Below are 144,179 nucleotides of genomic sequence, written 5' to 3'. Positions count from 1 at the left end.
TGGTGGACATCAAGGAATATTCAAAACAAGAACGGCGTTCTTTTTGGTAAAAAGAAAAGGAGGACTTGTGGCACCTTAGAGACTAACAAATTTATTTGAGCATAAGCTTTCGTGATGATGAAGTGAGCTGTAGCTCACGAGAGCTTATGCTCAAATAAATTTGTCAGTCTCTAAGGTGCCACAAGTCCTCCTGTTCTTTTTGCGGATACAGACTAACACGGCTGCTACTCTGAAACCTGTTCTTTTTGTGGAGACTAACCTCCATTGCGATAACCAGGAGAACAGGAAAGTGTGAGGCTGCAGCGCCATCTAGCGGCCAAAGGAGAAATCACCGGCTTCTGGACCTGTGTGCGCTGTTGATTCGCTTAACATGGAAAGCTGCGTAATGCAAGGTTGGGAAAACGAGGTTCTGCTGCACTACATCAACATCTGGAATGACTCAACCCGACAGGACACTGCCTATGATACACTGATACGAGTGACACTCTCAAACAGGTCTCCCCAGCCCCCCCCCACTCCCCCACCACCACCAGGAGGCAGGTGTGAGAGGATTGTTCTCCCTAACTGACAGAGGGAGAAACAAAGACTGAGAAAGGCGAAGGGCCTTGTCTTATATCACACAACCTGTCGGGATAGAGTTGGGAACAGGACCCGGGTGTCCCGACTTTCAAACTAACCATCAGTCTGGAGTTTCACACACTGAAAGATCAGAATAAAGTGACCTGGAATGAGCTACAGACCAACAACCATTCACAGTGATTATTCAGCAAGTGTTTTAGAATCAGTAGAACATCAGAGAGAACCAGGAATGGCTCAGAGACAATCAGCAGCAAGAAGGAGAACAATTCACCAAGCAGATGATTGGTTCTGGCTTATTTGCTGGGCCTTAAAAGAGAACAACAAAGTCCTGAATCTCCTCCCTGCCACTAGACGCCCTGCTCAGCCAATCAGCATTGAGACTCTGGCGGTGGGTTGAAGGTTCCCCAGATGGCCCAGGGATGGCTCAGGTCACCAGTGAGGAGCACTCTCAGAGCACGCTTCCTGTCCCATCTCTTTGGGAGGCCCTCCCACCATGAGGGCTACAGAGCAGCCCCCTCCTCGCTAGTGGAGGGAGGGAAGCAGGAAAAGGGAAACTAAAAAAGACAAACCCCAATGACTCTAAGGGACAAAGGGCTAGGTGGGGGAAAATTGTCCCACCTTAACCTCGTGTTTTCCGTGCCTAGAATTTGGCCAGCACCAGGTGGATCAGGCTGCCTAGGTACCCAACCTCTCTGGGGCTCTTACCTTCTCCACAGGGACATCTGTCTTCTCACTAAATTAGCAGTGGGAAAGGAGAAAACTCCAGAGAGGCTCCACCTTGCGCTCATATACATGACCCTGAATTCTCTCTCAGTCCTCAAGGAGAGAATCCCTGCAGCAAAGCCACGGGGGTCTCTGAGATCCCCCTGCCCTGCAGCCTGTCCTACCTGGCCGTTGTCATGGACTCTCTGTGAGGTCACTGCCTCCCAACCTCCTTTGACCAATCAGCTGAGTGCTGCAAAAGGCCCTTGCGATGTCACAGCCACACCCAGCCCTGCCCTGCAGGGCTAATGTCCTGCCCCTAGCCAGCTCCTGTGCATGTTTGAGCTGCTACCCCTGGGTCACCACCCCCCCACACACTCAGTGTTAGTGCTAGGAATCAAGCAGGCAACACGTGGAACCATCAGAGGCTGCTCAATGTACCACACTCGGTTTTGCAGAGATTTGGAGACTTGAAGGCCAGAAGCGACTGTTAGATCATTTCATCTGGCCCCCCTGCCCATCACAGGCCTCCTGTATGGCGCAGTAGCGAGTTTTGGACCAAAGCAGACTCTAGAAAGGCATCTCATCAAGGGATGGAGGAAGCACCACTTCCCTTGGAAGTCTGGAGGAAATTGATGCTGGGGGGGCAGGGAATTGACCCCAAGGCCACACTTGTGAGTCTGTATCATAACACACATCCACAACAACACTGTGCGAAGTTTGTACACGTCACCTTAACTCTGATGTTTCCTAATGTTTAAAGGCCTGGTCTCCATGGTGTTCTTTGTGCTTATAGATCTATTTTGGGGAGAAACGCACTCATTTATTTCAGAGCAGTAGCCATGTTAGTCTATATCAGCAAAAAAACCCGAGGAGCACTTGTGGCACCTTAGAGACTACCAAATGTATTTGGGCATAAGCTTTCATGGGCTAAAACCCATTTCATCAGATGCATCCAGTGGAAAATAGAGTAGGAAGATATATATACACAGAGAACATGAAAAAATGGGTGTTGCCATACCAACTCGAACAGACTAATCAATTAAGGTGGGCTATTATCAGCAGGAGGAAAAAAACTTTTGTAGTGATAATGAGGATGGCCCATTTCAAACAATTGACAAGAAGGTGTGAGTAACAGTATGGGGGAAATTAGCATGGGCAAATAGTTTTTACTTTATGTAATAACCCATCCACTCCCAGTCTTTACTCAAGCTTAATTTAATAGTGTCCAGTTTGCAAATCAATTCCAATTCTGCAGGTTCTCATTGGAGTCTGGTTTTGAAGCTTTTTTGTTGGAGAATTGCAACTTTTAGCTCTGAAATTGAGTGACCAGGGAGGTTGAAGTGTTCTCCGACTGGTTTTTGAACATTATAATTCTTGACGTCTGATTTGTGTCCATTTATTCTTTTGAGTAGAGACTGTCCAGTTTGGCCAGTGCACATGGCAGAGGGGCATTGCTGGCACACGATGGCATATGTCACATTGGTAGATGTTCAGGAGAACGAGCCCATCATAACGTGGCTGATATGATTATGTCCTATGATGGTGTCGCTAGAATAGATATGTGGAAAGAGTTGGCAATGGGCTTTGTTGCAAGGATAGGTTCCTGGGTTAGTGTTTTTGTTGTGTGGTTGTTGGTGAGTATTTGCTTCAGGTTGGGGGGCTGTCTGTAAGTGAGGACTGGCCTGTCTCCCAAGATCTGTGAGCGTCAGGGATCATCCTTCAGAATATGTTGTAGATCCTTGATGATGCGCTGGAGAGGTTTTAGTTGGGGGCTGAAGGTGACGGCTGGTGGCATGCTGTTCCTTTCTTTATTGGGCCTCTCCTGGAGTAGGTGACTTCTGGGTATTCTTCTGGCTCTGTCAATCTGTGTCTTCTCTTCAGCAGGTGGGTATTGTAGTTTTAAGAACGCTTGATAGAGATCCTGTAGGTGTTTCTCTCTGTCTGAGGGATTGGAGCAAATGCGGTTGTATCTTAGAGCTTGGCTGTAGACAACGGATCGTGTGATGTGGTCTGGATGTGGAGGCATGTAGGTTAGTATAACGGTCCGGTATAGGGTGGTGTTTATGTGACCATTGCTTATTAGCACTGCAGTGTCCAGGAAGTGGGTCTCTTGTGTGGCATCTCCTTCTGCCCCTCCACCCCCACGAACATGATAAAGTTCTGCGGTGACCTGGAATCCGACCTTCCACGTCTCAGACTCAAGGAATATTTCCAACACACCTCTGAACAACACACTAATCCACAGGTTTCAGAGAGCCGTGTTAGCCTGTATTCGCAAAAAGAAAAGGAGTACTTGTGGCACCTTAGAGACTAACCAATTTATTTGAGCATGAGCTTTCGTGAGCTACAGCTCACTTCATCGGATGCATACCGTGGAAACTGCAGCAGACATTATATACACACAGAGATCATGAAACAATACCTCCTCCCACCCCACTGTCCTGCTGGTAATAGCTTATCTAAAGTGATCATCAAGTTGGGCCATTTCCAGCACAAATCCAGGTTTTCTCACCCTCCACCCCCCACAAACAAACTCACTCTCCTGCTGGTGCTAGCCCATCCAAAGTGACAACTCTCTTCACAATGTGCATGATAATCAAGGTGGGCCATTTCCTGCACAAATCCAGGTTCTCTCACCCCCTCACCCCCCTCCAAAAACCACACACACAAACTCACTCTCCTGCTGGTAATAGCTCATCCAAAGTGACCACTCTCCCTACAATGTGCATGATAATCAAGGTGGGCCATTTCCAGCACAAATCCAGGTTTTCTCACCCCCCCACCCCCATACACACACAAACTCACTCTCCTGCTGGTAATAGCTCATCCAAAGTGACCACTCTCCCTACAATGTGCATGGTAATCAAGGTGGGCCATGTCCAGCACAAATCCAGGCTTTCTCACCCCCCCCCTTTTTCCCGGGGACACACACACACACACACAAACTCACTCTCCTGCTGGCAATAGCTCATCCAAACTGACCACTCTCCAAGTTTAAATCTAAGTTTAACCAGAACATCTGGGGGGGGGGGCGGGTAGGAAAAAACAAGGGGAAATAGGCTACCTTGCATAATGACTTAGCTACTCCCAGTCTCTATTTAAGCCTAAATTAATAGTATCCAATTTGCAAATGAATTCCAATTCAGCAGTTTCTCGCTGGAGTCTGGATTTGAAGTTTTTTTGTTTTAAGATAGCGACCTTCATGTCTGTGATTGCGTGACCAGAGAGATTGAAGTGTTCTCCGATTGGTTTATGAATGTTATAATTCTTGACATCTGATTTGTGTCCATTTATTCTTTTACGTAGAGACTGTCCAGTTTGACCAATGTAAATGGCAGAGGGGCATTGCTGGCACATGATGGCATATATCACATTGGTGGATATGCAGGTGAACAAGCCTCTGATAGTGTGGCTGATGTTATTAGGCCCTGTGATGGTGTCCCCTGAATAGATATGTGGGCACAGTTGGCAACGGGCTTTGTTGCAAGGATAAGTTCCTGGGTTAGTGGTTCTGTTGTGTGGTATGTGGTTGTTGGTGAGTATTTGCTTCAGGTTGGGGGGCTATCTGTAGGCAAGGACTGGCCTGTCTCCCAAGGTTTGTGAGAGTGTTGGGTCATCCTTTAGGATAGGTTGTAGATCCTTAATAATGCGTTGGAGAGGTTTTAGTTGGGGGCTGAAGGTGACGGCTAGTGGCGTTCTGTTATTTTCTTTGTTAGGCCTGTCCTGTAGTAGGTGACTTCTGGGAACTCTTCTGGCTCTATCAATCTGTTTCTTCACTTCCACAGGTGGGTATTGTAGTTGTAAGAAAGCTTAACAGAGATCTTGTAGGTGTTTGTCTCTGTCTGAGGGGTTGGAGCAAATGCGGTTGTATCTCAGAGCTTGGCTGTAGATGATGGATCGTGTGGTGTGGTCAGGGTGAAAGCTGGAGGCATGTAGGTAGGAATAGTGGTCAGTAGGTTTCCGGTATAGGGTGGTGTTTATGTGACCATTGTTTATTAGCACTGTAGTGTCCAGGAAGTGGATCTCTTGTGTGGACTGGACCAGGCTGAGGTTGATGGTGGGATGGAAGTTGTTGAAATCATGGTGGAGTTCTTCAAGGGCTTCTTTTCCATGGGTCCAGATGATGAAGATGTCATCAATATAGCGCAAGTAGAGTAGGGGCTTTAGGGGACGAGAGCTGAGGAAGCGTTGTTCTAAGTCAGCCATAAAAATGTTGGCATACTGTGGGGCCATGCGGGTACCCATAGCAGTGCCGCTGATCTGAAGGTATACATTGTCCCCAAATGTAAAATAGTGATGGGTAAGGACAAAGTCACAAAGTTCAGCCACCAGGTTAGCCGTGACATTATCGGGGATAGTGTTCTTGACGGCTTGTAGTCCATCTTTGTGTGGAATGTTGGTGTAGAGGGCTTCTACATCCATAGTGGCCAGGATGGTGTTATCAGGAAGATCACCGATGGATTGAAGTTTCCTCAGGAAGTCAGTGGTGTCTCGAAGGTAGCTGGGAGTGCTGGTAGCGTAGGGCCTGAGGAGGGAGTCTATATAGCCAGACAATCCTGCTGTCAGGGTGCCAATGCCTGAGATGATGGGGCGCCCAGGATTTCCAGGTTTATGGATCTTGGGTAGTAGATAGAATATCCCAGGTCGGAGTTCCAGGGGTGTGTCTGTGCAGATTTGATCTTGTGCTTTTTCAGGAAGTTTCTTGAGCAAATGCTGTAGTTGCTTTTGGTAACTCTCAGTGGGATCAGAGGGTAATGGCTTGTAGAAAGTGGTGTTGGAGAGCTACCGAGCAGGCTCTTGTTCATATTCCGACCTATTCATGATGACAACAGCACCTCCTTTGTCAGCCTTTTTGATTATGATGTCAGAGTTGTTTCTGAGGCTGTGGATGGCATTGCGTTCCGCATGGCTGAGGTTATGGGGCAAGTGATGCTGCTCTTCCACAATTTCAGCCCGTGCATGTCGGCGGAAGCACTCTATGTAGAAGTCCAGTCTGCTGTTTCGACCTTCAGGAGGAGTCCACCTAGAATCCTTCTTTTTGTAGTGTTGGTAGGGAGGCCTCTGTGGATTAGTATGTTGTTCAGAGGTATTTTGGAAATATTCCTTGAGTCGGAGACGTCGAAAATAGGATTCTAGGTCACCACAGAACTGTATCATGTTCGTGGGGGTGGAGGGGCAGAAGGAGAGGCCCCGAGATAGGACAGCTGCTTCTGCTGGGCTGAGAGTATAGTTGGATAGGTTAACAATATTGCTAGGTGGGTTGAGGGAACCATTGCTGTGGCCCCTTGTGGCATGTAGTAGTTTAGAAAGTTTAGTGTCCTTTTTCTTTTGTAGAGAAGCAAAGTGTGTGTTGAAAATGTCTTGTCTAGTTTTAGTAAAGTCCAGCCACGAGGAAGTTTGTGTGGAAGGTTAGTTTTTTATGAGAGTATCCATTTTTGAGAGCTCATTCTTTGTCTTTCCCTGTTTGCTGTAGAGGATGTTGATCAGGTGGTTCCGCAGTTTCTTTGAGAGCGTGTGGCACAAGCTGTCAGCATAGTCTGTGTGGTATGTAGATTGTAATGGATTTTTTACCTTCAGTCCTTTTGGTACGATGTCCATCTGTTTGCATTTGGAAAGGAAGATGATGTCTGTCTGTATCTGTACAAGTTTTTTCATGCAGTTGATAGATTTCCACTCCATACGGCTAAATGCAGTGCCTTGCATAATGACAGGTTTCAGAGTAACAGCCGTATTAGTCTGTATTCGCAAAAAGAAAAGGAGTACTTGTGGCACCTTAGAGACTAACCAATTTATTTGAGCATGAGCTTTCGTGAGCTACAGCTCACTTCATTGGATGCATACCGTGGAAACTGCAGCAGACATTATATACACACAGAGATCATGAAACAATACCTTCTCCCACCCCACTGTCCTGCTGGTAATAGCTTATCTAAAGTGATCATCAAGTTGGGCCATTTCCAGCACAAATCCAGGCTTTCTCACCCCCCCGCTTTTTTTTCCGGGGGACACACACACACACACAAACTCACTCTCCTGCTGGCAATAGCTCATCCAAACTGACTACTCTCCAAGTTTAAATCCAAGTTTAACCAGAACATCTGGGGGGGGGTAGGAAAAAACAAGGGGAAATAGGCTACCTTGCATAATGACTTAGCCACTCCCAGTCTTTATTTAAGCCTAAATTAATAGTATCCAATTTGCAAATGAATTCCAATTCAGCAGTTTCTCGCTGGAGTCTGGATTTGAAGTTTTTTTGTTTTAAGATAGCGACCTTCATGTCTGTGATTGCGTGACCAGAGAGATTGAAGTGTTCTCCGACTGGTTTATGAATGTTATAATTCTTGACATCTGATTTGTGTCCAAAGCCGTCAAGAACACTATCCCCGATAATGTCACGGCTAACCTGGTGGCTGAACTTTGTGACTTTGTCCTTACCCATCACTATTTTACATTTGGGGACAATGTATACCTTCAGATCAGCGGCACTGCTATGGGTACCCGCATGGCCCCACAGTATGCCAACATTTTTATGGCTGATTTAGAACAATGCTTCCTCAGCTCTCGTCCCCTAAAGCCCCTACTCTACTTGCGCTATATTGATGACATCTTCATCATCTGGACCCATGAAAAAGAAGCCCTTGAGGAATTCCACCATGATTTCAACAACTTCCATCCCACCATCAGCCTCAGCCTGGTCCAGTCCACACAAGATATCCACTTCCTGGACACTACAGTGCTAATAAACAATGGTCACATAAACACCACCCTATACCGGAAACCTACTGACCGCTATTCCTACCTACATGCCTCCAGCTTTCACCCTTGTTATACCAATAAAATAAAAACCAGCAGGATCTTATTAAAGGGAAAAAGGCAAAATACCACATTTATTGTGAATACAGAAAGAATCATAGTAAGCAGTTAGTTATAGCTATAACATGCCATTCAATCTCCTATTTATTCACACATTCATTCATACAAACACACACACACAGGTTCTGCAAGGTTGTTATCATAGTTACCAGCCTTAGAGTTGCTCATGCCAAGCCACTGGCCAGGTGGCCTGGACATGAGGAGGGAGCAGGGCCTTGTCAGATGCTCATCTGATGCTCCTGGAAGTTGGTTTGCAGAATCAGACCCCAAAGTTCTCACTTTTTAGAGTCTATTTTTATAGGAATTTCTTCCTATGCCAGTCTATGGGAATTGCTTCATCATGCTGTTGCTGAATCAATCAGCAGATAGCACATTCCTGACGGCTCCAAGATGTTATCTTGTTCTTTGGTTCTCCCATTCTTGAGGCTGTTGGGTGGATTCCAGTCTGCCCTCCGGGGGGTCCTCTGGTTATTTCCACTTGACGCCTTCTTCAGCCAATGGACACTGGATTCTTAGGCTGGCACCTCCCTGATCATTCAGTTATTATCCACACCAAGCATCCATCCACATACATCCTCTATCTCTATTTTAATCACAATTGTTAATACAACAAAAGGGCGGGGAGTCTCTGGGTGCTGTTTCTGTTGTTAGAGTATTGCTTTGAGTCTCTCTCTCTGTGAATTGCTTTGAGAACAGACTCTGTCTTAGAATGTACTAACACAATTAGCAGCTTGCAAGTTTCATACATAGAGGGAGAGAAACAGTACCAAAAACCAAGAGACCTCTTAATTAGTAATACCCTGGAATTTAAACTCTGGGGAATCAAACTCATTTGTGATTTTAATACAGAACTTCTTTAATATGATCCAACACCCTGACCACACCACACGATCCATCGTCTACAGCCAAGCTCTGCAATACAACCGCATTTGCTCCAACCCCTCAGACAGAGACAAACACCTACAAGATCTCTGTCAAGCTTTCTTACAACTACAGTACCCACCTGCGGAAGTGAAGAAACAGATTGATAGAGCCAGAAGAGTTCCCAGAAGTCACCTACTACAGGACAGGCCTAACAAAGAAAATAACAGAACGCCACTAGCCGTCACCTTCAGCCCCCTACTAAAACCTCTCCAACGCATTATTAAGGATCTACAACCTATCCTAAAGGATGACCCAACACTCTCACAAATCTTGGGAGACAGGCCAGTCCTTGCCTACAGACAGCCCCGCAACCTGAAGCAAATACTCACCAACAACCACATACCACACAACAGAACCACTAACCCAGGAACTTATCCTTGCAACAAAGCCCGTTGCCAACTGTGCCCACATATCTATTCAGGGGACACCATCACAGGGCCTAATAACATCAGCCACACTATCAGAGGCTCGTTCACCTGCACATCCACCAATGTGATATATGCCATCATGTGCCAGCAATGCCCCTCTGCCATGTACATTGGTCAAACTGGACAGTCTCTACGTAAAAGAATAAATGGACACAAATCAGATGTCAAGAATTATAACATTCATAAACCAGTCGGAGAACACTTCAATCTCTCTGGTCACGCAATCACAGACATGAAGGTCACTATCTTAAAACAAAAAAAACTTCAAATCCAGACTCCAGCGAGAAACTGCTGAATTGGAATTCATTTGCAAATTGGATACTATTAATTTAGGCTTAAATAGAGACTGGGAGTGGCTAAGTCATTATGCAAGGTAGCCTATTTCCCCTTGTTTTTTCCTACCCCCCCCCCCCCCCCAGATGTTCTGGTTAAACTTAGATTTAAACTTGGAGAGTGGTCAGTTTGGATGAGCTATTGCCAGCAGGAGAGTGAGTTTGTGTGTGTGTATCGTGTGTCCCCGGGAAAAAGGGGGGGGGGGGTGAGAAAGCCTGGATTTGTGCGGTACATGGCCCACCTTGATTACCATGCACATTGTAGGGAGAGTGGTCACTTTGGATGAGCTATTACCAGCAGGAGAGTGAGTTTGTGTGTGTATGGGGGTGGGGGGGTGAGAAAACCTGGATTTGTGCTGGAAATGGCCCAACTTGATGATCACTTTAGATAAGCTATTACCAGCAGGACAGTGGGGTGGGAGGAGGTATTGTTTCATGATCTCTGTGTGTATATAATGTCTGCTGCAGTTTCCACGGTATGCATCCGATGAAGTGAGCTGTAGCTCACGAAAGCTCATGCTCAAATAAATTGGTTAGTCTCTAAGGTGCCACAAGTCCTCCTTTTCTCTTCACACTAATCCACAGAGACCTTCCCACCAACACTACAAAAAGAAGGATTCTGCTTGGACTCCTCCTGAAGGTCAAAACAGCAGACTGGACTTCTACATAGAGTGTTTCAGCCGACAAGCACAGACTGAAGTGGTAGAAAAGCAGCATCACTTGCCCCATAACCTCAGCCGTGCAGAACACAACACCATCCACAGCCTCAGGAACAATGCTGACATCGGAATCAAAAAGGCTGAGAAAGGGGGTGCTGTCGTCATCATGAATAGGTCGGAATACGAACAAGAGGCAGCTAGGCAGCTCTCCAGCACCACATTCTGTAGGCCATTACCCTCTGATCCCACTCAGGGTTACCAAAAGAAACGACACCATCTGCTCAAGAAACTTCCTGAAAAAGCACAAGAACAAATCTGCACAGACACACCCTTAGAGCCCCGACCAGCGGTATGCTATCTGCTCCCCAGATCCATAAACCCGGAAATCCTGGACACCCCATCATCTCAGGCATTGGCTAGGGGTGCTGGTCACGTAGGGCCTGAGGAGAGAGTCGACACAGCCAGATAATCCTGCTGTCAGGGTGCCAATGCCTGAGAGGATTTCATCGCAGTCTCTGACGAGGGGGTTCAGGCTCCAGTGCTCTGCTCTGTTTTCCCAGCATTGTTCAGGGATTTGTTTCCAGTTTCAGAAATGGGGGAATGTTCACACACTCCCAATGGGACTTTGCATAAACCAGGCCCTAAGCTGGGGCCGACAAACTTTTTGGCCTGAGATTGGATTGGGTTTCAGAAATTGTATGTAAAGCCCGTCAGGGGAGGCTGTGCCTCCCCAAACAGCAAGGCATGGCCAGGCCCCCGCCCCCATCTGACCCCCCGCCTGCTTCTCACCCTCTGACGGCCGCCCTGGGACTCCTGCCCCATACAACCCCTCTGTTCCCTGAGGGGTCCCCTAGGACCCTTGCCCCATCCACCCCCCCGCTCTCTGTCCCCTGATTGCCCCCGGAACCTGCCCCAAACTGGCCCCCTCTGACCCATCCAACCCCCGCTCTCCTTCCGGACTGCCCCCCCCAGACCCCTGCCCCATGAAACCACCTCTTCTCCCTGTCTGCCCCCAGACTCTCCACCCCTAACTGACCTCCACCACCCCATCCACCCCCCCCTCCTTCCTGCCTGCCCCCGGGGACCCCTGCCCCATCGAACCACCCCTTCTCCCTGACTGCCCTGGGAACTCCTGCCCCCTTTCAACCCCCTGTTCCCCACCCTCTGACCGCCCCGACTCCTATCCACCCCCCACCCCTGACCACCCCCAGAACTACCCTGCCCTCTATCCCACCCCCTCCCCCGCTCCCTGCCCCCTTACCATGCTGCCTGGAGCACCGGGGGTTGGGGGGTGGCTGCACCAGGACAGGCCACCGGACCACGCCGCACAGAGCCCCGGGGCCGCCCGGGCTTGTAGCCCCGCTGCCCGGAGCATTGGCCGGTGGCACCGGGAGCTGAGGCTGAGGGAGGGGAACAGCAGGGGCGGGACTGGGGGCTCTCAGGAGCTCAGGGCCGGATGGAATGGCTCAGAGCCCCCTGCCCCTCTTCTGCCCCCCCCGGTCCCCACATGTTGCTGCCCCCCCAAACCCAGGGAGCTGCAGCAGCTTCCCTCTGCCCGAGGCAGGGACTTGCAACCCCCCTGCAGGGAGCAGCCTGGGCCCCCCCGGCCCGCACAGGCTGCAACTGGGAGTTGCTCCCTGGGGGGGCAGGTCTCCCCTTCTCTCCCCAGGGGGCATTGCCAGGGGGCGGGGCTCGGGGTCACGGTTGGGGGGGGCGGGCTGGGGTCCCTGCACGGGGAGAGTCTCTCAGGGGGGGTAGCAGGCTGTTGCCGTAGACTAGTCCTCCCGCTCCTCCAATAACCCACCCAAACGGGGACACCACAGACCCCATGTACCTACAACCAACCACCTGGAAGCAGCAGCAAAAAGGCAGCAAGGACACAGTCCAACAGAGAGTGGAAGGAAAATCAAAACGGAGAGAGCCCAGTCTTTAAAAGCTTTTTTAGTTTTTTGCACATGCTCCTAGAAGAGGATGGGGCAACCGACAGCCAATCATGCTCTCTAGCAGGGAAAAAAAAGCTATTCCTGGACCAATAACAAAGAAAAAGGAGAAGGAACAGGACAGTGAGCAGGACAGAGAGATTTATTCAAGTGAGATGGTAATTCGTAAAGTCCCTGTCTTACTTCCTGGCCATTTGTGTTACTTTAGTGCCATTAAGAAAACTTGCATAATGACAGGTTTCAGAGGAACAGCCGTGTTAGTCTGTATTCGCAAAAAGAAAAGGAGTACTTGTGGCACCTTAGAGACTAACCAATTTATTTGAGCATGAGCTCAATCTGATGAACTTCACATCTGATGAAGTGAGCTGTAGCTCACGAAAGCTCATGCTCAAATAAATTGGTTAGTCTCTAAGGTGCCACAAGTACTCCTTTTCTTATTAAGAAAACTGTTCTCAAAATCTGTGGCTCTCCTTGCCATATGTTGTGGTTATGAAAGCTCCTTCTCAGCTCCTTTTACTTTCCTGCTTTCCAATTACTGTAAATAAACCATTAACACAATTCTTCTTGTTTCTTCCACATTCATGTCCTCGTTCCAATTATTGGGGGCAGAGTCATGGGATGTGTTTGTGACACTCTATACCTTCGGGGAGCGTGTTATGCTTATAAGAAGCACACGGGATCTTTTCGGGGGAAAAGGCAATATGCTGCATTTATTGAAAATACAACTGTTAGCATATGCATTTAATAACACACACACACATGCACACACACACACACACACACACCCTGCAGATGGTCTTACAGTTACCAGTTTGCTGTAGCTCTTGTCAATCTAATGGCCAGTTAGACTGAATACAAGTGAGGAGCTGCGCTCCGTCTGTCGCGATCCGATGCTCCGAGGCTTTCCAGGACTGAACCCAGAGTCTTATGGCAAAACACCCCAGCTTTATACTTGTCAATTCCCACTTTAGTCTGTGGATTTTGCAATGTCATTCTGTAATTGTTAACCCGGAGATTAACCCCACTTGAGGACTTTCGGCTGTTATCATTTGGTGGTTTTGTTGGCTTCCCATGGTTAGCTCTTATTTGTTGTCTTGCATTCAGGGTGCCTGCCTCGCCGCTGAGGTCATCAATGCTGCTAACATGTTTAGCATCGGATACAGTGGATGTTTTCTGATTGTCTCCTGCTGTTTCCAAGTCTCTCACTTCTTCTTGACCATCTGGACATTTGTGATGGCTTTTCACACTTATTTTTAACTATGCACACATTTCTCACTCACACCAAACAATTTGATGGAGACTTTCGGACAGGATAACATTTTAGAAAGGATGATATGATTACTAAAGGGATTACAAAAGAGCCTTATACAACTTAGTTTGCAATGCAGAGAAGAAACACAACTTAATCTGTAATGCAGATAAGAAACAAGACCTTCTAGCAAATACTGCAATGAAACCTTATCCTAAAACAAAAGGTGACCAGGACTGTTCTGGTCTATTCCTGCCTGAAATCAGCTTCAGACATCAGAACCTGGCTGATGCCTCTTTACCAATGGCACACGAGGCCATTCGTTTCTGCTTTCAGAAAGGGTGGCTGACAGAATATGGTCAAATCCTATCATACATCAATCCATTTAATATATGATTATCCCTTATCTTTCATTATGCAAAATGCAAACATAAAATCCTACTCCTCTAGGTGCCCTGTAATCCCCATATTCCTCATCTTGTATTGAATTGTGATATTACATGTAAACCATGCCATGCAAGGGATCAGGGGAAAGGTTAGGAGCTGCCAAAAGTCATTGTTCTCTCTGTCTAGATATGTGCCTCCTCAATGCCTATGAAATGACAAGAATTGTACGGTTTTCACTGAAACATGCTGAAAATTGTGGAATCAGCCAAAAATTAGCTTCCCCAGAGGTAACAGCAAGGAAGGTCAGCAACCCCCGGGTGGGGTGTGAATCAACCCATCAATAGCCATTGTCCAGCAAGGAAGCTCCCATTCATTGATTCACATGCATGAGACCACAGCAAGGGAATTGCTCAACCTTGCTGGGAGATTGAGCAATGCCGCCCGCCTCCCACCCCTCCAGACATGCCTGGACTGGTGCTTCCCAAGCACATGAACTGAGGGTATAAAAACCAAACCCAAACACAGGGCCATGCTTGGCCTTTCTCCTTTACCCACCTACACTGCAAGCAAGAAGGACACTGAAGACTTGAGACTCCAACTGAGGAGACTGGCCCAGATTTCAAGGGAGAAATCTGGATGCTATGGACTGCAAAATCCAGGAGAGGGATAAAAACTGCTTAGTCTTGTTGTTGCCCAGTCTATGAGGGTTGAGAGTTCAGACTGCGAGTTTATGTGTTTATTTCTTTTGGTAACTAACTCGGATGTTTTGCCTATCAGTTAATACCACTGAAAATCTCCATTTTGTAGCCAATAAACTTGTTGACCTGTTTAACTTTACCAGTGAGTTTCCCTGAAGTGGATGGTAAATTCCTCAGTTATCAAAGGCTGGTGTATAGCCACTTTCCACTGATGAAGTGGGGAAGCAATTAATAATATAGGTGGCATATTCCTGAGATACAGGGCTGGGAGCTGGGGGGATCCGGCTGGTGCCTCCCTGTGTGATTCATGAGTGGCTCTGGGAGCATTCATGCAATCAAGCTGGGTGTGGGGTCTCCACATTCAGTTGTGCTGAGTGATCACAGCACCTGGCGGGGGTGTTGCTGGTCACTAGCAGGGCATTGTGAGAGACATCCCAGGCTGGAGAGGGTTCAGGGGGCACAGCGGTCCCATGGTCCCAGGCTGCACCACAGGGGGATCCCATCACAGTGTCCCCCTCCAGCACCCATAGGGAATAGTGTGCCTCTAGGAGGAGCGTTTGGGGTTTGCTGTGATGTGTCACTTTCCAGTCAGTGCTCTGTCTCTTGTCCTGTACACACCCCTGTCAATCAGGAATTGCTCAGCTGTGCTCTGCAGAGAGCTGACTGGTTACACAGGGTGCAGCCCAGGACAGGACTGAGGTGTGGCAATTCTGAAGGGCATGGTTTTAGACAGCTAGAAAATCACAGGAACAACATTGATCCATAAAGCAGAGTTAGGTGCCTAAACTCCTCGTACAATGCTTGGGCGACACGGGCACCTTACAATACAACTCACAAAAGCCAGTTCACTGGGCAGGGAGCTGGCCAAACCCGCGAATGGGAGAGACTGACAAGGGGGAGGTGTCCTAGCCCGACCCTTCTCTCACAGCACTCACCTGGGCTGTGTCCAGCTGCCTAGAGTAGCTCAGGGGCATGAGTACCAACATCAGGGCAGACTGCTACACACCAGGGCACAAACCCCTTTTTGCGGATACAGACTAACAGGGCTGCTACTCTGAAACCCATGGGGATTGGGAGTTCTACATTTTGATTTCACCCACCAAGAGCAAACTCCCCAGGCACGGTAACAGCCTGAACAGGGCGTCACAGACACTCCCCTTAGGTACTGTGCTCTATCCTGCCACCTAGGCAAGCCTGCCTTTCTTCTAGATCCATGGTTCAGTGAGGCCTGAGCATGAGCTGGTGCTGCCAGCATCACCCCCCACTGTCTGCAAGGGAGGAAGGATTGAACCAGGGTCCCCGTGTTCCAGGTCAGCGTGTGAAGCACGGTGGTGTGGTGGGGCTCTCTCCAACGCTCCTTTTGAAGTTGGTCCCCGGAGGCTAAATAATGAAAGAGCTTGGGCCGGGGGGATTGGATAACCAGGGTTTCCTAATTCCGAAATCTCTGGTGGGTTCCTGAACTACTGAACAGTGTCATCCAAATAACATTGTTAAAAATCAATAATGAAAAGATGCTGAACTACAGAAATCCAGGGGGTTCCAGGATAGGGAGACCAATTCAGGCAACCAGAACAGCAGATATGACAAATTTTGAGCTACTATAAGGCTCTAAGCAGACATGTTACGAGATGGAAACTGGCCAGGAATTCTTTGAAACTGGCTAAACACTTATAAAAGTATCCGTTTGTTTTATGCTGAGGGGGTTTGGGGCGAGGGTGTAAACTATTTCCCTGAATCAAGTTTCCTGTGGCAGCTCAGTCCACCATGTCAGCGAGAGAAGAGCTGTGGTCCCTGGGCATTGGGCCACCCAGGGCCTTTAACACCACAGCCCTGGGAAGGGGGTGCTGAGATGGACCATCCAGTGAGGAACACAAGTCCTTCTACCATCCACCACACCCTCTTTTGGAACTGCTGCTGATGGCTCACCCCATCTGTGGTAACTTTTATCCCCTCTGCCACCCTCTATCTGGTAGTTTTCCCTTCTGCACCTACCTGGCAGGGCATCCCCACATCAAGGTTCCTTCCCCACTCTGAACTCTAGGGTATAGATGTGGGGACCAGCATGAAAGACCCCCTAAGCTTATTTTTAGCAGCTTAGGTTAAAACTTCCCAAGGTACAAACTTTGCCTTCTCCTTGAACTGTATGCTGCCACCACCAAGCATTTTAAACAAACAACAGGGAAAGAGCCCACTTGGAGACATCTTCCCCACAAATATCCCTCCAAGCCCTACCCCCCCTTTCCTGGGGAGGGATTGATAAGACTCCTCACCAATTTGTAGAGGTGAACACAGACCCAAATGCTGGGATCTTAAGAACAATGAAAAATCAATCAGATTCTTAAAAGAAGAATTTTAATTAAAGAAAAGGTAAAAGAATCACTCTGTAAAATCAGGATGGTAAATACCTTACAGGGTAGTCAGATTCAAAATGTAGAGAATTCCTCTAGGCAAAACCTTAAGTTACAAAAAGACACAAAAACAGGAATATACATTCCATCCAGCACAGCTTATTTTACCAACCATGAAACAAAAGGAAATCTAATGCATTTCTAGCTAGATTACTTACTAACTAACAGGAGTTGAAAGGCTGCATTCCTGATCTTTTCCCTGCAAAAGCATCACACAGACAGACAGACCCTTTGGTCACCCCCTCTTCTAGATGTGAAAGTATCTTGTCCTCTCAGTGGTCATTTTGGGTCAGCTGCCAGCTTGGTTACCTTAGCTTCTTAATGCTTCACAGGTGAAAGGGTTTTGCCTCTGGCCAGGAGGGATTTTATAGTATTCTATACAGAAAGGTGGTTACCCCCCATCTGAACCCCTGATCCTGTCCCCATTTTGTCTCTCTGCCCATCCCTCCCCTCCAATTTCCCCCCTTCGTGGGATTTTCCCTACCTTTGGTTGCAGGGAGCAGATGCTGGTGGTGAGTGATGGCAGCAACTTGCAGATGTTACTGAGCATGTGATAAGAACATTAGAACATAAGAACAGCCAGACTGGGTCAGATCAAAAGTCCATCTAGCCCAGTATCCGTCTGCTGACAGTGGCCAGTGCCAGGTGCCCCAGAGGGAATGAACAGACAGGAATCATCCGGTGATCCATCCCTTGTCACCTTATTCCCAGCTTCTGACAAACAGAGGTTAGGAACACCATCCCTGCCCATCCTGGCTAATCGCCATTGATGGACCGAGCCGCCATGAATCTATCTAGTTCCCTGTTGAACCTTTTGATCCCAGGACCTTGCTCAGGAACAGTGAAGTAGCAAGTTCTAATAAAGAAGCAGTTTCTGATATAAGGACAGCTCCTCTTCCTTCTCCCCTCCCGTGGGGATGAGCAGCCCCCTCAACTGTCTCTCTGCTCCTAGTCCCCTTCACCTCATCACCCCTTCATCCTCCCTCCAAATGTCCCCTTCCCCCCATCACCTCTTCAGCCCCCCATCACTCCCCTCAGCCTCCCCCAACTGCCCCAGTCCCCCTCCCGTCATCGCCTCCCTCAACCTTCCCCCTGCCTCCCAGACTCCTCCCCAGCTGCCCTTTCAGTCTTCCCTACCCTACACCCAACTGCCCTCCTTCAGCCTCCCCCCCGAACATCTCACCCAGCTGCCCCATCTGACCCCCCTTTAGCCTCCCTCCCACGCAACTGCCCCTTCACCCCCTCACCCACTTCCCTCCCTCTGCCTCTCCCCAAATTCCCAGCTCCACCTCGTTGAGGTTCCCTTCCCCACAACCATCTGCTTCCTTCCCCTGGGGAACAGGGGCAGGAAATGCTTTTGAAAAAAACTTTTGTAAAGTAAAAATTAAAAGAAACCAAGCAAGCCCCTCCCTTGCTTTGTGCTGGACGCCCATCTGTGGGCTTGTGTGTGTTCGGGTGAGGAGGGGTTGTTCTGAGCACACTCCCTTCAGGGAAGGGGTGGAGTTGGCCAAAGGGGCATGTTGAATCTTTAGCAGAGAATTCCTTTCTCCATTATGTTAGCTAAGCATTGCTGTTAAATGTCAGCCAACGAATGCAGCATTTGAAACAGTCTAACTATAAATCCCTTGCCCTCTCAGTTGCTGTGGTTCTCACACCCTCTGCTCTTGTGAGCTCACCACATGACGTGGTGTCTTATTACCATAGTGTCTTGCAGATTAGACTGGACCTAAGTTTAGAAGGTTAAAAATGAAGCATAACTCCTTCCCTTCCCCCTTTTGACTTAGGAAAAATAAATCCTGTCCCCTCCCGCAGTCCCAACCCAGCCACACAGGAGCTGCTGCGGCCAGGAGAGAGGTGCCTCTCACATGGCCCTGAGCGCCTGTGGTGAGAGAGGGTGGGGGGAGTCCTCTCTCCCTGGGGCAACCTGCACCCCAAAACCCTCATCCCCAACCCCACCCTAAAGTCTGCACCCTCAACCGGACCCCTCACACCCTTGCACCCCAACCCTCTGCCCTAGCCCTGAGCCCCATGTCCCTGTCCCCACCCCACAGCCCACACCCCAACCCTCTGCCCCACCTGAGCCCCCTCCCACACTCCAAACCCTTCAGCCTCACCCCTACCACACACTGTCCATGTGCAGAATGAATTTTGGAATCTGCACCAAGAGACAGGTGAGGGGTCACACCTCACTTCCCTATTGGTACACATAACAAAATTCATTCTGCACACGGACATAACAAATTAGAGGAAACATTGCTCCTGACTTTCAACCTGTCTGTCACATCTTGAATCTCACACATTGACCAATCAGAATAAAGTGCTCTCAGATGACCTACAGACCAAGAGTTGTTCATAGGAATTATTCAGCAAGTATTTTAGAAGACCTAGAACAAGAGAGGAGATCACGAACTGCTCAGAGACAATTAATGGAGAGAAGCAGCAAGATTAATCCCATACATTGGATTGGTTGTGACTTATTTGCCTGATTTGAAAGGAGACCAAAAGGAACTGAGTCTCTTCGCTGTCGATAGCCCCCTGCTTGGCCAATCAGCACTGAGACGCTGAGGGGTGGGAGGCTGAGAGGTCTCACCAGATGTCTCAAAGGATGGCCCAGGTCACCATCAGAGGGGATCACTCTCAGATCCGGACCCACCTCTTTGTGAGGACCTCCCGCAATGAGAGCAACCGTCCCGCCTTGCCCACACTCCACACACATCCCTCCTTAGTAGAGGGAGGGAAGCCGGGAAAAGGGGAAAAAGAAGCAAAAGAAGAGGAGGAAAGAGGAAAAGGGAAACCAAAAAGGATAAACTCTAAGGTCCCCAGTGATGCCAAGTGTCAAAGTCCTAGGTAGGAAATCAAATTCTGCCACCTTAAGCCAGTGTTTTCTGTGCTAAGAATTCTGCCTACACCAGGTGGATCAGACCCATCAGGTTCCAAACCTGTCTGAGCCTCTTACCTTGTAAAAGAGAAGTTTGTTTTCTGGCACAATCAGTGGTAGGAAAGGAGAAAAGTCCACAGAGGCTCCTCCTCATGTTCACAGACGTGAATCCTAATTCTCTCCCCGTCCTCAAGGGGAGAGACCTGGAGAAGCAGATGTGCGGCAGCATTGCCGGGGGGGGGGGGTCTCAGAGACTGCCCTGGCCCTGCACCTCTGCCCTGCCCGGCTGATGTCGGGGTCTCTCTGTGAGGTCACCCCCTCCCCACCACCTTTGCCCAATGGGCTCAGTTCCTGCAAAAGGCTTTTGTGATGTCACTGCCCCACCCATCCCTCCCCTCCAAGCTGATGTCCTGCCCCTGCCCAGCCTCTGTGGAGGTTGAAGTTGTTGCCCCTGGATCTAGGGTTGCCAACTTTCTGACCCAACAAAACTGAACACCCTTGCCCCGCACCCTTTCCGAGGTCCCAGCCCGCTCAGGCCATCTCCCTCCCCTCCGTCGCTCACTCTCCCCCATGCTCACTCAATCGCTCATTTTCACCAGGATGAGAAGGGCTGGGAGGGTCCCTTTTCAACTGGGTGTTGTCGGGACAGACCTGGGAAGGAGGGCTGCCTGCCAAGCACCTTTAGGAGGAGGCGTCTCTCCCTGTCAGAAAATCATCTCCCTCCCTCAGCTCAATTGGGTGAATTGCTCCTTATCTCTGCAGAGACGGGGGATTGAAAGCAGCAACATCAAAACCCTGTGTAGCTCGCAGGAATGAACACAAACATGCCCTTGTATCTCAACAGATGGTTACTTTTACCCTTGGGAAACTACAAGCCTAAAGGGAAAGGCAGTGGCAGCAGATCTAAGGAATGAACACAACACAATCATAATCATTATGCCCATTGTGACTGCAACATCTTTTTATACACATCTCATTATCATTCATGCATTCTTTTCTCTGGAGCCCAGACCTTGACTAGACCTTGACCAAGAAATCTGGATCTTGATAAAAATAATCGCCCACCCCTGGTTAACGCAATGGAGTTGACACCCAGGGGGTGTCCCTACGTAGGTTCAAGTAGGAACAACAATGTCTGCCTTTTAGCCATAGTTTTTAATCAGGGCACGATACAGACCCCGGGTAAATCATTTCTCAGCCTGAGGCCTTCACCCACATGCCTTCGGGCATTGTGCTGCCATGGGGACGTTTCATTTCCCTCCTCAATTTCACACAGAGACACAATTTCCTTTGCACGGATGATCCATGAACAGCAAAACCTCCCTGTGTCTCTTGTCTGAGCCAGGGCATTCAATTCCTTTGACACTTTCTCCCCTGCAATAGCAAAGGGCAAACGGGGGACATGGCCACCTTCAGCCCTAACACTGAGATATCGGCTCGGCTCTTTCTTTATGCTGCTGTTGTTAGGTCCATGAAACATCAAGGATGGAATGCAAGGCTGAGTTCACTCACCAACCCCCTGACAAATGTCAGTGCCCCAGAGAAACCCTGACCCCTGCTATTGGAATGATATACTGGAGATCTGAAGGGGAAAGGGACTGTCTGAATTGTCAAGGTGGGGAATGAACAACGATCTACAGCAATGTCATGAACACAAACACACTCTAATCATGCTCCAGACGGAAGGGAAATGGGCAGGAATTCCTGCTGTCCAGCAATGGACACACTTACACCCCCGCACAGCAGTGAGTGTGCCGGGGAGGCTGGTCTGAGCAAACAATTTGAAGTGATAATTCAGTGAAAAGAGAATCATAGTGTAGTGAGACAAATGTCCATCAGGTACTTGTGGCTGAGTGGTTAAGGGGATGGACTAGAAATCCCCTGGGGCATTCCCATGTAGGTTTGAATCCTGGCACCCATGGAAACATCGAACTTTTGTCATTGCTGTAGTCTTCGTGCCGGAGCATCCAGGTGCCAACTGGAGGTAGATCTGGTCTCACTCTTAGGCTGGCTACACTTAAAAAGCTCCCATAGCACTTTGGAGTAGAGAGTTGCTACAGTGACTGGAGGGGATTTCCCACTGCTCTAGCTACACTGACAGATTACAGAGACTGAATTCCCACCCCACCTCCATAGGAGCTCTCTGCAGTTGAATTGTTCTGCAGCCAGCTTCCCATTAGAAATGCTGTTCTGGGACAGTCCCAGATCGAAATAGAATGTTTCCACCGACGTGCATAGGCTGAAATTGTGGAAAAGCAGCATCACTTGCCCCATAAGCTCAGCTGTGCAGAACACACCACCATCCACAGCCTCAGAAACAACTCTGACATCATAATCAAAAAGCTTGTAAAGGAGGTACTGTCGTCATCATGAATCGGTAGGAATATGAACAAGAGGCTGCTAGGCAGCTCTCCAACACCACTTTCCACAAGCCATTACCCTCTGATCCCACTGAGGGTTACCAAAAGAAACTACACCATCTGCTCAAGAAACACCTTGAAGCAACACAGGAGCAAATCCGCACAGACACACTCCTAGAACTCCGATCAGAGGTAATCTATCTGCTACCCAAGATCCATAAACCAGGAAATCCTGGATGCCCCATCATCTCAGGCATTGGCACCCTGACAGCAGGATTGTCTGGCTATGTAGACTCCCTCCTCAGGCCCTATGCTATCAGCACTCCCAGCTATCTTCAAGACACCACTGACTTCCTGAGGAAACTACAATCCATCGGTAATCTTCCTGAAAACACCATCCTGGCCACTATGGATGTAGAAGCCCTCTACACCAACTTTCCACACAAAGATCGACTACAAGCCGCCAGGAACAGTATCCCCGATAATGTCACGGCAAACCTGGTGACTGAACTTTGTGACTTTGTCCTCACCCATAACTAGTTCACATTTGCGGACAATGTATACCTTTAAATCAGCGGCACTGCTATGGGTACCCGCATGGCCCCACAATATGCCAACATGTTTATGGCTGACTTAGAACAACACTTCCTCAGCTCTCGTCCCCTAAGGCCCCTGCTCTACTTGCGCTATATTGATGACATCTTCATCATCTGGACCCATGGAAAAGAAGTCCTTGAGGAATTCCACCATGATTTCAACAATTTCCATCCCACCATCAACCTCAGCCTGGACCAGTCCACATAAGAGATCCACTTCCTGGACACTACAGTGCTAATAAGCGATGGTCACATAAACACCACCCTATACCGGAAATGTTTTATTTGCACAGAATAATTTCCAAAATGTGAATGGATAAAAACTCTGTTAGTCAGAGTTCAGTGTTTGCTAGCGTTCAGTGATGCACTCAGTGCTCTGGCTGTGCAATGCTGTCTGCACACCCTGAACTGTGCGCGAGATCTGTGAGCAGTAGCTGCTTGTGTGTCTATGGTGGGGGACGTCTGTCTTTTCTGTAGAATTTCATGATTATAACATGGTAAATGGCCGGGTCTACTCGCAGCTGGCAGCGCTGTTGCTCTCATCGGCTGAGGCATTTTGTTGGACAGGAATAAGTGTCTGTGTTTAGTTTATAAGTGCCTCTAATGTCCTTTTCACCATTGATAGAGCCATAGAAATGCTGGGCTAAAAGGGCCCTCAAGGTCATCAAGTCCAGCCCCAATCTCAGGTAGCACCAAGTTAACCTAGACCATCCCTGACAGATGTTTGTCCAACCTGTTGTTAAAAACTTCCAATGACGGGGATTCCATATCCTCTCTAAGCAACCTGTGTGGTGAAGTGGGACATTTTCCTAATGTTGCGTGTGTATACTGTGTGTGCCTCAGTTTCCCCCATGTGCTGCATGTCTACCCAAGGTGGGAGGGGGGGTGTCTGTTGTTGTAGAGGACCAGGTGTGACCCAGTCTAGCAGCCTGGACCCCAGACCATGGCCTGGACACTTTGTAACTTAGCGACTGAAGACCCGAAGGCCCATCCGAACTTGGATCCAGCCAGTTATGGGCAGCGGAGAGAACAAAGAACTCAAGAGAGAGTCACCTGGAAACCTGTTTGCCCGGGAAAGAAGACAAAGATGGAGGCGGGGCCTTGGAGGTGAGATGGGGTGGGCCACAGAAAGGAGGAATCACTTCTGGGCTGGGAACAAAGAGTGGCCTGATTCCACCTGGATGGGGACAGACCCAGATGGACGCCCCTGAGAACGTCTTGTAATCTGCTCCAGACGTACAATAAACCCGTCGGTGGGCCCACAAAAGCTTATGCGCAAATAAATCTGTTAGTCTTTAAGGTGCCACCGGACTCCTTGTTGTTTTTGGGGATACAGACTAACACGGCTACCCCCTGATACTTGTCTCCAAGAAAGATGTAATTTATCTGAAACGTTGAGAAAGTATTTAGAAAAACGTCAAGTAGATGCAACTATTAGCATTAAAAATACTTTCAGGAAACAGGTTTAAGTTTGTGTGCGAGTTTTGTCAAATACGGTTATTGTAGGTGTATCTGCATAGAGAGAGAGAAACAGATTCAAAACTTTTTCAGCCTTTTGTGGTTTATTTACCATAAGTATCAGAGTTTGAAAGAAACACTTAGTACACCTGAACTCTTCATCTTTTATGATTCAAGCCTTTCCACTAACAAACACCCACCCACCACCACTCCCAGATCCTTCTCTGCTGCCGAGCCAGTTTGCCTCATTCTGTATTTGTGCATTTGGTTTTCCTTCCCTACGTGGTGCACCTCGCATTGATCTTTGTTGAATTTCATTTTGTTGCCTATTGCCCAGTTCTCCAATTTATCCAAATCCCTCTGAATTTTAGCTCTGTCCTCTGAAGTGTTGGCAACCTCCTTCCCCCCACCCCGCAGCTTTGTGTCATCTGCAGCATTGATCAGTCTGCTCTCCGTACATACATCCAGGTCATTAATAACGATGTTAAACACTGGACCCAGAACAGATCCCTGTGGAACCCCACTTAAGACCACCTCTTTTGCCCTCACAATTTACAGCTCTCTCCTCCCCCTTGGGGTGCAATGACCCTCTATGGGTTAACAGGACCTTTTTCCAGTGAAAGAGCCTTTATCACACGGTGAATATTCTTAAGCATGTACAGGTATTTATTAGCAATCAACAACTGATCAGCAGACTACTAATGCTCACCACTCCCAATAAAGCAGACAGACATCTCCTTATGGCCAGTCAGCGTTGTGTCATCTGGGGCTCTGGCTTCTCCACAGTCTGGTCATGCAAGAGTTAAAAATCCTAGCAGTTCTGGTCTTGAGCCGAATCCCCGAGTTACGTTCCAAAGAGCTTGTTTTCTCACCCTCATATAGTTAAAATGAGAATTCTTCTTATAATGCCTTCGCCAATTGTTTTACTCAAATCATGACTATACCCTGCATCAGACCAATCATAACCCCTAATGGGCTAAAACAATTTCTCTAGCAACAGCAAAACCTTCTAATTTCCGCTTATCAGCAAAAGCAGCTTTTAACTAAAACTCTCACGGGCGCCCAGTAAGAACCTTGCAGATACTCCAGGTTAGCGTGTCCATACTCCCTTCTGTTCCAGTGAATCTGTGACGTTCCTGGATCTGTCCCTGTGAGTGATGCTGCAGCTGCACCTGGCACTAGTTGTCCAGTGTGCTCAGGAGCACAGCAGGGGAGCTGCCTCATTCCTTCCCCCATGGTGGGTCGCATGGACCCACCACAGGCTGGGGAGGGCGGCAGGTGAGAGGCACAGATGGCCTGGAGACCCCTCCCTGACCAGCTTCCGCAGACTGGGCCAAGCCCCTCTGCCTGTCCCATGGAGCCTGCAGGGCTTGCTGGGTTAACGCTAACCTCCTGGGTGAGTCTGTATCACACCACAGTGTAACCGGGACGTGTTGGTGGCTCCTCCCTGGGGAATTTGGGTGCTTGGTGCCCAGGGTTTGTCTCTGCTAGTGGCAGAGAGCACAGGAGCAGCCAGTGCAAACTTTTTGCCTTCCCCTCTGCTCATGGGTGGCTGGTCTTAAAGATGCCTCTGAACCAGGCACCTTCACCCAAAAGGCAGCTGATTCCTGGCCCATCGCAGGGCGTGAGCTGGCATCAAAAAGCTCACTCTGGGCAGGGCCTTGTACCCTTACTACCCCTATTTCTCCAGAGTTGAAAGGTCAAAATCCTCCTCAACTCTTCCTTTGAGATGAATAGTGTCTGAGCTGCGTGAACAGTGATTTGCACTAGTTGGTGTGGGGATGGGGGAGCTTGGTGTTGGTTGGGGTTGGGAAGCTCCCTGTGCATATCCCCCATCCCAGAGCCCACTCCAGGCTCATCCATGCCCCCCTGTGGTATCCCAGGAGCTGGGGCTGCCTTCTCTCTGTGTGATGAGTTCCCTTCTTGATGGAAGGCTCTTGCAGCTGCTGTGATCTGGTGTATTTTCACTCTGTTGTGGCTGTGATGATGACTGTGCCGGTTTCAGGCAGCCCAGGGTGTGAGGGAGCGGTTAATGGGCTGTTTTGATCTAGAACAGGGGTTCTCCAAATTCATTGCACCATGACCTCTTTCTGACAGCAAAACTTACTACATATCCACAGGAAGGGGACTGAAGTCCAAGCTTGCCTGAGCCCCACTGCTCTGGGTTGGGGGGTCGAAGCCCAAGGGCTTCAGCCCCAGGAAGAGGGCCTGTAACCTGAGCCTCATTGCCTACCAAGCAAGTCTAAGCCAGCCTGGTGACCCCATTAAAGTGGGTTCACAGCCCACTCTGGGGGCCCGACCCGCAGTTTGAGAACAGCTGATCTAGAAAGTTAAAAAGTTTTGACTGGTACCTAAGTAGCAGCTGCCCTTAATGATTTTATAAAAGAGAATGTTTTACATTCTATTCTGATATTCTATTCTGATATTCTGATATGCCAATAGTAGCCGTGAAATACAAGAAATCATGTAAAAATAATCTACTAAAATAACTAAATGAAATTTCAAAATTGTTATATTTTCTAAAATGATTTTTTTTTCTTTTTTTAAAAATTCTCTCTCATTGGCAGTTTAAAAAAATTTTATTTTCATTCTGAATTGGATCAAAAGCAAATATAAATATGTTAAAATTCCCCATAAAATAGAAATTCCAGGTTCTGACCAGCTCTCCCCATAATTCCTGCCTCCCAACCCTCATTATAACAGCCAATGCTGGTCAAACTATAATGCAATTAAGACACTTTAATAGAGCTTGATGAAGAAACCAGGGATAGTCTGTTCTCTGTTTGTACAGCGCCAAGCGCAATGGGACCCTGGTTCATGCCCATGGCCACTATGGTAAACATAGGATAAAGGACAGTTCTGTGGGCAGAGGGATCTGGAATGTGGGGAGTGGGGTGTGACGCATCCTGGAGCCAGCAGAGGGCAGCAACGACCTCCTGGCAGACCTGTACTCCGGCTCCTGTCTCCGGGGTCCTTAGTCCTGGTTCTGTCCCCAGCCTGTGTTGGGAAATGCACAAAGAGCAGGACTGACCTGCCTCTCCCGCAGTGTGATCCTCACACAGAGACTCCAGCTCCGGCACAACACTTCACAGGGCAGCTGAATTTTCTGGGGGAAAATTAGCTAAATATAGGGTTAAAAACCAATAATTTCTTAAAACGTCCCCTTGTGTCTGACTTTCCTAATCTAGCCTTTCTGAAAGGCCAGATGAGATGATCAGAATGGGGCCTTCTGTCCTTAACATCTTTGAATTGGGGGAAAGGTGCAAAGCTGAAATGTTAGTAGCCACTCAAAAGCGTCAAAGAGTCCCGTGGCACCTCGTAGTCTAACAGACGTCTTGGAGCATGAGCTTTCGTGGGTGAATCCCCCCGTCGTCGGAGGCACGGAGTGGAAATTTCCAGAGGGGGGTGTAAATGTGCAAGCAAGAATCAGGCTAGGGATAACGAGGCTGCACTTGTGCAAGTCTCTTCATGAGGTTGATGGAGTTCCGCTCCATATGGCTAAATGCAGTGCCTTGCATGGTGTCAAGTATCGTACTTTAGCCGTATGGAGCGGAACTCCTCAACCTCATGAAGAGACTTGCGCAAGTGCAGCCTCGTTATCCCTAGCCTGATTCTTGCTTGCACATTTACACCCCCCTCTGGAAATTTCCACTCCGTGCCTCCGACGACGGGGGGATTCGCCCACGAAAGCTCATGCTCCAAGACGTCTGTTAGACTACGAGGTGCCACGGGACTCTTTGACGTTTACAGATCCAGACTAAAACGGCTATCCCTCTGAGAGTGACCATTTTTTGTTCATTCTAACCGTAATTTGGCCACATTGATTTGTATTTATTTATTTAAATATGCCGCTAAATCGTGTGAAGGGGGCAACCTGCATTCATCACCTGCTCCATACTAAGTGGCCATCAAGGTCAGCAGTGAGAATATTTGGAGCTGGCCCCAGCAATCACTTCCGTCAGCACTGGTTTGGTTTCGGCCGTTTTCTAGTAGGGATCTATGAGGAGAGAGGACCAATGACTCCCAAAGCGTGTTTACAAAGGACCCTGGCACTACACAGAGCGGCCAAAGGCTTCAGGGGTCTGATAAGATCGCCAGCGAAGAACATAGACTGAACTTCCTGTGGAACCATCTGCAGGACTGAGCTGGAGATCGATACGGCTGATCCTCAGTCTGCAAGGAGGCTACAGCCCTGTGGGATTTGTCTTGGGGAAGATTAGGATGATTTAGTGGGAAATTGATCCAAGACAGTAATTCATTATTCTACACAAAGGGAAGACAATAGGTATCGCATGGCTGGCTACTTCCATTTTCTGATGCTCTCAGCCTGGCTCAGCACAGCCAGTCTGCTGGTGTAGGGTGTGTCCACACTAGACAACAGGTGTTTCTCACAGTGTGTCAGGGAACATGGGCTAAAATCCTAGTGAAGACAAGGCCATGTGTAATCTCCACTCACATTAACAGGTCAAGGGACAGCCTAGCGGGGAGCCTTGTCTTTAACTTGACCTGCTAACTCGTGTTAAACTGACACCTACCTCATCTTCACTCAGATGTTAGCTCCTGTTAGTCACTGTGTTTGGTGTAAGACATGGCAGGAAAACAGCTCTTCTCCTGGTACAGACAAGGCCCTAGGGAGGCAGGCTCAGCACCGTGGGAGGGGGCACTGGGACACAGGGGTCCATGGGCTGTGAGATGGGGAGAAGGGGGAGCTGTCTGAGGCCAGTGAGAGGAACCCGTGATCTGGGTGGTTTCCTGGCGGGGAAGCTGTGGGAACCTCTCAGCCGGCAATTACTCTCCCCATGTAGGTTTCCGTACACTCCCCCTCCCCCACACATCGGGGGAGGGGAAGTCATGCAGCTGACGCTGTGTGGGTGCATCAGTGAACAGCTCTGCACCCCCCTTGGCTCCCCCAGACAGGGAACTAGCTACAGCTCTCCAGGGGCTCCCCCAGTGCAGGGCACTGGAGGCTCTGATGGCGGGTGGGGGGAAGGGGGACATGAATGGGGGCATGGATGGATGAGGGGGCTGACCGGCTCGTCCGTCACAGATTGACAGGCTCTGTGCTCTGCTCTGCCTTTAAACAGGCTCCTGGGAGTGACCAGGCCCCAAGGTTCACACTGACCCACAAGAGCAGGCCGGGCAGCCTGAATGACTCTGGGACTGGGCCTTTGGCCTCCAGCACCTCCTGCTTCCCACCGTTTACACCTACAGCAAATCCACCTGTGTTTAGATTCCTGCGCAGACTTTACCACCCAGATCCTCAGTGATGTTTCAGCTCCCAGCTCCTGTTCATTTCAATGGGAACGAGGCACCTAAATCCCTTTGAGGTTCTGGCTCCACTGTCTTAGGAACCCAGTCAGTATTCTGCAAAACAGCCTTTGAGAACAAAGGAGCATTTATTAATCCCCTGGAATCCAGCAGAAGGTATGTAGGTTAGTGTGGCAAAGGGACGTTCAAGGCAGAGTCCATATGGGAAGGAGCAATGGCCCCAAGAGACCAGGCAGTTCTCAGCTCCATCTTCACTCTTTTTGTGTGTCTGCAGCAGCCGCATTAAGACTTGTCTCCTCACACCTGTCCTTCCTTTAGCTCCAGGTGCAGCCTTTTCACTTTGCTTCTCTGCAGAGTTGGGGGAAGTCACCTGCTTTGAGGCCACATCTACACCTAAAATTTAGATCAACCTAAGCTTCTGAAGCATTCATGGCCTGTGTGACAGACAGGCTGACCTAACCCCCACTGAAGGCACCTAGGTGGATGAAAGAAAAAAACCCTGTAAACCTGTAGCTGCTAATGGTGTAGACATGCCCTTAGTTCCAGTAGCTCTTAAATACAATCATACCCTGGGCTGCTCCCCTTGCCCAGGCATTGCCCAGCTCTGTCCCAGCAGTGACCCGAGTTTCTTTGAAAAGGCAGAGACCTGTCTCCTTCTCTTCAGATGAAAATCTTGGCCTGTGTCTCTGTCTCCTTGTAGATGTCTCACCATCAGTTCAAGTTAAATGTGGCTAAAACAGAGCTCCTAATTTACACCACCCCACCCCCAGTTCTCCCTGCTACCCCCTTTCTCAATCACTGTGGACACCACCAGCCTCTTGCCTGTCACTCAGGCCCATAACTTGGGTGTCATTTTGGTCTCGGACCTCTCTGTAGGTTCTCACATTGACGCTCTGTCGAAATCTTGCTGAGTCAGAATTCTCAGCTCACCCCCCCAGCTGTAACTCCCACCCCCCATGCTGCCCCCCACGCTTGGCAGAAGCCCCCATCAGCACCCGCACGGCTACCTTATTAGCCTCCTTCAAATCCCTCCAAGGTGTCTGCAAAAAACCTGATTATGGTGAGTTGCTGGTGTCCTGTTATCACAGCTGATCGTGCTGACCAGTGTTGTCCCATTGCTTCCTTGTGCTCCTCTGTCTGTCTCCATCTATTGTTTCTTGAATTAGTGTCGTGCCCCCTCCCCACCCGGTTACCTTCTTTCATGCTAATCTGTGAACAGTTTCGATGGACAGGTCTGGGCTCTCCTGGATCCCGCCACCCACCCAGCAGGGTGCATCTTCTTTATGTTTCCCTGTGAATGTATTTGGCGGTGCCTCCAGCACCCTCACTCCTTCCCGGCAGGGTCCCCAGGGCGGCTTGGGAGGAAAATGCCAACCACAGGGTAACCCCCACTTACCTGCCAGAAAGTCGGAGACTTCCAAGAAATCACACAAATACATAGAATATACTCAACACAGTAATTATATTAAACGGGAGACGAATATAACATAACCAGGTAAAACACTATTCTTCGTGCCCACGCTGACACTATCCGTGACTTTCCCCAGTCACGTGACCTGATGTAGCAAATGTAAGATCAGTGTCCCGTTGGTACGTGTACTTTGTTGGGGCCCTTGATGACCTATGACCACGATATCTTCTCTGCAGTGGTTTAGCAGGATGGGTGACTGGGCTCAGTACACCCCAAAGGACTCACAAGTGGGAGGAGGTGGTAAGTCCCTCCATAGGTTTAATATGCAGCTGGTGATAAAATCCCCAAACCCGTACTCCCTGGCTTGAGGATACAGTTCAAGGAGTAGGGGGTCCCCAAAACAAATTCCCGGACTGACTAACTAAAAGATGGTGCATTCACAAACTCCATGAATGATCCTCGGATTCAGAGATGACTCTGGACCCCTCGGTCACGGCAGAGGGGCTGATCTCTGCTGGCAGGGCCTCTTCAGGCCCGAGTCAGGCGGCTTTGTCCCAGGATTTTCCCTCACCACCCAGGGGTGCAGGGCTCAAGGTGCAGATTACAGAACTGGACTAAACTCCAAACTGTCGTCTCCTAGCCCAGCATCCAGACACATTCCCAGCAGGCCAGCCCTGGACTAGCAGCCGGAGCAGAGCTGGCCATGTGGTGACTGGTCTCTCCTAGGGAGCTGGGGGCAAACTCAGCCTGGCTGGGGAAGTTTCCCAGCAAAACTCTACAAACTGGGAGTTATTAGTGGGGAAGGAAAAGCCCAGCGGAGGGATCTGCTGTCAGGTCCCTAGAGGCCAATTGTCGGGGGAACCCTGCATGCTGGCCTGGGACTCCGCAGCTCCCCACACAGCCAGGTCTGCGCTTGCCCTGCCTGGCTCCAGACTGACTCAAAAATGGATTCTCGCCTTTCCTGAGCTCCCTGGCAGGGCATCTCACTCCCGAGTGGTTGCCGGGCAGACTCTGAATCTGCCTTGGCTTCGCCTCCCTGCCAGGGACAGTGCCCCTCCCTCAGCTGCCTGCAGACAGAGCCCCAGGTCAGCTCCTTGGGGGTTACACTGTAAAAAAACAAAACAAACAACAACAAAGCAGAAAGCAAACCCATGACCGAGAGGGGAAGTGAAGGCAGCTATATAAAATCACTCTGTCACTGGGCGTCCTGAGGAAGTGGAACCAGACAGGACTGTTTGGGAAGAGCCAAAGGGGATGTTTGCTGGAGACGAGGGATGGGAAGAACTTGGAAGACTCAGCCCACAACACGGGGCAACAGGGAAACAGCCAGGGCAGAGACAGGGTGAATCCACTCACCGGAGCAGAGGGGTTGGAAAAATCAAAGAAACTGCTCAGCAGAGAATCCCCACTGGAGACAGATCCGGTATGCTTGGTGTCTGTGGGAAAAGCTTTGCTGGGACTTCAGCCCACATTACTCCGCACAGCAAACAATCCACATGGGAGAAAAATGCTATCGATGTGCCGAGTGCAGGGAAAGCTTCAGTCGGAGCTCCCAGCTTATTTCACAGCAGAGACAGCACACCGGAGGGAGACCCTGTGGATGCCCTGCCTGTGGGAAGTGCTTCTCTCGCAGCACTGCCCTCATTAACCATCAGAGAATCCACATAGGATTGAAGCCCTACAAATGCCCCCGGTCTGGGAGGAGCTTTGCTCGGCACTCACACCTTGTTGTACGTCAGAGAATCCACACGGTGAACAACGCTGTGGAGAAAGCTTCCAGTACAGTTCAAAGCTTCTCCCACATAAGAGAAAACACATGGGAGAGAAACCTTATAAGTGCCCTGAGTGTGGGGAAAGCTAAGTGACAGCTTTAATAGGCATTGGAGGGTGACACTGGAGAGAAGCCCTTCAAATGCTGTGATATTTGGAAAAGCTTCAGTAAGAGCTCAGACTTTATTGCACATCAGAGAATACACACAGGTGAGAAACCCTATAAATACCTCCCTGATCTGGGGTGGGATAGGGTGGGATCTGAGTTACTACAGAGAATTCTTTCCTGGGTATCTGGCTGGTGAATCTTGCCCAGACGCTCAGCGTTCAGCTGATCGCCATATTTAGAGTCGGGAAGGAATTTTCCTCCAGGGCAGATTGGAAGAGGCCCTGGGGTTTTTTCGCCTTCCTCTGTAGCATGGGGCACGGGTCACTTGCTGGAGGATTCTCTGCACCTTGAAGTCTTTAAACCAGGATTGGAGGACTTCAATAGCTCAGACATAGGTGAGAGGTTTATTGCAGGAGTGGGTGGGTGAGATTCTGTGGCCTGCATTGTGCAGGAGGTCAGACTAAATGATCATAATGGTCCCTTCTGACCTAAATATCTATGAATCTATGAAACATTGTAACTTTCTAGATCAGCTGTTCTCAAACTTGCTGAGGGTGCAGTGCAACCCAGCATCCAGATCATTAATAAAAATGCTGAACAAAACCAGCCCCAGGACCAACGCCTGGAGAACTCTGCTTGATACCGGCTGCCAACTAGACATAGAGCCCTTGATCACTACCCGTTGAGCCCGACAATCTAGCCAGCTTTCTATCCACCTTATAGTCCATTCATCCAACCCATACTTCTTTAATTTGTTGGCAAGAACACTGTGGGAGACCGTATCAAAAGCTTTGCGAAAGTCAAGGTATATCACGTTCACCGCTTTCCCCATATCCACAGAGCCAGTTATCTCATCATAGAAGACAATCAGGTTGGTCAGGCATGATTTGCTCTTGGTGAATCCATGTTCACTGTTCCTGATCACCTTCCTCTCCTCCAAATGCTTCAAAATGGAGTCCTTGAGGCCCTGCTCCATGATTTTTCCAGGGACTGAGGTGAGGCTGACCGGTCTGTAGTTCCCCAGATTCACCTTCTTCCCTTTTAAAAAGATGGGCACTATATTTGCCTTTTTCCAATCATCCATGACCTCCCCTGATCAACATGAGTTTTCAAAGATAATGATCAATGGCTCTGCAATCACATCAACCAACTCCTTTAGCACTCTCGGATGCATTGCATCTGGCCCCATGGACTTGTGAATGTCCAGCGTTTCTAAGTAGTCCTTAACCTGTTCTTTCTGTAACCCTTCTGCCTGTCAGAGTTGGCAGCAACAAGGGCTGGGTTCAGTGTCTAGGGGTTCCATTCCAATAACACAATGCAAAACCGGCTCGAGCCCCCACCCAGTGACCTGGGACAGATATATACCATGCCCGCTGGGCGCCTCCAAGAGGCAATACTTCCCCTCTCGCAAGCACATAGTCTGAGTGTAGCAAAAAGCCTTTTAATAATAGAGAGAAACAATGTGGCATTATTTTGGGGAAACACCACCAACAGGATTCATAACACAACCCATGAGCAAAAAACCCACCCCAAGCAAATTGGGGCGTGTCCTTTCCTTTTGGTTCTTGAGTCCAGCAACCCAAAATCACCCAAAGTCCCAAAAGTCCAACGACCCAAAAGTCTCTGTCCCTGGTCAGGGCAGCCCCAGAGTTCGAAAGTTTATATGCAGAGTTTTACCTCCCAAGCTGGGTGGAGATGGGGGTGTGTGTGTGTTAAGGGGCACCTTACATGGTCCAACGCTGATGGCCCCACCTCTCCATGGGGCTCCGCTCTGCCAGCCGCCCCATGAGCTGCTCTAGGCATCCGACAAACTGCTCTGCTCTGCTCCACCAGCCGCTCTGCTTACCCCTCCGCAAACTGCTCCACCATATATCTTCAGGCTCCCCCACTACTCAACACAACGCTCTGTGATTTCAGCTCTTAGTAAGTTTAGCTCTGTTGTGATTTCAGCTTGTAGTAGGGGAGCCTCAGTGCTGGTGCACCATTAGCCCAAAGTGAATTCAGCTCAGCAGCCTGTAACTAGACTCCTAATGGAATCAAAATTAGCTCTGACATTCTACAGTGGAGAGAGGAAGAAGTGCAATTAGCATGTAAGGCCCTCACCAGGGGGCCCATACACCAAGTATTAATACCTATCCCCAACCTCTCTCAATTCACAGAGTTTTGGAACCCATGTCCCTTGCCTAGCGAGTGCTACTGAGTTGATGGCGAGTCCCTCCATCATAACAAAAGGCCAAGTACAGTTCCACTGTCCTTGATTCCTATAATCAGGGTAATAACAATTTATTCTTCCTTCCCCAATAACAGAGACACTGGGGATCCCACAGCAGCCAAAGTGACCATTTGGGCAGCTATGGCCTCATTCTAGGCGGGGTGGGTGTGCCTATGCAAATGAGATCGGCCCCTGAAGTTCTTTTCCACAACTTGCCACACCTCACCACCAGATGTCAGGGTGGAGTTCATCCTGACTCTGCTTACATTTCTCCACTGAGGGCTGCTCACCTCCTCCCCATACTGTGTTGCCCGGTGCAGCATTCTGGGAGCTGACCTTGTCTGTAAAGACCAAGATAAAAAAAGCATTGAGTGCTTTAGCTTTTTCCACATCATCTCTTACCAGCTTGCCTCCCCATTCAGTAAGGGGCCCACACTTTCCCTGACCTTCTTCTTGTTGCTAACATACCTGTAGAAGCCCTTCTTGTTACCCTTCACATCCCTTGCTAGTTGCAACTCCAATTCTGCTTTGGCCTTCCTGTTAAGTCAATCTGGTTGCCTGAGATATTTGCTATTCTTTCCGCACATTGGGATGAGAATTCACACAGGCAAGAAATCCTAAAAGTGCCCTGACTAGGGATTCGCCAAGTGAATATCATCTTTGCCATTTCCCATGAACGTCGGAGCATCAGGCCAGGCTGGAGTGGCCATGTAATGCGGATATGCAATGGTTATAAGGCAGAGAATAAATCACATTCCTGGAACAGAGTCGTGTAGGGCAAGAGGCTGAGATAAGATTCCCACATTGTGATGGGATTTGTTTATGATTTTTCAAGAAGCTCTGAATGTCCTCTGATCAGCTCCTCCATCAACACAATTTGTCAGTTCAGGCCATAGTCGAGGAGCACTTGCTAACACTAAGCCCTGACATAGCAGCATCCACAAGTAATGGTCTCTATCATCTCCCCTTGGCTAGGAGATGCTGTTCCTTCCTGGCAGACAAACATCTGGCCTCAGTTACTGACAGCTTTGTCACCCCTCAGCAGGGCTGCAGCAATGTGATCTGCGTGGCCATGAAACCATCAGTGCCGGGGGACCTTCAGCTAGTGAGAATGCTGCAGTGCATCTTCTCTGCAACACAAGCTCCTGTGAGCATATCACGCCTGTCCTCCACTCCCTGCATGGCCTGCCCACCGAATATCAAATTATGTTCAAGATCTTGGGCCTTGTCTTCTGGGTGCTCCATGGCCTCAGCCGAGGTTATATAAAAACTTCCTAAAGCTCTGTGATGAAGACCACACACAGCAACTTTCATTGCTACTCAAGCACAATGAAACAGGCCACAATAAGTGTAATGTTTATTTGTGCGGGAGAGAGAACTGTCTTTGTGGCCGGTCTCAGGTGGTGGAATGAACTCCCACAGGAACTAAGGATCATCACCAACCTGACCATCATTTACTCCTAGTGCTTGGACTTTGCTTTCTCTAGTATAAATACTTATCAACACGCTCACTTATCGCAACAAACATAGCAGAACTCTTCCCCTGCACACGCTTCTCCCCCAGAAAAGATGAAAGAACAAAAAACATGGGACAGAAGGTTGCTTATCACACTACTGAAAGGTGCTCAGATACTGTGGGGAGGAACATGGTATGAGCACCAATAGAGAACAGAAGAGACTTTTGCTGCCACTCAGCTACAACCTTATTATCTTATTCTCTGTGACTTTTCATTTATACTTGACAGTAGATTATTTAATAAAATGGATACATTCAGGAGCAATAATGGTCTCCACTAGGTTTGAAATGCAATGCCCTGACCAAGGCTGAGTGGGGATGGTGGTTTAGTTGTGATTTTCTTGCTTTGCACGAGGAGGAATAACATGGGTCTGAGTTTCTCAGAATCATTCATCTGCAGAGGAGAAGAATGCAAAAATGGGCCTTCATGGGGTGAGACGGGACCTTCAGGAAAGTCTCTTGACATGTTTCTTTTAAATTACAGAGTCTAGGAGGGCTCTGCTGTTTATTCCCTACAGGTACCATGCATTCCTAGATCTAGACGGGTTATCTAGATGACTGAGGTGCTGATTGTTCCCTTTAGAGTTACACACTGCCACTGTCATGGGTCTGTAGTTCTCCTTCATGACACATGTCTCCTCTGCAAAGCCCTGGACTAAGAATGTGAAATCCATGACCACATTTCTTGTACCTACTCCGCAGGGTTGGGGGATTAATCCGCAGACATTTAGAATCCAGATGCATTAACTACAATATGTTTCTTTTCTGATTAGCTTTCTACTTCATTTTTTTATACAGGCATTTATCAGAAAAAATATCAAAATGTTCACTTCAGAGTCATGACAGAGAAAAGATATTGAATCTAATTCCCTGGTATCTCAAAATACCTGATCAACCTAGAATGGAATAAAAATGATAATTAGAGAGTCTGTTAGACAGTTAACTGGCTGCTTTTATGAATTCGTGGTAATGTCGAGTGAAAGGAACTTCACAGTGTACTTACAGCCCCTGGGCTAGGAAGGGAATCCAGGTGGTTTCATCTAAAGGGGAATAGGAAAGAAACTCTGATCTTAGGCCTTGTCTGCACAGGACAGATTTTCCTGTCTATGTTTTTCTACCACACCTGTGTGAGTCCAGAGACAGGGCACAAGCAAACAACTTCCCTTCTGAACCAGTGCTTCTGGTGTTGTGATGTTGTTAAATTACTTTGCTGCATTCTGAGCAGGTATCCCATGATGCAATGTTCTACCCACCCCCCTGCACCTGGACCACCCCGCCAAGCTCCCCCAGTGCCCGGATCCCTCCACTGAGTCCCCCGTACCCAGACATGCCTGCCAAGCCCCAACCATCTTCCCCGGACCTCCCTGCAGAGTCCCCTTCCCCCTGCACCCAGATGCCCCCCACACCCACACTGAGGCAACTGCACTCACAGTGCCCCACACAGAACCTTCTCCCTGCACATCTGCATCACCCCATCTGAAGGCCCTCCCCACTTGGATCCTGCCAGACTGAGCCTGCCTGCCCACACCTGGATTGGGGGGCAGGGCTGGGCATGTGTGCGAGACTCTGTCCCTCTCATTTGCTATCTCGGTGCACCCAGCACGGAGGGGCAGGTAGGGTCCAAAGGTGTTTCTGGGGCAGGCCTGGCCCTTGCACTGTTTCACTGCTGTGCAGATTGCTGGATTGGGGCTAGAGCCCGGGCTCTAGGACCTTACAGGGTGCGAGGGTCTCAGAGCTCTGGCTCTCGTCTGAGCCCAGAAGTCTGCACAGCAATGAAACAGCCCCATAGCCAAGCCCCAGAAGCTTAAGTCAACTCAGCTGGCATGCACCAGCCTGTTGTAACAACTAGGCCAGGTACGAACAAGCTTCAATAGGACTTTATTTTCAAAGTGGAAACCTCTTTACCAAGCTGCTGCTGCACCCTCTGTAGCTCTCTCCCAGCCTCTCAACTCCTCCCCTCTCCTTCCTGTTTCCTGTCCTTTCAGACTCCCAACAGCCAGAGCTCCCAATTCTAATAATTACAAGCAACATCTAAACACCACACCAGCCACAAGGTTTTCTTTGCTGGGTAAACATATCCTTCTGTGCTTGACATACATGGAAATACATTAATATTGCCATCTGCCCTGTGGAGCCCTAGAGATGTGCCTGGTAAGCAATCTGTTTATCAAAACCCATTTCCTGAATCTGTTTTGTTGTCTGTATTGTTGACAGCTATTTTGAAATAAATTACCAAAACAACTGAAAATGGTAGGATTATATTGTGCTGCTTTGACAAATGAAAGATGCAGAATTTTACAATGTCGTGCACTGAATTTTTATTTTGGGGGGCACAGAATCCCCTCAGGGGTAGCATATGAATGTTAACACTATGATATATGCTACAAATGGTAATGCTATGTTAATAAGTTTTGGTTTTGTTATGTAGCACATGCTTTACTCTTCTATTACTTCATTCTAGTGTTCCTCATTCTGACAATGTTAGTTCTGCTTGTTCTGCAAAATCAAGAAAATTTTATAAAAAATAAAGATTTCATGACTCCTTTGCATTGATCTCAGAAAATACAATTATTTTGCTATCTCACAGGTTTTTCAAACGTGTGTCTACAATCAATCTGTGATGGGTTGGACCCCCCCATGTACTGGGGGGTTCTCCTGCTCCACCAGCCTACATTCCCTCTCCCTGTTTTGCTGAATTCGGCTCTCCGGTCTCTTGCAGCACACACACACAGGTAGGGCCACACCCCACTGCAGACACAGACTGAAGTCAGCTCTGTGTGAGAGGATTCACCCAGCACTCACCTGCCCACCTCTGCTGGGGGATAAACCCAAAATAATATTTTCTTGCACTTGTCATAAATATAAAGGGAAGGGTAAACCCCTTTAAAATTCCTCCTGGCCAGAGGAAAAATCCTCTCACCTGTAAAGGGTTAAGAAGCTAAATGTAACCTCGCTGGCACCTGACCAAAATGACCAATGAGGAGACAAGATACTTTCAAAAGCTGGGAGGAGGGAGAGAAACAAAGGGTCTGTGTCTGTCGGTATGCTGCTTTTGCCGGGGATAGAACAGGAATGGAGTTTTAGAACTTTTAGTAAGTAATCTAGCTAGGTATGTGTTAGATTATGATTTCTTTAAATGGCTGAGAAAAGAACTGTGCTGAATAGAATGACTATTCCTGTCTGTGTGTCTTTTTTGTAACTTAAGGTTTTGCCTAGAGGGATTCTCTATGTTTTGAATCTAATTACCCTGTAAGGTATCTACCATCCTGATTTTACAGAGGTGATTCCTTTACTTCTATTTACTTCTATTTCTATTAAAAGTCTTCTTGTAAGAAAACTGAATGCTTTTTCATTGTTCTCAGATCCAAGGGTTTGGGTCTGTGGTCACCTATGCAAATTGGTGAGGATTTTTACCAAACCTTTCCCAGGAAGTGGGGTGCAAGGGTTGGGAGGATTTTTGGGGGAAAGAAGTGTCCAAACTACGTTTCCCAGTAAACCCAGTTAGAGTTTGGTGGTGGCAGTGGATATTCCAAGGGCAAAGGATAAAATTAATGTGTACCTTGGGGAAGTTTTAACCTAAGCTGGTAGAAGTAAGCTTAGGAGATTTTCATGCAGGTCCCCACATCTGTACCCTAGAGTTCAGAGTCGGGGAGGAACCTTGACAGCACTGTATAGAAATATCTGTACAGCACAAGCTCATAAAATGTCGCCCTCTTCCTCAATGTGAAGAGAGATGTGGACCCCTCTGCCCCCGTTAGAAATTACATAAACTGGGTTTAAAAATAAACAAAATAAATTGTATTAACTATAAAAGGCAGATTTTTGGTGGCTAAAGAGATAGCAAACAGAACAAAGCAGACTACTAAGCAAATAAGACAAAACACACTAACTAAGCTTAGAGACTAACAAATTTATTTGAGCATAAGCTTTTGTGAGCTACAGCTCACTTCATCGGATGCATGTAGTGGAAAATATGGAGGGGAGATTTTATATACACAAAAAGAAAAGGAGGACTTGTAGCACCTTAGAGACTAACCAGTCTCTAAGGTGCCACAAGTCCTCCTTTTCTTTTTGCGAATACAGACTAACACGGCTGTTACTCTGAAACCTGTCTTTATATACACAGAAAACATGAAACAATGGGCGTTACTATACAGACTGTAACAAGAATGACCAGGTAAGGTGAGCTATGACCAGCAGGAGAGCGGGGGCGGGGGGGGGATCTTTTGTAGTGATAATCAAGGTAGGCCATTTCCAGCAGCATTTCCAGGGCAGAGGGTTCCCCAGATGGCCCAGGGATGGCTCAGGTCACCAGTGAGGAGCACTCTCAGAGCACGCTTCCTATCCCATCTCTTTTGGAGGGCCTCCCACCATGAGGGCTAGAGAGCAGTCCCCTCCTCGCCAGTGGGGGGAGGGAAGCAGGAAAAGGGAAACCAAAAAAGACAAACCCCAATGACTCTAAGGGACAAAGACCGAGCTGGAGGAAAATTGTCCCACCTTAACCTAGTGTTTTCCGTGCCTAGAATTTGGCCAGCACCGGGTGGTTCAGCCTGCCTAGGTACCAAACCTCTCTGGGGCTCTTACCTTCTCCACAGGGACATCTGTCTTCTCGCTCAATGAGCAGTGGGAAAGGAGAAAACTCCAGAGAGGCTCCACCTCGCGCTCACATACGAGACCCTGAATTCTCTCTCAGTCCTCAAGGAGACACCTCAAGAAGGAGACTCCCTGCAGCAAAGCCCCGGGCGTCTCTGAGATCCCCCTGCCCTGCAGCCTGTCCTCCCTGGCCGTTGTCATGGACTCTCTGTGAGGTCACCGCCTCCCACCTCCTTTGACCAATCAGCTGAGTGCTGCAAAAGGCCCTTGTGATGTCACTGCCACACCCACCCCTGCCCTGCGCGAAGTATGTACACGTAACCTTAACTCTCATGTTTCCTAACGTTTAAAGGCCTGGTCTCCATGGTGTTCTTTGTGCTTATAGATCTATTTTGGGGAGAGATGCAATCATTTATTTCAGAGCAGTAGCCGTGTTAGCCTATATCAGCAAAAAAACCCGAGGAGTACTTGTGGCACCTTAGAGACTAGCAAGTGTATTTGGGCATAATCTTTCCTGGGCTAAAACCCACTTCATCGGATGCATCCAGTGGAAAATACAGTAGGAAGATATATATTCACAGAGAACATGATAAGATGGGTGTTGCCATACCAACTCGAACAGACTAATCAATTAAGGTGGGCTATTGTCAGCAGGAGGAAAAAAACTTTTGTAGTGATAATCAGGATGGCCCATTTCAAAAAGTTGACAGGAAGGTGTGAGTAACAGTAGGGGGGAACTTAGCACGGGGAAATAGCTTTTACTTAGTGTAATAACCCATCCACTCCCAGTCTTTACTCAAGCCTAATTTAATAGTGTCCAGTTTGCAAATTAATTCCAATTCTGCAGTTTCTCGTTGGAGTCTGGTTTTGTAGATTTTTTTGTTGGAGAATTGCAACTTTTAGCTCTGAAATTGAGTGACCAGGGAGGTTGAAGTGTTCTCCGACTGGTTTTTGAATGTTATAATTCTTGACGTCTGATTTGTGTCCATTTATTCTTTTGCGTAGAGACGGTCCAGTTTGGCCAATGCACATGGCAGAGGGGCATTGCTGGCACATGATGGCATATATCACATTGGTAGATGTTCAGGAGAACGAGCCTGATGTGATTAGGTCATATAATGGTGTCCCTAGAATAGATATGTGGACAGAGCTGGCAACAGGCTTTGTTGCAAGGATAGGTTCCTGGGTTAGTGTTTTTGTTGTGTGGTTGTTGGTGAGTATTTGCTTCAGGTTGGGGGGCTGTCTGTAAGCGAGGACTGGCCTGTCTCCCAAGATCTGTGAGTGTGAGGGATCATCCTTCAGAATATGTTGTAGAACCTTGATGATGCACTGGAGAGGTTTTAGTTGGGGGCTGAAGGTGACGGCTGGTGGCGTTCTGTTCCTTTCTTTATTGGGCTTCTCCTGGAGAAGGTGACTTCTGGGTATTCTTCCCTTCAGCAGGTGGGTATTGTAGTTTTAAGAACACTTGATAAAGACCCTGTAGGTGTTTGTCTCTGTCTGAGGGATTGGAGCAAATGCGGTTGTATCGTAGAGCTTGGCTGTAGACAATGGATCGTGTGGTGTGGTCTGGATGAAAGCTGGAGGCATGTAGGTAAGTATAACGGTCCGGTATAGGGTGGTGTTTATGTGACCATCGCTTATTAGCACTGTAGTGTCCAGGAAGTGGGTCTCTTGTGTGGCCTCTCCTTCTGCCCCTCCACTCCCACGAACATGATACAGTTCTGCGGTGACCTGGAATCCTACTTTCGACGTCTCTGACTCAAGGAATATTTCCAACACACCTCTGAACAACACACTAATCCTCAGAGACCTTCCTGCCAACACTACAAAAAGAAGGATTCTGCGTGGATTCCTCCTGAAGGTCGAAACAGCAGACTGGACTTCTACATAGAGTGCTTCCGCTGACGAGCATGGGCTGAAGTGGTAGAAAAGCAGCATCGCTTGGCCCATAACCTCAGCCGTGCAGAACACAACACCATCCACAGCCTCAGGAACAAGTCTGACGTCAGAATCAAAAAGGTTGACAAAGGAGGTGCTGTCGTCGTCATGAATAGGTTGGAATATGAACAAGAGGTGCCTAGGCAGCTCTCCAACTCCACATCCTACAGCCCATTCTCCTCTGATCCCACTCAGGGTTACCAAGAGAAACGACACCATCTGCTCAAGAAACTCCCTGAAAAAGCACAAGAACAAATCTGCACAGACATGCCCCTGGAACCCCGAGCAAGCGTCTTCTATCTGCTACCCAAGATCCATAAACCAGGAAATCCTGGATGCCCCATCATCTCAGGCATTGGCTAGGGGTGCTGGTCGTGTAGGGCCTGAGGAGAGAGTCGACATAGTCAGATAATCCTGCTGTCAGGATGCCAATGCCTGAGATAATTTCATCGTAGTCTCTGACTAGGGGGTTCAGGTTCCAGTGCTCTGCTCTGTTTTCCCAGCCCTGTCCAGGGGGTTGTTTCCAGTTTCAGAAATGGGGCAATGTTCACACACTCCCAATGGGTCTTTGCATAAATCAGGCCCTAAGCCACGGGAAGGCAAACTTTTGGCTTGAGGGCCGGATCAGGTTTCAGAAATTGTATGGACGGCCAGTTAAGCGAGGCTATGCCTCCCCAAACAGCAAGGCATGGCTCGGCCCCCGCAGCGCTTCTTGCCCCCTGATGGCCGCCCCGGGCCTCCTGCCCCATCCAACCCCTCTGTTCCCTGCGGGGTCCTCCAGGATCCTTTCCCCATCCACCACCCCTGCTCTCTGTCCCCTGACCGCACCCGATCCCCTCAGCCCCTAACTGCCTCTGCTGCCCCATCCAACCCCTCCATCTCCTTACTGACTGCCCCCCTGGGAACCCTGCCTCATGCAACCACCTCTTCTCCCTGACCAGCCCCAGACTCTCCGCCTCTAACTGACCCCTGCCCTAACTGCCCCCCACTGCCCCTTCCAACCCCTCCTCTCCTTTCTGACTGCCCCCTAGCACCCCTGCCCCATGCAACTACCCCTTCTCCCTGTCCTCTGACCGCCCCTGGAACTCCCACCCCTGACTGCCCCCCACCGCCCCATCCACCCCCTCCTCTGCTTCCTGACTGCCCCCCGGACCCCTGGCTCCATCCAACCGCCCCTTCTCCATGACCGCCCCGGGAGCTCCTGCCCCCATTCAACCCCCTGTTCCCCGCCCTCTGACCACCCCGACCCCATCCACACACCACCCCTGACCACCCCCCGAACTCCCCTGCCCTCTATCCCAGCCCCCTTCCTCCTCCCCCACTCCCTGCCCCCTGACCGTGCTGCCTGGAGCCCCGGGGGCTGGGGGCGGCTGCCCCAGGACCGGCTGCCGGGCCGCGCTGCACAGAGCCCCGGGGCTGGCCGGGCTCGTAGCCCCGTTGCCCGGAGCATGGGCCGGCGGCGCCGGGAGCGGAGGCTGCGGGGCGGGGAACAGTGGGGGCCGGGGGCTCTCCAGAGCTCGGGGCCGGGCGGAGCGGCTCAGAGCCCCCGGCCCCCCTTCTGTCCCCCGCTCCCCACATGTCGCTGCCCCCCAACCCCGGGGAGCTGCAGCAGCTTCCCTCTGCCCGGGGCAGGGACTTGCAGCCCCCCGCTGGGAGCAGCCTGGGCCCCCCCGCCCCCCACAGGCTGCCCCGGGAGCAGCTCCCTGGGGAGCAGGTCTCCCCTTCTCTCCCTGGGGGCACTGCCAGACCCCCCGTCCCTCACTGGAGCCCCCCACCTGAGATGCCCCAAGACGCCCACACACACCCCTCCACAGCCCCCCACAGCCATGCTGTGTCCCCCTGGGGCCATGGTGCTGCCCCTCACTACCTCCCAACCCAACCGCCACAGCCATGCCATTGACCCAAGTCCCCGATCCAAGTCCCCTATAGCCTCTCCCTCCCCCAGATCCCTCCCAGACCCAGTCCCCATCCCTACAACCCAATCGCCCCCTGCCAACAACCCCCCTCTCTTCCTCCCACAGAACCAATCCATCTCCTACCCTCCCACAGCTCCCACCACACAGACCCCTCCACCTCCCAGCTCTGCCCCCTCCCCCCCACCCGCCACCCCACCCACTCCCGTCAGACACCCTCCCCCGCTGGTGCACCAGGGTTTCCCCAAGACCCACCAACAGCTATGGATTAAAAACCCCATAGTGTTGGTTGGGGCCTCCTGGAGCCATGGTCCCTACCTGGAGACGCTGAAATCTCACTCTTGTCTCTCTCCTCCTGCCTCCAGCTCCGAGCCAGGCTCCGGACAGTTACGTGGTGAAGTGATGAACTGATGATAGTGGAAGAAAAAAATCAAAACCCAAAAGTGAAGCCAAAAGCACAAGCCGGGCAGGCAAGGCAAATCGCAGGCTGCTGCCATAGAGTAGTCCTCCCCCTCCTCCAATAACCCACCCAAACCGGGACACCACAGACCCCATGGACCTCAAACCAACCACCTGGAAGCAGCAGCAAAAAGGCAGCAAGGACACAGGCCGGCAGAGCGTGGAAGGAAAATCAAAACGGAAAGAGCCCAGTCTTTGAAAGCTTTTTTAGTTCTCTGCACATGCTCCCAGAAGAGGATGGGGCAACCGACAGCCAATCATGCTCTCTAGCAGGTGAAAAAAGCTACTTCTGGACCAACAACAAAGAAAAAGGAGAAGGAACGGGACAGTGAGCGGAACAGAGAGATTTATTCAAGTGAGATGGTAATTCATTAATTCCCTGTGTTACTTCCTGGCCATTTGTGTTACTTTAGTGCCATTATGGAAACTGTTCTCAAAATCTCTGGGTCTCCTTGCCATATGCTGTGGTTATGAAAGCTCCTTTTCAGCTCCTTTTACTTTCCTGCTTTCCAGTTACTGTAAATATACCATTAACACAATTCTTCTTGTTTCTTCCACATTCATGTCCTAGTTCCAGTTGTTGGGGGCAGAGTCATGGGATGTGTTTGTGACACTCTATACCTTGGGGGAGCGTTATGCTTATAAAAAGCACACGGGATCTTTTCAGGGGAAAAGGCAATATGCCACATTTCTTGAAAATACAACTCTTAGCGTGTGCATTTATTCACACACACACACACACACACACCCTGCAGATGGTCTTACAGTTACCAGTTTGCTGTAGCTCTTGTCAATCTAATGGCCAGTTAGATGAAACACAAGCGAGGAGCTGGGCTCCATAGGTTGTGATCTGATGCTCAGAGGCTTTCCAGGACTGAACCCAGAGTCTTATGGCAAAACACCCCAGCTTTATACTTGTCAATTCCCACTTTACTCTATGGGTTTTGCAATGTCATTCTATAATCGTTAGTCCTTAAATGGGGTTAATCTCCGGGTTTTCCACTGTTATCATTTGGTGGTTTTGTTGGCTTCCCATCCTAAGCTCTTGTTTGTTGTCTTGCATTCAGGGGTGCCTGCCTCGCCTGTGAGGTCATCAATGCTGCCAACATGTTTAGCGTCGGATACAATGGATGTTTTCTGATTGTCTCCTGGTGTTTTCAAGTCTCTCACTTCTTCTTGACCATCTGGACATTTGTGATGGCTTTTCACACTTATTCTGAACTATGCACACATTTCTCACTCACACCAAACAATTTGACGGAGACTTTCAGACAGGATAACATTTTAGAAAGGATGATATGGTTACTAAAGGGATTACAAAAGAACCTTACGCAACTTAGTTTGCAATGCAGACAAGAAACACAACTTAATTTGTAATGCAGATAAGAACAAGACCTTCTAGCAAATCCTGTAATGAAACCTTATCCTAAAACAAAAGGTGACCAGGACTGTTCTGGTCTATTCCTGCCTGAAATCAGCTTCAGACATCAGAACCTGGCTGATGCCTCTTTACCAATGGCACATGAGGCCGTTTCTTCCTGCTCTCAGAAAGGGTGACTCCACTTTGCTGGGAGATTGAGCAATGCCCCCACCCACCCCCCCAGGCATGCCTGGACTGGTGCTTCCCAAGCACATGGACTGAGGGTATAAAAACCAAACCCAAACACAGGGGCCCATGCTCGGCCTTTCTCCTTCACCCACCTACACTGCAAGTAAGAAGGACACTGAAGACTTGAGACTCCAACTGAGGGGACTGGCCCAGATTTCAAGGGAGAAATCTGGATGCTATGGACTGCAAAATCCAGGAGAGGGATAAAAACTGCTTAGTCTTGTTGTTGCCCAGTCTATGAGGGTTGAGAGTTCAGACTGCGAGTTTATGTGTTTATTTCTTTTGGTAACTAACTCGGATGTTTTGCCTATCAGTTAATACCACTGAAAATCTCCATTTTGTAGCCAATAACCTTGTTGACCTGTTTAACTTTACCAAAAAGAACAGGAGGACTTGTGGCACCTTAGAGACTAACAAATTTATTTGAGCATACGCTTTCCTGAGCTACATCCGATGAAGTGAGTTGTAGCTCACGAAAGCTTATGCTCAAATAAATTTGTTAGTCTCTAAGGTGACACAAGTACTCCTTTTCTTTTTGTGATTACAGACTAAGACGGCTGCTATTCTGAAGCTGCCTAGAGTAGCTCGGGGTGTGAGTACTAACCTCAGGGCAGAGTGTTACACACCAGGGCACACACCCCATGGGGATTGGGAGCTCGATAGTTTGATTTCACCCACCAAGAGCCAACTCCCCAGGCACGGTAACAGCCTGAAGAGGGCGTCCCAGACACTCCCCTTGGGCCCTCTGCTCTATCCTGCCACCGAGGCAAGCCTGCCTTTGTGCTCGATCTGTGGTTCAGTGAGGCCTGAGCATGAGCTGGTGCTGCCAGCATCACCCCCCACTGTCTGCAAGGGAGGAAGGATTGAACCAGGGTCCCCGTGTTCCAGGTCAGCGTGTGAAGCACGGTGGTGTGGTGGGGCTCTCTCCAGCACTCCTTTTGAAGTTGGTCCCCGGAGGCTAAATAATGAAAGAGCTCGGGCCAGGGGGATTGAATCACTGGGGTTTCCGAATTCCGACCTCTCCGGTGGGTTCCTGAAATACTGGACAGTGTCACCCAAATAACATTGTTAAAAATCAATCATGAAAAGATGCTGAACTACAGAAATCCAGGGGGGTTCAGGACAGTGAGACCAATTCAGGCAATCAGAACAGCAGATATGACAAATTTATAGAGACGGAAACTGGCCAGGAATTCTTTGAAACTGGCTAAACACTTATAAAAGTTTCCGTTTGCTTTAGGCTGAGGGGGTTTGGGGCGAGGGTGTAAACTATTTCCCTGAATGAAGTTTCCTGTGGCAGCTCAGTCCACCATTTCAGCTAGAGAAGAGTTGCAGTCCCTGGGCATTGGGCCACCTGGGGCCTTTAACACCACAGCCCTGGGAAGGGGGTGCTGAGATGGACCATCCAGTGAGGAACACAAGTCCTTCTACCATCTACCACACCCTGTTTTGGAACTGCTGCTGATGGCTCACTCCATCTGTGGTAACTGTTATCCTCTCTGCCACCCTCAATCTGGGGGTTTCCCCTTCTGCATCTACCTGGCAGGGCAGCCCCCACATCTGAACCCCTGATCCTGTCCCTGTTTTGTCCCTTTGACCATCCCTCCCCTCCAATTTCCCCCTTCAGGGGGAGTTTCCCTGCCCTTGGTTGCAGGGAGCAGATGCTGGTGGTGAGTGACAGCAGCAACTTACAGATGTTACTGAGCATGTGATAAGAACATTAGAACATAAGAAAGGCCAGACGGGGTCAGACCAAAGGTCCATCTAGCCCAGTGTCCGTCTGCCGACAGTGGCCAGTGCCAGGTGCCCCAGAGGGAATGAACAGACAGGAATCATCCCGTGATCTATCCCTTATCGCCCCATTCCCAGCTTCCGACAAACAGAGGTTAGGGACACCATCCCTGCCCATCCTGGCTAATCACCATTGATGGACCGAGCTGCCATGAATCTATCTCGTTCCCTGTTGAACCTTTTGGTCCCAGGACCCTGTTCAGGAACAGTGAAGTAGCAAGTTCTAATAAAGAAGCAGTTTCTGATACCAGGGGAGCTGCTGTTCCCCCTCCCCTCCCGTGGGGATGAGCAGCCCCCCAGCTGTCTCTCTGGCCCTGGCCCCCTTCACCTCATCACCCCTTCATCCTCCCTCCAAATGTCCCCTTCCCCCCATCACCTCTTCAGCCCCCCATCACTCCCTTCAGTCTCTCCCAACTGCCCCTGTCCCCCTCCCGTCATCGCCCCCCTCAACCTTCCCCCTGCCTCCCAGGCTCCTCCCCAGCTGCCCTTTCACTCTTCCCCCCTACAACCAACTGCCCTCCTTCAGCCTTCCCCCCGAACCTCTCACCCAGCTGCCCCATCTGACCCCCTTTAGCCTCCCTCCCACGCAACTGCCCCTTTACCCTCTCACCCACTCCCCTCCCTCTGCCTCTCCTCAAATTCCCAGCTCCACCACGTTGAGGTTCCCTTCCCCACAACCATCTGCTTCCTTCCCCTGGGGAACAGGGGCAGGAAATGCTTTTGAAAAAAATTTTTGTAAAGTAAAAATTAAAAGAAACCAAGCAAGCCCCTCCCTTGCTTTGTGCTGGGCGCCCAGCTGTGCGCTTGTGTGTGTTCGGGTGAGGAGGGGTTGTTCTGAGCACTCTCCCTTTAGAGAACGGGTGGAGTTGACCAAAGAGGCATGCTGAATCTTTAGCAGAGAATTCCTTTCTCCATTATGTTAGCTAAGCGTTGCTGTTAAGTGTCAGCCGACGAATGCAGCATTTGAAACAATCTGACTGTACATCCCTTGCCCTCTCAGTTGCTGTAGTTCTCACACCCTCTGCTCTTGTGAGCTCACCACATGACACAGTGTCTTATTACCATAGCATCTTGGAGATTACACGGGACCTAAGTTTATGAGGTAAAAAATGAAGCATAACTCCTTCCCTTCCCCCTTTTGACTTAGGAAAAATAAATCCTGTCCCCTCCCACAGTCCCAACCCAGCCCCACCGGAGCTGCTGCGGCCAGGAGAGAGGTGCCTCTAACCTGGCCCTGAGCTGCTGTGGTGAGAGAGGGCTGGGGGGAGCCCTCTCTCCCTGGGGCAACCTGCACCCTAAACCCCTCATCCCCAGCCCAACCCCAGAGCCCGCACCCCCAGCCGGACCCCTCACACCCTTGCACCCCAACCCTCTGCCCTAGCCCTCAGCCCCTTGTCCCTGTCCCCGCCCCACAGCCCACACCCCAACCCTCTGCCCCACCTGAGCCCCCTCCCACACTCCGAACCCTTCAGCCTCACCCCTACCACACACTGTCCATGTGCAGAATGAATTTTGGAATCTGCACCAAGAGACAGGTGAGGGGTCACACCTCACTTCCCTATTGGTGCACATAACAAAATTCATTCCCTACACGGATGTAACAAATTAGAGGAAACACTGCTCCTGACTTTCAACCTGTCTGTCACATCTTGAATCTCATACATTGACCGATGGGAATAAAGTGCTCTCAGGTGACCTACAGACCAAGAGTTGTTCATAGGAATTATTCAGCAAGTATTTTAGAAGACCTAGAACAAAAGAGGAGATCACGAACTGCTCAGAGACAATTAATGGAGAGAAGCAGCAAGATTAATCCCATACATTGGATTGGTTGTGACTTATTTGCCTGATTTGAAAGGAGACCAAAAGGACCTGAGTCTCCTCACTGTCGATAGCCCCCAGCTCGGCCAATCAGCATTGAGACGCTGAGGGGTGGGAGGCTGAGAGGTCTCACCAGATGTCTCAAAGGATGGCCCAGGTCACCATCAGAGGGGATCACTCTCAGATCCGGACCCACCTCTTTGTGAGGACCTCCCGCAAGGAGAGCAACCCCCCTCCCTCGCCCACACGCCACACACACCCTCCTTGGTAGAGGGAGGGAAACTGGGAAAAGGGAAAAAAGAAGCAAGAGAAGAGGAGAAAGGAGGAAGGAAAGAGGAAAAGGGAAACCAAAAGGATAAACCCCAAGGTCCCCAGTGATTCCAAGTGTCAAAGTCCTAGGTAGGAAATCAAATTCTGCCCCCTTAAGCCAGTATTTTCAGTGCCAAGAATTCTGCCTGCAGCAGGTGGATCAGACCCAACAGGTTCCAAACCTCTCGGAGCCTCTGACCTTGTCCAAGGGAAGTTCGTTTTCTGGCACAATCAGTGGTGGGAAAAGAGAAAACTCTACAGAGGCTCCTCCTCATGCTCACAGACGTGAATCCTAATTCTCTCCCCGTCCTCAAGGGAACACCTGGAGAAGGAGACGCGCGGCAGCAAAGCCGGGGGGGTCTCAGAGACTGCCCTGGCCCACCTGCACCTCGGCCCTACCCGGCTGATGTCGGGGTCTCTCTGTGAGGTCACCCCCTCCCCACCACCTTTGCCCAATGGGCTAAGTTCCTGCAAAAGGCCTTTGTGATGTCACTGCCCCACCCACCGCTCCCCTCCAAGCTGATGTCCTGCCCCTGCCCAGCCTCTGTGGAGGTTGGAGTTGTTGCCCCTGGATCTAGGGTTGCCAACTTCCACACCCTACAAAACTGAACACCCTTCCCCGCCCCGTCGCCGAGGTCCCGGCCCGCTCACGCCATCTCCCTCCCCTCCGTCGCTCCCTCTCCCCCACACTCACTCACTCGCTCATTGTCACCGCGCTGAGGAGGGCTGGGGAGGGTCCCTTTTCAACTGGGTGTTGTCAGGACAGACCTGGGAAAGAGGGCTGCCTGCCAAGCATCTTTAGGAGGAGGCGTCCCTCCCCGTCAGAAAATCATCTCCCTCCCTCAGCTCAATGATGGCCTGAATTGCTCCTTCTCCCGGCAGAGCCAGAGGATTGAAAGCAGCAACATCAAACCCCTGTGTAGCTCGCAGGAATGAACACAAACATGCCCTTGTATCTCAACAGATGGTTACTTTTACCCTTGGGAAACTACAAGCCTAAAGGGAAAGGCAGTGGCAGCAGATCTAAGGAATAAACACAACACAATCATAATCATTATGCCCATTGTGACTGCAACATCTTTTTATACACATCTCATTATCATTCATGCATTCTTTTCTCTGGAGCCCAGACCTTGACTATACCTTGACCAAGAAATCTGGATCTTGATGAAAATAATCGCCCACCCCTGGTTAACGCAATGGAGTTGACACCCAGGGGGTGTCCCTACGTAGGTTCAAGTAGGAACAACAATGGTTGCCTTTTAGCCATAGTTTTTAAACAGGGCAATACATCGATACAGACCCCGGGTAAATCATTTCTCAGCCTGAGGCCTTCACCCACATGCCTTCGGGCATTGTGCTACCATGGGGACGTTTCATTTCCCTCCTCAATTTCACACAGAGACACAATTTCCTTTGTACGGATGATCCATGAACAGCAAAACCTCCCTGTGTCTCTTGTCTGAGCCAGGGCATTCAATTCCTTTGACACTTTCTCCCCTGCAATAGCAAAGGGCAAACGGGGACGTGGCCACCTTCAGCCCTAACACTGAGATATCGGCTCGGCTCTTTCTTTATGCTGCTGTTGTTAGTCCATGAAACATCAAGGATGGAATGCAAGGCTGAGTTCACTCACCAACCCCCTGACAAATGTCAGTGCCCCAGAGAAACCCTGACCCCTGCTATTGGAATGATATGCTGGAGATCTGAAGGGGAAAGGGACTGTCTGAATTGTCAAGGTGGGGAATGAACAACGATCTACAGCAATGTCATTAACACAAACACACTCTAATCATGCTCCAGACGGAAGGGAAATGGGCAGGAATTCCTGCTGTCCAGCAATGGACACACTTACACCCCTGCACAGCAGTGAGTGTGCCGCGGAGGCTGGTCTGAGCAAACAATTTGAAGTGATAATTCAGTGAAAAGAGAATCATAGTGTAGTGAGGCAATTGTCCATCAGGTACTTGTGGCTGAGTGGTTAAGGGGATGGACTAGAAAATCCATGGGGCTTTCCTACGTAGATTTGAATCCTGGCACCTATGGAAACATTGAACTTTTGTCATTGCTGTAGACTTCGTGCCGGAGCATCCAGGTGCCAACGGGAGGTAGATCTGGTCTCGCTCTTAGGCTGGCTACACTTAAAAAGCTCCTATAGCACTTTGGAGTAGAGAGTTGCTACAGTGACTGGAGGGGATTTCCCACTGCTCTAGCTACACTGACAGAATACAGAGACTGAATTCCCACCCCACCTCCATAGGAGCTCTCTGCAGTTGAATTGTTCTGCAGCCAGCTTCCCATTAGAAATGCTGTTCTGGGACAGTCCCAGACCGAAATAGAGTGTTTCCACCGACATGCATAGGCTGAAATTGTGGAAAAGCAGCACCACTTGCCCCAAAAGCTCAGCTGTGCAGAACACACCACCATCCACAGCCTCAGAAACAACTCTGACATCATAATCAAAAAGCTTGTAAAGGAGGTACTGTCGTCATCATGAATCGGTAGGAATATGAACAAGAGCCTGCTAGGCAGCTCTCCAACACCACTTTCTACAAGCCATTACCCTCTGATCCCACTGAGGGTTACCAAAAGAAACTACACCATCTGCTCAAGAAACACCTTGAAAAAACACAAGCGCAAATCCGCACAGACACACTCCTAGAACCCCGATCAGAGGTATTCTATCTGCTACCCAAGATCCATAAACCTGGAAATCCTGGATGCCCCATCACCTCAGGCATTGGCACCCTGACAGCAGGATTGTCTGGCTATGTAGACTCCCTCCTCAGGTCCTATGCTATCAGCACTCCCAGCTATCTTCAAGACACCACTGACTTCCTGAGGAAACTACAATCCATCGGTGATCTTCCTGAAAACACCATCCTGGCCACTATGGATGTAGAAGCCCTCTACACCATCATTCCACACAAAGACGGACTACAAACCGTCAGGAACAGTATCCTCGATAATGTCACGGCAAACCTGATAGCTGAACTTTGTGACTTTGTCCTCACCCATAACTAGTTCACATTTGGGGACAATGTATACCTTCAAATCAGCGGCACAGCTATGGGTACCCGCATGGCCCCACAATATGCCAACATGTTTATGGCTGACTTAGAACAACGCTTCCTCAGCTCTCGTCCCATAATGCCCCTGCTCTACTTGCGCTATAGTGATGACATCTTCATCATCTGGACCCATGGAAAAGAAGCCCTTGAGGAATTCCACCATGATTTCAACAATTTCCATCCCACCATCAACCTCAGCCTGGACCAGTCCACACAAGAGATCCATTTCCTGGACACTACAGTGCTAATGAGCGATGGTCACATAAACACCACCCTATACCGGAAACCTACTGACCGCTATTCCTACCTACATGCCTCTAGCTTTCATCCAGACCATACCACACGATCCATTGCCTACAGCCAAGCTCTACGATATAACCGCATTTGCTCCAACCCCTCAGACAGAGACAAACACCTACAAGATCTCTATCACGCATTCTTACAACTACAGTACTCACCTGCTGAAGTGAAGAAACAGATTGACAGAGCCAGAAGAGTACCCAGAAGTCACCTACTCCAGGACAGGCCCAACAAAGAAAGCAACAAAATACCACTAACCGTCACCTTCAGCCCCCAACTAAAACCTCTCCAGCACATCATCAAGGATCTACAACCTATCCTGAAGGACAACCCATCACTCTCACAGATCTTGGGAGACAGGCCAGTCCTTGCTTACAGACAGCCCCCAACCTGAAGCAAATACTCACCAGCAACTACACACCACACAACAAAAACACTAACCAAGGAACCTATCCTTGCAACAAAGCCCGATGCCAACTCTGTCCACATATCTATTCAGGGGACACCATCATAGGGCCTAATCACATCAGCCACACTATCAGAGGCTCATTTACCTGCACATCTACCAATGTGATATATGCCATCATGTGCCAGCAATGCCCCTCTGCCATGTACATTGGCCAAACAGGAGAGTCTCTACATAAAAGAATAAATGGACACAATTAAGATGTCAAGAATTATAACATTCAAAAACCAGTCAGAGAATACTTCAATCTCTCTGGTCACTCAATTACAGACCTAAAAGTCACAATATTACAACAAAAAAACTTCAAAAACAGACTCCAACGAGAGACTGCTGAATTGGAATTAATTTTCAAACTGGACACCATTAAATTAGGCTTGTATAAAGACTGGGAGTGTGTCATAAATATAAAGGGAAGGGTAAACCCCTTTAAAATTCCTCCTGGCCAGAGGAAAAATCCTCTCACCTGTAAAGGGTTAAGAAGCTAAATGTAACCTCGCTGGCACCTGACCAAAATGACCAATGAGGAGACAAGATACTTTCAAAAGCTGGAGTGGGGAGAAACAAAGGCTCTCTCTCTCTCTGTGTGATGCTTTTGCCAGGGACAGAACAGGAATGGAGTCTTAGAACTTAGTAAGTAATCTAGCTAGATATGCGTTAGATTCTGATTTCTTTAAATGGCTGATAAAATAAGCTGTGCTGAATGGAATGTAGATTCCTGTTTTTGTGTCTTTTTGTAACTTAAGTTTTTGCCTAGAGGGATTATCTATGTTTTGAATCTAATTATCCTGTAAGGTATTTACCATCCTGATTTTACAGAGGTGATTCTTTTACTTTTTCTTCTATTAAAATTCTTCATTTAAGAATTTGAATACATTTTCATTGTTCTTAAGATCCAAGGGTTTGGGTCTGTGTTCACCTATGCAAATTGGTGAGGATTTTTATCAAACCTTCCCCAGGAAAGGGGGTGTAAGGTTTGGGAGGATTTTGGGGGGAAAGACGTTTCCAAACGGGCTCTTTCCCAGTTATATACCTGTTAGACGTTTGGTGGTGGCAGCGATAAAGTACAAGGGCAAAAGGTAAAATAGTTTGTACCTTGGGGAAGTTTTAACCTAAGCTGGTAAAAGTAAGCTTAGGAGGTTTTCATGCAGGTCCCCACATCTGTACCCTAGAGTTCAGAGTGGGGAAGGAACCTTGACAGAGTGGATGTGTCATTATACAAAGTAAAACTATTTCCCCTTGTTTATTTCCCCTCCCCCCCACACACACACACTGTTCCTCACACGTTCTTTTCAACTGCTGGAAATGGTCCACCTTGATTATCACTACAAAAGGGTTTTTTTTGGTTTTGTTTTCCTCTTCTCTCCTGCTGGTAATAGCTCACCTTAACTGATCACTCTCATTATAGTGTGTATGGTAACACTTGTTTCATGTTCCATTGTTTCATGTTCTCTGTGTATATAAAATCATCCTACTGTATTTTCCACTGCATGCATCCGATGAAGTGGGCTGTAGCCCATGAAAGCTTATGCTCAAATAAATGTGTTCGTCTCTAAGGTGCCGCAAGTCCTCCTGTTCTTTTTGTCTGTGTTGTTGTTGTTCTCTCAGCTGGAGAGACACAGAGAGCAGCAGGGTATGCTGTAAAGCTTGGACCAGGTATGAAAAATCATCAGCATCATAGCTAGAAATCAGCCATTTGGAACCACAGATATGCAAGTAGAACAGGAAACGTTTAGTTTAGACGTGATCAGGTTTATCTCTTTATTTTGGGCTTGTGGATTCCTCTGTGCTAAACACAGGTGGTTTTGTAACCTTTAAGCTGGACCCCAAGAACGCCATTCTTGGTGCTGAATCCTTGCAGCTGTTCTTTTAATATCTAGCAACTGCCTGATTTGCCACATGTTCTTTCTTTCTTTCTTAATAAAATTTACCTTTTTAAAGAACATGCTTGGATTTCTGTTTCTTAAGAGGTCTGTGCACATGTTTTTTCAATTAGTTGGTGGCAACAGCGGATTTCTTTTTCTTTTCCTTTTCTCAGCTCTTCCCCGGAGGCCGGGGGGAAAGAGCTTGGGGGTACCGCACAGGAAGGAATTCCCAAGTACGCCTTCCTGGGCTCTCAAAGGGGTTCTGCACCTGGGTGGTGGCAGCATTTACCAACCAAGACCAGGGGGATCTGTAACCGTGGGAGTTTAATACAAGCCTGGAGTGGCCAGTATTAATTTTTAGAAACTTTGTGGATCCCAACCTTCTGCACTCGAAATGCCTGAGTGGGGAATCAGCCTTGACAGCATCCCAGATGGGAAAGTTTCCCATTAGCCTGGCTCCCCAGACCAGGAGAGATCAGCCCAGGGCAGTATCCAAAGCCCAGTGATACTAACGCCCACAAGAAGAAAAGGAGGACTTGTGGCACCTTAGAGACTAACAAATTTATTTGAGCATAAGCTTTTGTGAGCTACAGCTCACTTTATTGGATGAATGCAGTGGATTCGATGAAGTGAGCTGTAGCTCATGAAAGCTTATGCTCTAATAAATTTGTTAGTCTCTAAGGTGCCACAAGTCCTCCTTTTCTTTTTGTGTATACAGACTAACAGGGCTGCTACCCTGAAACCTGTCTAAGGCCCACAGTGACTGTACTGCAGCACGGGGCAAACTTCACAGGCCCCAGAGCCTTGGTACCTCCTCTCCCTGCAAGAGGAGGAGACGAACCAAAAATAGTTCCCAGAAATGATGTAAACAGCCAAGTGACTTGCAAAAGCAGAGAAAATAAAGGGGTTAGGTCATCGTCTGGCTGTGCGTAGATCAGGGGGTGGAGCCAGGACTCCTGGGTTCTCTCCCTTGCTCCGGGAGAGAAGTGGGGTCTAGTGGGTAGATCGGGGGCTGGAGCCAGGACTCCTGGGTTCTCTCCCTAGACGTGCGGCTTCCAGGGCAAGTCGCGGCCTCTCTTTGCGCCTCTCTCCCCGGCCGCAGACGGGGCAGGGACGCTGTGGCGGGGCCGGGGTCCCTGCGGTCACTGCCCGCGCACGGAGCGCGGCGGGGGGGGGGGGGGGTCATTCACTCCGTCCACACAGGGGTTCAAGGCCCGGGCCCGGCAGACACGGGCCCGGCGCCGCGGGGGGGTCTCCGGCCGGGGGCTGCGGGGGTCGGACGGGAGGCGCTGACGGGGCCGGGGGCGGCGGGGATAACGGGGGGGGGGGCTGGGAGCGCCCGGCCCGAGCTGTGCCCCCCCCTCACGCCGACCGCCCCCAACAGGGGCAGCGCCCCCCGGCTCCAGCCCCGGGCGGGGACCGGCGGCCTCAGCGCACAGGGACCAACGGGCTCCGGGGAGGCGGGGCGGAGGCGGGGCGGGGCCGGGCCGGGCCGGGCGGAGCGAATCGCTGCCCCGGTCCCCGCAGCCCCGCGGCCGCGTCCCCACAGCGCCAAACTCCCCGCCTCAGACTGTCCTGCCCCGCCGCGTTCTGCCCAGCGACCGATGACGCAGCCGGGCCTGTGCGTCGCTATTGGCGGGATGTCCAGCCAATCCCTGGCGCGGGGCGGTTCCCTCGGGAGGGGGCGGGGCCGGGGCTGGACAGGCCGAGGCGAGTCCCAGCGACGAGTCCGGCCGCGCAGCTCGCGGGGTCCGGGATGGCCCTGGCGCTGCGCCTGCTGCTGCTGCTGGGGGCCGCTGCCCTGCCGGGGGGCCGCTCCCGTGAGTGTCGGGGGGAGACCCTGGGCCGGGGGAGGGGGGAGCTGGGCGTCGGGCCGGGGGGGGCGGGGAGGGGGGAGCTGGGTGCCGGGCCGGGGGGTGCCGGGGGGGCAGTTCTGGGCTCTGCGTTCAGAGGTGTTGGGAGACCCCCCCGCGCCCCCCCGGCACTGAGCGGTCGCTGACAGGGATCGGTGACGTTGCTATAGTGACCGGGGGGGGGTCCTGGCCCCCTTGTGCCCGGCGCTGCCGGGCGCTGCGGGGACAATGTGCCGTGGGGGGCTGAGCGCCCCTGACCCGAGCGGTGACCCCGGCATCCAACGCCGACTGCCCCCAGCCGGGGGTGCGGCCTCGCTCGGACCGGCACCCATGGGTGCTGCACCCGCCGACAAGCCCCTCGCGGCCCCGTGAGGCTCCCGGGCTGCGGGGAGTCCCCGGGGCCAGGCGCTGCCCAGGCCGGGTCTGTGCCGCGTCTCCGGGCCGGCGGGGCTCTCAGACCCGCGTCCTGTGGGCAGAGCCGGGCTGACAGAGCGGGGTAAATTGACCCCCCATGGCTCAGGGTTCAGTGACGGGACTCTCTGGCCGTTCACGGCTCCCAGAAGGTGCTTCAGTTTGACCCCCGGGGCCTGGACTCCTGAGCCTGGCTTGTCCTCGGCTACGTGGGGCTGAGCTGTGTCCGCCCCCGTCTCCTCGCACCCCCAGTCAGCCATGGGCCTGGGCGGCGGGTGGGTGGGTGTGGGGCCCCCTCTTTAGGGAAGGCGAGCCCCCAGCCTGCCCCTTCTGCTTGTGTCCCTCTCCCAGCGGCCGGGGCCACGAGTCCCCCTCGGCCGGAGGAGTCCGGGGCCAGCCCACGCCCTGTGTGTCCGCCTTGTCCCCCACCCCACCTGCCTGGAGCTGCCCCGGGCCAGCCAAGCAGCAACTCCCCTCCCAGACCCCAACCGCTGAAGCCCCTCGCTCTCCTCCGGCAGAAGCATTTGCTGTGCCCAATGCAGGTTCCCGGGCAGCCGAGGAGGCTGGGTTTGCTGCTTGGCTTCCGGGAGTCCAGGGAGGTCACTGATGAACCTAGGAAGCTGAAGAGCACATCCAGCCTTCTCAGCTCCCCGGCATTGCAGGGGGGATAATAAAGCAAAAACTTCCCTCCACAATCCTGCAACTGGGGGTCTGGCGGCAGCGGCAGGGGAAGGCGGGGCCTCCACTGGCCTGATATACCCGCCACGCCTGCCCATGGCAATGGGTCTCATCTGTCCTGGATGCACATCTTTAGAGGTGTCATCCTAGGGAAGAGATGTTAACCCCCTTTCTGTCTCTGGCTGCATGTTGATGCCATGGGGGGGGACACGACTTTGGAGCCCCTGGAAATGTGCATTAATCAGGTCTTAGTTTGGGCGTGAGCTCCCGTTGCAGAGAACAGAACAGGTGCTGCGTTTGTGCCGTTAGGATGTCCTGTAGCTGCCGGATAAAGAGCTTCTGGATCCCATTGAGGGTGGGATGAGGAGAGGGGAAGGCACATCCTGCTTTTTCAGGCATGGATTTGAATCTTCTTTGTTCTCCATGAGGCAGGGGCAACAACCCAAACCTCCACAGAGGCTGGGCAGGGGCAGGACATCAGCTTGGAGGGGAGGGGTGGGTGGGGCAGTGACATCACAAAGGCCTTTTGCAGGAACTCAGCCCATTGGGCAAAGGTGGTGGGGAGGGGGTGACCTCACAGAGAGACCCTGACATCAGCCAGGCAGGGCCGATTGAGCTGGGTGAGGCTGTGGGGTGGGGTTGGGGTATGTTCGAAGTGGTTTAAGGTGCATTGGTGCCCTCGTGTCACCTCAGTAACAGGCTTGGTTTGACGTAAACAGGATTAGGCCCCAGTGCAGCCTGGCCCTACAGGGTCAAGTCATGTCAGGGACCAGGAAGGAAAGCAGAGAAGTGGGGGAGTATGTGTCGGGTTATCCCTGCAGCAATGAGGCAGGAGGCCGTCGTGTCAGGAGGTCACACCCAGAACTGGTGTAACTCCAGTGGTGCAGAGGTTTGGCCTGGGGCCTGCAGGGCTGGGTGTGTGTGCGTGGGCAGAGGAGGACGTTGATGAGGATCAGAGAGAGTCTGGGGCAAGCTGACATTCTCACTGGCTGGTTTGGCTTTTTTAATGCGTTACATCCAGCACCAACTGCGGTGGGTGCCTGGCTGGGCCTTCGTTGAAAGAAAAATCCTCTGTGCCCATTACATTAGAGGTGACCTGAGAAGGGGGAAATAGGGTGTCCATTTCTGTTGCTGCCTAAGGGATAGCAAAGGCTCGAAAGGGTTTTTTCCCCTCCTTGTTTTCTTGTAAGCATCATCTGCCCTGTTTTGCTGGAGGTCTGCTTGGAGCAGCAGAGACCTGGGGTGGGAACTCTCAGCCCTCAAATGGAGGGCCACTGGGTGTAGAATCTTTACCAAGGACAGCTTTTCTTTCTTCTGCTCGACAGGTGTTTGGTTGGGTAGGGCCTTTTCTACACTTCAAACTTGCTCTGGTTTAATTAAACTGGTGCAGATAAATCAGTGCAAACCCCTTTGTGGGCCCTCTTATTTTGGTATCACTGTGGCCTTTTTTAGTTTAGCTTAAACTGATTCCCAGCAACTTAACCTGAACTGAAAAAAGCTTCTGTTACATCAGAATACAAGTGTCCACGTGGGGCTTTGTGCCGGTTTAGCTGAATCAGTTGTGTTTAGTTACACTGGTGCAACTCTCCATGTGGACAAGGCCCAACCGACTTAAGGTAAACAGAAAAAAAGCCACTCTTAGGCTAAGTCTACACTAGATGACGCAAAGTGCTGCCATGGGAGCTCTCCTGCGGCCGCGCTTTGAACTGTCAGTGTGGTGATCTGCGAGCGCTGTGGAGAGAGCTTTCTCAGCGCTCCTGGTAAACCAGGTTGACGAGGGGAATAGCTCCGAGCGCTGGGAGCCTGTCTACATTGGCGCTTTACAGCGCTCTAACTTGCTGTGCTCCGTGGGGGGGGGGGGGGCAGTAATTTTTCACACACACACACACCGCCGAGCCAGCAAGTTAGAGCGCTGTGAATTGCCAGTGTAGACAAGCCCTTAAACTGGAAAAGGAGGGTCCACAGAGCCTCTTGCACTGATTTAACTAAACCAGTTTAACTCACACCTTAAACTGGTGTGAATTTGTGGATAGAGAAGGCTACGGTTTTAACAATGAAGTTTAAACAGTTGTAATAAACTTTTTAGGGCTGTTTTACGTGTAGTGTTTGTACTCTTTTTACACCAATCACTTAGGCTGTGTCTATGGTGCACACCTTACAGCGGCCCAGCTGTGCCGCTACGGCCATGCCGCTGTAAGGCATGCAGTGTGGCCACTCTTTGTTGGCAGGAAAGAGCTCTCCCGCTGACAAAATAAAACCACCCCCAGTGAGGGGCAGTAGCTTTGTTGTTGGGAGAGCATCTCCCTCCTACAAAGCGCTGTCCCTACCGGTGCTTTTCATCGGTAAAACTTTTGTGGGTTGGGGTGTGGTTTTTTTCACACCCACCGATGAAAGTGCAGTTGGACATAGCCTTAGTGTGGACACAGTTATACTCAAGGCTTTAATTTTCATAAGAGTATTTCCCGGAGCCCCCAGGCCTCCCCCACATTCAACAGCATCAGGCTGGAGTCAAGGTTTGAAAATATTTACTGGCGCTCCGCTCCTGCTGAATGTAAACCCTGGTTATACAGATACAGATTATTCCCCTACGTTTACTGGTGTAAAGCATGGCTGTATCGATAGCACTGCATTTGCCGTAGGGATTTTAATTATTTTGAGGAACTAAAACTCTTTTGGTATTGAACCGATTTAACTATTTGGGTGAAAAGAAACAAACAACCAAATTCAATAGTTAAAGCCAAAGAAAAACGGTGTGGAGCTGACCTCGGCATAGGGTTGCCAACCCTCCAGGAATGTCCTGGTGTCTCCAGGAATTAAAGGTTAATCTGCAATTAAAGAGTGTGTCCTGTGATGAAACCTCCAGGAATGTGTCCAACCAGAACTGACCATTACGATGAGTGTAATGTGTTCGGGGCAGGGACTGTCCCTTGCTCTGTCTGCACAGCCCCAGCCCCAGCATGGTTAAAGCTGGGCTGTGCTACCATGACATGAAATAATAATTCCTTCCCCTCTCATGTTCTCGGGTTACACGCCCGCCCCTCAAGTTCTCCAGCTCACTGTCGAGTCTTTCACAAAAAACAGGGCCAACAAGATGGGCCTTTCTAGTGGGAAAAGCAAGCCAATTTAAAAAGTAAAGCTCCCTGCTATCCTCATCCTCAGCAGATGAGAGATGACAGGTCCGTTGGGGATAGGCTACGAAGGGCCTCACAGCTGAAAATAGGCAGCTTCTATTTGATGAGAAGGAGGAGCCAGTGGAGAGAGGCAAAGAGACAAGTGACATGGTCTGATCAAGGAGCTAGGAAACGGTCTTTTCAGCATCTTCTGAAGGGATCTGAGTGGGCTAAGTCTGCGTTTGTCAAGGCCAGAGAAAACGATGTTGTAGCAGTTGAGACACGAGATGCTGAGAGCCTGGGCGAGAGGTTTAGCTGTGGGGGTGGATAGGAAAGGCAGTGTCTTAAAGAGGCTCTACAGAAAGAATCAGCAAGATTTAGGCATAACCTGGATGTGAGGACCTAGAGAGAGCTCCAAGTCAAAGATGACACCCAGGTTATGGTCCTGAGTGGCAGGCAGGATGGTGATGTTGTCCACAGTAACTGACAAAGGAGGTAGAAGGGAGATCTTGGGAGGAAGATTGGGAACTCTGTTTTAACCACATTGAGCTTGAGCTGATGATGAGAAAGTCACAAGGAGATGTCAGAGAGACAGGCCAAGATTTTAGTTTGTGCCGAAAGAGACAGATTGGAAAAATGGATAGGTAGATCTGTGAGTCATCAGCATGGAGATGGTAGTTGAATTTGTGTTTGCAGATGATTTTGCCCAGAGATAAGGTGTAGAGGGAGAAGAGAAGGGGACCATGACAAAACCCCATAGAAAGCTGGAGGGGGATAAGGAAGATCCTCTGACGGACATGGTGAAGGAGTGATTAGAGAGGTCAGAGTAGACCCAGGAGGGGACAGAGATAAAGAAGCCAAGGGGGACAAGATTTCAAGAAGAGCCTGGCAAATGGTGTCAGAGGCGGCTGGCAAGCCAAGGAAGGTGAGGATGGAGCACTGATTTTGAGTCTTAGTTAGGAAGAGTCATTAGAGACTTTGGCAGGAGCGATTTCCCTGGAGTGCAAGGGGTGGAAGCCGGGGTGGGGAGGGTCTTGGAGGGAATGGAGGACAGGAACTCCAGACAGTGATTGCTGAGGCACATTCAATGAGTTGAGAGATGAAAGGGAGAAGGGGCTGTAGCTGGAGAGGCAAATCGAGTCAAGGGTCTTTACGATGGAAGGTGCTGAAGTGTGTTCATATTGTGAGGGGGAAAGAGCCAGAGGAGAGTGAGAGGTTAAAGAGAAGAGTAAGGGAGGGAGGAGAGCGGGTGTGAGGGAGATCAGGAGATGGGATGGGGTCTGTGGGGTGAGTGGAGGGGTTAGGAGGAGAGCAGATGGAAAAATGTCCACATCTGCAAGGGAGAGGGAGGTAGGAATTGAAGGAAGGTAAGGAGAGGGGAGGAGGACTGTCATGTTTTATTGTCATGGATACACATGACTGGTGCTGTCAAACATAAGAACGGCCACACTGCGTCAAACCAAAGGTCAGTCTAGCCCAGTATCCTGTCTTCCGACAGTAGCCAATGCCAGGTGCCCCAGAGGGAATGAACAGACCGTGTAATCATAGAATCATAGAATATCAGGGTTGGAAGGGACCCCAGAAGGTCATCTAGTCCAACCCCCTGCTCGAAGCAGGACCAATTCCCAGTTAAATCATCCCAGCCAGGGCTTTGTCAAGCCTGACCTTAAAAACCTCTAAGGAAGGAGATTCTGCCACCTCCCTAGGTAACGCATTCCAGTGTTTCACCACCCTCTTAGTGAAAAAGTTTTTCCTAATATCCAATCTAAACCTCCCCAACTGCAACTTGAGACCATTACTCCTCGTTCTGTCATCTGCTACCATTGAGAACAGTCTAGAGCCATCCTCTTTGGAACCCCCTTTCAGGTAGTTGAAAGCAGCTATCAAATCCCCCCTCATTCTTCTCTTCTGCAGGCTAAACAATCCCAGCTCCCTCAGCCTCTCCTCATAACTCATTTGTTCCAGACCCCTAATCATTTTTGTTGCCCTTCGCTGGACTCTCTCCAATTTATCCACATCCTTCTTGAAGTGTGGGGCCCAAAACTGGACACAGTACTCCAGGTGAGGCCTCACCAATGTCGAATAGAGGGGAACGATCACGTCCCTCGATCTGCTCGCTATGCCCCTACTTATACATCCCAAAATGCCACTGGCCTTCTTGGCAACAAGGGCACACTGCTGACTCATATCCAGCTTCTCGTCCACTGTCACCCCTAGGTCCTTTTCCGCAGAACTGCTGCCTAGCCATTCGGACCCTAGTCTGTAGCTGTGCATTGGGTTCTTCCGTCCTAAGTGCAGGACCCTGCACTTATCCTTATTGAACCTCATCAGATTTCTTTTGGCCCAATCCTCCAATTTGTCTAGGTCCTTCTGTATCCTATCCCTCCCCTCCAGCGTATCTACCACTCCTCCCAGTTTAGTATCATCCGCAAATTTGCTGAGAGTGCAATCCACACCATCCTCCAGATCATTTATGAAGATATTGAACAAAACCGGCCCCAGGACCGACCCTTGGGGCATTCCACTTGATACCGGCTGCCAACTAGACATGGAGCCATTGATAACTACCTGTTGAGCCCGACAATCTAGCCAGCTTTCTACCCACCTTATAGTGCATTCATCCAGCTCATACTTCTTTAACTTGCTGACAAGAATACTGTGGGAGACCGTGTCAAAAGCTTTGCTAAAGTCAAGAAACAATACATCCACTGCTTTCCCTTCATCCACAGAACCAGTAATTTCATCATAAAAGGCGATTAGATTAGTCAGGCATGACCTTCCCTTGGTGAATCCATGCTGGCTGTTCCTGATCACTTTCCTCTCATACAAGTGCTTCAGGATTGATTCTTTGAGGACCTGATGATCAAATGATCCATCCCGTCACCCATAGGGACACCATTCCTGTCCATCCTGGCTAATAGCCATCAGTGGACCTATCCTCCATGAATTTATCTAGTTCTCTTTTGAACTCTTTAAACCCTGTTTAAACCCTTGGCCTTCACAACATCTTCTGCCAAAGAGTTCCACAGGTTAACTGTGCGTTGTGTGAAGAAATACTTCCTTTTGTTTGTTTTAAATCGAATGCCTATTAATTTCATTTGGTGACCCGTAGTTCCTATGTTATGAGAACGAAGTGTTATTTACTCCTTATATACTTCCTCCACGCCAGTCATGATTTTATAGACCTCTATCATATTCTCCCTTAGTGATCTCTTTTCCAAGCTGAAAAGTTCCAGTCTTATTAATCTCTTCTCATACAGAAGCCATTCCATATCCTTCGTTATTTTTGTTGCCCTTTTCTGAACCTTTTCCAATTCCAATATATCTTTTTTGAGATGGGGTCACCACATCTGCATGGAGTATTCAAGATGTGGGCATCTCGTGGATTTATATAGAGGCAATATGATATTTTCTATCCTCTTATCTATCCCTTTCTGAATGATTTGATTTTTTGACTGTTGCTGCACATTGAGTGGATGTTTTCAGAGAACTATCCACAATGACTCCAAGATCTTTCTTGAGTGGTAACAGCTAATTTAGACCCCGTCATTTGATATGTGTAGTTGGGATTCTATTTTCCAATATGCATTACTTTGCAATTCTCAACATGGAATTTGATCTGCCATTTTGTTGTCCAGTCACCCAGTTTTGAGAGATCCTTTTGTAGCTCTTCACAGTCTGCCTTGGACTTAACTTTCTTGAGTAGTTTTGTATCATCTGAAAATTTTGCCACCTCACTGTTTACCCTTTTTTCCAGATCATTTATGAATACGTTGAATTGGACTGGTCCCACTACAGATCCCTGGTGGACACCACTATTTACCTCTCTCCATTCTGAAAACTGGCCATTTATTTCTGCCCTTTGTTTCCTATCTTTTAAGCAGTTACCAGTTGGTGAGAGGACCTTCCCTCTTATCCCATGACAGCTTACTTTGCTTAAGAACCTTTGCTGAGGGACCTTGTCAAGGCTTTGTGAAAATCCAAGTACACTATACCACTGGATCCCCCTTGTCCACATGCTTGCTGACCCCCTCAAGGAATTCTAGTAGGTTGGTAAGGCATGATTTCCCCTTACAAAAATCGTGCTGACTCTTCCCCAACAAATTATGTTCATCTGTGTGTTTGACAATTCTGTTCTTTACTGTAGTCAACCAATTTGCCTGGTACTGAAGTCAAGTTTACCAGCCTGTAATTACTGTGATCACCTCTGGAGTCCTTTTTTAAAATTGGTGTTACGTTGGCTATTCTCCAGTCATCTGGTACAGAAGCTGATTTAAATGATAGGTTACAGACTACAGTTAGTAGTTCTGCAATTTCACATTTGAGTTCCTTCAGAATTCTTGGGTGAATACCATCTGGTCCTGGTGACTTATTGCTGTTTAGTTTATCAATTTGTTCCAAAACTACCTGTAATGATACCTCAATCTGGGACAATTCCTCAGATCTATCCCCTAAAAAGACAGGTTTCAGAGTAACAGCCGTGTTAGTCTGTATTCGCAAAAAGAAAAGGAGTACTTGTGGCACCTTAGAGACTAACCAATTTATTTGAGCATGAGCTTTTGTGAGCTACAGCTCACTTCATCGGAGGCATACCGTGGAAACTGCAGCAGACTTTATATATACACAGAGAATATGAAACAATACCTCCTCCCACCCCACTGTCCTGCTGGTAATAGCTTATCTAAAGTGATCATCAGGTGGGCCATTTCCAGCACAAATCCAGGTTTTCTCACCCTCCACCCCCCCCACACAAATTCACTCTCCTGCTGGTGCTAGCCCATCCAAAGTGACAACTCTTTACATAATCAAGTCGGGCTATTTCCTGCACAAATCCAGGTTCTCTCACATCCCCCCACCCCCATACACACACAAACTCACTCTCCTGCTGGTAATAGCTCATCCAAACTGACCACTCTCCAAGTTTAAATCCAAGTTAAACCAGAACATCTGGGGGGTGGGGGGGGGTAGGAAAAAACAAGAGGAAACAGGCTACCTTGCATAATGACTTAGCCACTCCCAGTCTCTATTTAAGCCTAAATTAATAGTATCCAATTTGCAAATGAATTCCAATTCAGCAGTTTCTCGCTGGAGTCTGGATTTGAAGTTTTTTTGTTGTAAGATAGCGACCTTCATGTCTGTGATTGCGTGACCAGAGAGATTGAAGTGTTCTCCGACTGGTTTATGAATGTTATAATTCTTGACATCTGATTTGTGTCCATTTATTCTTTTACGTAGAGACTGTCCAGTTTGACCAATGTACATGGCAGAGGGGCATTGCTGGCACATGATGGCATATATCACATTGGTGGATGTGCAGGTGAATGAGCCTCTCATAGTGTGGCTGATGTTATTAGGCCCTGTGATGGTGTCCCCTGAATAGATATGTGGGCACAGTTGGCAACGGGCTTTGTTGCAAGGATAAGTTCCTGGGTTAGTGGTTCTGTTGTGTGGTATGTGGTTGTTGGTGAGTATTTGCTTCAGGTTATGGGCCTGTCTGTAGGCAAGGACTGGCCTGTCTCCCAAGACTTGTGAGAGTGTTGGGTCATCCTTTAGGATAGGTTGTAGATCCTTAATAATGCGTTGGAGGGGTTTTAGTTGGGGGCTGAAAGTGACGGCTAGTGGCGTTCTGTTATTTTCTTTGTTAGGCCTGTCCTGTAGTAGGTAACTTCTGGGAACTCTTCTGGCTCTATCAATCTGTTTCTTTACTTGCGCTATATTGATGACATCTTCATCATCTGGACCCATGGAAAAGAAGCCCTTGAGGAATTCCACCATGATTTCAACAATTTCCATCCCACCACCAACCTCAGCCTGGTCCAGTCCACACAAGAGATCCACTTCCTGGACACTACAGTGCTAATAAACAATGGTCACATAAACACCACCCTATACCGGAAACCTACTGACCGCTATTCCTACCTGCATGCCTCCAGCTTTCACCCTGACCACACCACACGATCCATCGTCTACAGCCAAGCTCTGCGATACAACCGCATTTGCTCCAACCCCTCAGACAGAGACAAACACCTACAAGATCTCTGTCAAGCTTTCTTACAACTACAATACCCACCTGCAGAAGTAAAGAAACAGATTGATAGAGCCAGAAGAGTTCCCAGAAGTTACCTACTACAGGACAGGCCTAACAAAGAAAATAACAGAACTCCACTAGCCGTTACTTTCAGCCCCCTACTGAAACCTCTTCAACGCATTATTAAGGATCTACAACCTATCCTAAAGGATGACCCAACACTCTCACAAGTCTTGGGAGACAGGCCAGTCCTTGCCTACAGACAGGCCCATAACCTGAAGCAAATACTCACCAACAACCACATACCACACAACAGAACCACTAACCCAGGAACTTATCCTTGCAACAAAGCCCGTTGCCAACTGTGCCCACATATCTATTCAGGGGACACCATCACAGGGCCTAATAACATCAGCCACACTATCAGAGGCTCGTTCACCTGCACATCCACCAATGTGATATATGCCATCATGTGCCAGCAATGCCCCTCTGCCATGTACATTGGTCAAACTGGACAGTCTCTACGTAAAAGAATAAATGGACACAAATCAGATGTCAAGAATTATAACATTCATAAACCAGTCGGAGAACACTTCAATCTCTCTGGTCACGCAATCACAGACATGAAGGTCGCTATCTTAAAACAAAAAAACTTCAAATCCAGACTCCAGCGAGAAACTGCTGAATTGGAATTCATTTGCAAATTGGATACTATTAATTTAGGCTTAAATAGAGACTGGGAGTGGCTAAGTCATTATGCAAGGTAGCCTGTTTCCTCTTGTTTTTTCCTACCCCCCCCACCCCCCAGATGTTCTGGTTTAACTTGGATTTAAACTTGGAGAGTGGTCAGTTTGGATGAGCTATTACCAGCAGGAGAGTGAGTTTGTGTGTGTATGGGGGTGGGGGGATGTGAGAGAACCTGGATTTGTGCAGGAAATAGCCCGACTTGATTATGTAAAGAGTTGTCACTTTGGATGGGCTAGCACCAGCAGGAGAGTGAATTTGTGTGGGGGGGTGGAGGGTGAGAAAACCTGGATTTGTGCTGGAAATGGCCCACCTGATGATCACTTTAGATAAGCTATTACCAGCAGGACAGTGGGGTGGGAGGAGGTATTGTTTCATATTCTCTGTGTGTATATATAAAGTCTGCTGCAGTTTCCACGGTATGCATCCGATGAAGTGAGCTGTAGCTCACGAAAGCTCATGCTCAAATAAATTGGTTAGTCTCTAAGGTGCCACAAGTACTCCTTTTCTTTTTCCCCTAAAAAGAATGGCTCAAGTTTGGGAATCTTCCTCACATCCTCAGCCATGATGACTGATGGAAAGAATTCATTTAGTTTCTCCTCAATGGCCTTATCGTCATTGAGTGCTCCTTTAGCATCTCGATTGTCCAGTGGCCCCACTGGTTGATTAGCCGGCTTCCTGCTTCTGATGTACTAAAAAAAATTTTTTTCGCTATTACTTTTGGAGTCTTTGACAAGCTGTTGTTCAAATTCTCTTTTAGCCTTCCTAATTATATTTTACACTTTAATTTGCCAGAGTTTATGGTCCTTTCTATTTTCCTCACTAGGATTGAAGTTTCACTTTTTAAAGGATGCCTTTTTGCCTCTCACTGCTTCTTTTACTATGTTTAGCCATGGTGCACTATTTGGTTCTCTTACTATGTTTTTTAATTAATTTTGAGTATACATTTAAATTGAGCCTCTATTATGGTGTCTTTAAAAAGTTTCTATGCAGCTTGCAGAGATTTCACTTTTGGAGCTGTCTCTTTTCATTTCTGTTTAACTAACACAGCTCTGGAACAGTTCCTGGGGTGACCCATTCAGTGTGTCAGTCCCCTTAGGGTCACACACTCACTGGGGTAAGCTGCTTGGCTTCATCGCCTCCTGGAACTGAACTTCAGAGCCTTCAACACCCTGCTTCATGCCGTGACCTCCCCTCAGGGAGAGCACCTGAACTAGACTCCTGGGAAAGGCTCCCTCTGACTTCCTGACTCTGGAGTGACTCTCAGCCAGTGTTGTAAAAACAGGAGGGTTTATTAGGTCACTAGAGCACAGTGTAGAACATCCTTAGTTAACATAGAGAACAGAAAGTGACAGCAAAGTCCATCTGGGTCTGTCCAGGACCAAGAGCTCTCTCTTTAGTTCCAATCCAGAAGCTTCTCCTCCCTCCAACAGCCCACACTTATCTCTGAGAGGCCCCCTCCTTAGTCTTTTGTTCTTGTTCCTGGCAAACATTGTCACCTGGCCTCCTCCTCAGCCTTTTGCTTTCCAGCTGATCCTGGAAATGGGGAACAGAGGGTCAGATGGGCCATCACCTTAGAAGCTGAAGTTATGGAGGACGAGTGTGGGAGGCTGGAAGGGAGATCCGTGGTGGGGACCAGAGAGGGCTGACGAGGGGAGGAGCTGGGTGGGTGGCAGATGACAGCAGCGTGGAGGGGAGAACAGAGAAATTAGGTGCAGGGCTGGGCAAAAGAAGAGATGGAGTGAGGAGGAGAGAGGGAGGGGCTGGAAGCAGCAGCAACAGGAGAGGAGAAGCCTCTGTCCCACCATGGTCTGACCCCAGGCGAGTGGGAGGGGAGAGGCCACTGCAGGGCAGTGTCAGAGGGAGGGAGCCCAGCCTCTGAGAGGCAGGAGCGGGATCAGACTCTGCTCCATGCTGTTCCTGTTGCTCCCGAGCTAGGTCCATAAAGGGGCTAAGGTGCCTAAATCCCAGAATCATGACCCTGCTTCACAGAATCTCCCACTCAGCTGCTGCTGAGCACGGTAGGTCCCTGAACTGACTTGGCACCTACATTTGTGCATTAACAGTTCCCTCGGGACCTGTGTTCCTGTGCCCTGCAGCCTCCTGCTAGGCTCCTGGATGCCTGGGCCCCAGAGTGTTGCATGGGCCCAGAGATGACAGATGTCCTCCGCCCTTGTCTGCGGGCCCGATGCGGTGAGGGTGCTCAGGCTGCTTGCTGGATCGAACCCACACATGGACTCACACAACAGTGTGGGAGGAGCCTAGTGGTTTGGATATTGCCTAGGGTGTGAGAAACTCCTGGTTTCAGGCCCCCTCTGCCTGCTGGGGAGACTGGATTTGAGCAGCCCTCTTACTAACATTCAGTGGGGGGATTTTCGTTGCTAGCTCCCAGTACCAAAAGGGGGAGGGTCAATGGGAAATCAAGACCCTGAAACTGACAGTCCCCAGGGTCAATGGGGAGAGGCCAATGCTCCAGGTCAGCCTAATTGACAGGGCGGGCAGGCTAATCAGGGAGTCAGGAGGCCGGGGGTCCCATCCTCCCTGTGAGCTGGAATTGCCTGGGTCCAATGGAGTGGGACTGAGCCAAGGAGAGAGCAGGGGCCCAAGCTGAGCTGGGGAGCAGAGCCAGCCAGAGGGGCCAGAAAAGCAGCCCAGGAAGCAGGTCCGAGCTGGGAGCAGTGTCACAGAAACAGCCCTCAGAGCAGATCTGTCCTGGGGGGAGAGCTGCAGCCATGGAGCCAGAGACACAGCCCAGGGAGAGCAGATCCTGTGCTGGGAGCAGGGCTGCAGCTATGGAGCCAGAGACACAGCCCAGGGAGAGCAGATCCTGTGCTGGGAGCAGGGCTGCAGCCACGGAGCCAGAGACACAGCCCAGGGAGAGCAGATCCTGTGCTGGGAGCAGGGCTGCAGCCATGGAGCCAGAGACACAGCCCAGGGAGAGCAGATCTGTGCTGGGAGCAGGGCTGCAACCACAGAGCCAGAGACACAGCCCAGGGAGAGCAGATCCTGTGCTGGGAGCAGGGCTGCAGCCATGGAGCCAGAGAGACAGCCCAGGGAGAGCAGATCTGTGCTGGGAGCAGGGCTGCAGCCATGGAGCCAGAGACACAGCCCAGGGAGAGCAGATCCTTTGCTGGGAGCAGGGCTGCAGCCATGGAGCCAGAGACACAGCCCAGGGAGAGCAGATCCTTTGCTGGGAGCAGGGCTGCAGCCATGGAGCCAGAGACACAGCCCAGGGAGAGCAGATCTGTGCTGGGAGCAGGGCTGCAGCCACGGAGCCAGAGGGGCCGGAGAAGCAGCCCAGGGGGCTGGAGGCAGAGCAGCAGCATCAGTGCTGAGGTGGAGTGGAGCTGGAGCTAGAACAGTGGGGCTGGGGCTGGAGCTAGAGCCAGGTATGGTGAGCAACTGGGGCTAGCCAAGGGGGGACCATGGGCACAGGGGCACAGCACAGAAAGACACCCCCAGCCAAGGATCCTTGCAGGCCAGACTGGGAGGGGGCTGATGCTGGGAAGAAGGGTCCCACCGCCCAAAGTCTGGAGATGTGTGGCCACCACCAGAGCAAGTGTGCAACCCTCAGCATCCCTGCAGCACAGCCAGGGCCTGAGAAGGAGACCTGGGACTTGCAAGGAACAGACTGTGAAGTGCCCTGATGTTCCAGAGGCACTGTTTGTGATGTTCCCTGCCACAGAGCAGGGTGATGTGTTTTTCTTTAACCTTTCCCATTTTTCCTTATTCTTTTTTAAATTAATTGTCGATTAAATAGCTTATATTTGCTTTAACTTGTCTGTAATGATCAGTGGGTCAGGGACTTGCCCAGTGCAGAGAGAGTACCCCAGAGTACTAACCCCTGTCCTAGGTGACCACAGCAGGGTTGGGGGTCGAGCTCCCCAGGAATCCTGGGCCCAGCCTTGTTGGGGTTACGAGGACTCTGCCAGGTAGGAGAGTGGAAGGGGAGTCCTCAAGGGCAGGGAGGCCTCTGGGTAAAGGAAGTGGGAGCGAGGACTCAGATCCTTTCAGTAGCCCATTTCAGTGGGGTAGTGCAGAATCTAGGAAAGTTCCCACAATAGCGGGACCATTCCCCCCGCTTACAATTACTCGGGTGAGTGAGGGCTCCACGGGGGCTGTGTGAGTGAGTGAGGGTCCACACTGAGGGTCTGCCAGGTCTGAGACTAAATATCCCCTGAGACACTGAGGAATTGACAGGACCAAACAAGGCACCAGCCTGTGTCAGCCTGATCCCCAGGTCCCAAACCCCAGATATGTGTGTAACTCCCCTGAGCCGTGTCTGATGTCAGTGTGATGCTCACTGGAGTGAAGGGATCAGGGGTTCAGTGGCTGCAGCCCCTCCCCACCCCCCGCTTTGGCCCTGATCCTGCCTGTGGATCTGTGAGGTGAACCCCACTGTAGGGACAGGTGATCAGCCTGTGAGCTCCATGGGGCAGGGCCTATGCAGTGACTGGCACAACAGGGGGCCTGGTCCCAACAGGGGACCTAGGGTGCAGCCACAGCATGAATAAGTTAAGTCCGAAGCACACCTTGAATACTGCATACAGATGTGGTTGCCCTGTTACCCGGGGTTCTTTCAACCCAAAGCTCTTGGTAACTTTTACTCTGTGTGAGGTGGTGTCAGGAAATAAATCAGGGGAGACATGGCCATCCAACCAATAGATGGCGGCACAAACAGGACAACACAAGAATGCTTTCACTTAAAGCTAAACTTTACTTAGTCTCATGCACTTACACACATCCGCAACAGGTTAGTAAAACACTCCCAACCCTCGATAATTACCGAAGCTGAGTGTGGCTCTCGAGTGGCACAGCGGCAGCCGAAGCTGAGTGTGGCTCTCGAGTGGCACAGCGGCAGCCCGTCTGCTAGTGGGGAACACAAGATGCAGCCAGAGGGAGAGTCCAGTCCTGAAGAGTCCCACCACCTCAAACTTTTCCCCCTTATTTATTCATTAGTAATAGAATGACGTGTCCCTTAAATAAAGCAAGCAGTTCCAATGGGCAAGCAAGAGGCTCCTTCTGATTATCGATTAACCAGGTGCGGGTTTTTCCAGAGTTTGCAGCCTTGAGGCCCATTCCTGGGGCACATCCTGCTGTTCTAAGTTGCATGTATCAGCAACTACTACACAGTTCTTATCAGGAAGGACACGGGGTCAAGCTACCCTCTCTGTGGCACACAACCCCCCGCCCCTCCCCCTGGTTAAGCTAAACCTGCTGACTTGGCTAATTTACAGCCTGCTGACTTGGCTGCTTTTAGCAATAAGCCATAGAGGTTTAAGGCACTTTACTGGTTTGCCAAAGTCTCCCCGTATAGCCCCATCTCAAAAAAGATATATTGGAATTGGAAAGGGTTCAGAAAAGGGCAACAAAAATGACTGGGGTAAGGAACGGTTGCCGTATGAGGAGAGATTAATAAAACTGGAACTTTTCAGCTTAGAAAAGAGAGAACTAAGGGGGGTTATGATAACGGTATATAAAATCATGACTAAAGCTATGGTTTTTTCACAGAGGCCACAGAAGTCATGGAATTCATGACTTCCAGCAGTCTCTGTGACTTCAGACTGCAATGGCCAGGAGCTGCGAGCTATTAGCCAAGATGGGCAGGGATGGTGTCCCTAGCCTGTGTTTGCCAGAGGCTGGGAATGGGTGACAGGGTGTTCATTTGATGTTCATTCCCTCTGAAGCACCTGGCACTGGCCACTGTTGGAAGGCAGGATGCTGGGCTAGACAGACCTTTGATCTGATTCAGTATGGCCATTCTTATGTTCTTAATAAATTATAGTAAATTATGTAAACAGCTGGGGCCCTGGTTCTCACCTGCAGCTTGGACACTTCCCCCTAACCCCCCCACCCCCCAGCTTCAGCTTCTGCCCCCCAGCCCTTCTCCTACTTCACACTCCCCCATAACATCCCACTCCTGCTCCTCACCCCCACTTCCAGCCCTGCCCTTTCTCCTGGGCCCACTTTCCTTCTTCTCATTTCCTTTAGCCCCTGTACCCCCAATACACTCTCCCTGTCTGCTCCCCTACTCCTCACACACACTCCAGCCATCCCGTACTTTCTCTGCCCCTCTCCAGCCCTGACCCCCCCCCGGCTTTCACCTCCTACCCTGACCCCTCTTTCTCCCTGGACAGGCTGTTGTGTGGGCCCATCCCCAGGTCTCCCTCGCACAGGAGCATTCCTGAGGCCTGGTGCTACTTCTCATATTGTCAGGAGCTTCGATCTGACCCCCCCCCTCCCGAATTTTCCCCTCCCTTAGGCCTGCACTCCACGCGCATATACAACACAGTGGTGTCGGAGCCTTGCCCAGGGCTGCCCTGGTACAGCGCTGTCGGCTACGTGGATGATCAGCTCTTCGTGGACTACACCAGCGAGAAGCGGAGGGTGGAGCCACACACAGAATGGATGGCTCGGAACGTGGACCCACAGCACTGGGATGAGCAGACCTGGCGTGCACGGCGCTGGCAGGCCTGGTTCAATGCGAGTCTGAACGCCCTGCGTGAGCTCTACAACCACAACAAGGGTGAGTGCAAGGCAAGGCCTGGCCCACGGACACAGAGAGGGGCGTGTTGATGTAAGCAGGTGGAAGGGACACAGGGATCCACATCGGGGATGGTGGTGTCAGTGTGAGCGGGGGGAGGGGACGGAAGGCCCAGAGGGGCATTTTCTCATAAGAGTCAGTGTGAACACGGGAGCGAGGGGCTGCAGGATGGAGGTTTTCACGTGAAAAACTTTTTTGACACCCTCCAGAATGGGACTGTCATGCTGTTCCCTCCCCAAACACTCCAGATTTCTGCTACCAGTCCCACTTGCAGCTGCTTCGGAGGACCCCCCGCCCTTCATGTGTGGTCATTTCCCAGGCAGAGCATCAGAGGGGCAAAGGCCAGAAGGTCCCATCAGACACGACTAGTCTGGCCTTCTGGTCACCCAGGCCAGAGAATCGTACCCAGCAATTCCTGCGTGGAGGGGTTTGTTCCTCCCGGCTACAATAGTGATGCTGTCAGACCCTAGAGCTAGAACAGGGCTCTGAGATGTCTTGGCTCAATGCCCAGACACCGAGTGATGGGGAATCCCAATATCGACAGCCCCAAGTGTTCAAACATCACAAGTCAGGCCCACAAAATGCTGAGTTTGCCTTATCTTAAGTGTCATGAGTATTTTGGGAATAATATTGGAGATTCTGCTGCAAATCCTACTTCAATGCCTCAGTGTGGTGCAGCGGTAACCCTGGCTGTTCGACAGCGATGGTAGCGGAGTGCATTCTCCAGCAGGTCTAACCATGCTGTCAAGGTGTCAGACTGTCAGCCCAGCGAGGGGGTTGCTTCCTCTGTGGAGGGGCGTATAATCCCTCTTTCTGAGGCTGTAAACTAGCTAAATTGGAGAGGTTAATGCGCCACTGACAACCCAGCCAGCGGGTGGCTGAAAACAATGGCTAAAACAACATGGAAAACCAAGTCTCGGTTCTCTGCACGTTCCTCGATCGCCACTCCGGAGGCAGTGAGGCATTCGAACGACGAGAGGCTGCAAAGAATCTCAGGTGCCAGGTCGTCAAAAGGAAACTGGATTTCCTATCAAGGAGATATGGACTAGCATGGCGAAGGATGACAAGAGCGAGAGAAGATTGGAAGATGTGTTGTGATCGGCTCAGTCTGAACTGATGAAGGACCGACAGTCTACCAGTCTACGCATTGGAGATTATTTTTATTTGCTTTCTGGTTTGAGCCTTTCGGGGACAAATTTTCAGGGTTTTCACTGCTGCTCTTATTACTTTTAAAAAAGAGCGAAGACTCCCCTAATCCCAGGAGCTCGGGCTTTAATAAAACCACCCACTATCATGAGATGCACAGTTAAGTCACACGAGCAGGCAGCGCTGCATTCACCCAGCCCTGGGGAGAAGCTGCTCACTGGTGAGCCTTCATTGTTCATTTTGTCTTTTTTCTAGAGTGAGTTTAGGTAAGGTCAGATTCTTCTTCACTCCTCAGGAGGAGGGTCTGACATTGACTTGGGTTGGAGAGTTAGTTAGAGAATCAGCCCCTGTAACGTGCAGAAGCTCCAGGGCTACCTCACTCCTGGCAGCAGAAATCACAGCACATGTTATAGACGATGAGGGTTGGAAGAGAGCTCAGGAGGTCATCTAGTCCAACCCCCTGCTCATGGCAGGACCAGCACCCACCAAATCATCCCAGCCAGGGCTTCGTCAAGCCAGGCCTTAAATACCTCTAGGTATGGAGATTCCACCACCTCCCTAGGTAACCCATTTCAGTGCTTCAGCACCCTCCTAGTGAAATAGTTTTTCCTAATATCCAACCTAGACCTCCCCCCCCGCAACTTGAGACCATTGCTGCCAGTTGGAGCTCCCAGGGTCAGGCAGGTTCTCCTGCACGCTATCGATATATGTGTAAAGAGCTGTTCTTCCTGCTGAGTCCCCAGTGTGGGGGCTGTAGCCAGGCCCCTGATTGTGCTGTCTGTTAGCATGGTGATGATCCATAAACGTTCCGTGCCTGGCACTGCTGAACTGTCCCTGGCTTGTGGGGGTCTCTCTGATGGACTTCCTGCCCCCGGCCCTGCTCTGCCCTTCCTGACAAGATTTTCACTCACCAGTCCCCTGATTTCCCTGTGTCAGTGATACTGGCCTGTGACATTGGTCCTCACCCAGGAGTGTGCCCAGCCCCTCCTAATGCCCTCCCCCCAATCCCTCCTGGCTCCCAGCACTGAGACAGCAGCAATAAGAACTAATTTCCATCCTGCCCTGGACACCTGGGTTCCTGGGGGCCCTGCCCCAAGACTAAGCAACAGGGCGGAGGGTTGCCAAGTGTCTGCCCCCCTAGCCCACCCCCTCTGTAGCTAGTTTAACCCTCTCCTGACTAGTCTCACCCATTGGTCCCCTGCTGCTGAGCCTGTCCAGCCTGACCTGCTCACACGGACATTGGCCTCCCCAGTGCTGAGAGAGGGGCTCCACTCACCTGCCCCTAACCCTGCGCTGGCAAGCTGCTGTTCAGTCCCCTGCCCTCTCCCCAATCACTGTCCCGACTGCCCCCTCCTGCCCTCCTCCCCTCATTTACCCCCTCCCCCTCGCAGTCCCAGGGCTGTTGGCTTGTGGGACACTGGTCTCGAGTCGTGCATCTTGGCAGCATTTATGTCGACTCCTGACGATTTAGGGCTTCTGAGTGTGCTGGAGCTGCTGCTGATCAGGCTTCCCCCACCAACGGGGTGCAGCTGGGCCCCTGCAGGATCCCTGCTGTCTGTGTGGAGGGCACTGGGGCAGGTGGAGCAGTCCTCACAGTCATCAGGCTCCTTCTCCTCCCCAAGCCCAAAGGAAAAGCAGAGCAGCTCCGGGGAGTTAAGCCCCGGCACAGGATCCTTCAGCGTGGTATGGGTCAGAGTCTGCTGCTGCCGATTCTTCAGGGAGGGGCAGCTCTGAGAGAAGGAAGCACGAATCCAGGTCTGGCAGGTGCAGGAGCCCTCGGTGTCCCCTGGGAGAGGGACAGCTCTCTGATTCCAGCTGGGATCCTTCGAATCCACGTGTAAGAGGGCAGTTTCCGGTTTAGAGCGACCGCCCAAGGAAACATCTAAGACAGACAAAGAGGAGCCAGATCAGAATAGCAGTGACACCGCTCAGCATAGAATCATAGAAGGTCCGGGTCGGAAGAGACCTCAGGAGGGCATCTAGTCCAACCCCCTGCTCAAAGCAGGACCAACCCCAATTTTGTCAAGCCAGGCCTTAAAAACCTCTAAGGACGGAGACTCCACCACCTCCCTAGGTAACCCATTTCAGCGCGTTACCACCCTTCTAGTGAAACAGTGTTTCCTAATATCCAACATGGACCTCCCCTGCTGTAACTTGAGAACATTGCTCCTTGTTCTGTCATCTGCAACCACTGAGAACAGCCTAACTCCATCCTCTTTGGAACCCCACTGTGGGAAGGCTGCTATCAAATCCCCCCTCACTCTTTTCTCTTCTGCAGACTAAATGAGCCCAGTTCCCTCAGCCTCTCATCCTAAGTCATGTGCCCCAACCCCCTAATCATTTTCATTGCCCTCCGCTGGACTCTCTTCAATCTGTCCACATCCTTTATGTAGTGGCGGGACCAAAACTGGACACAATACTCCAGGTGTGGCCTCACCAGTGCCGAATAGAGGGGAATAATCACATCCCTTGATCTGCTGGCAATGCTCCTACTAATGCAGCCCAATATGCCGTTGGCCTTCTTGGCAACAAGGGCACACTGCTGATTCATATCCAGATTCTCATCCACTGTAACTCCTAGGTCCTTTTCTGCAGAACTGCTTAGCCAGTCAGTCCCCAGGCTGTAGCAGTGCATGGGATTCTTCCGTCCTAAATGCAGGACTCTGCACTTGTCCTTATTGAACCTCATCAGATTTCTTTTGGCCCAATCCTCCAATTTGTCTAGGTCACTCTGGACCCTATCTCTACCTTCCAGCATATATACCTCTCCCCCCATTTTAGTGCCATCTGCAAACTTGCTGAGGGTGCAGTCCATCCCATCGATCATTAATAAAGATGCCTCTGTCTTCACGAACAAGGTCAGCTCCCAGACTACTGCACTGGGCAGCACAGCATGGGGAGGAGGTGACCAGCCCTCTGTGGAGAAAGAAGTGGTTCGGGACTATTTAGAAAAGCTGGACGAGCACAAGTCCATGGGGCCGGATGCGTTGCATCCGAGAGTGCTGAAGGAGTTGGCGAATGTGATTGCAGAGCCATTGGCCATTATCTTTGAAAACTCATGGTGATCCGGGGAAGTCCCGGACGACTGGAAAAAGGCTAATGTAGTGCCCATCTTTAAAAAAGGGAAGAAGGAGGATCCTGGGAACTACAGGCCAGTCAGCCTCACCTCAGTCCCTGGAAAAATCATGGAGCAGGTCCTCAAGGAATCAATTCTGAAGCACTTAGAGAAGAGGAAAGTGATAAGAAACAGTCAGCATGGATTCACCAAGGGCAAGTCCTGCCTGACTAATCTAATTGCCTTCTATGACGAGATAACTGGCTCTGTGGATGAGGGGAAAGCGGTGGACGTGTTGTTCCTTGACTTCAGCAAAGCTTTTGACACGGTCTCCCACAGTATTCTTGCCAGCAAGTTAAAGAAGTATGGGCTGGATGAATGGACTATAAGGTGGATAAAAAGTTGGCTAGATTGTCGGGCTCAACGGGTAGTGATCAATGGCTCCATGTCTAGTTGGCAGCCGGTATCAAGTGGAGTGCCCCAAGGGTCGGTCCTGGGGCCAGTTTTGTTCAATATCTTCATAAACGATCTGGAGAATGGTGTGGATTGCACCCTCAGCAAGTTTGCAGATGACACTAAACTGAGAGGAGCGGTAGATACGCTGGAGGGTAGGGTTAGGATACAGAGGGCCCTAGACATATTAGAGAATTGGGCCAAAAGAAATCTGATGAGGTTCAACAAGGACAAGTGCAGAGTCCTACACTTAGGACGGAAGAATCCCATGCACCGCTGCAGACTAGGGACCGAATGGCTAGGCAGCAGTTCTGCAGAAAAGGACCTAGTGGTTACAGTGGACGAGAAGCTGGATATGAATCAACAGTGTGCCCTTGTTGCCAAGAAGGCCAACGGCATTTTGGGATATATATTTAGGGGCATTGCCAGCAGATCGAGGGACATATTGTTCCCCTCTATTTGACATTGGTGAGGCCTCATCTGGAGTACTGTGTCCAGTTTTAGGCCCCACATTACAAGAAGAATGTGGAAAAGTTGGAGAGAGTCCAGCGGAGGGCAACAAAAATGATTAGGGGACAGGAGCACATGAGTTATGAGGAGAGGCTGAGGGAACTGGGATTGTTTAGTCTGAGGAAGAGAAGAATGAGGGGGGATTTGATAGCTGCTTTCAACTATCTGAAAGGGGATTCCAAAGAGGATGGATCTAGACTGTTCTTAGTGGTAGCTGATGGCAGAACAAGGAGTAATGGTCTCAAGTTGCAGTGGGGGAGGTTTAGGTTGGATATTAGGAAAAACTTTTTCAGTAGGAGGGTGGTGAAACACTGGAATGCGTTACCTAGGGATGTGGTGGAATCTCCTTCCTTAGGTATTTTTAAGGTCAGGCTTGACAAAGCCCTGGCTGAGATGACTTAGTTGGGGATTGGTCCTACTTTGAGCAGGGGGTTGGACAAGATGACCTCTTGAGGTCCCTTCCATCCCTGATATTCTATGATTCTATGTGGAACTAAACCAGCCCCAGGACCGACCCCTGGGGCACTCTGCTTGATACTGGCTGCCAACTAGACATCGAGCCGTTGATCACTACTCATTGATCCCGACAATCTAGCCAGCTTTCTGTCCACCGTATAGTCCATTCATCCAGCCCATACTTCTTTAACTTGCTGGCAAGAATACTATGGGTGATCGTATGAAAAGCTTTGCTAAAGTCAACATGTATCACGTCCATCACTTTCCCCATATCCACAGGTTTCAGAATAACAGCCGTATTAGTCTGTATTCGCAAAAAGAAAAGGAGGACTTGTGGCACCTTAGAGACTAACCAATTTCTTTGAGCATAAGCTTTTGTGAGCTACAGCTCACTTCATCGGATGCATACTGTGGAAAATACAGAAGATGTTTGTTTTTATACACACAAATCATGAAAAAATGGGTGTTTATCACTACAAAAGGTTTTCTCTCCCCCCACCCCACTCTCCTGCTGGTAATAGCATCCGATGAAATGAGCTGTAGCTCACGAAAGTTTATGCTCAAAGAAATTGGTTAGTCTCTAAGGTGCCACAAGTACTCCTTTTCTTTCAGCTTATGTAAAGTGATCACTCTCCTTACAATGTGTATGATAATCAAGGTGGGCCATTTCCAGCACAAATCCAGGGTTTAACAAGGACGTCTGAGGAAGGGGGGTGGGGGTTAGGAAAACAAGGGGAAATAGGTTACCTTGCATAATGACTTAGCCACTCCCAGTCTCTATTCAAGCCTAAGTTAATTGTATCCAGTTTACAAATGAATTCCAATTCAGCAGTCTCTCGCTGGAGTCTGGATTTGAAGTTTTTCTGTTGTAATATCGCAACTTTCATGTCTGTAATCACGTGACCAGAGAGATTGAAGTGTTCTCCGACTGGTTTATGAATGTTATAATTCTTGACATCTGATTTGTGTCCATTTATTCTTTTACGTAGAGACTGTCCAATTTGACCAATATACATGGCAGAGGGGCATTGCTGGCACATGATGGCATATATCACATTGGTGGATGTGCAGGTGAACGAGCCTCTGATAGTGTGGCTGATGTTATTAGGCCCTGTGATGGTGTCCCCTGAATAGATATGTGGGCACAGTTGGCAACGGGCTTTGTTGCAAGGATAGGTTCCTGGGTTAGTGGTTCTGTTGTGTGGTATGTGGTTGCTGGTGAGTATTCGCTTCAGGTTGGGGAGCTGTCTGTAGGCAAGGACTGGCCTGTCTCCCAAGATTTGTGAGAGTGTTGGGTCATCCTTTAGGATAGGTTGTAGATCCTTAATAATGCGTTGGAGGGGTTTTAGTTGGGGGCTGAAGGTGATGGCTAGTGGCTTTCTGTTATTTTCTTTGTTAGGCCTGTCCTGTAGTAGGTGACTTCTGGGAACTCTTCTGGCTCTATCAATCTGTATCTTCACTTCCACAGGTGGGTATTGTAGTTGTAAGAAAGCTTGACAGAGATCTTGTAGGTGTTTGTCTCTGTCTGAGGGGTTGGAGCAAATGCGGTTGTATTGCAGAGCTTGGCTGTAGACACTGGATCGTGTGGTGTGGTCAGGGTGAAAGCTGGAGGCATGTAGGTAGGAATAGCAGTCAGTAGGTTTCCGGTATAGGGTAGTGTTTTTGTGACCATCTTTTACTAGCACTGTAGTGTCCAGGAAGTGGATCTCTTGTGTGGACTGGACCAGGCTGAGGTTGATGGTGGGATGGAAATTGTTGAAATCATGGTGGAATTCCTCAAGGGCTTCTTTTCCATGGGTCCAGATGATGAAGATGTCATCAATATAGCGCAAGTAGAGTAGGGGCGTTAGGGGACGGGAGCTGAGGAAGCGTTGTTCTAAGTCGGCCATAAAAATGTTGGCATACTGTGGGGCCATGCGGGTACCCATAGCAGTGCCACTGATTTGAAGGTATACATTGTCCCCAGATGTAAAATAGTTATGGGTAAGGACAAAGTGATCACTTTACATAAGCTATTACCAGCAAGAGAGTGGGGTGGGGGGAGAGAAAACCTTTTGTAGTGATAAACACCCATTTTTTCATGATTTGTGTGTATAAAAACAAACATCTTCTGTATTTTCCACAGTATGCATCCGATGAAGTGAGCTGTAGCTCACGAAAGCTTATGCTCAAATAAATTGGTTAGTCTCTAAGGGTATGTCTACACTACGGAATAAGGTTGAATTTATAGAAGTCGGTTTTTTAGAAATCGGTTTTATATATTCGAGTGTGTGTGTCCCCACAGAAAATGCTCTAAGTGCATTAAGTGCATTAACTCGGCGGAGTGCTTCCACAGTACCGAGGCTAGAGTCGACTTCTGGAGCATTGCACTGTGGATAGCTATCCCACAGTTCCCACAGTCTCCGCTGCCCATTGGAATTCTGGGTTGAGATCCCAATGCCTGATGGGGCTAAAACATTGTCACGGGTGGTTCTGGGTACATATCGTCAGGCCCCCCTTCCCTCCCTCCCTCCGTGAAAGCAAGGGCAGACAATCGTTTCGCGCCTTTTTTCCTGAGTTACCTGTGGGGGCGCCATACCACGGCAAGCATGGAGCCCGCTCAGGTAACCGTCACCGTATGTCTCCTGGGTGCTGGCAGACGCGGTACGGCATTGCTACACAGTAGCAGCAACCCATTGCCTTGTGGCAGCAGACAGTACAGTATGACTGGTAGCCGTCCTCGTCATGTCCGAGGTGCTCCTGGCCACGTCGGCTGGGAGTGCCTGGGCGGACATGGGCGCAGGGACTAAATTTGGAGTGATTTGACCAGGTCATTCTCTTTAGTCCTGCAGTCAGTCCTATTGAACTGTCTTATGGTGAGTAGGCAGGTGATACGGATTGCTAGCAGTCCTATTGCATCATCTTCTGCCGGGCAGGCAAGAGATGAGGATGTCTAGCAGTCCTACTGCACCATCTTCTGCTGAGCAGCCATGAGATGTGGATGGCATGCAGTCCTTCTGCACCGTCTGCTGCCAGCCAAAGATGTAAAAGATAGATGGAGTGGATCAAAACAAGAAATAGACCAGATTTGTTTTGTACTCATTTGCCTCCTCCCCCGTCTAGGGGACTCATTCCTCTAGGTCACACTGCAGTCACTCACAGAGAAGGTGCAGCGAGGTAAATCTAGCCATGTATCAATCAGAGGCCAGGCTAACCTCCTTGTTCCAATAAGAACAATAACTTAGGTGCACCATTTCTTATTGGAACCCTCCGTGAAGTCCTGCCTGAAATACTCCTTGATGTAAAGCCACCCCTTTGTTGATTTTAGCTCCCTGAAGCCAACCCTGTAAGCCGTGTCGTCAGTCGCCCCTCCCTCCGTCAGAGCAACGGCAGACAATCGTTCCGCGCCTTTTTTCTGTGCGGATGCCATACCAAGGCAAGCATGGAGGCCGCTCAGATCACTTTGGCAATTAGGAGCACATTAAACACCGCACGCATTATCCAGCAGTATATGCAGCACCAGAACCGGGCAAAGCGATACCGGGCAAGGAGGCGACGTCAGCGCGGTCACGTGAGTGATCAGGACATGGACACAGATTTCTCTGAAAGCAGGGGCCCTGCCAATGCATTCATCATGGTGCTAATAGGGCAGGTTCATGCTGTGGAACGCTGATTCTGGGCTCGGGAAACAAGCACAGACTGGTGGGACCGCATAGTGTTGCAGGTCTGGGACGATTCCCAGTGGCTGCGAAACTTTTGCATGCATAAGGGCACTTTCATGGAACTTTGTGACTTGCTTTCCCCTGCCCTGAGGCGCATGAATACCAAGATGAGAGCAGCCCTCACAGTTGTGAAGCGAGTGGCGATAGCCCTGTGGAAGCTTGCAACGCCAGACAGCTACCGGTCAGTTGGGAATCAATTTGGAGTGGGCAAATCTACTGTTGGGGCTGCTGTGATGCAAGTAGCCCACGCAATCAAAGATCTGCTGATATCAAGGGTAGTGACCCTGGGAAATGTGCAGGTCATAGTGGATGGCTTTGCTTGCAATGGGATTCCCTAACTGTGGTGGGGCCATAGACGGAACCCATATCCCTATCTTGGCAGCGGAGCACCAAGCCGCCGAGTACATAAACCGCAAGGTGTACTTTTCAATAGTGTTGCAAGCTCTGGTGGATCACAAGGGACGTTTCACCAACATCAACGTGGGATGGCCAGGAAAGGTACATGACGCTCGCATCTTCAGGAACTCCGGTCTGTTTCAAAAGCTGCAGGAAGGGACTTTATTCCCAGACCAGAAAATAACTGTTGGGGATGTTGAAATGCCTATATGTATCCTTGGGGACCCAGCCTACCCCTTAATGCCATGGCTCATGAAGCCGTACACAGGCAGCCTGGACAGTAGTCAGGAGCTGTTCAACTACAGGCTGAACAAGTGCAGAATGGTGGTAGAATGTGCATTTGGACGTTTAAAGGCGCGCTGGCGCAGTTTACTGACTTGCTTAGACCTCAGCGAAACCAATATTCCCACTGTTATTACTGCTTGCTGTGCGCTCCACAATATCTGTGAGAGTAAGGGGGAAACGTTTGTGGCGGGGTGGGAGGTTGAGGGAAATCGCCTGGCTGCTGGTTACGCGCAGCCAGACACCAGGGCGGTTAGAAGAGCACAGGAGGGCGCGGTACACATCAGAGAAGCTTTGAAAACCAGTTTCGTGACTGGCCAGGCTACGGTGTGAAAGTTCTGTTTGTTTCTCCTTGATGAACCCCCCCGCCCCTTGGTTCACTCTACTTCCCTGTAAGCTAACCACCCTCCCCTCCTCCCTTCGATCACTGCTTGCAGAGGCAATAAAGTCATTGTTGCTTCACATTCATGCATTCTTTATTCATTCATCACACAAATAGGGGGATGACTACCAAGGTAGCCCAGGAGGGGTGGTGGAGGAGGGAAGGAAAATGCCACACAGCACTTTAAGCACAGCACTTTAAAAGTTTACAACTTTAAAATTTATTGAATGCCAGCCTTCTTTTTTTTGGGCAATCCTCTGTGGCGGAGTAGCTGGTTGGCCGGTGGCCCCCCCACCGCGTTCTTGGGCGTCTGGGTGTGGAGGCTATGGAACTTGGGGAGGAGGGCAGTTGGTTACACAGGGGCTGTAGTGGCAGTCTGTGCTCCAGCTGCCTTTGCTGCAGCTCAGCCATACACTGGAGCATACTGGTTTGATCCTCCAGCAGCCTCAGCATTGAATCCTGCCTCCTCTCATCACGCTGCCGCCACATTTGAGCTTCAGCCCTCTCTTCAGCCCGCCACTTACTCTCTTCAGCCCGCCACCTCTCCTCCCGGTCATTTTGTGCTTTCCTGCACTCTGACATTATTTGCCTCCACGCATTCGTCTGTGCTCTGTCAGTGTGGGAGGACAGCATGAGCTCGGAGAACATTTCATCTCGAGTGCGTTTTTTTTTTTTCTAATCTTCACTAGCCTCTGGGAAGGAGAAGATCCTGTGATCTTTGAAACACATGCAGCTGGTGGAGAAAAAAAAAGGGACAGCGGTATTTAAAAAGACACATTTTATAAAACAGTGGCTACACTCTTTCAGGGTAAACCTTGCTGTTAACATTACATACATAGCACATGTGCTTTCGTTACAAGGTCGCATTTTGCCTCCCCCCACCGCATGGCTACCCCCTCAACACTCCCCCCTCCCTGTGGCTAACAGCGGGGAACATTTCTGTTTAGCCACAGGCAAACAGCCCAGCAGGAATGGGCTCCTCTGAGTGTCCCCTGAAGAAAAGCACTCTATTTCAACCAGGTGACCATGAATTATATCTCACTCTCCTGAGGATAACACAGAGAGATAAAGAACGGATGTTGTTTGAATGCCAGCAAACATACACTGCAATGCTTTGTTGTACAATGATTCCCGAGTACGTGTTACTGGCCTGGAGTGGTAAAGTGTCCTACCATGAAGGACGCAATAAGGCTGCCCTCCCCAGAAACCTTTTGCAAAGGCTTTGGAAGTACGTCCAGGAGAGCCGCGAATGCCAGGGCAAAGTAATCCTTTCACATGCTTGCTTTTAAACCATGTATAGTATTTTAAAAGGTACACTCACCGGAGGTCCCTTCTCTGCCTGCTGGGTCCAGGAGGCAGCCTAGGGTGGGTTCGGGGGGTACTGGCTCCAGGTCCAGGGTGAGAAACAGTTCCTGGCTGTCGGGAAATCCGGTTTCTCCGCTTGCTTGCTGTGAGCTATCTACAACCTCATCATCATCATCTTCTTCGTCCCCAAAACCTGCTTCCGTATTGCCTCCATCTCCATTGAAGGAGTCAAACAACACGGCTGGGGTAGTGGTGGCTGAACCCCCTAAAATGGCATGCAGCTCATCATAGAAGTGGCATGTTTGGGGCTCTGACCCGGAGCGGCCGTTCGCCTCTCTGGTTTTCTGGTAGGCTTGCCTCAGCTCCTTCAGTTTCACGCAGCACTGCTTTGGGTCCCTGTTATGGCCTCTGTCCTTCATGCCCTGGGAAATTTTGACAAAGGTTTTGGCATTTCGAAAACTGGAACAGAGTTCTGATAGCACGGATTCCTCTCCCCATACAGCGATCAGATCCCGTACCTCCCATTCGGTCCATGCTGGAGCTCTTTTGCGATTCTGGGACTCCATCATGGTCACCTCTGCTGATGAGCTCTGCATGGTCACCTGCAGCTTGCCATGCTGGCCAAATAGGAAATGAGATTCAAAAGTTTGCAGTTCTTTTCCTGTCTACCTGGCCAGTGCACCTGAGTTGAGAGTGCTGTCCAGAGCGGTCACAATGGAGCACTCTGGGATAGCTCCCGGTGGCCAATACCGTCGAATTGTGTCCACAGTACCCCAAATTCGAGCCGGCAAGGCCGATTTAAGCGCTAATCCACTTGTCAGGGGTGGAGTAAGGAAATCGATTTTAAGAGCCCTTTAAGTTGAATAAAGGGCTTCATCGTGTGGACGGGTGCAGGTTTACATCGATTTAATGCTGCTAAATTCGACCTAAAGTCCTAATGTAGACCAGGGCTATGATGCCACAAGTACTCCCATATCCACAGAGCCAGTTATCTCATCATAGAAGGCAGTCGGGTTGGTAAGGCATGACTTACCCTTGGTGAATCCATGTTGAGTGTTCCTGATCAACTTCCTTTCCTCCAAGTGCTTCAGAATGGATTGCTTGAGGACCTGCTCCATGATATTGCAAGGGACTGAAGTGAGGCTGTAGTTTCCTGGGTTCTCCTCCTTCCCTTTTAAAAATTTGGGCACTATATTTACCGTTTTCCAATCATCCGGGACCTCCCCTGATCACCGCAAGTTTTCAAAGATAATGGCAAATGACTCTGCAATCACATCAGCCAATTCCTTCAGAACCCTTGGATGCATTAGATCTGGACCCATGGATTTGTGCATGTCTAGGTTTTCTAAATAGTCCTGACCTGTTCTTTCACCACTGAGGGCTGCTTACCTCCTCCCCATACTTGTGTTGCCCAGGTTAGCAGTCTGGGAGCTGACCTTGTCTGTGAAGACCGAGGCAAAAAAAGCATTGAGTACTTCAACTTTTTCCACATCATCTGTCACTAGGTTGCCTCCCCCATTCAGTAAGGGTCCCACACTTTCCCTGACCACCTCCTTGTTGCTAACATACCTGTAAAAACCCATCTTGTTACCCTTCACATCCCTTGTTAGCTGCAACTCCAATTGTGTTTTGGCCTTCCTGATTACACCCCTGCATGCCCGAGCAATATTTTTATACCTCTCCCTAGTCATCTGTCCAAGTATCCACTTCTTGTAAGGTTCCTTTTTGTGTTTAAACTCACCAAAGATTTCACTGTTAAGCCAAGCTGCTCGCCTGCCATATTTGCTATTGTTTTTGTACATTAGGATGGTTTGTTCCTGCACCCTCAATGAGGCTTCTTTAAAATTCAGCCAGCTCTCCTGGAATCCTTTCCCCCTCATATTAGCCTCCCAGGGGATCCTGCCCATCAGTTCCCTGAGGGAGTCAAAGTCTGCTTTTCTCAGCTCCAGGGTACATAATTTGCTATTCTCCTTTCTTCCTTTTGTGAGGATCCTGAACTCAACCATCTTGTGGTCACTGCTGCCTAGGTTGCCACCTACTTCTACTTCCCCTGCCAATTCTTCCCTGTTTGTGAGCAGCAGGTCAAGAGGAGCACAGCCCCTGGTCGGTTCCTCCAGGACTTGTTCCAGGAAGTTGTCCCCAACACTCTCCAAAAACTTCCTGGATTGTCTGTGCACTGCTGTATTGCTCTCCCAGCAGATGTCAGGGTGCTTGAAGTCCCCCATTAGAACCAGGGCCTGTGATCTGGAAACTTCAGTCAGTTGTCCAAAGAAAGCCTTGTCTACCTCATCCTTCTGATCTGGTGGTCTATAGCACATGCCCTCCATTACATCACCCTTGTTGCTGTCGCCTATAAATTTAACCCAAAGACTTTCAATAGGCTTTTCTCCAGTTTCAGACTGGCGCTCTGAGCAATCATACCGCTCTCTTACATACAATGCAGCTCCTCCACCTTTCCTCCCATGCCTGTTCTTCCTGAACAGTTTATACCCATCCGTGACAGTGCTCCAGTCATGTGAACTTCCCCACCAAGTTTCTGTTGTTCCAATCACGTCATAGTTCCTTGACTGTCCCAGGACTTCCAATTCTTCCTGCTTGTTTCCCAGGCTTCTTGCTAGTAAGATAACTAGCCGATTGCCCCACTTTCTCAGTATGTATCCGGAGGGTTCCCCTTTTGCACTCTCCTCCTTGTGTTTCCTCCCAGTATCCCACTTCCCTCTGGGCTTAGGTCACCATCCCCCGGCGAACCTAGTTTAAAGCCCTCCTCACTAGGTTAGCAAGCCTTCCTGTGAAGATGCTCTTCCCTGTCTTCGTTATGTGGATCCCATCTCTTCCTAGCAATCATTCTTCCCGGCACAACATCCCATGGTCGAAGAATCCAAAGTCCTCTCTCCAACACCATCTGCGTAACCACGCATTCACCTCCATAATTTGACGATCCCTACCTGGGCCTTTTCCTTCAACAAGGAGGATGGACGCGAACCTGATTTGCACCTCAAACACATTTATCCTTCTTCCTAGAGCCATGTACTCTGCAGTAACCTGCTCAAGGTCATTCTTGGCAGTATCATTGGTGCCCGCATGGAGAAGTAGGAAGGGGTAGCAGTCCGAGGTCTTGATCAGTCTCAGCAGACACTCCATCACATCCTGAATTCTAGCTCCAGGCAAGCAGCACACTTCTCGAGTCTCCCGGTCTGGTCGGCAGATGGATGACTCCGTCCCCCTGAGGAGGGAGTCCCTGACCTCCACCTCCCATCTTCACCTCTTGGGAGTGGTGGTCATGGAACCCCCATCCCTAGGACAATGCATTTCATGCCTTCCAGTCGATGGGGTCTTCTTCCTATCCCTTCCCTCAGAGGGCTCTTCCAAATCCCTCTCTGCAGTAGTACCTGTGAAGAGAGACTGAAATCGGTTTCAGAGTAACAGCCGTGTTAGTCTGTATTCGCAAAAAGAGAAGGAGTACTTGTGGCACCTTAGAGACTAACCAATTTATTTGAGCATAAGCTTTCGTGAGCTACAGCTGACTTCATCGTGCATCCGATGAAGTGAGCTGTAGCTCACGAAAGCTTATGCTCAAATAAATTGGTTAGTCTCTAAGGTGCCACAAGTACTCCTTTTCTTTTTGAAATAGGTTTCTTACCTCTATTTGCATTGGGGGTACATAAGTTCTCCTCTTTCTTCTTCTGGAGGTCACATGTTGCCAATATTCTTCCCCGTTCTGTGCTGCCCTCTCTGATTCTTCAGCATGCTGTGCCTCCAAAACCAAACTCTGACTGCTATACAGAAATTCTTCATTTTCTCTGATGCAACACAGCGTTGATACGTGGTTCTCTAGCCCTTTAACCTTTTCTTCCAATATGGAGACCAGCTTGCACTTTGTACAGACGAAGTCGCTTCTGTCCTCTGGGAGAAGACAAACGTGGCACATCCTGTGCAGGTCACAACAGCTGATTGCTTGCTATCCATGTCTTCCTTCTAAGAGCCTCCTCAGATGTTGTATGTACTGCTTACAGGAGCCTGAAAGGCAAAAACACCCTGTGCAACACGCCTCCCCCCACCCCCACATTATTGTCTCTGAGGATCCCAAACCGAACCGCGTATTTCTCTCAGCGTGGCCTTGATAGACATGGTCTGGGAAGAACGGGCAGCCCCAGGAGACACTGAGAGACGGAGCAAGGTGGCTAAGAGACGGTACAGCATGCACCAGTCCCGAATCAGAGTTTATTTCCCTTCCTAAGGTCGATGCAGCAGGGGAGTGCCTAGCTAAGGACACAGCAATGCCTTCAGAGGCAGATTTCAATCTAAGATCCCCTCCCAGACAGGAGGATGGGCACAACACTGTGAGGCAGCCTCTGAAACCCTGAGAGCTCCCGCTACGTCCCTTGCTCTGCCCAGCAGGACTGACCGGCCTGTGTGAATCTGTCCCTCTCAAATATAGGAAAAACTTTGATCTGGGAGCCTCTCAGAACGATTTCCCTGGTAGCATCCGTCACTTCTGACTCCCATCTGGAAGCCTTTTGGTCCTCAGCCAGAGCCAGGAGCTGCAATGCCGTTGCCTGTCAGAATATGCAGCTGTATGCCTGGAAGGCAGCTGGCCAGGCAGCAGTGACCTTAGCATCATCCATGTGTTCAGGAGGGGAAATTATCTGGGGCATCAGTGTGTAAGGTGGCGGCCAACTCCTCAGGCAAATCAAAGATGTCCATTGCTCCTGCCAAAGCACGCAGGGGGGGATATAGATCCTGTTCCAAACCCCAGTCATCTTTCCCAGGCTTCCAGGATGTAAATAGTTAGTTGGACTCTCATAGCTCCTGGAACTGGGCATGCCTCAGTCTCCGGGCTTCAGACCCAGGGCCTCCTGCGGCAAGTCCATGCCTTTGAGCAACCTACACTCTAGCTGTCTAAAGTGCATGGATGAGACTCCTCTTGCGGATTGCTGTGAGCTCTGCCACCAGTTCAGTCCACATGTGAAACAGGACAGGGAGGCCAGGCTGAAGTCCCTCCTGATGAAATCGGCACTCAAACCTTCTTCAGAGCCGAGCCAGTCAAACTTGGCACCGTGTACCTCAGTGTTGGTACAAAGAGCTGCTGCAGAGAGAGTCCATATGGGACTCTCGGCACCGTTCCCCAAGCCCAGGGCAGAAGAAGCAGCTGTCTGAGAGGTTCCTCATCTCTAAGAATGGACAAGCATGGGGAGTGCAGCCTGCATCTAGCCACTCCTCTGCCCCTCCTCTGCAGATGATACCGTCGACTCCGCCCTGTTCACAGGCTCTGTGAATCCAACCAGCCGCCGGCACCAGAGGGACTGCGAGGCACCAGCAGGGTCACAGTACCATCCATCCCAGAGGCGTTTGTTGTGGCCAGGGACTTGCTGGCACTTCCAGTACAGCAGTTGGTGCCAGCAGTGGGGCAAGCAGAAGGGAGCATGTTGCTCTGAGCTCCTGTTTGGTACCAGGCCCTTGCTCTCTGCTTATGTCAAAGCAGGCTTCCCCATCTCGGCGCCGATCCCTGGATCCTCAGCACCATCCTGGGGAGCCGATGGGTACCACACCCCACTTGTCCCCACAAGATGACTCATCATCCAAGTTGGAGTTTGAATCTTGCATCCAGCCAAGGGACTGGTACCCGCATCTCACCAATCAGCCCTATGCAATGGTGGATCCTGGTGCAGGGGTTCCTCTGAGCTCCTGGCCCAGTGAGCAATGGTCCATGCAGCTACAATGGCCTTTTTGGAACCGGTGGGGTTTTCCTCTGCTGCCTAGGGGCTCCTACTCAGTGGTGTCTGAGAGAAGGATTCCTCTGTCACACCGAACAGCAGCTGATCCGGACTACGATATTGAGCTAGGTATTGACTCTCAGGACTTGGAGCTACAGGATCTGGTTGCTGGAGAAGGAAGGTCCCATGTTGGTGCAGGCTGCCTCCTCCTCCTGCCTCCCCCCACAAAGAATCATAGAATATAAGGGTTGGAAGGGACCTCAGGAGGTCATCTAGTCCAACCCCATGCTCAAAGCAGGACCAATCCCCAACTAAATCATCCCAGCCAGGGCTTTGTCAAGCCTGACCTTAAAAACTTCTAGAGGCAGGGATAGGTGTTTTGCCTCCCCATGACGACTTCAAGGCTCACCAGGAGTTACTGAAGAAGGTGACCTCGAACTTAGGGCTGAAAGTGGGGATAGTTAAAAAGTCCTCCAACAGCCTGGTCAACATCTGGGCTGCAGTGACCCTGTCGAAGGTAGCTCTGCCTCTCAATGAGACCATCATGGGTCCAGTTAAAAACCTGTGGCAGACCCCTTCCTCTCTGTCCCCCAAGTCAAAGAAGGCAGATAGGAAGTACTATGTCTCCGCCAAAGGGTAGGAGTACGTATGTTCCCATCCCCCTCCCGGATCCTTGGTGGCCTTGGCAGCCAATGAGAGGGAAAGGCCAGGATTGTAAGGGGCAACGCTCAAGTCAAAAGACTCAAAAAAGCAAGACCTTTTTGGTAGGAAAATCTATTTTACCAGTGGTTACAGCTCCACAGTTCCAGCCAACAGGCACTGCTGTGCAGATATGACTTTCACTCCATGTTGAAATGTAAAGACTCGCTTCCCCAAGAGTCCAGGCAGGAGATTGTTGCTCTGGTGGAAGGGAAGACTGTGGCCAGGGCCACACCCTTGACGCAGCGAATGCGACAGCCAGGGTTATGGATCAGCAGTGCCCATGCAAAGGGGCCCCTGGCTTTAGTCCTCTGGCCTACAGGCAAAGGTCCAGCAGTCTCTTCAAGACCTTCCATTTGAAAGGACTTCGCTCTTCTCAGAGCAAACGGCAAACTGCACAGCCTGAAAGGTGCCAGAACCTCCCTCAAGTCCTTGAATCTCCATGCCCCGGTGCCTTCGAGGAAATATTTCAAGCCCCAACAGCCTGCCCTCTTCCCAGGCCCAATGCCTTGTCAGGACCTGTTCAAAAAAGTTACAGGTGCAGACAGCCGCCCCCATCTGCCTCAGCCTTGCTGCCTGGGCCTTAAGGACACTCAGGGGGCTCCAAGCAGAACTTTTGCCGGGGCGCCCGAGGGCATTACACCGGTCCCCATACCAGATCCTGCCCCCTTTTTGTTTTTGGACTATCTCTCCTGCTTCCATAATAATGGCAGCCTTCCTGAGATCTCAATGACTGGCTGGTCAATGGCCAGTCCAAGTCCCAGGTGAAAGCCAGCATCCACCTCGTCCAAGAAAGCTTTCGAGCACTTGGCCTCCTGATAAACGAGCAGAAGCCAACACACATCCCAGTTCAGAGGATAGAGTTTATTGGAGCAGTGCTCGATTCTACCCAGGCCAGGGCCTTCATCCCAGAAGCCCATTTCCAGTCAGTGTCGTCACAGGTCAAGGCTCGCTCAGGCTGTTGGGTCACAAGGCCTTGTACGTGGTGCAGTATGCGAGGTTGCATCTCAGACCCCTTCAGGCTTGGCTGGCCTCAGTGTACCAGCCAGATGGCCATCATTTGGACTCGGTGCTCACGGTGCCTACCCATCTCGGGCACTTCAGGACACAAGGTCAGTGGTCCCAGCAGGAACTCTTGCTATGGATAAACATCAGAGAGCTCAGAACAGGAAATGTCAGCAGTTCTGCTGTCTGTGTGACTGCAACCTAGGCTCACTCCCGGATGCCTTCTAAGGGTATGTCTACACTACGAAATTAGGTCGAATTCATAGAAGTCGGTTTTTTAGAAATTGTTTTTATATAGTCGATTGTGTGTGTCCCCACACAAAATGCTCTAAGTGCATTAACTTGGCAGAGTGCTTCCACAGTACCGAGGCTAGTGTCGACTTCCGGAGTGTTGCACTGTGGGTAGCTATCCCACAGTTCCCGTAGTCTCCACTGCCCATTGGAATTCTCGGTTGAGATCCCAATGCCTGATGGGGCAAAAACATTGTCGCGGGTGGTTCTGGGTACATGTCGTCAGGCCCTCCCTCCCTCTGTGAAATCAATGGCAGACAATCGTTTCGCACCTTTTATCTTGAGTTACCTGTGCAGACGCCATGCCACGGCAAGCATGGAGCCCGCTCAGCTCGCTGTCAACCGTATGTCTCCTGGGTGCTAGCAGATGCAATGCAGTACTGCTACACAGCAGCAGCAACCCATTGTCTTGTGGCAGGAGATGGTGCAAAAGGCCTGAAAACCATCCTCATCATGTCCGAGGTGCTCCTGGCCGCCTTGGTAAGGTTGGTCAGGAGCGCCTGGGCACACATGAGCGCAGGGACTAAATTAGGAGTGACTCGACCAGGTCATTCTCTTTAGTACTGCAGGCAGTCCTATTGTACCATCTTATGGTGAGCAGGCAGGAGATGAGGATGGCTTGCAGTCCTACTGCACCGTCTGCTGCCAGCCAAAGATGTAAAAGATAGATGGAGTGGATCAAAACAAGAAATAGACCAGATTTGTTTTGTATTCATTTGCTCCCCCATCCCTCTGTGAAATCAACGGCTGACAATCGTTTTGGTGAAGTCTGTCAGGGGCACCTTGAAAACTTTAATGGAGATTCAGTCCTGCCTGAAATACCAGAGGGAGGGATAGCTTAGTGGGTTGAGCATTGGCCTGCTAAACCTAGGGTTTTGAGTTCAATCCTTGAGGGGGCCATTCTGTGTGACAGTTCTTTTGTTTCTCCTTGATGTAAAGCCACCCCCTTTGTTGATTTTAATTCCGTGTAAGACAACCCTGTAAGCCCTGTCGTCAGTCGCCCCTCCCTCCGTCAGAGCAACGGCAGACAATTGTTCCGCGCCTTTTTTCTGTGCAGACGCCATACCACGGCAAGCGTGGAGCCCGCTCAGATCACTTTGGCAATTAGGAGCACATTAAACACCACGCGCATTATCCAGCAGTATATGCAGCACCAGAACCTGGCAAAGCGAAACCAGGCAAGTAGGCAATGTCACCACGGTGACGAGAGTGATGAGGACATGGACACAGATTTCTCTGAAAGCATGGGCCCTGGCAATGCGGGCATTATGGTGCTAATGGGGCAGGTTCATGCAGTGGAATGCCAATTCTGGGCCCGGGAAACAAGCACAGACTGGTGGGACCGCACAGTGTTGCAGGTCTGGGACAATTCCCAGTGGTTGCGAAACTTTCGCATGCGTAAGGGCACTTTCATGGAACTTTGTGACTTGCTTTCCCCTGCCCTGAAGCGCATGAATGCCAAGATGAGAGCAGCCCTCACAGTTGTGAAGCGAGTGGCAATAGCCCTGTGGAAGCTTGCAACGCCATACAGCTACTGGTCAGTTGGGAATCAATTTGGAGTGGGCAAATCTACTGTGGGGGCTGCTGTGATGGAAGTAGCCCACGCAATCAAAGATCTGCTGATATCAAAGGTAGTGACCCTGGGAAATGTGCAGGTCATAGTGGATGGCTTTGCTTGCAATGGGATTCCCTAACTGTGGTGGGGCCATAGACGGAACCCATATCCCTATCTTGGCACCGGAGCACCAAGCCAGCGGGTACGTAAACCGCAAGGTGTACTTTTCAATAGTGCTGCAGGCACTGGTGGATCACAAGGGACATTTCACCAACATCAATGTGGGATGGCCGGGAAAGGTACATGACGCTCGCATCTTCAGGAACTCCGGTCTGTTTCAAAAGCTGCAGGAAGGGACTTTATTCCCAGACCAGAAAATAACCATTGGGGATGTTGAAATGCCTTTAGTTATCCTTTGGGGACCCAGCCTACCCCTTAATGCCATGGCTCATGAAGCCGTACACAGGCAGCCTGGACAGTAGTCAGGAGCTGTTCAACTACAGGCTGAACAAGTGCAGAATGGTGGTAGAATGTGCATTTGGACGTTTAAGGGCCCGCTGGCGCAGTTTACTGACTCTCTTAGACCTCAGCGAAACCAATATTCCCACTGTTATTACTGCTTGCTGTGCACTCCACGATATCTGTGAGAGTAAGGGGGAGACTTTGTGGGGGGGGGGGTGGGAGGTTGAGGCAAATCACCTGGCCGATGGTTATGTGGAGCCAGACACCAGGGTGGTTAGAAGAGCACAGGAGGGCACGGTGCGCATCAGAGAAGCTTTGAAAACCAGTTTCATGACTGGCCAGGCTATGGTGTGAAAGTTCTGTTTGTATCTCCTTGATGAAACCCCCCGCCCCTTGGTTCACTCTACTTTCCTGTAAGCTAACCACCCTTCCCTCCTCCCTTCGATCACCACTTGCAGAGGCAATAAAGTCATTGTTGCTTCACATTCATGCATTCTTTATTCATTCATCACACAAATAGGGGGATAACTGCCAAGGTAGTCCGGGAGGGGTGGTGGAGGAGGGAAGGACAAGGCCACACAGCACTTTAAAAGTTTAAAACTAAAGGAATTGGCGGATGTGATTGCAGAGCCATTGGCCATTATCTTTGAAAACTAATGGCGATCGGGGGAAGTCCCGGAAGATTGGAAAAAGGCTAATGTAGTGCCCATCTTTAAAAAAGGGAAGAAGGATGATCCTGGGAACTTCAGGCCAGTCAGCCTCACGTCAGTCCCCGGAAAAATCATGGAGCATGTCCTCAAGGAATGAATTCTGAAGCACTTAGACGAGAGGAAAGTGATCAGGAACAGTCAGCATGGATTCACCAAGGGAAAGTCATGCCTGAATAATCTAATTGCCTTCTATGATGAGATAACTGGTTCTGTGGATGAAGGGAAAGCAGTGGACGTGTTATTCCTCAACTTTAGCAAAGCTTTTGACACGGTCTCCCACAGTATTCTTGCCAGCAAATTAAAGTAGTATGGGCTGGATGAATGGACTATAAGGTGGATAGAAAGTTGGCTAGATTGTCGGGCTCAACGGGTAGTGATCAATGGCTCCGTGTCTAGTTTGCAGCCGGTATCAAGTGGAGTGCCCCAAGGGTCGGTCCTGGGGCCGGTTTTGTTCAATATCTTCATAAATGATCTGGAGGATGGTGTGGATTGCACCCTCAGCAAGTTTGCAGATGACACAGGCTTGATCCAGGACATTTGCAGAGCAGCGACCTGGGCATCAGTACATACTTTTTCTTCCAACTATGCCATCACCCAGCAAGTTAGAGATGACACTGGGGTTGGTTGGGCAGTGTTGTAATCCACGTGTCCATGAACCTCTTACGGTACTGCTTGGGAGTCTCTGAACGTGGAATGGACGTTTTTGAAGCATTTGAAGAAGAAAAATGGTTACTAACCTTTCTGTAACTGTTGTTCTTTGAGACGTGTTGCACACATCCATTCCCCGAGCCACCCTCCTACCCCTCTGTTGAAGTTGCTGGCAAGAAGGAACGGAGACGGTGCGGGGTCAAACAGTCTCCTTATACCACAACATGAATACGCCGCACTAGAGGGCGCTAGAGCAAGCCTGAGGGGTATCACCGAGGGAAAAATTTCTGGCGACTGTGTGCAGGGCACACACCTAGCGTGGAATGGACATGCGCAACACATCTCCAAGAACAACCATTGCAGGTGTTTGTCCAGCTCTGGGGCATAGTTCAGGGACACAGCTTAGTCGGCTTGGCTCTCACCTACGGCTGTGACACCAAATTGTATTTTAATCCCCTGACCTACATTTTTCCAGAAGAGATTAGTGATTTTTGGGTGTCTGAGATTGAGGCCGGGTGCTCCCACTTTCTGATCAGGCCCCTTTAAAAGGGCTCAGGTGGGCACCCAAAATCGCTAGTCATTGCTGAAAATCTAGGCATTTATCTCGATGTATCTAATGCAGGGCGGGGGAGGGGTGAAAATATTTGGGACCCTGTGTCAGGGTTCCCTCCTTACTCTGAACTCTAGGGTACAGATGAAAGACCCCCTAAACTTATTTTTACCAGTTTAGGTTAAAAATTTTCCCAAGGCACAAATTCCGCCTTGTTCTTGAACAGTATGCTGCCACCACCAAGTGATTTAGACAAGAACAAGGAAAGGACCACTTGGAGTCCTGTTCCCCCAAGCCCTACACTGCCTTTCCTGGGGAAGGCTTGATAATAATATCCTCACCAATTGTTACAGGTGAACACAGACGCAAACCCTTGGATCTTAAGAACAATGAAAAATCAATCAGGTTCTTAAAAGAAGAATTTTATTTAAAGAAAAGGTAAAAGAGTCCCCTCTGTAAAACCAGGATGGTAAATACCTTACAGGGTAATCAGATTCAAAACATAGAGAATTGCTCTAGGCAAAACCTTAAATTCCAAAAAGACACAAAAATAGGACTACACATTCCCTGCAGCACAGTGAATTTCACAAGCCAAAAAAAAAAGAAAGAAAATCTAACGCATTTTCTAGCTAGATTACTTACTAACGCGATAGGAGTTGAATTGCTTGTTTCCTTGATCGGTCCCCAGGCAGAGGCATCACACAGACAGACAAACCCCCTCTCCCCCCACCCCAATGGTCATTTCTTGGTCAGGTGCCAGACAGGTTACCCGAGCTTCTTAACCCTTTACAGATAAGAGGATTTTATAGTACTGTATCAGAGCTTCTTAACCCCTTCCCTTTATGACACCCTGTTTGGGTTATTTTTGTGCCCCCACATTCTGCCCTGTTTGCCAAGCGAGGGGTCTGATCCGTTCCCCACACATTTCAGTCTTCCTCGTGATCCCCACAGTGATCTCTATTCACCATAGCCTCCCTCCCTCTCCCCTAAATTCTTCTGCCTGTCCCCATCCCCCCCTCACCCTCCAGTCTCCCTCCCTGCCTCCTGTCAGCCTAGGGGTGGCTGTATTAACTGAGTCTGATCTTGGCTGTGTGTGAGATGGGGGCCGTTGTGAAGATTAGTCTGGCTGTAGGAAAATGTTGGCCAGCTGAACTAAAGGCCGTCAGTGGCCTGATCCTTACAGGGAATCACCTGGGGACAGTGGCTGTGTGAAAAAGAGGCCAAGCATCCAAAGTTGGTGCTTTGCCATTCCTAGATTGAGCTGGGGGCACGGGGAAGAGGGGGCAGGGAAACCGAGGAATCCTGGGGATTCTGTGAGGTCCTTAAACCAGAGCAGAGGTTAGTGTCGGGGACAGACCTCCTGTACCCTCTCCCCACAGGGGCATGGGGGTACTGTGAATGGAGGAGGTGGGGGACCAAGTGACCCTGAGGACCCTGCAAAATGAATAAAAGCAGAGCAGAAGAGAGTGGGGTGTAGACCCTCTGCACTCTCTCTCTTCTGCTCTCTGAGCATCCCCCCAGTTCTGGTAGGGAGGGTCATTTTAGGAAAGAGAGAGAGTGCAGAGGGATAGACCCCTGCAAAATCCGGAGTACTCCCTTTGGGGTTGTGCCACCCTGCACCCCCTGCAGGGAACATACAAGAACAAGCAGCAATGAGGTACACCTTGAAGGTTGTGAGCTCTCTGCAGTGTGTGTGTGTGGGGGGGGGAGTGCCCCCTGCGGGTTTGGGTTCCCTCCTGAAAGGAGCTGGGAGGGTGTAGGACCCAACAGCATAAGTGGGAACCCCATTTCTCAGGAGACGGAAGGCCCAATAGCAAGGGGAGGACCCACTGGGCTACCTACAGTTGGGTCTTGGTGAGATTTTCAGAGAGAGGCTGCTGCTGACCCTCAGCTGTGTTTCAGGGTTTCACGTTATCCAGACGATATACGGCTGTGATCTCCGGGAAGACAACGTCATTCAGGGGTTTTACCAGGATTCATATGACGGACGAGACTTTCTTACCTTCGATAAGGAGACCATGACTTGGGTAGCAGCAGATATTGGGGCTCAGATCACCAAGAAGAGATGGGATGTTGAAATAGGTGACAACCAGCGGTGGAAACGGTACCTGGAGGAGGAATGTATTCCCTGGCTAAGGAGTTCTCTAGAGTATGGGAAGGAGACTCTGCAGAGGAAAGGTAAGATGGGTGACAAGTCCCACCCAGGAGGTCACTACAAGTTACATCTCCATTCCCCAGTTCCAAAATGGAGCAAGGGGTGGGGGGCAGTTGAGCTAACCTGGCCCCAGGGATGGGTGGGGAAACAACCCCTTCCCCCGCCTCCCAGCTCTGCTGGAAAAAAAGATAAGAAATTGAAAATGTTAAAAGCAGCTCACTGTAGAGAAGCTGACCAAATGAGCCCAAATTTACAGCACAATTTCTACCTCTTCCCCTGGTGTGACACAGTAGTTATCAAGGCAATATGCCTGTGTGTGTGCATTTTAGAGCACTTTGATTAATTATGGAAAAGCCACCACTTCTATGTACACCAGCTTCATTCACCATGCAATTCTTCCTCATTCACTGTCTATACCATCATATTTGTTATGTTACCCCCAGCCCTTGTGTTCCACCAATGACGGTAGCTTTGTTCTTATTGCCTCTTTGTCCAAACTTCTCCCACAGTCATCTATGTGCTTTCTTTTATGCTATCCCCTACATGTGGAATTGCCCTCCCCATACTAATGTGGAAGAAGGGTCCCCTTGTCCTTAAAGTTTTCCCTCTCAAGACCTACCTTTGCTGCAACACTTCCATACTTATTACTTGTTCTTTTATTACTTGTTAATTTTATGCAAATTAGTTAGCATCATTACACACCCTAATCTTTCCCTTCCCAAACAGTTTGCATTTGCTGTTCAAGGTTACTTGAAATTTGTACCCGTTTTTTTTCAACATACTAGTTGCTTATTTCTCTCACAAACCTCAGCAGAACATCATCTTGTCCTTTGCTATCTTTACAAATGCCAAGAAGTAAAAGCCATACACAGCAGTGTAATGTATATTTCAGTGCCAAGGGGCTGGGAAACTGATTGTTCAACATAAGGGTAAATCCTTTTGAAATCCATAATATTGGGGTAAACAGATTTGGTAACAACCTACAAGAAATTAGCCAATTAATATTAGCTAGTTTGAGGGCAATTTAGCACTGTCACTTTTGTTTAATGGGCCCTTTCCATCTCTAATTGGTCAGTTTATCCAACCCATTTTTTTGCTTCTTGGCCAGGGCAAGATTCTTCTCTCTTTCAAATCCAGGGACTGAGAGGAGATGGGCACAAACCTAGCACATGATTGACATCTGTAACTGGAGCTTAGTGAAGCCTTTCAAGGTACTTCTGTCACTGTGGTTGGGAGCAGAGGCCAGGTCAGGGACCTGGATTCAGGATTCACTGTTGCTGATGCTGTGAATTCGGCACAGGAATCCACTAACATGGTGATTTCTCTCTCATCAGAGGGATTCCATCTCATGGAATCATAGAATCATAGAATATCAGGGTTGGAAGGGACCTCAGGAGGTCATCTAGTCCAACCCCCTGCTCAAAAGCAGGACCCATCCCCAATTAAATCATCCCAGCCAAGGCTTTGTCAAGCCTGACCTTAAAAACTTCTAAGGAAGGAGATTCCACCACCTCCCTAGGCAACGCATTCCAGTGTTTCACCACCCTCCTAGTGAAAAAGTTTTTCCTAATAGGGTGGTGAAACACTGGAATGCGTTGCCTAGGGAGGTGATGGAATCTCCTTCCTTAGAAGTTTTTAAGGTCAGGCTTGACAAAGCCTTGGCTGGGATGATTTAATTGGGGATGGGTCCTGCTTTTGAGCAGGGGGTTGGACTAGATGACCTCCTGAGGTCCCTTCCAACCCTGATATTCTATGATTCTATGACTCTCTGTGAGTGTAATCACTCTATGATTCTATGGACTCTCATCCTCTCCCACTGCTGGGGTCTCAGAATTTCATGCTGTAAAGCTCCAGCAAAGGCTGCCTGGTTTAGAGCTTGAAAACAACTACAGTAACTTCAATTTTGTCTTTTTCCCAGTGCGCCCAACAGCTAGAGTGAGCGACCGGTCATCTCATGATGGCCTCACCACCCTCTCCTGTACAGTCAGAGGGTTCTACCCCCGGGACATCACCGTGACCTGGCTGAAAAATGGGGAGAGCAGACAGCAAGAGACCTACTCTGAAGGCATCCTACCCAGTGGGGACGGGACTTACCAGACCTGGGTGAAAATGGAGATTGATCCCAAGATCAAAGCCCGTTATTCATGTCACGTGGAGCATGAAAGCCTGTTAGAGCCACTCTCTGTCTCCTGGGGTAAGGAGTTTGTGTGTTTGTCTGTTTTCCGAGTGGGAGAGGGGGAATCCATTACTCTCAAACTCAGAAAAATTCTCATTCGAATTTATAGGCTGAAGCTGGAATTTCCTCAGGGTCTGTGAGGCCCTGTCCTCTTTGGCCCTATCCCTCTGCAGTCAAGTTCTTGTGCTAGAGTTGGGACCCACAGTGCCTGGGGCTCATGTCTTGCTCTCCAGTTTGCTGCCTCTGGGTCTGTTTGATACATCATGATAAATCATGGAGCAGGTCCTCAAAGAATCAATCCTGAAGCACTTACATGAGAGGAAAGTGATCAGGAACAGTCAGCATGGATTCACCAAGCAAAGGTCATGCCTGACTAATCTAATCGCCTTCTATGATGAAATTACTGGTTCTGTGGATGAAGGGAAAGCAGTGGATGTATTGTTTCTTGACTTTAGCAAAGCTTTTGACACGGTCTCCCACAGTATTCTTGTCAGCAAGTTAAAGAAGTATGGGCTGGATGAATGTACTATAAGGTGGGTAGAAAGTTGGCTAGATTGTCAGGCTCAACGGGTAGTGATCAATGGCTCCATGTCTAGTTGGCAGCCGGTATCAAGTGGAGTGCCCCAGGGGTCGGTCCTGGGGCCGGTTTTGTTCAATATCTTCATAAATGATCTGGAGGATGGTGTGGATTGCGCTCTCAGCAAATTTGCAGATGATACTAAACTAGGAGGAGTGGTAGATACGCTGGAGGGCAGGGGTAGGATACAGAGGGACCTAGACAAATTAGAGAATTGGGCCAAAAGAAATCTGATGAGGTTCAACAAGGACAAGTGCAGGGTCCTGCACTTAGGACGGAAGAACCCAATGCACCGCTACAGACTAGGGTCCGAATGGCTAGGCAGCAGTTCTGCGGAAAAGGACCTAGGGGTGACAGTGGACGAGAAGCTGGATATGAGTCAGCAGTGTGCCCTTGTTGCCAAGAAGGCCAATGGCATTTTGGGATGTATAAGTAGGGGCATAGCGAGCAGATCGAGGGACGTGATCGTTCCCCTCTATTCGACCTTGGTGAGGCCTCATCTGGAGTACTGTGTCCAGTTTTGGGCCCCATACTACAAGAAGGATGTGGATAAATTGGAGAGAGTCCAGCAAAGGGCAACAAAAATGAATAGGGTACTGGAACACATGAGTTATGAGGAGAAGCTGAGGGAACTGGGATTGTTTAGTCTGCAGAAGAGAAGAATGAGGGGGGATTTGATAGCTGCTTTCAACTACCTGAGAGGTGGTTCCAGAGAGGCTGGTTCTAGACTATTCTCAGTGGTAGAAGAGGACAGGACAAGGAGTAATGGTCTCAAGTTGCAGTGGGGGAGGTTTAGGTTGGATATTAGGAAAAACTTTTTCACTAGGAGGGTGGTGAAACACTGGAATGCGTTACCTAGGGAGATGGTAGAATCTCCTTCCTTAGAAGTTTTTAAGGTCAGGCTTGACAAAGCCCTGGCTGGGATGATTTAATTGGGGATTGGTCCTGCTTTGAGCAGGGGGTTGGACTAGATGGTCTCCTGAGGTCCCTTCCAACCCTGATATTCAATGATCTCAGCAATACACTGTCTCTGAAGGGAGAAGATTAACAAGTGGACACTAATGCCTGAAGGGACCATTCTAATAATCTGATCTGAGCTCCTGCATAGCCCAGGGAAGCGGGAAATCACACCAGGGACCCTAGCATCCAGTTTGGTCATCTGTGGGCAAACAAGATCTGATCCTTCTGGAATAGGCAATCTCTTTCTGATGTAAAGTCTCCAAGGGATGGAGAATTTACCACATCCTAGGGGAAGCTCAAATCTGCCCCTTATTTCCAAACAGAATTGGTCTTGCTTTAGCTTGCAGCCCGGGCTCAACTTCAGGCACTCATGGTCCTGCCATGAGTGCAGGGGACTGGACTAGATGACCTCTCAAGGTCCTTTCCAGACCTGTGATTCAGCAGGTTCTCAGAAACATAGCTCTACATGCCCTTCATTCTTGCCCATGTGGCCAGAGAGAGATGTTTAATGTTAGGAGCAGCTTGTTTCTGTGTGCAGTGATGCTGGAAGAGAGGGTATGGCCTTGGAATGGAGCAAGAAGGCAGATTAGAGCCCTGCATCAGTGGGGAGAGTCTCCTATGTCCCTAGCACAAAAAAGTCGAGGAAGAATTTTTTTACCCATGGAGCTGCCTTCCAGTCATCTTTTTGCTTGGTTAATTGTGATGTGGAAAAATGCAGCATTTGGAAGTGCAAACGTTTTCTGAGCGGGCAGCCTGCACCGGGGCTCTCGTCAGCAGATGGTTTCACATCACAATCCTGCTACCACGTCCCCTGCCAATTTTTGTGTCATAAACCACATTTCCTTATTCTCTTAGAAATATTTTTCTTTTTGCTGTTTTATTATGTGGCTCTTTCAGACAACAGGAGAAGCTGATTAGTGAAACTGAAAGTGTATACAGAACTCGGGGTTCAAAAGGTTTATATAAACAAAGAACAGTATTAAAATATCTCTATCATCCCCTCTTCACTTCCTGCCCCCCTCAAAAAACATGTGTCTGTAACTCCATTCTTGGCAGGGAAATCCAGAGCTTTGAGGTCAGTTTCCAGTTTGTCTCCAGACGCCCACAATGGGACTGTTCCATTAGTCATGGAAGTCAGCATGGTCAAAGGGGGTTAGGGGCTGGGAATCAGGACTCCTGGGTTCTGGGAGGTAAGTGGAGGCTAGTGGGTTAGAGCAGGAGGTCTGGGAGCCAGGACACCTGGGGTCTATTCCTGGCTCTTGCACTGCCTCACTGTGTGATCTTCAGCAAGTCTTCCCCCTTTCCCGTTTAGGAACGATACTGACATCCATGCTCTCCCACAGTTAGGTTTATGAGGATTGGTTAATGTTATAAAAGTCTTCTAGTTTAAGTGCTACATATGTATTATGATTTGAAGGGGTAGAGGCTGTGTCCAGGACTTTGTATGGTGGGGTGCAATGCATGGTAGGTGCATGGTGGCTGCGTGGAGCTCACTGGAAGGGGTGGAGGGTTGCAGGACTTATCCCTAACCTGGGGAGCTGACTGACGGATCCCTGCAGTGGGATGAAAGGGGGGGCTTAGTGGGGGGGTTTCCCCATTGATCATTCTCTCCATTCCATTTCAGAACCAAATAACAATCTGATTCCCGTTGTGGCTGGAGTTATCACTGCAGTTGTCCTGATTGGTGTTATAATTGGAGTAGTCGTCTGGAAAAAGAAACGCTCAGGTAAAGAGCCTGGGATGGGGGGATTCTCTGGACTTGCTGGGCCCTGCACACCTGCCTAAGGGCAACAGCAGTACAGGAGTCAGTGTCAGTCCGGTGTAACTGCCCCAGTACTGTGTACTGCGGGACTGACCTAATGGTCCCCAGTGGGAGCTGCCAGACCCAGAAACTGGGTGCAGGCTACAGTTTATATGCGGTTAGGTTTTCTGAAGAGCTCAGCACCCAGTGCACCAGGTCTTTGGAAACTGTCTCATTGTGTCTTTCTCTCCTGCCCATCATGAGCGCCTGGGACCATGAGTCCATTACTGAGCACCAGGGGGCTGTGCTGGGCCAGGGGCCCGCTGTGGACACTGATTGCAGTTGGTTCCTGCCTTGGGAGCTGCATTCACTGAAATTTGCCTTCTCTCTGCAGGGAAGAAGGGAGATGGCTACACTATAGCTTCAGGTAAGTGACAAGAGACCCATCACCTCTTTTCAAGTGGCCATCCCTGAACAGGCATCAGTATTTGCTTGTGGATTTTAGCCTAGAGGCTCTGACAGGAGATCCTCGCTCCCACTCATAGGCCTTGTCTACAATGAGGATTTTAGGGAAATCTCCAACTATTGCTCTAGTACCATAGAATCGTAGGACTGGAAGGGACCCCAAGAGGACACCTAATCCGGTTCCCTGCACTCATGGCAGGACTAGGTATAATCTAGACCATCCCTGACTAACCTGCTCTTAAAAACCTCCAATTAGGGAGATTCCACAACCTCTCTAGGCAATTTTATTCCAGTGCTTAACCACCCTGACAGGATTTTTTTCCTAATGTGCAACCTAAACCTCCCTTGCAGCAATTTAAGCCCATTGCTGCTTCTCCTGTCCTCAGAAGTTGATGAAAACAGTTTTTTCCCTCCTCCTTGTAACAATAGTTTTCAAGTACATAAAAGGTTATCACATCTCCCCCTCAGTCTTCTCTTCTGCAGACTAAACAAACCCAATTCTTTCAGTCTTCCCTCACAGGTCATGTTTTCTAAATCTTTAATCATTCTGTTGCTCTCCTGTGGACTTTCTCCAATTTGTCCACATCCTTCCTGGGCACAATACTCCAGTTAAGGCTTTATCAGCACAGACTAGAGAGGAAGAATTACTTCTTGTGTCTTGCTTACAACACTCCAGCTAATACATCCCAGAATGATGTTTGCTTTTTTTGCAACAGTGTCACACTGCTGATTCATATTTAGCTTGTGATCCACTATGACCCCTAGATCCCTTTCTGCAGTACTCCTTCCTAGGCAGTCATTTCCCAATTCTTTATGTGTGCAACTTCCAAAGTGGGGTAATTTACATTTTTCCTTATTGAATTTCATCCTATTTACTTCAGACCATTTATCCAGTTTGCCCAGATCATTTTGAATTTTCATCCTAGCCTCCAAAGCACTTGTGACCCGTCCCAGCTTGGTATCGTCTGCAAACTTTGTAAGTGTACTCTCTATGCCATTATCAAAACCATTGATGAAGACATTGAACAGAACCAGACCCAGAACTAATCCCTGAGGGACCCCACTCATTATTCCCTTCCAACATGACTGTGAACTATTGATAACTACTCTCTGGGAACGGTTTTCCAACCAGTTCTGCACCCACCTTATAGTAGCACCATCTAGGTTGTATTTCCCTAGTTTGTTAATGAGACGGTTCTGTGAGACAGTATCAAAAGCCTTACTAAAGTCAAGATATACCGCATCTACCATTTCCCCCATATACACAAGGCTTGTTACCCTGTCAAAGAAAGCTACCAGGTTGGTTTGACACAATTTGTTCTTGACAAATCCATGCTGACTGTTACTTATCACCTTATGATCTTCTAGGTGTTTGCAAATTGATTGCTTAATTATTTGCCTCATTATCTTTCTGGGTACTGAAGTTAAACTGACAGGTCTGTAATTCCTGGGGTTGTCCCTAATCCCCTTTTCATAGATTGGCGCTATATTTCCCCTCTTCCAGTCCTCTCTCCCATCTTCCATGACTTTTCAGAGATATTGGCTCAGATATCTCCTCAGTCAGCTCCTTGAGTATTCTAGGATGCTTTTCATCAGGCCTTGGTGACTTGAAGACATCTAACTTGTCTAAATAATTTTTAACTTGTTCTTTCCCTATTTCAGCCTCAGAGTCTACCTCAACTTCACTGGTGTTCACTATGTTAGATGTCCAATCACTATGAAACATTTGGGTGAAAACTGAAACAAAAAAGTCATTTAGCCCTTTTCCCATTTTCACATGTTCTGTTATTGTCTTTTCTTCACCATTCACTGACGGGCCTACCCTGTCCTTGGTCTTCCTCTTGCTTTTAATGTATTTTTAGAATGTTTCTTTGTTACACTTTATGTCTCAAGCTAGTTTAATCTCGTTTTGTGCCTTGGTCTTTCTAATTTTGTCCCTACATACTTGTGTTATTTGTTTACAGTTATCTTTGGAATTTGACCTTGTCATAAATATAAAGTGAAGGGTAACCACCTTTCTGTATACAGAACTATAAAATCCCTCCTGGCCAGAAGCAAAACCCTTTACAGGAGAAAGGGTTAAGAAGCTAAGATAACCTCGCTGGCACCTGACCAAAATGACCAATGAGGAGACAAGATACTTTCAAAGCTGGGGGTGGGGGGGAAGAAAGGGTCTGTCTGTCTGTGTGATACTTTTGCAGGGAACAGATCAGGAATGCTCTTCAGAACTCCTGTAAAAAGTTAGTAAGCAATCTAGCTAGAAATGCATTAGATTTTCTTTTGTTTAATGACTGGTAAAATAGCACATGCTGAATGGAATGTATATTCCTGCTTTTGTGTCTTTTTGTACCTTAAGGTTTTGCCTAGAGGGATTCTCTATGTTTTGAATCTCATTACCCTGTAAGGTATTTACCATCCTGATTTTACAGAGGTGATACTTTTACTTTTTCTTCGATTAGAATTCTTCTTTTAAGAACCTGATTGCTTTTTCATTGTTCTTAAGATCCAAGGGTTTGGGTCTGTGTTCACCTATGCAAATTGGTGAGGATTTTTATCAAGCCTTCCCCAGGAAAGGAGGTGTTGGGCTTGGGGGGATATTTTGGGGGAAGACGTCTCCAAGTGGGCTCTTTCCTTGTTCTTTGTTTAACACGCTTGGTGGTGGCAGCATACTGTTCAAGGACAAGGCAAAGTTTGTACCTCGGGGAAGTTTTTAACCTAAGCTGGTAAGAATAAGCTTAGGGGGTCTTTCATGCAGGTCCCCACATCTGTACCCTAGAGTTCAGCGTGGGGAAGGAACCTTGACAGACCTAGTTTCCACTTTGTGTAGGACTCTTTTTTTTTTTATTTTTAGATCATTAAAGATCACCTGGTTAAGCAAGCATGGTCTCTTGCCATCCTTCATTTCTTTCCTGTGCAGTGTGATAGTTTGTACTTGTGGTCTTGATAATGTCTCCTTGAGAACTTTCAAACCCTCCTGAACTGTTTTTCCCCTTAAACTTGCTTCCCAGGGGGTCTTATCTACCAACTCCCTGAATTTGCTAAAGTCTGCCTTCTTGAAATCCATTATTTTATTCTGTTGTTTTCCTTCCTACCATTCTTTAGAATCATGAACTCTTATCATTTCCTAATCACTTTCACCCAAGCTGCCTTCCACTTTCAAATTCTCAACCAGTTCCTCCCTATTTGTCAAAGTCAAATCTAATGAGTCAAATGCAGAGCCATTCGCCATTCTCTTTGAAAACTCATGGCGATCGGGGGAGGTCCCACATGACTGGAAAAAGGCTAATGTAGTGCCCATCTGTAAAAAAGGGAAGGAGGAAGGTCCGGGGAACTACAAGCCAGTCAGCCTCACCTCAGTCCCTGAACAAATCATGGAGCAGGTCCTCAAGGAATCAATTCTGAAGCACTTGGAGGAGAGGAAAGTGACCAGGAACAGTCTGCATGGATTCACCAAGGGCAAGTCTATGATGAGATAACTGGCTCTGAGGATGAGGGAAAAGCAGTGGACGTGTTATTCCTTGACTTTAGCACAGTTTTTGATATAGTCTCTCACAGTATTCTTGCCAGCAAGTTAAAGAAGTATGGGCAGGATGAATGGACTATAGGGTGGATAGAAAGCTGGCTAGATCATCAAGCTCAACGGATAGTGATCAATGGCTCCATGTCTAGTTGGCAGCCGGTATCAGGCAGAGTGCCCCATGTGTCGGTCCTGGGGCTGGTTTTCTTCAATATCTTCATAAATGATCTGGAGGATAGCGTGGATTGCACCCTCAGCAAGTTTGTAGATGACACTAAACTGGGAGGAGTGGTAGATATGCTGGAGGATAGGGGTAGGAGACAGAGGGAACTAGACAAATTAGAGGATTGGGCCAAAAGAAATCTGATGAGGTTCAACAAGGGCAAGAGTAGAGTCCTGAACTTAGGATGGAAGAATCCCATGCACCGCTACAGGCTGGGGACCGACTGGCTAAGTAGCAGTTCTGCAGAAAAGGACCTGGGGGTTACAGTGGATGAGAAGCTGGATATGAGTCAGCAGTGTGCCCTTGTTGCCAAGAAGGCCAACGGCATATTGGGCTGCATTAGTAGGGGCGTTACCAGCAGATCAAGGGACATGATCGTTCCCCTCTATTCGACATTGGTGAGGCCTCATCTGGAGTATTGTGTCCAGTTTTGGGCCCCACGCTACAAGATGGATGTGGAAAAATTGGAAAGAGTCCAGTGGAGGGCAACAAAAATGATTAGCAAAAAGAAAAGGAGTACTTGTGGCACCTTAGAGACTAACCAATTTATTTGAGCATAAGCTTTTGTGAGCTACAGCTCACTTCATCGGATGCATACTGGATAGGTTAACAATATTGCTGGGTGGGTTGAGGGAACCATTGCTGTGGCCCCTTGTGGCATGTAGTAGTTTAGAAAGTTTAGTGTCCTTTTTCTTTTGTAGAGAAGCAAAGTGTGTGTTGTAAATGTCTTGTCTAGTTTTAGTAAAGTCCAGCCACGAGGAAGTTTGTGTGGAAGGTTGGTTTTTTATGAGAGTATCCATTTTTGAGAGCTCATTCTTTGTCTTTCCCTGTTTGCTGTAGAGGATGTTGATCAGGTGGTTCCGCAGTTTCTTTGAGAGCGTGTGGCACAAGCTGTCAGCATAGTCTGTGTGGTATGTAGATTGTAATGGATTTTTTACCTTCAGTCCTTTTGGTACGATGTCCATCTGTTTGCATTTGGAAAGGAAGATGATGTCTGTCTGTATCTGTACAAGTTTTTTCATGCAGTTGATAGATTTCCACTCCATACGGCTAAATGCAGTGCCTTGCATAATGACAGGTTTCAGAGTGACAGCCGTGTTCGTCTGTATTCGCAAAAAGAAAAGGAGTACTTGTGGCACCTTAGAGACTAACCAATTTATTTGAGCATAAGCTTTCATGAGCTCAGTATGCATCCGATGAAGTGAGCTGTAGCTCATGAAAGCTTATGCTCCAATAAATTAGTTAGTCTCTAAGGTGCCACAAGTACTCCTTTTCTTTTTGCAAATACAGACTAACATGGCTGTTACTCTGAAAAATTATTGGGGGCTGGAGCACATGACTTATGAGGAGAGGCTGAGGGAACTGGGATTATTTAGTCTGCAGAAGAGAAGAATGAGAGGGGATTTGATAGCTGCTTTCAACTACTTGAAAGGGGGTTCCAAAGAGGATGGAGCTAGACTGTTCTCAGTGGTGGCAGATGACAGAACAAGGAATAATGGTCTCAAGTTCAGTGGGGGAGATTTAGGTTGGATATTAGGAAAAAACTTTTTCACGAGGAGGGTGGTGAAACACTGGAATGGGTTACCTAGGGAGGTGGTGGAATCTCCTTCCTTAGTGGTTTTTAAGGTCAGGCTTGACAAAGCCCTGGCTGGGATGATTAGTTGCGGATTGGTCCTGCTTTGAGCAGGGGGTTGGACGAGATGACCTCCTGAGGTCCCTTCCAACCCTGATATTCTATGATTCTCTCCCTAGTAGCATTCTCCACCTGCTGAAAGAAAAATTTTCTCCAGTACATTCCAAGAACTTGTTGGATAACCTGTGCCGTGCTCTGTTATTTTCCCAAGAGAGGTCTTCTTCAGTAGTGTAGAGTGACTGTAGATACATGTTCTCTAACCTTGCTCAGAGGAAGTCTAGATGGGGGTTAAAAACACCTGAACCCCATCTCCTCCATAGCTCCACCTTTGCTCTCTCTGGTGGAATTGTATCGCTTGTGGGTATGGGTCCAAATTTTGCTCGTGTAGACAAGGCAATAGGAATGTGTATGGTGGTGTTAGGCTGAATTATTATCCCCCTAGAGCTGTGCTATGTGTGGCTGAGTGTGACCCCGAAAGTGTCTGACCTGCTTTTAATGTTACATTTCTTTTGACTTACCTGAAAGTTGGGTTTCAGTGCTCGTGAAATCTGGGCCTGATCCAAAGCCTGTGAAGCCAATGGGAATCTTTCCACTGACTTCAGATCAGCACCACTCTGTCTCCTTGATGACCACGAGTTCAAATACCCTCCTCAGTTGTCTCCTGTAATTAGCTTTAGGAATAGGATGAAAACTAAAACTATGGAAAATATTTACATAAATTATGGACTGTCTCGGAGGCCATCTAATGCCTGGCACCAAGAGCTGGTATAAAGTGAACAGATCTGCCGGGCCCTGCTAGGGTGTAGCCGTCCATCTCTCTCTTTACTCTCTCAGGGGTGCCCCAGGCAGGTAACTGAGGGGGTTTGAGAAGTGCCAACAAAACCTCCTCAGAGCACCACCCTTCCTCCCACAGCTGGCCCTCAGTCGTGCCTCCCTCCCTCCTCCTCCTCGTTGCTCCAGAACAACGGAAATTCACATGCAGGAACTTTGTTAATGGGGAGTTAAGGGTGCAGGTGCTCAGCCCTGCGCTGGGCTCCCTGTGTCCTGTCAGAATGGGTGTGTGTAAGCATGTAGGCGGGTGTGGCTCTCCCTCGGTGTCCGTCTCTGAGGGAGGCCACACCCTTTTGCTGACACGCTCCTGGAACAACAGTCTAAGCAAGGGGGCGGTTGGCCGTCTAAGGCACCAACCCTCTGGCAGGGTAGATCAGGGAACAGCCTGGGGCCCAGGCAGGGGCTATCGACTTGCTCAGGCCTCCTGGCCTAAGGTGGGGAGGCTGCCAACTCTGGGGTTAGGGTGGCAGGGGAACGTGAGCCCACCCGACTCCACCGTGTCCCACCCCAGGGCTGTAACAACGGCAGAGCAATCTGCAACTGGCTCAGCGGGGATCCAGCCGCAACACACTGACCTCGTGCCAGCCAGCAATGTAGCTGGACAGCAGTCAGCTGTCCCTGGGCTACTTCCTCCCCTCCCCTCCCCCTGGGTGGAGCTGAACCCCGGGTTGTCCTCCGTCTCCCCGCAGTGCACACTGCCAGTGGCAATCTCAGCAGCTCCTCAGCGTCGGGCTTCTCGCAGTTCTGCTGTCCCAAGGACGCATCCAAGATACCAGGGGTCTTCCAAGGGCTCCAGCAGCGGGCTGGAAGCGTGTGACTTCCTCAGCAACTCCTGCTCAACTGAGCTGCAGGGCTCGCCTCTTATATGTCCAGTTCCCGTCCTGCCCTTCCGCTTCCTGCGTGGCAGCCGAGGTCTGGCCCTCCCTTGCTCTCAGCCTCTGAGGGAGGCCACGCCCCTTTCCTACAGAGTGTTTAATTCCCAGAAGTCAAAGGTTGGCAAACCAGCATATGCAGAGGTAGAATGATGCTTCTTACACAACTCGAACTCTGCCCCAGTGGGTCTGGGAATAGGAACAGGAAGTAGAACAGCACCATGCCAAACCAAACTTGTCCTTGTCTGTGTGCCCAGCACCACCCCAAATCAGCATGCCTTTTCATACCGTCCACACTGTTCGGTGCAGCGCCATTGATTAAGGCGGGAATTGCTGTTCATTGGCAGGGGGTGAGGGTGACGTCTGTGGTCTGCGTGAGGGACCCCTCTGGGAACAGACCGAAGGGGGCAGAGTTGAGGTTGTTTGGCCTGAGTATCCTTAGCCCAGCATCTCCTACTTTGCCAGCCATTGAATGTTGAGTGTTCCGGGCTCCCGTTCTGACGAGGCATGAAGAGCACAGAGCAGTGCTGACCCCCTGCAGTGGTGACATTTTTTGCATGGGAATAATGGAAATCCTGGGCAGCTGCCCTGTAGACTGGTCTGTGCACCAACCAGCTCACTGCTAGGGAAGAGTGAGGTGATGACTATTCCCTTTGGATAGGAGTCCCCGTATCTACTAACTCCGCTGAAACTCTGCCTTGTGAGAGATACTAATATCCTCTCTCTTCTCCTCCTCCTCTGCACAGAAAATGACCAAGGATCTAGTGGCTCTGACCTATCTGCCAAGGGTAAGTGATGGAGGCTGTAGCCTAGGGGTTCACTGCTCTCACTGAGGCCTCTGGAGAGAGACACCTAGTCCAAGTCATTGGACCTTCTAGCAAACCAGCCCCAAGGAGCAGGACGGGGGGGGGGTTCTGGATCTCTTATTTCCCTTTTATTCACATGGGGGTGCAGGAACAGGTTTGTAGCCAAATCCCCCTTGTTTTATCTGCAATGAATTTAGGTGTGAAAGACTCTAGTGAGAGGGATTTCTCTGTGGCTGCTGACACAGCGTGGGCTGAGCTCAGCTTTTGCAAGGATAACTCCAGCTGCTTCAGAGAACAGTCTCCAGTGAAACTGCAGGGAGGAAGCAGGAGGGACAGAGCCCAGCACTTGGGGCTCCAGGAACCTGGGTCGCTGACCCTGGAGCTACAAGCTTTGTCAGCGGGGTTCGAGATTTTGTCCACTGAACCCTGCAGCCACTAGGGCGACCGTCCCACAGCAGTGTGCACTGTCATTGCAAAACATTCTGGCAGGTTCCCTTTAATAGACGTTGCCTGTGTTTAACTTCTGCAGCTTAACTGAGCCTGTTGGAGTCTGTGCCACGACATGAGGGGAGCCCAGAGAGGAAGATGGATGAGCTCTGCTCTGTCTCCCTGCAAGAACCAGTCAACCCCTCCCTAGCTTTTCTCTGGCACTTGGAGTGTCCTGTGTGGGATTTCCGGCCTCATCTGTCTGCTCACTGAACCACTTTTTGCTTTTCAGATGTAATAGTTTTCTGTAATAATGTTTTATTTGCACAGAATAATTTCCAAAATGTGAATGGATAAAAACTCTGTTAGTCAGAGTTTAGTATTTGCTAGCGTTCAGTGATGCACTCAGTGCTCTGGCTGCGCAATGCTGTCTGCACAAGACGGTGCGCGAGATCTGTGAGCAGTAGCTGCTTGTGTGTCTATGGTGGGGGACGTCTGTCTTTTCTGTAGAATTTCATGATTATAACATGGTAAATGGCCGGGTCTACTCGCAGCTGGCAGCGCTGTTGCTCACATCGGCTGAGGCATTTTGTTGGACAGGAATAAGTGTCTGCATTTAGTTTATAAGTGCCTCAAATGTCCTTTTCACCATTGATAGAGCCATAGAAATGCCGGGCTACTAGGAATGTCAAGAGGTCGTCAAGTCAAGCCCCTGATCTCAGGCAGCACCAAGTAAACCTAGACCATCCTGGACAGGTGTTTGTCCAACCTGTTGTTGAAAACTTCTAATGACGGGGGTTCTACATCCTCTCTAGGAAACCTGTGTGATGAAGTGGGATATTTTCCTAACATTGCATACGTAGACCGTGCCTCCATTTCCCCAATGCGCTGCATGTCTAACCCAGGTGGGAGGGGAGTGCTATTGTTGCAGAGGACCAGGTGTGACCCAGTCTAGCAGCCTGGACCCCAGACCATGGCCTGGACACTTTTTCTAACTCAGTGACTGATGACCCGAAGGCCCATCCGAACTTGGAGCCAGTCAGTTATGGGCAGCAGAGAGAACAAAGAGCTGAAGTGAGAGTCACCTGGAGATCTGTTTGCCTGTGAAAGAAGTCAAAGATGGAGGCGGGGCCTTGGAGGTGATATAGGGTGGACCGCAGAAAGAAAGTAACCTCTGGGCTGGGAACAAAGATCGGTCTAAGCCTACCTGGATGGGGACAGACCCAGATGGACACCCCTGAGAACATCTTGTGCTCTGTTCCAGACATACAATAAACCCTTCTGTGCTGCGCTGGCTGAGAATCGCTGCAGGCTAGAGAGAGAGAGGCATGCTGGAGGCTCAGATGTGTGGTACTGGGAGGCGGAGGAGAAGCGTACAGCTTAAATCCCGAGCAAAGCGTGACCTTATGTAGGGTCAATACTCTAAAGGCCGGTTCCTACCAAGGGCATATGGAGCCAAGAGAGCACTGGCCTGTGAGTCTGTGACAACCTGTTCCACAGTGAACTGTCCTTATAGCTAGAGAGTTTTTCCTAATGTGTAATCTAAATTCCCCCTTCTCCAACTATCAACTGGAGAACGATTGATCACCGTCCTCTTCGGAGCAGCCCTTAATACAGGGATAGTTAATTATTTTTTTCAAGGTCCAAATTTCTTGGTCAAGATATAGCCACGGCCCAGACTCAAGAGAAACATTTCTCACACCACAAGTGCCCCTGTTCAACGAACACAAACAATGCTGTGAAATATACCCAGGGCCTATGTTGTTTATATTCTTAGTGCATTAAATGAAAAATAAAATCAAACCACTGTATAGCCTGAAAATAACGTCCAGGAAAGATAACGAGGAGTCCCATGGCACCTTAAAGACTAACCGGTTTAATTGGACAAAAGCTTTCATGGGCCCACGAAAGCTTATGCCCAAATAAATCTGTTAGTCTTTAAGGTGCCACCGGACTCCTCGTTGTTTTTGGGGATACAGACTAACACGGCTACCCCCTGATACTTGTCTCCAATTTATCTGAAACATTGAGAAAGTATTTAGAAAAATGTCAAATAGATGCAAATATTAGCATTAAAAATACTTTCAGGCAACAGTTAAGTTGTGTGTGAGTTTTGTCAAATACGGTTATTGTAGGTATATCTGCATAGAGAGAGAGAAACAGATTCAAAACTTTTTCAGCCTTTTGTGGTTTATTTACCATAATTATCAGAGTTTGAAAGAAACACTTAGTACACCTGAACTCTTCATCTTTTATGATTCAAGCCTTTCCACTAACAAACACCCATCCACCACCACTCCCAGATCCTTCTCAGCAGTGCTGCTGCCGAGCCAGTTTGCCTCATTCTGTATTTGTGCATTTGGTTTTCCTTCCCTACGTGGCGTACCTCGCATTGATCTTTGTTGAATTTCATTTTGCCTATTGCCCAGTTCTCCAATTTATCCAAATCCCTCTGAATTTTAGCTCTGTCCTCCAAAGTTTTGGCAACCTCCTTCCCCCTACCCCGCAGCTTTGTGTCATCTGCAGCACTGATCAGTCTGCTCTCTGTACATACATCCAGGTCATTAATAACGATGTTAAACACTGGACCCAGAACAGATCCCTGTGGAACCCCACTTAAGACCTCCTCTTTTGCCCTCACAATTTACAGCTCTCTCCTCCTCCTCGGGGTGCAATGACCCTCTATGGGTTAACAGGACCTTTTTCCAGTGAAGGAGCCTTTATCACACGGTGAATATTCTTAAGCATGTACATGTATTTATTAGCAATCAACAACTGATCAGCAGACTACTAATGCTCACCACTCCCAATAAAGCAGACAGACATCTCCTTATGGCCAGTCAGCGTTGTGTCATCTGGGGCTCTGGCTTCTCCACAGTCTGGTCATGAAAGGGTTAAAAATCCTAGCAGTTCTGGTCTTGAGCCGTATCCCTGAGTTACGTTCCAAAGAGCTTGTTTTCTCACCCTCATATAGTTAAAATGAGAATTCTTCTTATAATGCCTTCGCCAATTGTTTTACTCAAATCATGACTATACCCTGCATCAGACCAATCATAACCCCTAATGGGCTAAAACAATTTCTCTAGCAACAGCAAAACCTTCTAATTTCCGCTAATCAGCAAAAGCAGCTTTTAACTAAAACTCTCACGGGCGCCCAGTAAGAACCTTGCAGATACTCCAGGTTAGCGTGTCCATACTCCCTTCTGTTCCAGTGAATCTGTGACGTTCCTGGATCTGTCCCTGTGAGTGATGCTGCAGCTGCACCTGGCACTAGTTGTCCAGTGTGCTCAGGAGCACAGCAGGGGAGCTGCCTCATTCCTTCCCCCGTGGTGGGCTGCATGGACCCACCACAGGCTGGTGAGAGCTGCAGGTGAGAGAGATGGTCTGGAGACCCCTCCCTGACCAGCTTCCGCAGACTGGGCCAAGCCCCTCTGCCTGTCCCATGGAGCCTGCAGCACTTGCTGGGTTAACACTAACCTCCTGGGTGACTCTGTATCACACCACAGTGTAACCGGGCCATGCTGGTGGCTCCTCCCTGGGGAATTTGGGTGCTTGGTGCCCAGGGTTCATCTTTCCCAGAGGTAGAAAGTACTGGAACAGCTAGTGTGAAGGAACAAAATGGACACCGTGTAGAATCAAGCCCGTGGGTTTATTACGCACAGTGCTGGCGGAGTGTCACTTTGCTTATTAGGCTCAGAGACACTGCCAAACAATTGATTACCGTGAATTATATGGATTTTCCATGGGCAGAGGGAAATGACGGGGTAGGTGGTCCCAAGCCCCTGGATAGGTCTAGCAGCAAGACAAGATAAGCACAGTAGCCAATAGTCAAAGATTACATAATGTCTCCGCCCATGGTTTCAGGTTAACAAGTAACATACAATTAGTACACAGGTGTTTTTCTTTAAACAATATATAAAGTATATAATATATCTGTTGAATTCTGATTTGGGGTCCATAGGAATGAAGTAGCTCCTCTGATTGTCCAACAGGTATATACCTGGGGATTAAAGTAGAAAAACATTGAAAAGTACATGGCCATAGAAATTATGTTTCAAGTTGCTCATTTGCGTTTCCAAAGGCAGACACTGGTATCTGGGGAGGGGAGGAGGATGCCATATCTCATACTGACATACTTGAACCTCTTCCATAAACTCAAGGTTGGTGTGTGGGGAGAGCATGGTTACCTCCATTGCAGAGGTGTATACACAGACCCAGACACAGGGCCTCTTTCATTCCTCTGGTCTGTCTGCATCTTCAGATAAGTGCCAATTACTGCTCCCCATCTGGCATTTTGCTGACCATGCATATCTCAGTACAAGCAAGGTTGTCTTTTGTTTGTTCTGCTTCTCTTAGCCAATATAGTTCACTTTTTACTGGGCCTCTCGGCTGCTTGACCAAACTCTGGACTTTGAGCCTGTAGAAAGAGCTGACAGCCTATATCAGGTTTTTATGTAAACAGCACATGGATTTTAGCCCTTCACAGTGCAAACTTTATAGCCTTCCCCTACACTCATGGGTGGCTGGGCTTAAAGATGCCTCTAAACCAAGCACCTTCACCCCAAAAGGAGATGATTCCCTGACCCATTGCAGGGCGTGAACAGGCATCAAACAGCTCACTCTGAGCAGGGTCTTGTACCCTTACCTACCCCTATTTCTCCAGAGTTCAAAAGTCAAAATCCCCCTCAACTCTTCCTTTACATTAATATATTAATAGTGTCTAAACTGCATTGACAGTGATTTGCACTAGCTGGTGTGGGAATGGGGGGGCTCAGTGTTGTGGAGCTCCCTGTGCATATCCCCCATCCCAGAGCTCACTCCAGGCTCATCCATACCCCCCTGCGGTCTCCCAAGAGCTGGGGCTGCCTCCTCTCTGTGTGATGAGGGCTGTTGCAGCTGCTGTGATCTGGTGTAATTTCACTCTGTTGTGGCTGTGATGATGACTGTGCCAGTTTCAGGCAGCCCAGTGGCTCTGTGCAGGAGCGGCTCATGGGATGTTTTGATCTAGAACAGGAGTTCTAAAACTTCATTGCACCATGACCCCGTTCTGACATCAAAAATTACTACATGTCCCCAGGAGGGGGGACTGAAGTCCAAGCCCGCCTGAGCCCCACTGCTCTGGGTGTGGGGTTGAAGCCCCAGGGCTTCAGTCCCAGGTGGGGGGGGGGCTGTAACCTGTGCCCCATTACCTAGCGCTGAAGCCCTCAGCAAGTCTAAGCCAGCCTGGTGACCCCATTAAAATGGGTTTGCAGCCCACTTTGGGGTCCTGACCCACAGTTTGAGAACAACTGATCTAGAAAGTTAAAATGTTTCATAGATTCATAGATATTTAGGTCAGAAGGGACCATTATGATCATTTAGTCTGACCTCCTGCACAATGCAGGCCACAGAATTCCACCCACCACTCCTGCGAAAAACCTATGTCTGAGCTATTGAAGTCCTCAAATCGTGGTTTAAAGACTTCAAGGAGCAGAGAATCCTCCAGCAAGTGACCAGTGCCCCATGCTACAGAGGAAGGCGAAAAACCTCCAGGGCCTCTTCCAACCTGCCCTGGAGGAACATTCCTTCCCGACCTCAAATATGGCGATCAGCTAAACCCTGAGCATATGGGCAAGATTCACCAGCCAGATACTACAGAAAATTCTTTCCTGGGTAACTCAGACCCGAACATCTAATATCCCATCACAGGCCATTGGGCCTATTTACCACGGATATTTAATTACCAAAACAATGTTATCCCATCATACCATCTCCTCCATAAACTTATCGAGTTTAATCTTAAAGCCAGATAGATCTTTTGCCCCCACTGCTTCCCTTGGAAGGCTATTCCAAAACTTCACTCCTCTGATGGTTAGAAACCTTCGTCTAATTTCAAGTCTAAACTTCCTGGTGGCCAGTTTATATCCATTTGTTCTTGTGTCCACATTGGTACTGAGCTTAAATAATTCCTCTCCCTCTCCAGTATTTATCCCTCTGATATATTTATAGAGAGCAATCATACCTCCCCTCAACCTTCTTTTAGTTAGACTAAACAAGCCAAGCTCCTTGAGTCTCCTTTCATAAGACAAGTTTTCCATTCCTCGGATCATCCTAGTAGTCCTTCTCTGTACCTGTTCCAGTTTGAATTCATCCTTCTTAAACATGGGAGACCAGAACTGCACACAGTATTCCAGGTGAGGTCTCACCAGTGCCTTGTATAATGGTCTAAAACCTCCTTATCTCTACTGGAAATACCTCTCCTGATGCATCCCAAGACTGCATTAGCTTTTTTCACGGCCATATCGCACTGGCGGCTCATAGTCATCCTATGGTCAACCAATACTCCAAGGTCCTTCTCCTCCTCTGTTACTTCTAATTGATGTGTCCCCAGCTTATAACTAAAATTCTTGTTATTAATCCCTAAATGCATGACCTTACACTTATCACTATTAAATTTCATCCTATTACTATTACTCCAGTTTACAAGGTCATCCAGATCCTCCTGTAGGATATCCCTGTCCTTCTCTAAATTGGCAATACCTCCCAGCTTTGTATCATCCACAAACTTTATTAGCACACTCCCACTTTTTGTGCCAAGGTCAGTAATAAAAAGATTAAATAAGATTGGTCCCAAAACTGATCCTTGAGGAACTCCACTGGTAATCTCTCTCCAGCCTGACAGTTCACCTTTCAGTAGGACCCGTTGTAGTCTCCCCTTTAACCAATTCCTTATCCACCTTTCAATTTTCCTATTGATCCCCATCTTATCCAATTTAACTAATAATTCCCCATGTGGCATGGGATCAAACGCCTTACTGAAATCTAGGTAAATTAGATCCACTGCATTTCCTTTGTCTAAAAACTCTGTTACTTTCTCAAAGAAGGACATCAGGTTGGTTTGGCACAATCTACCTTTTGTAAAACCATGTTGTATTTTGTCCCATTTACCATTGACTTCAAAGTCCTTAATTACCTTCTCCTTCAAAATGTTTTCCAAGACCTAGCATACTACAGATGTCAAACTAACAGGCCTATAGTTACCTGGATCACTTTTTTTCCCTTTCTTAAAAATAGAAACTATGTTAGCAATTCTCCAATCATATGGTACAACCCCTGAGTTTAGATTCATTAAAAATTCTTGCTAATGGGCTTGCAATTTCATGTGCCAATTCCTTTAATATTCTTGGATAAAGATTATCTGGGCCCACCGATTTAGTCCCATTAAGCTGTTTGAGTTTCGCTTCTACCTCAGATATGGTAATATGTACCTCCACATCCTCATTCCCATTTGTCATGCTACCATTATCCCGAAGATCCTCTTTAGTCTTATTAAAGACTGAGGCAAAGACTTTATTTTCTTTGTTTTCTTCTTATTTATATAGCTATAGAACCTTTTACTATTGGTTTTAATTCCCTTTGCAAGGTCCAACTCTACTTGACTTTTAGCCTGTCTCACTTTATCCCTACATGTTCTGACCTCAGTAAGGTAGCTTTCCTTGCTTATCCCTCCCTTCTTCCACTCACTGTACGCTTTCTGCTTTTTCTTAATCACCTCTCAGAGATGCTTGCTCATCCAGCTTGGTCTACAACTCCTGCCTATGAATTTTTTCACCTTTCTTGGGATGCAGGCTTCCAATAGCTTCTGCAGTTTTGATTTAAAATAATCCCAGGCCTCCTCTACCTTTAGATCCATAAATTCTTCAGTCCAATCCACTTCCCTAACTAATTTCCTTAATTTTTGAAAATCAGCCCTTTTGAAATCAAAAACCCTAGTTGCAGATAATCCTTCCGTTCAGTTTGAACTGAATTAGTTCATGATCACTTGAGCCAAGATTGTCCCCTACAACCATTTCTTCTATGAGGTTCTCACTACTCACCAAAACCAAATCTAAAATGGCATCCCCTCTAGTCAGTTCAGCAACTACTTGATAAAGGAATCCATCAGCTATCGCATCTAGGAACATCTGAGCCCTATTATTATTATTAGCACTCGTCCTCCAGTCTATATCTGGGACGTTAAAGGCTCCCATGATCACACAGTTTCCATTAGTATTTACTTCATTAAAAACATTAAAGAGGGCTCTATCCATATCCAAATTAGATCCCGGCGGTCTACAGAACACCCCAAGCACTATCCCAGGGGAGGCTCTAATAGTTTTCTTACCCAATGTAATTTTTGCCCAGACAGACTCTGTCTTATCCATTCCATCGCTTCTTATTTCTTTACATTCTACCTCATCATTGATAGACAATGCTACTCCACCACCTTTACCTTTATTTCGGTCTTTCCTAAACAGCACATACCCTTCAATACCTGTAGTCCAGTCATGACGACTATTCCACCCTGTTTCTGTTATCCCTAGAATATCTGGTTTCACTTCCTGCACCAGTAGCTCTAGTTCCTCCATTTTGTTACCTAGGCTCCTCGCATTGGTGTACAAACATCTTCATTTTTGCTGTTTGGCCTCGCTCACGTTCTGTACCCAATGAGGCATAGTCATTCTACAGCCAGTAGAACCTATTAGACTGGTATCTACACTGCCCTTCCTCCTTATATACATTCTCCCACCCATGGCTGTATCCTCTCTTACTTCGTTTTCTTCCCTCTCAATGCTAAAATCCGGCGTGGAGATTACCTGGGCATCTCCCAACCATCTCCCCCCAGATTCCTAGTTTAAAGCTCTCTTAATCAGTTGTGCCAGCCTCCATCTTAGAAGTCCATTTCCTTCCCTACTCAGATGAAGTCCATCCCGAGAGAACTGTCCTCTGTCCATGAATGCCTCCCAGTGGCCACACATCCCAAAGCCCTCCTTATAGCACCACTGTCTGAGCCATCTGTTGATAGTCATAATCTTGTCACACCTTTGTTGCCCTTCTCTAGGAACAGGCAGAATCCCCCTAAAGATCACTTGAGCCTCGATTTCCTTAAGCGTCTTCCCCAGCCTAGCATAGTCTCCCTTAATACTTTCCAGCGAGAATCTAGCCATATCATTTGTTCCCACATGAAGGATAATTAGGGGATTATTTCCCGCTCCCTTTAGGATCCTTTTTTCAACCTCAGGTCTACATCCCATATCTTAGCACCTGGAAGACAGCACACCCTCCTGTTCTCTGGATCAGCTCTGGTTACAGGCCTGACTATTCTTCTCAGTAAAGAGTCCCCAATCACATAGACCTGCCTTTTCCTGGTGACGGTGCTACTCTCCAGTCTATCCCCTGTTCCCTCTGGCTGCAAGTTCTTTCCATTCCTATTCTTCCTTGTAATCCTCTTCAACCCATCCTGTATCCTCCTGCGGCTCAGATTTGGTGTAGTCTCCATTGACTCTTCCCCTTTTCCTATAGGACTAGCTGCTCTTCTCTTCTTCCTTGCCCTTCCACCTTCAGTGATTACCTGCTGAGCCCCTTTTTCATTTTCCAACTCTGCAAACCTATTCTTGAGCTCTATTTCTCCTTTACTAGCCCGTCTTTTCCTCTGCCTGGTTCTTTTAGTCACATGCTTCCACTGACCACTTCCCTCACCCAGTCTCCCCTCAGAATTCCCCAGTCCTGCTTCCATCTGCAAGTCTGAGCTTTTCCCTTCAGATACCTCATGTCTTTGCTCCATAATCTGCTCAAACCCCTTTCTAAACTCAACCAGACTTTCCACCTGCATCTCCAAACCTCGGATCTTTTCCTCCATCAGCTCTAGCAGACGGCATTTCATGCAGACAAAACTCTTACCAGGTGCCCCCTCCAGGATCATGGACATACCACAGCTTCCACATCCAGTCATCTCCATTGTGTCTTCCACGACATGGGTCACTCCCACTGCTGCCTCTGTGTCTGTCATACCCTTCCCACCTAAACCCTGTTCATCTGGGAAACACAAACCACACCCAAAACCGCACCCCCCACAGCAAAGCCAAACCCCCAACAAGCACCACAAGACAAACTCCCCTTGCAAACTCCCCCTCAGATTCCCCTGTTTACAGCTCTGCTTGCTGGCTCCTGGACTGCTGCAGCTATCTGGGCCGCTGGCTGGCTGGCTCCCTTTTAGGGCCCCTGGTACCTAAGTAGCAGCTGCCCTTAATGATTTTATAAAAGAGAATGTTTTACATAGTCTATTCTGATATGCCAGTAGTAGCCGTGAAATACAAGAAATCATGTAAAAATAATCTACTAAAATAACTAAATGAAATTTCAAAATTGTTATATTTTCTAAAATGATTTTTTTTCTTTTTTAAAAAATTCTCTCTCATTGGCAGTTTAAAAAAAATTATTTTCATTCTGAATTGGATAAAAAGCAAATTTCAACATGTTAAAATTCCCCATAAAATAGAAATTCAAGATTTAGACCAGATCTCCCCATAATTCCTGCCTCCCAGCCCCCCTTATAACAAGGCTTTCACTTTCATTATCACAGCCTATGCTGGTCAAACTATAATGCAATTAAGACAGTTTAATAGAGCCTGATGAAGAAACCAGGGATAGTCTGTTCTCTGTTTGTACAGCGCCTAGCGCAATGGGACCCTGGGTCATGCCCATGGCCACTATGGTAAACATAGGATAAATGACAGTTCTGTGGGCAGAGGGATCTTGAATGCTGGGAGTGGGGTGTGAAGCGTCCTGGAGCCCGCAGAGGACAGCAACAACCTCCTGACAGACCTGTACTCCAGCTCCTATCTCCGGGGTCATTAGTCGTGTATTGGAAAATGCACAAAGAGCAGGACTGACCTGCCTCTCTACCACAGTGTGATCCTCACACAGAAACTCCAGCTCCGGCACAACACTTCACAGGGAAGCTGTATTTTCTGGGGGAAAATTAGCTAAATATAGGGTTAAAAACCAATCATTTCTTAAAAGGGCCCCTCGTGTCTCACTTTCCTAACCTAGCCTTTCTCAAAGGCCAGATGAGATGATCAGAATGGGGCCTTCTGTCCTTAACATCTTGGAATTGGGGGAAGGTGCAAAGTTGAAATGTTAGTAGCCACTTCTTCATTCTAACCCTAATTGGGCCACATTGATCTGTATTTATTTATTTATTTATTTATTTTAATATGACGCTAAATAGCGTGAAGGGGGCAACCTGCATTCATCACCTAAGTGGCCATCAAGGTCAGCAGTGAGAATATTTAGAGCTGACCCCAGCAATCTCTTCCATCAGCACTGGTTTGGTTTCGGCCATTTTCTAGTAGGGATCTATGAGGAGAGAGGACCAATGACTCCCAAAGCGTGTTTACAAAGGACTGGCACTACACAGAGCGGCCAAAGGCTTCAGGGGTCTGATAAGATCGCCAGCAAAGAACATAGACTGAACTTCCTGTGAAACCATCTGCAGGACTGAGCTGGAGATCGATACGGCTGGTGCTCAGTCTGCAAGGAGGCTACGGCCCTGTGGGATTTGCCTTGGGGAAGTTTAGCTAGTACCCCACGACTCAGTGGGAAATTGATCCAAGACGGTAATTCATTATTCTACACAAAGGGAAGACAATAGGTATCGCATGGCTGGCTACTTCCATTTTCTGGTGCTCTCAGCCTGGCTCAGCACAGCCAGTCTGCTGGTGTAGGGTGTGTCCACACTAGACAACAGGTGTTTCTCACAGCCCTGGTCTACACTAGGACTTTAGGTCGAATTTAGCAGCGTTAAATCGATTTAAACCTGCACCCGTCCACACAATGAAGCCCTTTATTTCGACTTAAAGGGCTCTTAAAATCGATTTCCTTACTCCACCCCTGACAAGTGGATTAGCGCTTAAATCGACGTTGCCGGCTCGAATTTGGGGTACTGTGGACACAATTCGATGGTATTGGCCTCCGGGAGCTATCCCAGAGTGCTCCATTGTGACCGCTCTGGACAGCGCTACTCAGATGCACTGGCCAGGTAGACAGGAAAAGAACCGCGAACTTTTGAATCTCATTTCCTGTTTGGCCAGCGTGGCAAGCTGCAGGTGACCATGCAGAGCTCATCAGCACAGGTGACCATGATGGAGTCCCAGAATCGCAAAAGAGCTCCAGCATGGACCGAACGGGAGGTACGGGATCTGATCGCTGTTTGGGGAGAGGAATCCGTGCTATCAGAACTCTGTTCCAGTTTTCGAAATGCCAAAACCTTTGTGAAAATCTCCCAGGGCATGAAGGACAGAGGCCATAACAGGGACCCGAAGCAGTGCCGCGTGAAACTGAAGGAGCTGAGGCAAGCCTACCAGAAAACCAGAGAGGCGAACAGCCGCTCTGGGTCAGAGCCCCAAACATGCCGCTTCTATGATGAGCTGCATGCCATTTTAGGGGGTTCAGCCACCACTACCCCAGCCGTGTTGTTTGACTCCTTCAATGGAGATGGAGGCAATACGGAAGTAGGTTTTGGGGACGAAGAAGATGATGATGAGGAGGTTGTAGATAGCTCACAGCAAGCAAGCGGAGAAACCGGTTTTCCCGACAGCCAGGAACTGTTTCTCACCCTAGACCTGGAGCCAGTACCCCCCGAACCCACCCAAGGCTGCCTCCTGGACTCAGCAGGCGGAGAAGGGACCTCTGGTGAGTGTACCTTTTAAAATGCTATACATGGTTTAAAAGCAAGCATGTGAAAGGATTACTTTGCCCTGGCATTTGCGGTTCTGCCTTTGCAAAAGGTTTCTGGGGAGGGCAGCCTTATTTTGTCCTTCATGGTAGGACACTTTACCACTCCAGGCCAGTAACACGTACTCGGGAATCACTGTAGAACAAAGCATTGCAGTGTATGTTTGCTGGCATTCAACCAAAATCCGTTCACGCGGTGGGAGGAGGCAAAATGCGACCTTGTAAAGAAAGCACATGTGCTATGTATGTAATGTTAACAGCAAGGTTTACCCTGAAAGAGTGTAGCGACTGTTTTATAAAATGTGTCTTTTTAAATACCGCTGTCCCTTTTTTTTTCTCCACCAGCTGCATGTGTTTCAATGATCACAGGATCTTCTCCTTCCCAGAGGCTAGTGAAGCTTAGAAAGAAAAAAAAAAACGCACTCGAGATGAAATGTTCTCCGAGCTCATGCTGTCCTCCCACACTGACAGAGCACAGACGAATGCGTGGAGGCAAATAATGTCAGAGTGCAGGAAAGCACAAAATGACCGGGAGGAGAGGTGGAGGGCTGAAGAGAGTAAGTGGCAGGCTGAAGACAGGGCTGAAGCTCAAATGTGGCGGCAGCGTGATGAGAGGAGGCAGGATTCAATGCTGAGGCTGCTGCAGGACCAAACCAGTATGCTCCAGTGTATGGTTGAGCTGCAGCAAAGGCAGCTGGAGCACAGACTGCCACTGCAGCCCCTCTGTAACCAACCGCCCTCCTCCCCAAGTTCCATAGCCTCCACACCCAGACGCCCAAGAACGCGGTGGGGGGGCCTCCGGCCAACCAGCCACTCCACCACAGAGGATTGCCCAAAAAAAAGAAGGCTGTCATTCAATAAATTTTAAAGTTGTAAACTTTTAAAGTGCTGTGCTTAAAGTGCTGTGTGGCATTTTCCTTCCCTCCTCCACCACCCCTCCTGGGCTACCTTGGTAGTCATCCCCCTATTTGTGTGATGAATGAATAAAGAATGCATGAATGTGAAGCAACAATGACTTTATTGGCTCTGCAAGCGGTGATCGAAGGGAGGAGGGGAGGGTGGTTAGCTTACAGGGAAGTAGAGTGAACCAAGGGGCGGGGGGGTTCATCAAGGAGAAACAAACAGAACTTTCACACCGTAGCCTGGCCAGTCATGAAACTGTTTTTCAAAGCTTCTCTGATGCGTACCGCGCCCTCCTGTGCTCTTCTAACCGCCCTGGTGTCTGGATGCGCGTAACCAGCAGCCAGGCGATTTGCCTCAACCTCCCACCCCGCCATAAATGTCTCCCCCTTACTCTCACAGATATTGTGGAGCACACAGCAAGCAGTAATAACAGTGGGAATATTGGTTTCGCTGAGGTCTAAGCGAGTCAGTAAACTGCGCCAGCGCGCCTTTAAACGTCCAAATGCACATTCTACCACCATTCTGCACTTGCTCAGCCTGTAGTTGAACAGCTCCTGACCACTGTCCAGGCTGCCTGTGTACGGCTTCATGAGCCATGGCATTAAGGGGTAGACTGGGTCCCCAAGGATACATATAGGCATTTCAACATCCCCAACAGTTATTTTCTGGTCTGGGAATAAAGTCCCTTCCTGCAGCTTTTGAAACAGACCAGAGTTCCTGAAGATGCGAGCATCATGCACCTTTCCTGGCCATCCCACGTTGATGTTGGTGAAACGTCCCTTGTGATCCAACAGAGCTTGCAGCACTATTGAAAAGTACCCCTTGCGGTTTATGTACTCGGCGGCTTGGTGCTCCGGTGCCAAGATAGGGATATGGGTTCCGTCTATAGCCCCACCACAGTTAGGGAATCCCATTGCAGCAAAGCCATCCACTATGACCTGCACATTTCCCAGGGTCACTACCCTTGATATCAGCAGATCTTTGATTGCGTGGGCTACTTGCATCACAGCAGCCCCCACAGTAGATTTGCCCACTCCAAATTGATTCCCAACTGACCGGTAGCTGTCTGGCGTTGCAAGCTTCCACAGGGCTATCGCCACTCGCTTCTCAACTGTGAGGGCTGCTCTCATCTTGGTATTCATGCGCTTCAGGGCAGGGGAAAGCAAGTCACAAAGTTCCATGAAAGTGCCCTTACGCATGCGAAAGTTTCGTAGCCACTGGGAATCGTCCCAGACCTGCAACACTATGCGGTCCCACCAGTCTGTGCTTGTTTCCCGAGCCCAGAATCGGCGTTCCACAGCATGAACCTGCCCCATTAGCACCATGATGCATGCATTGTCAGGGCCCATGCTTTCAGAGAAATCTGTGTCCATGTCCTGATCACTCACGTGACCGCGCTGACGTCGCCTCCTCGCCCGGTATCGCGTTGCCATGTTCTGGTGCTGCATATACTGCTGAATAATGCGTGTGGTGGTTAATGTGCTCCTAATTGCCAAAGTGAGCTGAGCGGGCTCCATGCTTGCCGTGGTATGGCGTCCGCACAGAAAAAAGGCGCGGAACGATTGTCTGCCCTTGCTTTCACGGGGGGAGGGAGGGAACGGGGGGCTGACGATATGTACCCAGAACCACCCGCGACAATGTTTTAGCCCCATCAGGCATTGGGATCTCAACCCAGAATTCCAATGGGCAGCGGAGACTGCAGGAACTGTGGGATAGCTACCCACAGTGCAACGCTCCGGAAGTCGACGTTTGCCTCGGTACTGTGGAAGCGCTCCGCCGAGTTAATGCACTTAATGCACTTAGAGCATTTTCTGTGGGGACACACACACTCGAATTTATAAAACCGATTTCTAAAAAACCGACTTCTATAAATTCGACCTTATTCCGTAGTGTAGACATACCCACAGTGTGTCAGGGAACATGGGCTAAAATCCTAGTGAAGACAAGGCCATGTGTAATCTCCACTCACGTTAACAGGTCAAGGGACAGCCTAGCGGGGAGCCTTGTCTTTAACTTGACCTGCTAACTCGTGTTAAACTGACACCTACCTCATCTTCACTCAGATGTTAGCTCCTGTTAGTCACTGTGTTTGGTGTAAGACATGGCAGGAAAACAGCTCTTCTCCTGGTACAGACAAGGCCCTAGGGAGGCAGGCTCAGCACCGTGGGAGGGGGCACTGGGACACAGGGGTCCATGGGCTGTGAGATGGGGAGAAGGGGGAGCTGTCTGAGGCCAGTGAGAGGAACCCGTGATCTGGGTGGTTTCCTGGCGGGGAAGCTGTGGGAACCTCTCAGCCGGCAATTACTCTCCCCATGTAGGTTTCCGTATGCTCCCCCTCCCCCACACATCGGGGGAGGGGAAGTCATGCAGCTAACGCTGTGTGGGTGCATCAGTGAACAGCTCTGCACCCCCCCTTGGCTCCCCCAGACAGGGAACTAGCTACAGCTCTCCAGGGGCTCCCCCAGCGCAGGGCACTGGAGGCTCTGATGGCGGGTGGGGGGAAGGGGGACATGAACGGGGGCATGGATGGATGAGGGGGCTGACCGGCTCGTCCGTCACAGATTGACAGGCTCTGTGCTCTGCTCTGCCTTTAAACAGGCTCCTGGGAGTGACCAGGCCCCAAGATTCATGCTGACCCACAAGGACAGGCCTTGTAGCCTGAATGACTCTGGGACTGGGCCTTTGGCCTCCAGCACCTCCTGCTTCCCACCGTTTACACCTACAGCAAATCCACCTGTGTTTAGATTCCTGCGCAGACTTTACCACCCAGATCCGCAGTGATGTTTCAGCTCCCAGCTCCTGTTTATTTCAATGAGAACAAGGCACCTAAATCCCCTTGAGGTTCTGGACCCACTGTCTTAGGAACCTAGTCAGTATTCTGCAAAGAAGCCTTTGAGAACAAAGGAGCATTTATTAATCCCCTGGAATCCAGCAGGAGAAGGTTTGTAGGTTAGTGTGGCAAAGGGACGCTCAAGGCAGAGTCCATATGGGTAGGAGCAAGGCCCCAAGAGACCAGGCAGTTCTCAGCTCCATCTTCACTCTCTTTGTGTGTCTGCAGCAGCCGCATTAAGACTTGTCTCCTCACACCTGTCCTTCCTTTAGCTCCAGGTGCAGCCTTTTCACTTTGCTTTTCTGCAGAGTTGGGGGAAGTCACCTGCTCTGAGACGGTGTCTACACCTAAAATTTAGATCAACCCAAGCTTCTGAAGCATTCATGGCCTGTGTGACAGATAGGCTGACCTAACCCCCACTGAAGGCACCTAGGTCGATGAAAGAAAAAGACCCTGTAAACCTGTAGCTGCTAATGGTGTAGACATGCCCTTAGTTCCAGTAGTTCTTAAAAACAATCATACCCTGGGCTGCTCCCCTTGCCCAGGCATTGCCCAGCTCTGTCCCAGCAGTGACCCGAGTTTCTTTGAAAAGGCAGAGGCCCTTGATATGCTCCACAACTGTGCTGATGACTCAAAGATCTACCTCTGCTCGTGACCTGTCTCCTTCTCTCCAGATGAAAATCTCGGCCTATGTCTCTGTCTGCTTGTGGATGTCTCATCATTGTCTCAAGATAAATGTGGCAAAAACAGAGCTCCTAATCTACCCCCACCTCCCGCCCCTAGTTCTCCCTGCTACCGCCTTTCTCAATCACTATGGACACCACCAGCCTCTTACCTGTCACTCAGGCCCATAACTTGGGTGTCATTTTGGTCTCAGACCTCTCTGTAGGTTCTCACATTGACGTTCTGTCGAAATCTTGCTGAGTCTTTAAGAATTCTCAGCTCACCACGACAGCTGTAACTCCCATCCCCCATGCTGCCCCCCACACTTGGCAGAAGCCCCCATCAACACCCGCACGGCTACCTTATTAGCCTCCTTCAAATCCCTCCAAGGTGTCTGCAAAAAACCTGACTATGGTGAGTTGCTGGTGTCCTGTTATCACAGCTGATCGTGCTGACCAGTGTTGTCCCATTGCTTCCTTGTGCTCCTCTGTCTGTCTCCATCTATTGTTTCTTGAATTAGTGTCGTGCCCCCTCCCCACCCGGTTACCTTCTTTCATGCTAATCTGTGAACAGTTTTGATGGACAGGTCTGGGTTCTTCTGGATCCTGCCACCCACCCAGCAGGGTGCATCTTCTTTATGTTTCCCTATGAATGTATTTGGCGGTGGCTCCAGCACTCTCACTCCTTCCTGGCAGGGTCCCCAGGGTGGCTTGGGAGGAAAATGCCAACCACAGGGTAACCCCCACTTACTTGCCAGAAAGTTGGAGACTTCCAAGAAATAACACAAATACATAGAATATACTCAACACAGTAATTATATTAAACAGGAGACAAATATAACATAACAGGGTAAAACACTATTCTTCGTGCCCACACTGACAATACCCGTGACTTTCCCCAGTCACATGACCTGATGGAGGAAATGTAAGAATAGTGTCCCGTTGGTATGCGTACTTTGTTGGGGCCCTTGATGACCTATGATCACGATATCTTCTCTGCAGTTGTTTAGCAGGGTGGCTGACTGGGTTCAGTACAGCCCAAAGGACTCACAAACGGGAGGAGGTGGTAAGTCCCTCCATAGGTTTAATATGCAGCTGGTGATAAAATCCCCAAACCCGTACTCCCTGGCTTGAGGACACAGTTCAAGGAGTAGGGGGTCCCCAAAACAAATTCCCGGACTGACTAACTAAAAGATGGTGCATTCACAAACTCCATGAATGATCCTTGGATTCAGAGATGACTCTGGACTCCTCGGTCACGGCCCAGGGGCTGATCTCTGCTGACAGGGTCTCTTCAGGCCCGAGTCAGGCGGCTTTGTCCCGGGATTTCCCCTCACCACCCAGGGGTGCAGGGCTCAAGGTGCAGATTACAGAGCTGGACTAAACTCCAAACTGTCGTCTCCTAGCCGAGCGTCCAGACACACTCCCTGCAGGCCAGCCCTGGACTAGCAGCCAGAGCAGAGCTGGCCATGTGGTGACTGGTCTCCCCTAGGGAGCTGGGGGCGAACTCAGCCTGGCTGGGGAAGTTTCCCAGAAAAATTCTACAAACTGGGAGTCATCAGTAGAGAGGGAAAAGCCCAGCGGAGGGATCTGCTGTCAGGTCCCAAGAGGCCAGTTGTCGGGGGAACGCTGCATGCTGGCCTGGGACCCTCCAGCTCCCCACACAGCCAGGCCTGCCTAATATGCTGTTGGCCTTCTTGGCAACAAGGGCACACTGTTGACTCATATCCAGCTTCTTGTCCACTGTCACCCCTAGGTCCTTTTCTGCAGAACTGCTGCCGAGCCATTTGGTCCCTAGTCTGTAGCGGTGCATTGGATTCTTCCGTCCTAAGTGCAGAACTCTGCACTTGTCCTTGTTGAACCTCATCAGATTTCTTTGAGCCCAATCCTCCAATGTGCCTAGATCACTCTGGACCCTATCTGTACCCTCCAGCATATCTACCTCTCCCCCCAGTTCAGTGTCATCCACAAACTTGCTGAGGGTGCAGTGCAACCCAGCATCCAGATCATTAATGAAAATGTTGAACAAAACCAGCCTCAGGACCAACCCTTGAGGAAATCTGCTTGATACCAGCTGCCAACTAGACATGGAGCCGTTGAACACTACCCATTGAGCCCAACAATCTAGCCAGCTTTCTATCCACCTTATAGTCCATTCATCCAACTCATACTTCTTCAATTTGTTGGCAAGAATACTGTGGGAGACCGTATCAAAAGCTTTGCGAAGGTATATCATTTTCACCGCTTTCCCCATATCCACAGAGCCAGTTACCTCATCCTAGAAAACAATCAGGTTGGTCAGGCATGATTTGCTCTTGCTAAATCCATGTTGACTATTCCTAATCAGCTTCCTATCCTCCAAGTGCTTCAAAATGAAGTCCTTGAGGCCCTGCTCCATGATTTTTCCAGGGACTGAGGGACTGTAGTTCCCCAGATTCACCTTCTTCCCTTTTAAAAAGATGGGCACTATATTTGCCTTTTTCCAATCGTCCAGGACCTCCCGCGATCGCCATGAGTTTTCAACTCCTTTAGCACTCTCGGATGCATTGCAACTGGCACCATGGACTTGTGCATGTCCAGCTTTTCTAAATAGTCCTTAACCTGTTCTTTCTCCACTGACAGCTGGTCACCTCCTCCCCACACTGTGCTGCCCAGTGCAGCATTCTGGAAGCTGACCTTGTCTGTGAAGACCAAGGCAAAAAAAGCATTGAGTGCTTTAGATTTTTCCACATCATCTCTCACCAGATTGCCTCCCCATTCAGTAAGGGTCCCACACTTTCCCTGACCTTCTTCTTGTTGCTAACATACCTGTAGAAGCCATGAAACCATCAGTGCCGGGGGACCTTCAGCTAGTGCAGAATGCTGCAGTGCATCTTCTCTGCAACACAAGCTCCTGTGAGCATATCACGCCTGTCCTCCACTCCCTACATGGCCTGCCCACCGAATATCAAATTGTGTTCAAGATCTTGGGCCTTGTCTTCTGGGTGCTCCATGGCCTCAGCCGAGGTTATATAAAAACTTCCTAAAGCTCTGTGATGAAGACACACACAGCAACTTTCATTGCTACTCAAGCACAATGAAACAGGCCACAATAAGTGTAATGTTTATTTGTGCGGGAGAGAGAACTGTCTTTGTGGCCGGTCTCAGGTGGTGGAATGAACTCCCCCAGGAACTAAGGATCGTCACCAACCTGACCATCATTTACTCCTAGTGCTTGGACTTTGCTTTCTCTAGTATAAATACTTATCAACATGCTCACTTATCGCAACAAACATAGCAGAACTCTTCCCCTGCACACGCTTCTCTCCCAGAAAGGATGAAAGAACAAAAAACATGGGACAGAAGGTTGCTTATCACACTACTGAAAGGTGCTCAGACACTGTGGGGAGGAACATGGTATGAGCACCAATAGAGACTAGAAGAGACTTTTGCTGCCACTCAGCTACAACCTTATTATCTTATTCTCTGTGACTTTTCATTTATACTTGACAGTAAATTATTTAATAAAATGGATACATTCAGGAGCAATAATGGTCTCCACTAGGTTTGAAATGCAATGCCCTGACCAAGGCTTAGTGGGGATGATGGTTTAGTTGTGATTTTCTTGCTTTGCACGAGGAGGAATAACATGGGTCTGAGTTTCTCAGAATCATTCATCTGCAGAGGAGAATAATGCGAAAATGGGCCTTCATGGGGTGAGACGGGACCTTCGGGAAAGTCTCTTGACATGTTTCTTTTAAATTACAGAGTCTAGGAGGGCTCTGCTGTTTATTCCCTACAGGTACCATGCATTCCTAGATCTAGACGGGTTATCTAGATGACTGAGGTGCTGATTGTTCCCTTTAGAGTTACACACTGCCACTGTCATGGGTCTGTAGTTCTCCTTCATGATACATATCTCCTCTACAAAGCCCTGGACTAAGAATGTGAAATCCATGACCACATTTCTTGTACCTACTCCGCAGGGTTGGGGGATTAATCCGCAGACATTTAGAATCCAGATGCATTAACTACAATATGTTTCTTTTCTGATTAGCTTTCTACTTCATTTTTTTATAAAGGCACTTATCAGAAAAAATATCAAAATGTTCACTTCAGAGTCATGACAGAGAAAAGATATTGAATCTAATTCCCTGGTATCTCAAAATACCTGATCAACCTAGAATGGAATAAAAATGATAATTAGAGAGTCTATTAGACAGTTAACTGGCTGCTTTTATGAACTCGTGGTAATGTCGAGTGAAAGGAACTTCACAGTGTACTTACAGTCCCTGGGCTATGGAGGGAATCCAGGTGGTTTCATCTAAAGGGGAATAGGAAAGAAACTCTGATCTTAGGCCTTGTCTGCACGGGACAGGTTTTCCTGTCTATGTTTTTCTACCACACCTGTGTGAGTCCAGAGACAGGGCACAAGCAAACAACTTCCCTTCTGAACCAGTGCGTCTGGTGTTGTGATGTTGTTAAATTACTTTGCCGCATTCTGAGCAGGTATCCCATGATGCAATGTTCTACCCTCCCCCCTGCACCTGGACCACCCCGCCAAGCTCCCCCAGTGCCCGGATCCCTCCACTGAGTCCCCCGTACCCAGACATGCCTGCCAAGCCCCAACCATCTTTCCCGGACCTCCCTGCAGAGTCCCCTTCCCCCTGTACCCAGATGCCCCCCACACCCACACTGAGGGAACTGCACTCACAGTGCCTCACACAGAACCTTCTCCCTGCACATCTGCATCACCCCATCTGAAGCCCCTTCCCACTTGGATCCTGCCAGACTGAGCCTGCCTGCTCACACCTGGATTGGGGGCAGGACTGGACATGTGTGCGAGACTCTGTCCTTCTCATTTGCTATCTCGGTGCACCCAGCATGGAATCATAGAATATCAGGGTTGGAAGGGACCTCAGGAGGTCATCTAGTCCAACCCCCTGCTCAAAGCAGGACCAGTCCCCAATTAAATCATCCCAGCCAGGGCTTTGTCAAGCCTGACCTTAAAAACTTCTCAGGAAGGAGATTCCACCGCCTCCCTAGGTAATGCATTCCAGTGTTTCACCACCCTCCTAGTGAAAAAGTTTTTCCTAATATCCAACCTAAACCTCCCCCACTGCAACTTGAGACCATTACTCCTTGTCCTGTCCTCTTCTACCACTGAGAATAGTCTAGAACCAGCCTCTCTGGAACCACCTCTCAGGCAGTTGAAAGCAGCTATCAAATCCCCCCTCATTCTTCTCTTCTGCAGACTAAACAATCCCAGTTCCCTCAGCCTCTCCTCATAACTCATGTGTTCCAGACCCCTAATCATTTTTGTTGCCCTTCGCTGGACTCTCTCCAATTTATCCACATCCTTCTTGTTGTGTGGGGCCCAAAACTGGACACAGTACTCCAGATGAGGCCTCACCAATGTCGAATAGAGGGGAACGATTACGTCCCTCGATCTGCTGGCTATGCCCCTGCTTATACATCCCAAAATGCCATTGGCCTTCTTGGCAACAAGGGCACACTACTGACTCATATCCAGCTTCTCGTCCACTGTCATCCCTAGGTCCTTTTCCGCAGAACTGCTGCCTAGCCATTCGGTCCCTAGTCTGTAGCTGTGCATTGGAGGGGCAGGCAGGGTCCAAAGGTGATTCTGGGGCAGGCCTGGCTCTTGTGCTGTTTCACTGCTGTGCAGATTGCTGGATTGGGGCTGGAGCCCGGGCTCTAGGACCTTACAGGGTGCGAGGGTCTCAGAGCTCTGGCTCTAGTCTGAGCCCAGAAGTCTGCACAGCAATGAAACAGCCCCATAGCTCAAGCCCCAGAAGCCTAAGTCAACTCAGCTGGCATGCACCAGCCTGTTGTATCAACCAGGCAAGGTACAAACAAGCTTCAACTGGACTTTATTTTCAAAGTGGAAACCTCTTTACCAAGCTGCTGCTGCACCCTCTGTAGCTCTCTCCCAGCCTCTCAACTCCTCCCCTCTCCTTCCTGTTTCCTGTCCTTTCAGACTCCCAATGGCCAGTGCTCCCAATTCTAATAATCACAAGCAACATCTGAATACCACATTCCCTCCTCTGTTAAGAAACTCTCCCAATTAAAATAAACCTTATTGTTCTAACCACAGGAACAAGTATGAAACAAGACACTATACAGTTGGCAGAAATATGACACTGAAAACGCTGGAGATACTACATAACCTAGTCTCTGGTCCAGACAGGTGGTCGTCTGGGTCTGACAGGCCATCCCTCAAGCCCCGGGTCCAGTGCAATGTCTTGTTGTGTTGGTACTACGGTGAAGTCATCCCATGCAGACTGGGTGTTGGCATAATCTCCTCTTGGTGCATAGGCAGGTGCCAGATAAGAAGCATTCCATACCCGCCCATCAGAAAGTCGATAGGTGCAAGGTCCCTTCTTCTCCATGATTTTAAGAGGAGCTGTGAATTTATGGTCCCCTTTGCGTAAAATTCCAGGTTTTCGTATTCTAACAAAGGAACCACACTCAAACTTTGGTTCCTTAGCACCCTGCCGCTTGTCTATGAAAGCCTTAGACTTCGTTTGGTTCTGTTCAACTGTCTTTCTCACATCATCCTCTTTTGGGGCATCAGGTCGTGCCTTTAACAATCCGGCAATGTTCAGTTTAGTAATCATCTGTTTCCCATGCAGTAACTCTGTGGGTGATCTTTTCATGGTGGTATATCATGTAGCCTGCTATGCTTGCAAGAAAATCAATAGTGAAGGGTATCCGCAATCACCCTTCTAGTTTAGCCGTTTGCAAACTCTCTTTCAAACTTCTGTTAAACCGTTCAATTTCCCCATTGGCTTGAGGGTAATATAGGGATGACCTTCTGTGTAAAATGGTCCTCTCTGCTAGAAAAGTTTCAAACTCCATGGAAGTAAATTGACTACCATTATCTGAAACCAGTTCTTTGGGGTTACCTTCCCTGCTAAAAACTGAAGAGAGGAACTTAATTACTGTAGCAGAAGAGATTTGCGATGTAAATGCTACCTCAGGCCATTTACTGAAATAGTCTATTAAAGTGATGGCTTAATGGCAGTCAATTGGAGCAGTATCAAAGGGACCTACAATGTCAATCTCCACTTTTTCCGATGCAGATGCAGGAAGAGGAACAGGCTATAATGGAGGGGTACATGTCACTGCTGTCTTATCATGCATTTGGCAAGTGACACAGGATTTTATGAGTGCTTCAGTTTGAGAGTCCATCCCTGGCCTCCAATACAGATCCCGTAGTCGTTGTTTGGTTCGGACACTTCCTGGATGAGTATTGTGTGCCAAGTGTATGAGTTTTGACTGTAATTATTCTGGCACAGGGAGCCGGTGTGTACCTCGTAGCACACAGCCATCAAACAAAGAAAGTTCATCCCAAACTCTAAAATAAGGCAGCAAAACTGGGTCAAGGTTTTTAGGGTGACTGGGCCATCTCTTTGTCAGAAATTCCCGTAGTTGAAATTCACGCTGAACAAGCAGCTTGAAATTGTTCTCTTGTAACTGCAGTGAGAGCGCTTGTAATAAGCGCAACCATGACATCCTCATCCTCCGGTGGACCATCTGGTGAAGGCAAAGGCAGGCGAGAAAGGCAATCAGCGACCATATTTTGGTTTCCAGGCTTATATTCCAGTTCATAATTGAAAGAGAGTAGTCCTGCAGACCATCGAGCAGTACAGTATCCTGCTCTTCCCAGTCCTTTCGTGGTGAGCAACGTCGTCAAAGGGCTGCGGTCTGTGCGCAACTTAAACGTGCGGCCCCACAGGTAAGTTCTCCTTTTTTCAGTAGCCCAGACACAAGCAAGTGCTTCTTTTTCAATTGTAGAATATTTCTCTCACCATTACTTAGTGTCCTTGAAGCAAATGCAACAGTCCTCTCTGTGTTGTCCTCATGCAGTTGTGTGAGAACAGCCCCAAGTCCATAATCAGAAGCATCTGCAGTTACAATTGTGGGCAATGCAGGACTGAATAGTGCAAGTATTGGACTAGGTACAATCAAGTCTTTCACCATTTCGAAACTAGCTTGTGCATCCGTCGTCCACACTAAGGTTGAACTTCTCCGTAGTAATTCCCATAACGGTTCAATGACAAAAGCATAACTGGGAACTAATTTTGCATACCAGGAGGTAAGACCCAAGAAGGAACGTAAGGTTTGCAAATCTGTTGGAGGAGGAGCACTTGAAATTGCCAGGATATGATCTGGATCAGGTTTTAGTCCAGCCTGTGAAATTGAATGCCCCAGAAAGGAGAGTTCAGTTTGTCTAAATTTGCATTTGGACCTATCGATCTGGAGGCCTGCTTTGCTGATACAGTTTAGTACAGACTGCAGGTTATTGTCCTGCTCCTCAGAAGTATTTCCAAACATGATAATGTCATCCAGATAGCACTGAACTCCATGTTGATTCTTCAGAATCAATGACATCATTTTTTGAAAGGCACTTGGGGCAGATGAGAGACTGTATGGAACACGTTTAAAACGAAATAGTCCCTCATGTGTAATAAATGCTGTGAGGTCTCTGCTATATTCATGCAACACAACCTGGTGGTACATGCTCTGCAAATCAAGAGTAGAAAACATCTTTGCTCCACGGAGTTCTGCAAATACTTCTTCTATGTGAGGAAGAGGATGGCTGTTAATCACAATAGCTTTATTTGGCTCCCTTAAGTCCACACAAAGGCAAATGCCTCCACCCTTCTTCTGCGTCACTACGACAGGTGAAACCCATTCTGAGGAGTCGATCTCTTCAATAATGTCCTTTTGAACAAGTTTTCTAAGTTCCTCTGAAACAGTTTCCCTGACTGAAAATGGTAAGTGCCGTAACTTCTGTCATACAGGCATCACATTATTCTGCATTTTAACTTTATGCAGAAACCCATAGGCACAGCTGAGTTTCTCCTCAACCTGGTGCTGGGTCCCAGCTGAAACTGGTGTGTGTGCCGCAAGAGTGCTTTGCTGAGGAAGATCAATTCATCCATTAACTACCCTGAGATTTAAAGCAGCCAATAAATCTCTGCCAAGGATAGGAGTGCCTGTGTGGAGAATGTAGAACTCTGCAGTTACACAGCAATCACCAAAAGTAACTATTACTGGCAGGCAGCCATGTACTGGAACATGGTTTTTCAAAAAGCACACCAAGCGAAGTTTGGGTCCAGTCAGAGGCACATCTTTAAAGTAATGCAGATAGATGGAATCAGGTAGAATAGATACTGCTCAGCCAGTGTCCAACATTAGCTGGATAGAGTGTGGTTTGCCTGAGGGTATGGCGGAAACATTTACAGTGCACTTGATCTGTTCTGGAATATGTGCAGTAGTGATTTTGTCCATGCTCAGCACAGTAACATCTGGTATTGTAACTGCATGCACCTGTTGATTGAACTGGCTACTGTGACCATACTTTAGCAAAATGTCCAATCTTTTTGCAATGATTGCACTGAGCTACTTTTGCCAGACATCCTGTGTAGCTTGCAAGGTGTTGTGGGGATTCACAGCGAAAACATGCTTTTACTCTATTTTGAATTTGTTGATTCATTGGTTTTTCATTAGTTTTCCTCTTTGCAATTGTGTGTCTGTGATGGTAGTGAACTTTTCTGCAAAGGAGTCACAGCCTGGACTGTGCCTCCTGTATCCATGCTCGTTATTTTGGCTTCAGCTGTAGCTGACTCAATCTGAGTAGCAATGGTTATTGCTTTTTCTAGTGTAAGTTGTGGTTCTAGAAGTAAGCGTTCTCTTACATGAAGCATGGTTGTTTTCTCAATGAGCTGGTCTCTAATTATCCATATCCCTAAAGTCAGAAATTACAATCAGACGCCCCAGGGAAGCAATATACTGCATTATCGTTTCTCCTGGTTTCTTCTCATGCTGGCGAAATCTGTAGTGATTAGCTACTACTTTCACTTTTGGCACAAAAAAATTCTTTAATGCAGTGAGTGTAGTCTCATATTTATCATCTGCAAGGGGAAAAGGGTAAAATATACACTGCCCTTCTGCTCCAAGGCAGTGGATTAGCAGAGCATGCTTTCTTACTTCAGAAATCTCTGTAGCACTGATTGCAAGCAGGTAAATCTCAAACCTATGGATCCAGGTAGTAAAATAAATTGGAGGCTCACCTGAGCGTTGCAGAAAGGCTGCAGGTGGGTTCAGAGGCAGAAGATCCATCCTCGTTGCCAAAATGTTGTATAAACCAGGCAAGGTACGAACAAGCTTCAACAGGACTTAATTTTCAAAGTGGAAACCTCTTTACCAAGCTGCTGCTGCACCCTCGGTAGCTTTCTTCCAGCCTCTCAACTCCTCCCCTCTCCTTCCTGTTTCCTATCCTTTCAGACTCCCAACAGCCAGAGCTCCAAATTCTAATAATTACAAGCAACATCTAAACACCACACAGCCACAGGGTTTTCTTTGCTGGGTAAACATATCCTTCTGTGCTTGACATATATGGAAATATATTAATATTGCCATCTGCCCTGTGGAGCCCTAGAGATGTGCCTGGTAAGCAATCTATTTATCAAAACCCATTTCCTGAATCTGTTTTGTTGTCTGTATTGTTGACAGCTATTTTGAAATAAATTACCAAAACAACTGAAAATGGTATGATTATATTGTGCTGCTTTGACAAATGAAAGATGCAGAATTTTACAATATCGTGCACTGAATTTTTATTTTTGTGGGCACAGAATTCCCTCAGGGGTAGCATATGAATGTTAACACTATGCTATATGCTACAAATGGTAATGCTATGTTAATAAGTTTTGGTTTTGTTATGTAGCACATGCTTTACTCTTCTATTACTTCATTCTAGTGTTCTTCATTCTGACAATGTTAGTTCTGCTTGTTCTGCAAAATCAATAAACTTTTATAAAAATTAAAGATTTCATGACTCCTTTGCATTGATCTCAGAAAATACAATTATTTTGCTATCTCACAGGTTTTTCAAACATCTGTCTACAATCAATCTGTGATGGGTTGGACCCCCCCATGTACTGGGGGTTTCACTAAGTGTCTCCTGTTCCACCAACCTAGATTCCGTCTCCCTGTTTTGCTGAATTCGGCTCTCCGGTCTCTTGCAGCACACACACACAGGTAGGGCCACACCCCACTGCAGCCACAGACTGAAGTCAGCTCCGTGTGAGAGGATTCACCCAGCACTCACCTGCCCACCTCTGCTGGGGGATAAACCCAAAATAATATTTTCTTGCACTGTATAGAAATATCTGTACAGCACAAGCTCATAAAATGTTGCCCTATTCCTTAATGTGAAGAGAGATGTGGACGATTTCTTGCCCCCCCCCCAGTTAGAAATTACATAAACTGGGTTTAAT

The 144,179-nt window shown here is 49.1% G+C and overlaps 1 protein-coding gene across 3 annotated transcripts; it reads left to right on the top strand.

Annotated features, from left to right (window-relative positions):
• The first annotated feature begins 58,568 nt into the window (after positions 1 to 58,568).
• Positions 58,569 to 118,056, top strand: LOC125629591 (class I histocompatibility antigen, F10 alpha chain). 3 transcript variants are annotated; one of them, XM_048834967.2, is made up of 8 exons: positions 58,569 to 58,712; positions 75,979 to 76,242; positions 101,483 to 101,758; positions 103,654 to 103,929; positions 107,073 to 107,174; positions 107,584 to 107,616; positions 115,477 to 115,518; positions 116,066 to 118,056. In XM_048834967.2, the coding sequence occupies exons 1-8, from the start codon at positions 58,649 to 58,651 to the stop codon at positions 116,068 to 116,070; spliced, it is 1,062 nt and encodes a 353-aa protein (XP_048690924.2). In that variant the 5' UTR covers positions 58,569 to 58,648; the 3' UTR covers positions 116,071 to 118,056. The 3 variants fall into 3 exon arrangements, with proteins under 3 accessions (XP_048690924.2, XP_074985040.1, XP_074985041.1); XM_075128939.1 differs by lacking the exons at positions 115,477 to 115,518; positions 116,066 to 118,056 and adding an exon at positions 112,235 to 112,284; XM_075128940.1 differs by lacking the exons at positions 115,477 to 115,518; positions 116,066 to 118,056 and adding an exon at positions 109,683 to 110,533.
• Positions 118,057 to 144,179: the final 26,123 nt, after the last annotated feature.

This window comes from Caretta caretta, chromosome 5, assembly GCF_965140235.1.
Source record: "Caretta caretta isolate rCarCar2 chromosome 5, rCarCar1.hap1, whole genome shotgun sequence".
Lineage (NCBI taxonomy): Eukaryota > Metazoa > Chordata > Testudines > Cheloniidae > Caretta > Caretta caretta.
This window is presented reverse-complemented; position numbering and strand designations above follow the sequence as displayed.

What these genes read in the sequence shown, in the direction of transcription:
- LOC125629591 (XM_048834967.2), top strand. Translation starts at nt 58,649, where the DNA reads ATGGCCCTGGCGCTGCGCCTGCTGCTGCTGCTGGGGGCCGCTGCCCTG. An exon ending in GGAGACTCTGCAGAGGAAAG is followed by an intron (nt 101,759 to 103,653) that starts GTAAGATGGGTG and finishes TCTTTTTCCCAG; the next exon opens with TGCGCCCAACAGCTAGAGTG. An exon ending in GCCACTCTCTGTCTCCTGGG is followed by an intron (nt 103,930 to 107,072) that starts GTAAGGAGTTTG and finishes ATTCCATTTCAG; the next exon opens with AACCAAATAACAATCTGATT.